Source organism: Aptenodytes patagonicus, chromosome 3, assembly GCF_965638725.1.
Source record: "Aptenodytes patagonicus chromosome 3, bAptPat1.pri.cur, whole genome shotgun sequence".
NCBI lineage: Eukaryota > Metazoa > Chordata > Aves > Sphenisciformes > Spheniscidae > Aptenodytes > Aptenodytes patagonicus.
Window position 1 is genome coordinate 29120471 of NC_134951.1, and position 139373 is coordinate 29259843.

At 38.6% G+C, this 139373-nt stretch overlaps 1 protein-coding gene across 1 annotated transcript; it reads right to left on the reverse strand.

Annotated features, from left to right (window-relative positions):
• Positions 1 to 45580: 45580 nt before the first annotated feature.
• BMP5 (bone morphogenetic protein 5) lies at positions 45581 to 106403 on the reverse strand. The gene is made up of 7 exons (XM_076335443.1): positions 105276 to 106403; positions 81593 to 81785; positions 75632 to 75780; positions 65003 to 65200; positions 50963 to 51039; positions 49033 to 49143; positions 45581 to 45732 (listed from the first exon to the last, which is right to left on the reverse strand). Exons 1-7 carry the CDS (start codon positions 105757 to 105759, stop codon positions 45583 to 45585), a joined length of 1362 nt encoding a protein of 453 aa, XP_076191558.1. The 5' UTR covers positions 105760 to 106403; the 3' UTR covers positions 45581 to 45582.
• Positions 106404 to 139373: the final 32970 nt, after the last annotated feature.

Consider the following 139373-nt stretch of genomic DNA (forward strand, 5'->3'; position numbering starts at 1 on the left):
ATGGTTCCCACATGGAGAAGAAATGCCTCGGACTTTTTTTAGCATTTACTTGGCACTTGGGACCTATTTATTACTTCATATACTTGGATGTAATGGCAGTTAACACAGAGTTATGATGGGGAAGTGATGTAGGATTCTAAAAGATACAAATTGCAGTACATATTAAACACTAATTCGCTGCCAGTCTCAAGTCCTTCAGCTTTTTTAGGACTGCAGGACCCCTTCAGAAGAAGCATGGTGGACATGAGCTATATTAGCTCTTAGTTAAACCCAGTGCTGCAAGCCAGCTCACTGGGGGAATAATATCAGTATGTTCTCTTCTCTCTGCACTTCCCTGATGCTATGGAGAAGATGTGCATAAATAATTGCATTTTTTGCAGAAACCCAAGTGTACAATACCCAGTTTCCATGGTCACCTTACAATTATGTGGTTTACAACATTTGCATTTGTAGCTATATGTTCTCTAAATCCTTATAGTTTTACTGATTACAGTGAAAGTACAGGAAAATATCACAATTAATTACAAGATTCGGTGCATAATTAAGACACCTGAATTTATGTGTCTTACATGCAATTGTCTCCATGTGTGCTAGACACATGAGCTCCAGTGGCAGCCAGTGAAGACTTAGCCAATACAGTCCATGGAGCTGGAAAAGCCATTCCCAGCTCTAGGCACAAAGTGAATTAAATCACTCTCTAGACTGTGCTGATTAGATAACTGCTATCACAGGAGCTTAAACACCCTTATTGGGATTCAGTTGCCTAAGCTTAACATGTCTGCTTACAAAAACCTGGTGCCATTTGAGATGCCATCGTCCCCTGGCTGCCAGTCTAGAGGAGTATAGGTATTCTGCAGGCCCTGTGACATCTGTCAAACCTGCTGCAGATGTCTTGGACACCCCCGAGCACCTCAAATTAAAATGCTGTAAGTGGGAGATTATCTTCAGCTTCATCCCTTTTAAAGTTTTGGATGCTTAATTACAGATTAAAGAGATATTTCTCTCTGAAGGTGTTTCAGAATTTGGAAACCGGGGGCAATTTTTTTCTTTCAAGAAAACCAGAACAACCAAGTACCTTCTGTTTAGCCAATAGTCCAGTGGTAGTGGTCCACACCCTGCCTGAGCAGAGCTGAGCTCTTGTATTTAACTGCAGAACTTCCCTAGCCATCACTATCATTTTTCCAGGGGTAATACCAACCAGCAGGTCATGGAATTACTGACTTTCTTCACCACAGTCACTGACTAGAAAACATTTAATCAGGCAATGAAAAACTTTAATTAACCAGAAGAAACTGGCAGCTCCTATTCCCTAAAACCTCTGAAGTCCGGTAGTTTAGAAACAGTGTTAGATTCAGACCCTTTCAGCCAAAGGATGGAACTGAAACCACATTTCTCATCAGTGCTAGGTGCACTTTATCTTCTGGAAATCAAAATTAAATCTCTTCTCTCTCTAAGCATTAAGACTGAGTCATCTGTGGATATGCTGAGAAATAAAATTTGCCATACGTGAACAACTTTGAAATCATAAGCTTAAATACATAGGAATTTTATATACTGCCGTTAGCTGAGTAAGGAGTCAGAAAATCTGTGCTTTAGAGTTAGGCTTCTAAAGAGGCATTTAGGTATACAAAGTCTGCTTTAATCTCAGTTATCCCAGCTCTTAAGTAACTAATTTGGCAAGGAGGTCGTCTGGTTATAGCAAAATGTTGATTTAAAATATTCAAAGTTTTAAAAATCTTTTAACATCAAGTTAGAACTGAATTATTGCACACATTGTATATAAATCTGCTGTGCTTTAATATTTTATTTTTCTGTCTTGTACCTTAAATCATCATATTGCATGATGAAAAAGATACCTCAAACACAAAAGCAAGTGTATTTTTCAGCAGTCTACTAAAACTTAAAGTAACTATTAGCTTTTGCTTCTAGAACTTAAATAAATGAATGTATCTTTTATCACACCATAACAGGATGCATTTTTATGCCTGCTAAATCAATATTTAATACTGAAGTATAAAACTACAAGGAAATGGCAGTGAGAGCTTGCTGGGATGAAGTCAACTCATCACTGCAAAAATAAATATAGATGCAAATACAAAGGAATCTGGAAAATAACTATGACTATTTTTAGATAATGGCATCCTTGAGTGATGATACAATAACCTTCAAGTTGGAAGCATATAAGAAACTTTCACTGAGTCTTATGTGGCAAGTTTAATCTCAAGAGAGGACAATATATGGAAACATGGATCTGAAATTTTTCTTTTGTCTTTCAATATTACCTACTGGAAAATGTTATAATGATTTCTTTTTCCTTTTGATTCCATTTTTGTTGTCTCTCACTTTAAAATATTTATATAGTTTTTTAGAAAGATGACAGAAATCAGGACTGCGCTGGCAGTCTAATAGTTACATTTGTGTTCATGAATGCATTTATGCTACTGAAGGGATTCTGTGTTCAGACAATACACCTATTTAGTAAATTATTTAAATTTTGCATATTTACACTAGAAACATTCTGTGCTCAAGTCAAGGATACCACTTACAGTCTGAACTGTATTGTACTCAGTGTCAAATGATGAGCATTATCTTTCAGAAAGAGAAAAAAAAAGGTCTGTTAGCGCTCTTAGGCAAGAATGGATTAATTTTTATCTTAATCCGGTTTATAGAAAAGCATTTCCTCCTCTTTGATGTGGTATATGCTAAGTGAAAACATCATGCTCTACCCATCAGAATCATGCAAGTGGTCATTCTTTCTTTTGCATTGATGTTACAAAAGGAGATAGCCTGCGTGGCTGGAAGGTATCCATGATATTAAACAGTTCATGGGGCTGTGAAGTGCTGAGAGCAATCATGCAGAGCAACAGGCCACAGGAATGCAAATCATCCACAAAGCCAAAAGTGGAGCTAGCAGGTGGCCTCTCCTATTCATCTGATGTCAACACACTGTTCAGATCAAGCCCTTTTAACATCTGGGTAGGCCCACTATTGCTTTTAATTAAATATAATACAGCCATTCAATGTTCTCGCATACAAGAAAACCACACAGCAAAAAGCATATCTTCTGCACACTGAGGGTCACTATAGTTATATAAATAAATAGTACCATTTAACTTAGATTGTAAGGTAGTTTAAATTTCATATACTTTCCATATACCGTTCAGTGTTCCACAGTTAGAGACTCTTTGACATTTCAGTGACTGACCATATTTCCATGGAAAATGTTCTTGCTCCTTCAGAGGATTTAGAAGGGAAAAAAAGCCTTATAATTAACTTTTTCTACCTTTGAAACATTTCCACTGTAAAAGGTTTTGAACAGAAACATTTGTTCTCAAAATTAGTTTACAGAGAGAATTTAACTGTGTTAACGTATAAGCCATGGAAACTGTCATAATATCTAATTAAATTATTACTGACGTTCCAATCAGTAGCAAAAAAACATCTGTAACTGTAATTCTACTACAGAGAAAGTATAATTAAATCTATTCAGTAATGGGTAACAAGCTATTGCAAAAGTACACTGCAATGCTTTAGAAAGTTGGAATGCTTCAAATATCTTTTTCAAGTATAATAAACCTTTTTTTTAAGTGGGAACATGAATATATGCATTCTTCTGAAGACACTTTATTAGGATTTAATTTCAATGCATTTATGATTACATTAGTTCTTCTGTTTGAAACAGACTGGAAAAAATAACTGCCATCATTCAGAGCCCAGGACAGAGAAGCACATAAGTGTGTTTTCAGTCTATATGGAGAGCAGACGGTAATGGCATGCTTCATTTTAATTCAGGAGATAAGTAAAATTAAGCACACAATGGAGTGTTTTCTTGAATGGAAACATTTTCCAGAATCGGAGCCAGAAACGTGTGATGATGCTGAAGTGCATTATTGTAAAATATTAGGAAAGTAGATGACTCGGGAGGGAAGTAATGGGATGTGAAGCATTTAAACTAAGGTTGTAAGGTCAACGGCTGGTAATGGACTGAGAGTTTAAATGTAAATGATGGCTGCTTGGTAGCTCTGTGTAAAGAGAGATAGATGTCCAGCCCCTAATGGGTAGGTATGATCATCCCAGAACTCCACCACAGTTGCCTTTTTTTCTTCCTCCAGTCAGAAAAGACTGCATCCGACTGGAATCTCATTCTACGATGCCCTTTCCTGTCCGCACTGAGGTAGGCTGATGCTTGGAAAGCAGCTTTGCCTAAATTTGTCTACACTGTAATTATACACATAACATTGATATTTGCTCTTCTTCCTCTAAAGTTGAAATTATTACTGAAACATGTAAGAGACAACAAAACCAGCAACATGTCAAACTTCCACCTCAGCCACTCCTAAATATAAATGTCAAAGGTTGAATTATAAGCAGTAATGTTTTTCTACTTCCCTGAACATGCCATCCATCCACAAATTCCATTTCATTAATTCAGATGCTCAATATCATATATTACAAATAAACAATGTCTAGTTTTCATTCATTATTCTGATATAAAAACCCATATGTCTACTAACAGTTGTACCATGTACAAGAAAATGGTACCTCAATAGCACTTCCAGAGCGAACGTCAGGTTTCAGCTGCATAACTTCTACTGATTTGCAGGGGGTTATGTGCCTAAAAGCCCTATTAAATGCTTTCAAAATTTATGGCTATGTAACTTTTCCCAGTGTTGAGTTAGTCTAACTGTAGGCAAAAATATGTGGTACAAATATGTGGCAGTCCTCGTGTAGATAAGATGTTTATTGGCCTGCTAGAAGAAAGGAAGTTTAGAGAGTGTTGCTCCTATTGAGGTCATTGGCAAAACTTCCATTGACTCCACTTGCTGCGGAGCCGGGCCTGAGGGGGAAAGAGATTTTCTTTCTCTTTTATGTAAATTCTACCGTGGGTTTGGTTTGGGTTGGGGGTGGTTGCCTGTGTTGAAGAGAGGGGAGGAAGAGAGAAACTGCAGCTTTACTGCTGCCAAGGGTCTTGACATTTCTGAAAAGCTTCAGGACAGGAGGCATCACACTGAGTAGAGACCTGCCTATTCAGCTGATGGCTATTGAAGAAGAAACATATAATAATCATGCAGACTAATCTATTGTGATCACCTGGCAGCTGTTATTAGGCAATAAGAGCCAACAGATTTACAAACTGCAATTAAGAAACAGCTATAAGTGGTTATGCAGACCAGACACCTAGCATTGAAACATTTTGATATTGTGTAAACAGAAAAAGGACACTATACCATTTAACGTTGGTAATTGTATAATATCTCTACAGTTGTCCATGCTGAAAAACATCTGTTTCATATATTAATAAATGTTTCTTTTTGGACATAAGGGAATTTATATATATACTTAATGAGACATCTTATCAGGCAGCTGTCTTTTTAGCATATTTTTTTGTACCTGAATATGCTTTCCATAGTCTACAATCTCTTCGGCAAAGAAGACAGAAACACCATCTGAAGTGATCAAATGGAAATAAGTGTCTCTATAAGTACTGCTTTCCAAAATTTTGAAATCTCAGAAATACAGCAGAAGTTCCAAAAGTTCCAGGTTTATTTTAGTTTTTAAACCAATTTGGCAATTGAAAACCTATTCAGAATTTTTCTGTTATGTCTTGTAATGAGGTGCGGTGTTTTTGAAAATAAATCATTAGAATCTTTTTCATAGACTTTAGGAATTCATTTTAAAACCCAACTAAAATACTTCTCCTACCAATCTACGTCTTAAAAGTCCTACAGTCGTATCAAAATAATTGGTGTTTTGGAAGCCATGTCCTGAGTACAGATATCACACCTCTGCTTTGTAATAAGGTTCAGCTCTTTTCTTGGAAAGATCGGTCTCTCTTAGGTACTTCAATAAAATGTGTAGCATTTCAGACTTATTTTATTGAAGCCTCTACACCTTTCTTTTATTCATTTCATTGTGGAAGTAATTATGTTTTGGAGGTGTTATCTCTGTTAAATACTTCATGACCTATTGTACATCTGTCAAATCTATTTTTGCAAACATGATACTCTTTGGGGGAATTCTGAGGCACTCATACAGATTTCAGCTGGATTAAGTGCTGTAATGAAAATGCTGCCCAAGTGTATTTTATACTACAGTAAGTACTTATTTCAGAATTCAATTATACCTACAGGAATATATTCTGTGTCTGATTATCTGGGAATGCCAAAGATACACAGTGTTTTGGCAGAATGACTTCAACTCTGCTAACTAAGTTAATGCTTTTGAAGAGGAGACTGGGTGAAAATTCTACATACAGTCTGAATTTCCTTCTCTGGTCTACCAAACAATGGCATTTACTTGATGAAAGTGAGAACAAGAAGGCTGCTCTCTTTGCTCCCTCTCGCATGTGCTCTTCTTAGCTTTTCCACTACAGCTACATGATTGGAAATGTAGCTGTTAGACCTTTTTAAATCGCAGCTTAAGAAAAAAAGGAAAAAGAGCATTGTGGTCTGAGCTAGTACTTAGTAAGAGCTAGGTTAAGATCCTCCCACAGTACAAACAAGAAAGAAGAAAAAAAAGAAAGAAATTGTTAGGCAGAAGGATGGGTTGCCTTAATATTTCATTCTGAATAGGTTTTGAGAAATAGCAATCTTAAATTCTTACTCTGTGTTTGATTAACACTAATTAAGAAAAATAAATAACATTTCTGTTTGGATTTCTTGCTATTTACATCATTCACTCCTAAGCAGAATTCATTGATAGTCTCTTCCACTTTTAGTTCTAGCGAGTTCTTTTGATGATGTCTTGATGTACATTCAATAGGTGGTTTCAGTTTTACTGGTTCATTGGGCTACTTGAAGACCTCACATTCAAACACATTCAATTTTACCATCAGTTTGAACTGAAGTTTATTGTTTTGTTTAGATGTTGGTTTTATGAGCCATTTAGGACAGATTCTATTGCTACTTCTCATTTTTATTATATCTAAATATCAAATTATTCTTAAATTATAATTTTGTGAAAGTTTTTATCAAAATATCATTACTTTTAGTGTTAAATATATTGCTGTTGTGCACATAAAGAACATAAAATATACAAAATCATTAGGACTGAGGATATAATTACTGTTAAATATTATTATCATTTTATTTATAATTTTGCACCTTTTACTCCTTTAGTAGCTTTTTTATGCATTACTTACTGGCCCTTCCTTTTGTCTTTATTAAAAGCAAACTAACACATTCCTTTTCCCAAATCTCCTATCTTTCTGACCTCTTGATACAGTGAAACATTTTAAACTTTAAAATGTTTTACAATGTGTTACATGACAGTTCCCACATAGGATTGCCCATGCCTTATCTTAAAAAGAGTTTAGAAAACTCTCTATACTTAGCAGATATCCAAAAAGAACTTACAGACATGCTTAGAAGAACAGATCTCCTGCAGATTCCTTTAGGCTGTGATTTTCAATAACACAGGGCAAGGATTTTAGGAGGACTGTATGTATTTATTAGATCAATGGTGTTAGAAATAACAGATAGGTTTTTAGGAACACAGGACTTGGCTGATCTGAAATGCAGGCAGAAAAATTCAAGCTAAGTGCAGACTGATTATAACTCTTCTGAATTAATTATATTGCTCAGACCATTTGAAAAAAGGAGGATGTCAGCAGCAGGAAAACTGATTAAGTTCTTAGTCCTTAAAGAGCCAAGAGACACATTTTAGGGAAACATGTTCTCCAAAGGATTATAGTTCAGAGGCATATCTAAACCCATTCATTTTTTTTCACATTTTCAGCTCTCATGCTTATACTGGAAACACCAATTTGCAAGGTAATTATCAAAACTAGGATCCCTTGGTTTTAAACATTCTATTCTACATATTACAGTCAACAGCTACTCTCTTAAGATTCCTCCAACACGCCCTTGCCCAAAGCAAGCCAATGGTTATGTCAGGCAGGTAGTTAAAGAAACCTTTCTAATATATTCAGGATACCAAAATATCAGGTATAAGGAAAAAAAATAGTTTGGAAAGCAGTATAGCCATGGCTAAGTGCATGCAGAGATGAGTCGAGCATCCAGCAACTTGCGCAGTTCAAACTCCAGTGTAGCATCATGTGTGCTTAGTGTGAGTGATGTTCTCTTGCTTGGACACATTCTGAGAAGAGCACGTTGATGTGGCTTAACTACACCTGACTTACAGGTGCCAGTGTTAGGAAATGGAATTCATAACACTGAGTCAAGACTCTGCATTCCCTATACAATAAATTGAGAAAGTTAGCCGCCTTAGGAAGGTACGGGTAACATCAGCCTACATGAGTATGAGGGACGCAGCCAAAGGAGAGTGTTCAGACTTCTGACCCTCACACATACTTCACCTGCTCTGTAAGATGGATTCAGATGCTGAAACTACTGTCAGCACCTAAAGCATCACATTGCTCTTTGGACACAAATGGTTGGCCTGTTCTTCAGATAAGGAGTGATGGTAGTACTACCACCATTCACATAGTATTCTGCCACGTAGGGTGTGTGGCCAAGGTCCCACCTTAACCTCAGGTGATTTGAATCCTCGTCTTCTTCCAGAAGATGAAACTATTTATTGACTGTCCTGCTGAAGGTGCACCACTGGGCTGTCAAGAACACAAATTGTGGAACCTAAAGGAGTTCTAGGTCTTATGATAAGGGTAGTGAGACACTGGAACAGGTTGCCCAGAGAAGTTGTGGATGCCCCATCATCGGAAGTGTTTAAGGTCGGGTTGGATGGGGCTTTGAGCAACCTGATCTAGTGAAAGATGTCCCTGCCCATGGCAGGGGGATTGGACTTGATGATCTCTGAAGGTCCCTTCCAACCCAAACCGTTCTGTGATTGTGAGAGTGCTCTGTACATAAGATCAAGAACATGCTTGCATTTTTCCATCTGTATGCTTTACACTAGATAGACGAAATAAAGAACATAATCTTGATTGCAAAGACTGAAACGGATAGTTTATTATTAGATCATGCTGATGGATTTGGCTAGAGAAATATTTCTTAAATTAGTGATCTGATGCTAATTAGTTCTTCCCTGTGACTATGCAGTGAACTTGACAAATATAACCATCATCATTTTTACTTCATGAAAAGCTGTGTTATAACACAGATTACAGGAATCACTGAGTACACTCCAGTTAATTCTATTGACATGACTAAAAACAGAAAATGTGAGATCATGTCAGACAAAGTTCTATTCATTTTCAGATTATTAATACCTTTTGGTTTTTGACTGTCTATGCTAATTCTATGGAGAACAGTTTTGTTTAATTAAAGTTCTGTAAAGATTCAAATAAAAATTAATAACTACATCAATTTGTAATATATTAAGATAAAAAAATCTATAGTGTTCACAAATGAATCTGGCAATAAAGTGTTATCCTTTGACTAAAGAATTCAGTGTTTGGCTTCAAGATCTTCTTAGCACTTGCCTCATCCAGGCTCCTACGAAGTCCTCAAAATATGCAGAATGATATACTGTGTTCTGTTTAATCACTAAGCATGTGAATAGATGCAAGTTTTTTAGATGGAAAAAAGTGCTCTGAACTATATTTTATGGTCTACACTTCCTTACTTATGTCTAAGCAAACACAGACGAGCCCAAGATTATATATTCTTTTAGTGAAAGAGTATTATAATCAAGCTGATATTCTTCTCATTTATATAAGCATGGGGGTTTTTTTCCTGTTTTGGAATCTTCTTAACTAACATAACCCATCTGTGACAGCTGCTGTTGATAAAAGCTCTCTAAAAGCTGCTCTGCTTGAAAACATCATGCGCTGTTTTTTTTTCTTTCACAACACTAAAAATTATTAGAAACAATTGATTGGCTTTTCAGTCTCATATTACTTTGTATTATGTAATTTTCTTCTTGTGTGCAATTGCATGTCTTATAATTATTATTGAAGGAATTCTTAATTTATTGGATTAAAATTCAGGATAGTTACATAAAGAAAACGTCAAATAAAGTAGGAAAATACCAAAGTGATTAGGTTCATTATTCAGGAATGGCAATTCTACAAAGAAGGAAGGATCAAACTGAGGATTTATTTTAGCGGTTGATTGAAAAATAATATTAGGCAAATAATAGAGAACTAATTAAAAAAAAGAATCCAGGTCAAGAAAAGAAAATTTTGTAAAGCAGACACAGTAATAAAAGATTACATACTAGGAAACAGAGAATAATGCACATCGTGATTAAGACTTTTGTAAAAAAAATCTGGTTGTGTTTTATACCAATGCAAACTATATAGTATTTTCTATATTTATGTTTTATAAAATCACGTTTTTAATATAAACACTAACAGGATGGAAATGCCTTTTATTTTGGAATGTCTTAATTTCTGAATATCTGAATATACTATTGGATTACAGTTCTTTTATGTGTGAAGAAGGTCTGGGTTTTTTTCTTTCAAATGAAATAAAAAAAAAACAAAACAGAAAATAAAAGAGAACACAAACCTTATGTAACTGCCTTTTGATCTCCCAGTACACCAGACAACAATTCTTCCACTTCAACAAATGAAGTAACTTGATAACACACTTAGAGTGGTCTTCTTCTTTGTTCATTATCACTAGAAGCAGTAGGTAGGTCACGTTAGTGTTTGCTGATAGCGGCGTGATAGCAGGGAGGAGTGTTAGGTTCTGTCTGGAGAAGACTAGCCTTTGGTAAGTAAGGACTTTTCTGCCTGCTGTGAAGGACCCCTTCTGGTCCTTCTAAGGTGCCTTGGTTTTGGCCCCTTCACCAATCTGGCTGAATATATGGTTACTGAACATCTGAGTTTCACTACAAATACCCTTATTTTTTTCTTCCACACAGTATCTTTGTCCTGGAGGTATTTGTGTACTCCATCTGTCTGCTGTTCTGGTCAGAGAAGTAGCTCTGATTGGACTACTGAACACTGAGACATATCAAAGAAATGGCTACTACACATGTGCAGATCAGGAAGTGTACTAAATTCAGTACATCAGAGAGAGCCAGCTCATTACAGTAATTTCAGTATATCACAAACAAAACCTTTTACATTGGTCGCATGTATGTATTGCACATATTTTGGGACCTAAGGCCAAGTATTATGTAGTATGGATGCAGCCAAGTCACCTGGTCTCAGAGCTAGAGGATGGTCCCTGGCCCTTTTAGATCACTGAAAGGTGGCCACCAGCATAATCTGCAATTACTGGGTGTATCTAGTGAATGCATGATGCCTTGTAAGACATGTCCTAAGGACTTGTAGGGTAGGTGTCAGACACATGAGTTTTGACCGCAATACAGTCTGGAGCCCAGTCAATCAAGAGACACTAGAGAGCAGCCTACAACCAGTTCATGTTCTTTCATGTGGCTGCAGCAACAGCAAACGAAGTTGCCGTACAGGGCAGGTTGCAATTTCTGAGGTGTTGGCTTAAATCTCAGCCAGATTTGGACACATTATCACTGGAAGAGTATTCCCCTAGACTAGCAGCCACCAATATGCCAGCCAAGCTGGCAGTCATCCCTGCTACTGTGAAGGCATGAGTTCTCACCAGAGAACTGAGTTTTTTAATGTGGGAAAAGAAATGTACTGCTTGTAAAGCAATGTATTGGTGTCCTTACCTTTCAGGAAACCACTGAAGGGGCTTGCCTGATAACTTCAAATAAAAAAACATGTGCCCCTTACAATCTTTTGAATCTGAGTTGGGCTATTGACTTGAACCATTTCAGATCAAATAGTTAATTTTTGGCAACTGGAAATAAGATTTCATAGTTGAAAGTGTCAGGCGACTTTAAATAAACAGAGCTGCCAGCCTTGCTTGTAATAAAAAACTGCACATACACATATGCACACACATGCACTTCCTCAAAAACCTCATTTGTGCCCATGTGTCTGCTCCTGGACAGACCCAGCAGAGCTGGCCAGACGCAGACAGGAAGAATAGAGAGTTATGAGAGCAAGCATGAACTCTCTGGAGTCAGCCAGAAAATGAGGCTCCCACCGCTGCAGACGTTGCTTATAGGTCGTGGTCATGCAGCATATGTGAGTGATAAACTAGAGAGCTATGAGTAATTAGAGCAGCTTACAGGTCATACGTATGCAGACGTGACCAAACGGCAACAGCACAGGCTGGACACCAGTTCTGCTGATGACGATACAGCGGGTGGCACCCTTCCTTTCTCATCAGCACTAAATCAGCTCCTCTGTAATATTCCCTGACTGAATGAATAGCTGTCAAACACGAAAAGATCCTCCCTAAGATAAAAGTCAAGAGACACCCAGCCTTTCATTGCACCCCTTGACATCATTCCCATTAGGCTAGCTGCCATAAAGAGTGGATAGAAATGTGGACTGTACTTCTTGGAGGGTGGGTGGCCTATTTAATGCCTACAGTAGTATGTGGTTATTAATGTACCTTCTCAAAACAGGGGAAAATCACAGCTTTACTGCATGTTGAGGGAGCTTAGGGGAGCTCCCATAGACTGACAGCTTCAAGGAATGCTTTATAATAAACACGGGTCCCTAAGAAACAAACCAAATAATAGTATATTATTAAAATTAAAAACACATTATTAAAAGAAGGACTTTATGATAGTGTTTGGACTATTTTTCAGGTTTCTTGGCTGACACTTTACTCCCTGCTGTTCCAGACTTTCCCACAAGCATTGTCACAGCTATATGCTTCAACAGCCCTTCATCTGCTCTTGAGGTTCTTACAACTTTTTTTCCCCAGTAAAAACTGCACGTAGAGCTCTTTACTAGTGCCAGTTTTGTTTTCTTTTAATATAAAAAGTAAGTTAAACTGGGCAAACGTCTTTCTTGAAATGAGGAGTAACAGCAACAAATGCTAACATAGAAAGAGAAAATACCAAAAATATTCTTTTATTTCTATTTTGCAGACATTTTTTTTTGTTCTGGCTTCCACTTGCATTGCTTATTGTGTTTCTCTTTTTACAATGGTGGGCTCACCTTCCTCACCATTCTGGTTTTCAGTACCATCACTGATAGCTAAGTAGTGGAGGTCTACTATGGGAGGAAAAAAAAAAAGAAAAAAAAATGTGGATGATAGTCAGATCCATGGCTCAGAAAAAAATAATTCTCTGCTTTGGGTAGTGGGGAATTAAGGAGTGGATAAGTACTTGTTTGGGCTGTCTGAGGAATGTGTAGGTTCTATATGCTGGAATCAATAATCTATTTACTAGTACTTACATTTTACTAGACCACAGTTGCTCTCCAAACAGTTAAGCAATAAATAGGGTAGAAATATTATTTTAAACTTGTTCTTATAGTTCATAAATAGTACAGGAGTCTGTTCTAGTACTCTGGCGCTTTGGTAAATGGGTAAAAAAGGAAAAGGGTTGTCATGTTATAAATAATAAGGACTGTTGCAATTGGTACTGCATTTTAATATCAGTGGGCAGAGTCGAAAAGAGGTATTTGCACGTATTGTGCCCTAATTATAAAAGAGGATGTCTTTTTTTTTAATTTCGTTCTTTATCTCCTAGGATCATGACACAGTTAACTTTTTGGTCCCTTTGTAAAAGAAACTATAGAGCAGCATTGTCCACTGGTCTCCTGAAACCATTTAAAACAGCAGCAAACTTCTAAACAATGCTTAGGACACTGTTCTCAAAAGGGTAACAGCTGTTGTCAGGTCATATCTTTCCAGAAAAGAATGAAGACATTACATTTGCAGAGATCATGTCCAAACATTAAATTTAACCTTGTATGCCTAAATGTATTAACATTATAATATAATCAAAAGTGCTAGAAGAACATCTTAGCAACAGTTTACAGTAGTAAGAAGGTCTTATTTTCCCCTGAAAAGTTCAGTTTCAGTAACCCTAAAACTATACATAAATTCTACTGAATTTATACAATAGTTTCATTTGGTTTTCTTCAAGCTAAATTTTTCACAAAACTTCTGGTGTGAAGATCCTTCCTCTGCTCTTTTTATCCAGTAGCTCGGGGATTAAAGTACTAATCCAGACAGTAGCTAATTAATTCTCTGGGTTAAAAGATTTTAACCCTTATCTTTAAAGAAGGGCTTGAAAGTTAGAAGGTATTCTGGGAGCAAGTGGGCAAACGCAGCTTCTTCTGTTGAAGCTATGCTATTTTATGTAAACGCATTCCCACTAGATCAGGGACAAAACACAAGCATCTACCAGCTGGGTGAGTAACTTAACTAGACCCAGTATTTATATTACTGAGCATCAGGACCATAAATGGGCCCTGTCCCACGCACTACTGGATCTGGCTCCTTAGCCTCCTGCCTTCCGCAGGCCAGTCCCAAGACCGGTAGTGATACTGTCTTGCAGAACTAGAGCTTATTGGCTTGGGCTTGGTAGCTCATTTTCACTGTGCTCACACCTTATCTTCCAATTTGGAAACCACTGGTCTAAGGTTTAAAGCATTCATCTGGAGGAAGATGACCAAAACTTAAATTTCCCCGATTCAGAGCACATATGGTGAAATATAGGATAGTGTTGGACGGTCAACGCTAGCTTGTTTTGAGGTACGTCTCTCCTGTCACTGATAGGAATACAGGAACATGTTCTTCGCTGCTTATCACTGGAAAGTTTTCCCGTTGATAACTTGTACCTTCCATACTGTGGTTTCAGCCTATTACTTCTTGACTGGTCCTTCACTGACCAAGAAATCAGATCTTTTTCTTCCTCTCTGTTTATTTCAAATCCTCCCACCAGCTACACTTCTTTAAGCCTAACACAATTCATTCATTCTTTCTGGATAAACCGTGCCTTCAAGATCTCAGATTACTCCCTCTGCTGTCCTTTTTTATTTGAACTACATTTTTTCCTGAAGTGTGAGGCCCAAAACTGGGCACAGCAAGGCTTGATCAGAATGGAAGGATTATTTCATGTGCCCTGCAGTCTGTCAATCTCGCGTTAGAAAAGTTCTTTCTTGATACTTCAGAAACTCCTGAAAACTTCTTGCCTTACTGTGAATTGAGTCCAGCTTATAGAGGCCTTAGAGCCTTCTCCCCACTCCTGCCACAGCTCCCTGCAAACCATGAGGGGATTAATGATTAATCGAACCCAGATGCTTTGGCTTTTTCCTACATCTGATAATTCATTCTGTCACAACAACCATGGAATTAAAACAAAATAAAAGAGTCATTAAGAAACCAGGTTATCCTATGGAATGGTCACTAAGAAGTAAGCAGTCCTTAGGTCAGTGACTAACCCAGCCAGCTTTTTAGACTTCCCCCTACCTGAAACACGGCATCAAGTTTCTTTATTAACTCAACATAATGTATCCAGGAAATCATCACCCAAAAATTTAGCGTGTGGGTAGCAGGCTGTACAAATATTGCTTTTTCTATATGACCACAGAACCAGAATATACAATACAATTCTTATTTCCTCTCTCACTAATCGAAGTAACATTAATTATTTATTTCTTAGATATTTTAGGAGTTTAAACAGGAATTCACAAAGACTGGCAGAGAGAATCATCACACTATATTCTACAGGAAAAGGCTGAAAACACTCCAAAAAAGAAGCAAGTAGAGGGCTTAAGTAGGACATCTTTTAAGAAAATATATCCAAACTACCACATTACATCCTAACTATGGGTGCACTGACAGTGGCAAAACAGGGTTATGAAGGGCACCTTAGACTTGCTGTGAACCAAACTCTAGGATTTAAAGCATTTGGAAATGTCTCATTTCCAAAATTTGTCTTTATTTTTCACTTGGTGGGAACAATTAAAGAAAATTCAAGTCAAATTTGCAACTGGTTCTGAATGACCTCAAACTGTATTTTAGAAAAGGATAGGAAGGGGTAAAGATTTTTTTAACTGGAAGAAAAAAAAATCATCCAACTTCAGTAGTTAGACAATGTAAGCAGAGCACACATCTGAGTCTCTATTCAAAGCAAAACACTGGAAAAAAGCCTGTAAATTTATCATGACAGTATAATAAAAATTTAAACAATATAAACCACTTAAAACTACTATAAATAGTAACTTTTACTTCAACTCACATGCAGATGAATTTTTCTTAGCATGGAGGGCAGGAGATTAAAGATGTTCTGCCAAAAAAACAGGATTAAAAGATAGAGTTCAAATGTGTATTTAGGGCTGGGAAAGATGAGGGATGGTAGTGATTATTTTAGAGCTCCACCAAGCACCTTTGTCCAATTAGACAAATGCTTTCTTTTTCAGAACAGCTTTGGAGGAGTCCAGAGCTGCTGGCTGGCCTATGGAGCAGATATAAGTACTGCTGCTGGAGATTGTTAATCTTTGTTGTCTTTAAATTTGGTATTCTGTAGAGTGAGAGACAAATGCTATCACTTATGCCAAAAAGCAGAGTGCAGGTACAAGAGCTGCATAAGCACAAAGTGACTTTGCTTCATAAGAATTTTGAAAATGCGTCCTTTCATTTCACAGTTTTTCCTTCTCTTACCTAGACCCCGAGCTTGAAATTCCTCATTCAGAAAAAAAGTTTAGGTCCTCTCCCTGAGGGGTACATTTCCCTGATTGCCTTAACAATCTCACCCTGGATGTCTATTTTTCTTGCATTTCTTACAACTTTGTACATGAGAGTTTTATTTTGGTTATTCTGCAGGGATCTTCAGAATAATTATTTTAGCAAATACTTTTTATAAAGCTGAGCATCTTCAAATCAAAAAGCTAAAAATTAGAGGGTGTGAGAATACTCCATCTGAAGGTCGCTGCTAACATCAGAAGGTTCTGATAGGAAAGCTTTGAATCATTACTAAGGCTGAAAAACAATGACGATAATAATAATTGGTTAAATTTTCCCTCTCCTTCTTGTCATATGTGAGACAAACTATCAGATTAAAACGTGGGTAGGCCATTCTCTAACTTTCCCATTGGTAGAAGACCGTGGTTATTTGTATATCCAAGAATGCTCAGATGGTTCCAGAGTCTTGTTGCTTTTTTTTTATTACATCAACTTCAAAGTACAAAGCCCACCACAGGGGATGTCTCTTTAGCACTAGAATAATTAACACAATGATAGCTGGACTGCTAGAACAGTTATTATCAACATAATGAGTCAGCCCAGTATTTGCCTTAACAAACAAAAGGGTTGGGTCAATACAAAATGATTAGGTAGGCCCTTTTATTTAACCTCTTTTCACGTAGTTAAATGTTTTAATTAAAAACTTTTCAAATGCAGGAATAAGCTTTAGCTTTAAAAGTTCCAAAACAAAAAGATTTTCCACTTTTGGCTGAAACTATGTTCTGAATTCATTGACATTTGCTAGTTGTTTCAGTGCTCATGAAACTCCTGTTCTGGATGAGTTTGCAATGTCAAAACATTTCACCAGATGTACTTAAACACAGTAATCAAGTCACCACTTTGTCTTCTTGTGATAACCTAAGCAGATCGAGGGGTTTTAGACGTTTTCTCCAGCTCTCAAATCATGTTGCAGCCTCTCCAATTTCTCAATATCCTATGCAAAATGCAAACACCAGAGACGTCTACAATGTCTTTTAGTATCCATCTCATGGATGGATTTGGAATGAAAAAATCAGCTCCCTAGTGTGTCAGGAGAACAGAATAAGAAAAATATTTGAAGAGAAATACACAGGGAGAAAAGATACTGTGATCACAGTGGAACTACTCTTCCTTTTAAGCTGAAGATGAGTATAGGTGGTAGGAAGACTATGGCTATGTCTGTGGACAATGAAGCAGCTTTTCTGTGAACAAGTTCAGAGTGCCTTGCACATCTCATTGGAAGAAGTATGAAGGCTTGTTGAAGTTTAAGCATTTTTGCAGCACTGATTTCAGAAAGGTGGTGCCTCAGTTGCAGAGAGGAGCTGATACTGAGTAAGGAAGAAGCAGTTTCTCCCAGGATCGTGATGGTGCACATCTTGTGTCTCACTGAGGAAGGAAGGGAAAGATACAGAAATGTGAAGCTGCCCATTCTATTTGATCAAGCATATCTACTCCAATCTCTACATCCCTGTGGATTTGATTCAACACAAAGCATGTGCTGCCTTGAGGGCTCAGTGTTCACTCAGTGGGATTACTTAATGGAAATGAAGGAGATGGCCAGGAAATCAGCACAGTCTGAAGCTACTGGCAGAGGAAGGGGGAAGGGTTTAGTCTTCAAGCACACACTCTTTTGACGAGCCTGCCATCAATCCCATCTCCTGTGGCTCCTTCAGAGACCAGCTGTGTCGAAGGCATAAAAGCAAAAGCAGAGTCTACCACAAGAAGCACTCCAGCATTAACGTCTCGACTTCTCTGTCCCTGTAACCCCACTACATTGATCTTGCAGACAAATACCTTCCTCTGCCCTGGCCAGCTCAGTGGCCAAGATCCCCACCACTGTTGTCAACCTTATCTTGGTAATTTTTGTCTTTTTTTTTTTAAATTGTTTTTGACTGGCTTTCCTTATTTCTACACCCCTTTCTTATCTTTTGGAGCATCCTCTTCTGCTACAAATGCCCAGAACACCCCATGAAGTACACTGGAAAAATCAGTCTGCCTGGCATGTTCTGGCAGATGAAAAAAGGCCAGTAGAGAAGAAGAAATACAAATACAAATATAAATACAAATACACGGTTTCTTTAGCTTCATTCTTTCGGAGTCCTATTAGGAATTGCATGTATGTTAAGAGTGGGTCACTTAAATTCTTAGACCATGACCCCACTACTGTGTCAAGTGCCAGTGTCAAAGCCAGTTAAATCACACAAATTCGTGGCACTCTGTTTGCTGCAGTGGACCATCTACATCAGAAATTTGCACTGGAGCACTTCCATTCCAGGAGGGGAAAAACATCTTGGGCAGGACTAGAAGGAGCAACTCAAAGAGCAGTGGCCACTGGAGTGGAAACCTAACCCTGTTAAAGTCCATTAAGCATAGTGGGGCCAGGTTTTCACCCCAGCCTCTTTTTTCCCGCTTAAGTGTCTGATTTGGCAGGGGAAAGGTTCAATTGAAGGCACACAGTTAGGCTATATATACGACAAAGAAGCTGGGAGGGGGAAAAAAAGCAACACAAAGGATTACTTTAAAGTTAGGCCTCAGCTCCTTTGGCTTTACACAATGAAGGAAAGCACATAGGTTTCAGCAGGATAAAAGCAGACTTTATTTTGTAAAGAGATCTCAGGATGAAACAAAGGACTGTAATTGTACCTCCTATCTGCAAATCTGAGGTGGTGAAGGAAAAGAAAGTGGGTGGATGGTTAACAAGAATAGCTTGAAACCACGCTTTGTTAACAGAGTAAAATTAGCTTGCTGAGAACCTTTATTTTCCACATAACTTTTAACAGGAGCATTATTTTACATATCTCTACAGTAAAGAGCCCATTTACAAATTTGCAACAAGTAACCACTGAACTTGAGCTAATTTTTCTCTCTGTTTCATCTGCTTAATTAATGACAATACATTTGAGTTGGGTTGCTAGCACATCTGTAGCTAAAATCCTGTCAGCATTTCCGTTCTGCACACCTAGGGCGCTTTCACACTGGCTTAATTTCACCCTGTGAAATACAGCCGATCAAACCTGGAAAAGGTTTAGAGGTAAAAGTATAGTTTGTTCTTCAAAAATATCATTCATGTAGCTCTGTTTGAAATGCGGGACAAACCAACTAAAATTAAAACAGAGGAGTACTCAATTCACATGTCCTTTTTGTTTGCTCATTTTTGAAAATATGAAAAGCCATGGAAGGGTCAGACCAGAGGTCCATCCAGCTCCATACCTGCCTGCAGCAGGAGTTACAGCAGATGCTTAGGGAAAAGTGATAGCCTTGCCCTCTCCTGCCATACCTCCCAGCTACTGCCATAGGATCGTCCCACACATTCATCATATAAATGAATTCAGATCTGTAATTTGTGCTTTTTTTTTACAGTTACATTTTAGCAGATGTATACCATACTTGGCATCATAAAACCTGCTTCTAAGTACAGTTATATTATTAAGTGTCAGTTCATTCTGCCATTTCTACAAACCATCTGTGGTGGGGCGCGCAGGAACATACTTTTACTCTTGGAACGTTTGTGTTTGCGTGGTGCTTAACATCAAGGAACTGGTGAGGCCTGTCAGTGCTGCCATCCAAAACCAGAACTCACCAGCCCGTTTTAAAAATCTGACAACTCCTCTTTTTCTTTTTTTCTTTTTCTTTTTCTTTTTCTTTTTCTTTTTCTTTTTCTTTTTTCTTTTTCTTTTTCTTTTTCTTTTTATTTTTATTTTTTCTTTTTCTTTTTCTTTTTCTTTTTATTTTTATTTTTATTTTTATTTTTATTTTTTTTATTTTTATTTTCCTTTTCTTTTTCCTTTTCCTTTTTCTTCTTTTCCTTTTCCTTTTCCTTTTCCTTTTCCTTTTCCTTTTCCTTTTTTCTTGTTCTTTTTGTTCTTTTTGTTCTTTTCCTTTTCCTTTTCCTTTTCCTTTTCTTTTTTCTTTTTCTTTTTCTTTTTCTTTTTCTTTTTATTTTTATTTTTATTTTTATTTTTATTTTTATTTTTATTTTTATTTTTTTTATTTTTATTTTCCTTTTCTTTTTCCTTTTCCTTTTTCTTCTTTTCCTTTTCCTTTTCCTTTTCCTTTTCCTTTTTTCTTTTTCTTTTTGTTTTTTTTGTTCTTTTCCTTTTCCTTTTCCTTCTTTTTCTTTTTCTTTTTCTTTTTCTTTTTCTTTTTCTTTTTCTTTTTCTTTTTCTTTTTCTTTTTCTTTTTCTTTTTCTTTTTCTTTTTCTTTTTCTTTTTCTTTTTCTTTTTCTTTTTCTTTTTCTTTTTTTTTCTTTTTCTTTCTCTTTTTCTTTCTCTTTTTCTTTTTCTTTTCCTTTTCTTTTTCCTTTTCCTTTTTCTATTTCTTTTTCTTTTCTAACTTTTTCCACAATCTTGCAAATGCAAGATACAGGCTGTCCCCGTCATTCATTTCAAAACCTGATTGGTTTTTGGCTGGAAGTGCCCTCTACAACTCCACTCTCAAATTCAGAAATAGAGATTTTCCACTCATTTTTTAGGACTTTTCTACCTTGCAGAGTGAATTTCATTATGAGTTATGTCATGGCAGGTGTTCATCTCCCCTCACCTTCTTAATGCAGGAAGCATATGGGGCATTACCCACAATAATAACCCCACTGAATGTCTCTACCAGCAAAGATGACGGGAAAGCCAACTGGCCAGTCTGGAGTTCCCTTTCGTAAGGGAAATTCTGTGGGAGTTATGGGGCTTGTATAATAATAGCCTTATTCTAGAATATTTTCCTATATGAACTTCATGTTCAGGTTATGGTCTTGGGGAAACGGTTTTTAAAGAAAGGAGGTAACGTTTCTGAATAACAACTGAAGAACACGTCGATTCAGGTTTAATTTCAAATTGTCATGTTTTGGGGATTATAGATTCAGACTCCTGATCTTATCAGACTATGTTTTTCACAGGTTTCATTCTTTTATTAAGTGTTTGAGTTCATTCAAATTTATTTAGCAGATCCACCTTTGGAGGAGGAAATCCCAACATTATTAAATTCAAGGACTCAAAGAAAGGAAGGTAGAAAAAATATGTATTACTTGGAAAAATCTGTTGATTAATACTGAAGGGCTCTCTAACCAATTTAAAATTAAGATTAACCTGAATCCATATAATATATGGAAAATCATTCTAAAATTGCAACTTGAGAAACTATATTTTAGTCTTGAAAAGTTTGATTTCTTCTGCTACACCAAAATGAATGTGTATTTGCACTCTGAATTATACATATATTTAACTCTTATCCTCTAAATAAACTCTTTTTAGAGTATTCATTAAGTCTACAGTAATATTTTTTTAACATTATGTACTAGCATTTTTTGCAATACAAGAGTCGCAATATACAAAAAACAATACAGACTAAATCAAATAATCACTTAGCTACAGAATAGATACATTTGAGGACTTTTATAGTGCTTCTTTTATTCTTGGAATATTTTGAAAGGATTTTTTGCACCTAATTTCCCTTTCTGTCTATTTAGCACATCAGTCAGGCTTTCTTTTCTTCTACGGTTTTAGCCAAACTGTGCTGCCCAGTTTAGACTGTGTGGTATCATTTATGATGTGCTCTCAGACTGGGATACAGCAATCAGTCCCCCTGGTAGTGGGAAATACATAATTTCCACCACTTAATGGAAGTGCTGCTCTACAGCAAGTTTCTTGCTGGGCCAGATAATGCCACTACGCTGCACAGCACCAGCTGAAGATTGGCCCAAATGCATAGATTTTGCAATATTTCCATAAACTTTTATGGTAAACCCAGTCTAGCTATTCTGCTACTCTCTTTCTAGCAAAGAAATATTTGCCAAGCAATTACTGAGCTAACATGTGAAAACCAGAATGTGAAAACAACTATTTGTATTCTCTTTTCTCAAGTGAAAGTACGGAAAATAAAGAAGCATAAAGAATAAATTATTAAATTGAAAATAAGTATTTATGTCTACTCAAAAATGATATCTTACAACACAGATGAGGGTGTTACAGTCAGAGACTGGGAGTCGGGGTAAATACACTGCAGCAGGAAAGAAGACCGTACCCTGCTGGTACCACGCTGGTGTGACGGGGAAGGCTGCACCACCGGACAAACCTCTGCAACGGCATTGATGTTACAGCCAATAAACTTGTGGCTTACTTATAAGGCTTACTTATACAAGGCTGCCTAAAAATCTTGCTAGTGCTAGATCCTGTGTTTTCAATTATGTATAAGTTTTCCCCCATTATACGTGCTCAGGTATTGTAAGAAAGATTTAAGTGCTATACTGCAGGAGGGCTGAAAATACTTTTTTTTCTTAAATCTTTGGAAAATTAACTTAAACCTCCGTGACCCAGACTGATCATTTGGAGACAGAATCCTTTAAAATGAGAAATTAATGTGCCTTTGTATATGGGGAGAAAATGAATAAAGTAAAAAAATGAAACAGAGGAACTCTAACTATGCTTCTATATAAGCCACGCTCTGCTCAAGGATGCAGGTAAGCAGGGCTCTGCTCCAGACCAGAGCTTGCTTCTTTTGCCTTTTCCCATTATGAAGAGTTCCCAATGACAAGACTACGAGATCAGGACAGGAGAGGACTCCCAGTGTTATATTTTAGTGTATTGAATAGTTATAGCCACGAAGACTGAATGGTATCTTGAAGCTAAATCTTAACCTTTTTTCAGATTTCAGATTTCACTTCTACTAGTGATTTAACTGTTGCTTCATTGTAATAGTTCAGTAATGCATGTCAAATATCTACAGGCCAGATGCAATAGAAATTTGCTTAACCTACTTTTAACACCAAACAGCTATGGATGCGATAAACTAATAACATTATAAGGAGCAGTAGATTTCAGAAAGCAGCATCAATAGTGCGTTGTGACTATAAGGATTCCTCTTGATAGATTCTGCTTTCACACAGATCAATACTTCTGTATGAATTATTCTCACTGCATTGCATTGTAAATTAAGATATTTTTATCCTTTTGACTTTCCTGGATCTAATTAATGCAGGATGTAAGTTCACCAAATGAATTCCACCATTTCTAACATTCAGTGGTCTTATTCCAGGCATGCAGAACAGACAAAATCAGGATCAAAGGTTCTGTGACAATAAGGAATAAAACACTGATTGTTCACAGAAGCTGGAAGCTAAGATGGTTTGCTAGCTAAACACCATTAAAACTAATGGTAGGACTCAAAAATGGTGGGATATGGACATGACAATACCAACTCACTTTTGATATAAACTGCTGCAGAAGTTTTTGGTAAGGTCCAAAACATACCCCAAATTGTAAGCAGCTGTCAAATTGTCACACTGTCAGTCATCTAACATGGTTGGTCTGATCACTGTTTCTCAATCAATTACAAATACTGGTGAAATAAATACATAGCACGTCGGAAGATTCTCCTGCAAGCCATCTATTAGATTAATAAGCTGGCTTATTTCCTGAAATGTGATGTTTTATGTCTCCTAGCATTCTCATCTGTATATTTAGGCTTTACTAGTCTAATTCTTGAGGGTTAGAAACATACTGGTAGATGTCCAACCTCCCTCAGATCCTGTCTCAATGAGCTCTTGCAGCAATGAGTTCCACCAGCTAACCATGACTGGTATGAAGAAACATTTCCATACATCAGTTTACATCTGCTGCCAGGAAATCACTCTGTTTTTCCTCCTTTCTTTCAGCCAGTTGATCTTTCTACTGAACAAGGTGATCCACCCAAATCTAACAGCTGCGACGTGCTGTGATTCACATGGTGAGGAATGTGGTGTTACATGGAATTTTGTACCGAGGCAGAAGCAGACCCATGGTTTTGGAGGGCTGACCTACAACACACACGGCGGCTTTCTTTGCAGTCAGCTTCTGCAGTAACCTGTAGAACTAGTTTACAGTTTGACAGTGGATGAGTTAAGTGCCACTGAGGTATTTTTTAAGTGCCACGGGTATTTTTGAAGTAATTGTCTGTATTCTTTTGATGAACTTTGCCCGAAGGCTAATGACTGTAAACGTTCCTGCATAATAGGAGTCTTCATTAACAGCTCTTCAGCGATTGTCTTTGCAAAGAAAAAAAATGTATGAGAGCTGCATGGCTTGGAGGAAACACAGGCTTTTTTCTTTTCTCCTTTTCTTTTTTTTGGGGGGTGAACTGAATGTGATGATGCAGTGGCTGCTAAGTTTTTCTGTTTAATAACACTATGGGTTTAATATGCTTTCCCCAGTGACATGAAACAACTGTGTGTCTGTGCCACTAGGAAGTTACTAGGTTTGCAAGAAAAAAACAGGAAAAAAAAGTTTTTCAAAATCTGTTGGATGCTTATATTGCCACTGTCTTTTTTTTTCTTTCTTTTTTTTTTTTTTTAAGTTCAAATTGACCTCTAAGGAGTTTATTCACATTCTACAGATTTGCTGAAAGTTACTGTGAAATCTGGCTTAGTCAGTAGCATGAACCATTTCAGTTGCTTTCCCCAGCTCTAGCCAACTAATGTTATTAGTCTTTATTAAGTGACTAACAATGTTGTGGACTTTTATGAGCTTCTACCACAAGATATATAACATAGGTAAAATCATAGAGAACAGATTCATCCTGGAAAACACGACATACATGGCAAATGTCCATCTTGTACTTAAGAGGTTAACTGTACATACATTTATTCAACATGCTTTTGTATATAAAGTGTCCATTCTGTGATCTTTTGAAAGCTAAAGATTAGATATTTTTTTCCAAAATATCTTTTGAAGGCTTTGTCCTTTTTTCATTATGGGACATTTGAAGGAGAGAAGTATGGAGTTTCTTTTTTTTCCCCCTAGAAATAAATCTCTGTGGAATAGATATTGACACAAAACAATTTTTCTTCAGTTTTATTTAGTGAAAATTTTAAAAATAGTGTTAACTGATTAATAAGTGTAAAATGGAGTAAATACATTAAAAAAACGCATTAGAACATTCTGAAAATGAAAAAAAAAAAAGACATGAAAAAGAGAACAGGAAAGATTTGAGCTTAATTTTAAACTTTCTACACAAAAGTGTTACAGTTACAGGCAATACAAGACATATTAGAGGGTTTTTTTAAATGAATCATTGATAGTTATGTAGACAAACATTTTTCTGTATCTACTAATCAGTGGGAGTACAGATAACCCTTTCCCAATGTTTATTACCTTTATAGTAGTTTTGGCATGGTATCACAACTGCTGTCAGCAAAGCCAGAAAGAACATATAGCTGTTTCTCTCCTAGTGACACTACAGCAGTTACTCCACCTGACATGACCTTGCTTTGCTCGATAGAAACGCTCTCTGCATGCCCACAAACAACTGCTATTGATTTCACCATGCTCCTTTCCTAGCAATTTGACACTAAGGACGGCTGGCACCCAGATCTTTCAGTGTGGAAGCTCTTTATCACCGAGGTAAATAAGGAAGCTACAGTTTCAGTAGCTGAAGCTCCTGGCAGGTCAGCTTTTAATTATCTCAGTCCTGTAATGACTGGTGATCTCGTCACTCTGAGCCTTACTGTACCTGCTGGTCTCTGCTTACTCTACCTGAAAAAGAGCAGTGATGGAGTCTCCTCTTCCAAGCCATACTGCTGCTTGCTTTATATTGTGGACCCATTGGTCCACCCCACCCCACTGGTTTAACTACACAGAAATGTTACATTTATCTACATTCTTGAAAGATGCTAAAATATATGTTATATAAAGGTTTTATATGTTAAACTAAGAGTAACCCATAGGAAGACTTAGTAGCCTGTCTTTTATTGGTTGGAGCTGATTTTTCCTCAATGAATTCAAAATTCATTTGCTATTTTAAGGGAATCCAGTAAGATTTTGTTCTGTGGGAGGGCGGTACAGTAGGGATACAGTGAGGTTTGGCTTGCAGCTGGAATAAGCTGGAGAATTTCTGGGTTTTGGCTGCACTTGCTGTAATAGCAGATTATTCTATGCAGAGAGATTTACTGGGGTCTGCACAAAATTAGAAAACCAAATCTGCTTATGGTGAAAACTTCTCTACCATGTCAAAGCCTGCTTAGGAATTCTCTGTACAATCCACCACTACCTGCTCTCCTCAGACATCTGATGCCTGGATCACAGCAAAGCCATCTGAGAAGAACATATATTTTGATCCCTTGGATGTGCTTTCTTGCACATATGAAAATGGAAACAAAGACAGACAAAGAAGGGAAAAAGTCTAGAACTTAATTCTCTTCATTGTTTCTCGATAGCCTAGCAATGAGTCAAGAAATAAATGCCTGAATTTTAATATACATGGCAAAACGTGTTTCCATGAATATTTGTGAGTGAGTTACAATTATGAAATGGCTTTGCTGCCTCTGCTTTTTTGGCCAAACCTCCTCCAGACAGGCTATTGTTTGTCGTAGGAATCTGCGATGAGCATTTTATGCTTATTCAAAGCTCATTTATTTTGGTTTCACATCATTATAGCTCATTTTAGCTCATGGCATTTTTCCTTATTTAAAACAGTAGAAATCTGAGCAGGATCTGACTTAGTAAAGGGAACTAAGGTCCTATAGATAGTGAAATTCATAGTTTTTGAACAGAAAAGCTTTTATGCACATGTCAATATTATTGAAAAATGTTTCATGTCACAATACTTAGTGCATTAATCTTAGTTAAATCTTGATTTGCTCTAAGGGATCCCAATGTTTTCGTCCACATCATTTCTTCAGCTTTTTTTCTCTTTGCTCACACATTTTTATATTTGTGTTTTATACCGAGTAACTTTTAACAGAGAAAAACTATTTGCATATATAAGACAAATTTAGGAATGAGAAACATGAGAAAGCTATTTCATGGATTTCTGGCCTGGTATCAGGAAACTGTGAAGAAGCAAACATTACATCTCATCTACTGACCATGAGGTCATGGTACACTTAGTTACAAAAAGTCATTTATAAACTACTACCTCTGTGGTTTTGTGGGGGTATTCTTAGTTTGCACCTTGAAAATCATAAACCCAAGGGATTCAATCTTATGGGAAGAAATCTGTGAGTTATGTTAGTCTAGGACTAGATGCTGTTGTTAAAAGCAGGGGTTTCATTATTTAAAAAAAAAAAAAGAAAAAAAAAGCCTAGCTGGGACAGGAGGAACAAGTTATTTGCACTGTAGCAAGAAATCCTCAGATCAAGCAGCCTCTTTTCAAAGTGTGATTGTGGAATGTAACAGCTGCTCAAGATTCTGCTAACTTGTGGGAGATTCATGACCAGTAGATTAATTTGCTTTTCACCAATTATAATTTATCTTACATCAGGACTGTTTACATTTTCTCTGTCATCTACATGCATTAGCACCAGGTTAATGTGCAAACCATGTACTGAATTATGTCCTGTATAAATCTTTCCTGCTAAATACCACAGTCCTTGTCCTTACTTCCTCAGAATAACCTTTGATCTTCACATCAACAACAAAAATAATTACCATCTCTGCCCAACCCAGGACAAGTCATTTCACTCCTAAATAGCTGCACAGCTGGAGACAGATGTGTTCTTCTCCCTGGGTAGACCTTACAGGGTCTTCCACAAGGCTTTATATCATACTTGTCATTCGTTTATCAGTGTCCAAATGTTGTACACTGGAAATGTGTGTAAAACATTCTCAGAATTTCAAACAATAACAAATCAGAATGGGAGAGGGGGGAGAAAAGGCTGCAGGAAAAAATAGAAGTCTCCCAGCTGTGCAAACTTAAGTAGCTGTATTAGCAGAAAATGCACTCCAAAAGTTACATTATTGCCAACTTCAGCAAAAGTTGGTTCAGGGAATGCATTATCAATTTTCAAATCCGGTGCCAGACTAATGAAAAAACATTTAAAATCTTCCTTTAGCATGTACAAAGACATCCAGACTATGGTATTCTATTCAGAAGAATCATGCAATTTTTTTTCAGAAACCTGCTATTTTCTGACTGTGCTGTGGAACACAAAGGACTTCTAATATCTTTGCTTTTTTCAGTTAAAGAAGATGTTTCTGTCAAGCATATGTCTCAGTGTTTGATTCTGATTTTCCTTTAATTTTACCTTCATGTCTCTTTTAAACATTGGGGTTTTTTGTTTCTTAATCATATGAAAGATTGTATCATTTCTGCTACCTTAGAAAAAAGAATATCAAATAAGTAATATGATTAGGGGAAATGATGTATTTAAAATAATTTTTTTTGTGATACAATGAAGAGAAAGAACTTGTAGAACAAAAATAGAAAAGATAAAGAAATATCTTTAACATTAACTTGTGAAATTCAATATCACAGGCTTATCACAATCAATTATATGGCTACTGATAAGAAGTTTATTAGTTAAGATTAATAAACAAAGTTGTATATCCTAGGAGGAATATAAAAACCTTCAAAGCCAATTTAATGAGCCAACTCATATTAAAGAAAATGTTTAAAAACCCTCTGAGATCAAACAGCATATGAATTTGATCCAATATGACGTGTGCAACTCAAAATGAAAAAGGAAGATGATATTAATCAGTCTGAATAATTAATCTTTTAAATATATATATATTTTTTAATTCCAAAATCAGTAGGATTCAATCAGAAAATGTCAATCATCTCTAAATGAGGGAAGAGTTGCCTAATTAGGTTGATTCTTTTTCCTCTCCTTTACAGCTATTTACTTTGTCATCAGTCTTCCCTGGTCTCTGCAGGAAGCATGGACAGTCCTGGGTCATTGCTCCTTTGTTCACCTCCACAACCCTTTTCACCTGACAGTGGCACCTCTCCCAGCCCTCTTCATTTAAAACATCAGAGTGAAATCAAGTGGGAAAACAATCTGGAGGGAAAAAAAATGAAATGGCCTGTTGTCAAATGGCCATGTTCACTTGAGTACTCTTTCTATACTCTGCTATTTGAGAAGTCTGGACAGACCAGCCTTCTTTGGCTGAAACAAAGATCTCATGCTTGCTGAATATGCTCTTTTTCATCCTGGAGGTGGGTCTATCTCCTTCTGTTAGTAGAAACTACATCCATACTAATGAATAAAATGGCCCAGGGCTCACCCTGTGGCTCAAAGGACAAATGGTTTGGGATGGTGCATGTCCATAGAGCTAAGTCCACTCCAGTCCCCCTATGCAATGTGGCCTCACCCATACTGCCTGTTGGGAACAGTGCCCTAGCCCATACCATGCCTGAACTGAGCCTAGATATGAGAGAGTGCTAACCAGCATGAGCCAAAACTATGTCCAGAAAGAATATTAGCAATTATTAACAAGCGGTTTGGAGATAGACAACAGGATGGACACAGAAACAAGAGGAACCCGTGCTCTGTCCTTGTTTAAGTTAGAGTAGACACTGTTAGAGTGACTAAAATTGCCATCCTGCTTCATGAGATATATTTCAAAAGTATAGATGAAGCAAATGGACAAAGTTTTTGTGAGGATTTGCATATCTGTTGTGCATCATCTTACTATTTTTTAGTTATAGACAATTCTCAAGCACTGCAGTCACAAAAAAATTCCTTCAGTCACATGAAAAACACAATTTTAACTGGCAATTGTAGAACAGAACTAAAGCTAACAATGCAAGACAAGGAGAAAAAGCTACTGTACTTTTAAGCTGTTTGCTGAAATACAGTTGTATAAGCAATTCCTTTCTTTTCTGCAGTGAGATCCCCCAAAATAGAGCTGGGTCTGATGAAAATTAGATCAGCTACTATGTGAGAGTCTCACATTACATTCACCAGAGAAATGCAGTAAGCTTTCTTGGTCTACGTCTCTTTAACATGTCCGTGAATGGGAGGCTTCACAGTGACCACAGGGTTCAGAGTCCAGATTACATATCCTGAAGCAACCAGGGAGTATCTCGTTCTGTATAAAACATTTTTAAGCTAATACGGCAAGCAATGATACTTTCAAAAGCTTCTAAAGGCCTTAAAAATGTAAGTCCCCTTTCCAGCCAGGACCCTGGTCTGTATAGGGTACAGTCATCAAAAAGCTGAGCACCACGACCCCAATGGTTTACATATCTCACCATCCCCAAGAGTGCCCAGCAAGAGTGAAGTTGCTGTCTCTGGGATCCAGAAGCAGAATGGAGAACTGACTAAGCTAATGAGCAGATACTGCTAAAGCAGTTTTGGAAGATCTGCCAGAGAAGAAGGCCCCATGTAGCTGGAATTCATGCCATGAATTCCTTTGTGAACTAAAATTGTTGCAGTCGTAGGCACAAAATGTGGTATTGGTGACAAAAGGTAATCATGTCAGCATTCCCTTTTACCTAAAAAGCTGAGTGTTAGAGACCAAGATGTGGTAACTTGGGGTTCAGAGCAGCTTGAGGGGATTACAGCCCACATCTCCCACGTGAGTTCTTCAGCCATTAAGGTAATGACCCTCATAATCATAAGCGTATTTTCTCTCCTACACAAAGATTTAAGTATGCTACTGAAAGAACAATTCTGTCAGACAGTATTAAGACCACTTTTTCCCAAAATATCCTTCAGAACTGAAAGCCACCTTGTAATACCTAGTTAAGACATATATGGCTGAGAATGACAGGTTGTATGCCATGTACCTGAGAAAGCAGAGAGGACGAGGAGGAGTTGCAGGAATAGTCCATGGGTGGAAGATGACAGTGGCTGCCCAGACTCCCATAGGATGATGTAGGTTGGGCTGGATGCTCAGCTAGGTCCCCGGAAGATCTGGCAGTGTCCACTTCAGTTCTTGAGTCATGTGCTACCACAGAGGCAATTCTGGATGTGCAGTAGCTCACATGATATGGTCAGGTGATTTGGCCTCCAAACAGGAGCTGAACTTAAACTGCTCATGAGCAAATAGGGACAGATGAAAAAATAAAAGTGCAAATCTTCCACAGTTTAAATGACTGGAAACTGAACCTTCACAACCACTGGGGTGGAGAAAACATCTTCATTCCTGTGTTTTTCGTGTGGTCTAATCCAGCATGCTCTGATGTTGGGTTTCCACAGCAGTCTGAGCCAGCTGATGGTCCTGTCCACCCTTTCCTCCCACCTTTTCTGCTACACTGACTTGAGCATTTGACCAGCATTGCATTGAGCCCAGTCAGTGTGCTGAGGAAACAACTGCCTTTTTTCACATCCATTTTCTGTTGGATTTGCATGCTGAAATGACTCAGCACAGAGAGGGCCAAACAAACTCTGAAAGGGAGAGGTTGGGACTCTGGCAAAGGGTGGGACCTTGGCACCCAGTCGTTAAGTCAGGTTATGCTTGCACACCAGCCTGTTGAACCAGCCAAGGAAACAGGTAGGGATTGCCTGGGCTTTCCTGTAAGCGTAAGGAGTCTAGCTACTAAGCAAGTGTAGCCACTCCTAGAGCTCTCAAGGGGAGGGATTTAAGCACTTTTAGGGAACTTCACCAGAAGAAATTAAACTTTAGGGAACTTGAGGATTCAATGATACCTAAGGTAACATTTTTCTGAATTTACATTTGGATGAAGATGGTTTTTGTAGTTGTTAAATAGCATTTGGTTTCCTAGATCAATTTGAGATTTCTAACTCCTGGTATCAAAGCTACTTTTGAAAATGTGATGAAAGTCCCTAATTTGCCTAGGTATCTTTGACAATTTTAGCCGTTATATTTCCAAACCACTCAAGGATAATTGTAAATGCTGTAATAACTTCTGTGTTTTACAAGTGACACCTAATGCCAACTGCAGTATAGTACTAAGTACCATATTATGTAGTACTCAACTAGACCTTTCTTGGAAGACTGATTATCATTATGATTGTCACAAGTACTCTGAAAGCAGTCTTTTCTGATAACTATTATTACTATAGTGCTAGAAGAAGTGGCTGAAAAATATGAATCCTTTTTGAATTATATAAATTATAGTGCTTACTTTATTAACTTACTCTCATACAATCTTGTTTCCTGCTTCTTAAGAAAGAAATTATGAAAAACCCAATCTGTAATGTCTTATTCTCCATAAGGCACTTTCATCCAAATCTTGAGTAGATTTCTCTCACTTCTGGAGATCCTCCTTGGGTAAAGGCCCCAAGGAACACCCAGCAAAGCCAGCCGAGTCTGCCATTCTCATACTTTTACCTATTCTTCAGACCTTCATGAAGAAGTTTAAAATGCAAGTACAGCAGTCACAGCACAAATGTGGTAGCCAAAAGGACAATAGAGGATCATATCTTTATGCATTTTCAGGCATTGTAATTTATTATTAATCATATACCCCCTGCAACGGTACAGGCTTGGGGAAGAGTGGCTGGAAAACTGCCCGGCAGAAAAGGACCTTGGGGTGCTGTTTGACAGCTGGCTGAATATGAGCCAGCAGTGTGCCCAGGTGGTCAAGAAGGCCACAAACAAAATCATAGAAATGAAAGACTTTTCAATTGCCAGTACAACCTATGGGACTAAAATCTGGGCTTTTTGCATCTTTCCATTATTTGTCATTGAGATATATGCTGGCTGTTGGATAAATTCCAGATCCAGGTTTCCTTTCTGTGGGCACAGCACTGTGTCATAGTGTGCTGTGACATGGGAAAGCTGCATTTTTCACTGCTGCAGTGTCAAATCTCCAGGTGACATCAGTCAAATATAATAAAGCTGCTCCAAAATGCACCAGCTGCAGATCTAGCCCAAGGACTGAAGCTTTGAGTCTTATGCACGACATCTCAAAGCAAAGTAATATACAGTAGTAACAAAATACAGCCCAAGCACTATTGTTTTCATGCAAAGCCAGTGCTGCCTTTTGACAATGTGAATTGGAACTGATACATGTGGACCAAACACCTGTGCTCAACAATCCCAAAATAAGAGCAAAACTTGTCTGAAGGAAGACAGGGGAGCCCTAAACCATGTGCTACGTGTGCAGTCCTTCAGGGAGAAGTCGTCTTGTACTCCTGAACACACTATGCTTCACATGCTTTCTGGGAGGAGCCACAAATCAGCCAAGAACAGATGGATCATCCAGAGAGACCTGACTTTTTCCGTCTGACTTTTACCTGTCTTCAGGGAATTCAGAAAGCTGAAAGCAAAAGGTAGAGCTTGGGACCATCACATTGCGTTCTGGCCTTTCCAGTGGTATGCTGAGTCCATAAACCAATTCGTTGCACTCAACAGCGCATTGCTTATTTGAAAGAGATTGAATGAAAAAAAGGCTAACATAGTTTTCAAAGGCCAATCTGTAGCCCAACAGGAGACATTTTCTTTATTTATACATGCAAATAAAGCATGAGAACAATAAACATCACATTGAAAGACACACAGATATGCAAATAATGAGAACATATGCTAACAAATAGATATGTAAAACCATTTTGCAACAATAGCATGTGAAGAGGAAAATGAAAGATGGTAGAGCAAATGGTGATTCTGGGAAGGGTAAAATCAGTAAAGGGAGAATGATCATGATTTAGAACTTGTACCAAATCTCATGGCTTAAAGTAAGAGAAATATAGAAATAGGCTTTCATAAATATTCTGTGGTATTTTATAACACACTGATCTAAAAGAACGGATGGTACTGCAGCAAAATGGACATCTGCATTGCCACCCTGTGTATAATAAGAGATGATGTTGCATTTCCCCAATTTCATCCTCTCTTGAACTTTGTACTGCCCAAAACCCACCTGTTTTGCCTTACCTTTTCTCTCTACAAAGCTTAGCTTGAAGAGCAATTTGAAGGAAATGGGAGGTGGATTTGTGGGTCAGGTCATGGAGAACAGTGATTAGAAAAGGTAGAGAGATATTCATATGAAAAGCAGGCAGTCGAACAAGGTTGCCTGCAAGGTTGGCATCTTAACAGCTAGCGTGAGGAGAGGTGTGTGAAGAAACAAGAAGAGACTGGTCAGACAAATAACTGTTCAAACAGGCCTTAGTATGGAAGGTGATGATTTTTGATCACCAGTTCGACAAGAAAATGACCTAATGTGTGCTAGTGCAACAGGCAGAGGTGAAGATTGGAGACCTTGATGGTGGTGGTGGGGTTGCACTTCAAGCGTTTAAATATTGAGGGGATACGCATGATAGAATCCCTAATGTAGATGTATTGAATATACATTACGGTTCACCAGTGTAAACAGGGTTAGAGGCTGGAAAGTTAAGAAGAAAATTATGACAAAAATGTTTCTCGGGGCATCTATGTTCTTCCTTACGGGCTTTTGGTCCCTCAGGATGTTCTGAGTCTACCATTTGTTGTGCAGGAGATGAAACAAATATGTATAGCTAGAAGTCAAAACAAGAACTAAACCCATCTGGGGATATCACCTCACCAGTATTTTAATTGAATGCACAGTCTTCTTGCTCCAAGCTATTTTAAGATAGTTCTCTTTCTCATGACCTTTGAGATGATGCCTATAGTTACATCAACCTTTTTTTTGGTCTGAAAATAAATGGAGGAATGGTAGCAGTGAGTATTCTGATCCAGCAAGTTCACCATGGTTTTGGAGATATGCTTCCAAAGTGAAACATTGTAGATGGCACTGAGTGTGCATAAACCCCAAACCCTTCAGTTTCTAGTGACACTCAATAAATATCCTAACGGAGCTATACAGTAAAGAATATTAGTATAACCACCTGTACTTCTCTCTGGCTTATTCACTCACAGGTCAATGTCATCAGGGAAATAAAGATCAACACAACTGCAACATATACTTAGGCATTTATTTCAGTTCTTTACTGCCCTGCACCTTGCATTAGCATGTACACCTCTGTAAAGAGTTCTGAAATGCAACGAATCATCCCAATAGTTAGAGAAAATTCCTCTCAGTTCCAGTGAGCCATCAGCTCTGCACATTCTGTTTCTCAGGCTTTTTTACAATATGTAGAAATTTCAGAGAACAAGAACATTAGCATTTCAGACTGGAGAAAGTCACTTGAAAGGAATTAATACAAGAAAAAATGGATAGCCTGAGCAAATAACCTCCTTTGCTAATGACTAAAGGAGTTCTTTAGGATGGAACAAGCTATTACCTTGAATTTGAGTGAGCACATTAGAATAAAAATTGGAACAGAATATCCCCATTTTCTAATGAGGAAATATATCAGATGGCATGTATATGCAAATAACATACATGCACTTACATGACCACTGATGTATCCGAATCCCTCATTATTATTAAGGTATTTATCCCCTTGATTCTTCTGTGATATTGATAAATGCTGTAATTGCTGTAATTACTGTATTACAAATGAGAACTGAACAGGGTAAACATATCTTTGAAAATTTTGGCCTATCGCAAAAAGAAGTGTATGGTAGACTAGAATTAGGAAACAAACCAACAACATCTAATGACAAAAATAGCACTGTTTCTGCTCTGCCCAACAGATTTGCATATAAAAATGTCTCACAAAACCTAATTCATTTCACTTGTCCTTTATAAATGCATCACAAATGCACATAGATATGGAATATTTGTTTTCCAAATTTTCATATTGAATCAGTGACAGAAGCAGGGAAACAATCCAGAACTTCTGAGCCCTTCTCTTTCTCTCACACAAATGAAGCACGACTCTGGTTTTCTGCCCTTGAAACTGTACCTTAAGTTTTAATAATTTATGTGAAATGAACTGGATATGTGACTTCAAACATCAATCCACAGCCTTTCCAAAATTAATTGACTAGTTTGATAGTCAGCTGCCAATCACTACTGGTTTTGCTTTACTGTCCAGACAAAGATGGGAAGAAAGGTTCCATCTGTACTAGAACACAGTCAAGAGTTAAAGTAGATATGATATGAAAATTATATAAATGAAGGGACTCCTCTAGGAAAACACCTCCAAACATTTTTATCGATTTGAAGATCTACATCTTTGTGCATGAAAAAGCAAAGGTTAAATAAGGTTAAAACTTTACTAGCTGGACTGTGTTTATACTGTAGTGGGCTCTTGAAAATATCTACCATACAATCTTGACCTTGGAAGAGGTTGAGAAGATGAGTGCTGTCAGTGGCTCTTACTCATACAAAACTGAGCCAGCATCAAAAATGTCAGCAGAACATTTTCTACTTTCATTTAATTCTCTCAGCATTTTCATTGGAAATGTGCACACATTTCAATATCAGGCTGCCAAAGTTAAGGAATTCTCAGCTCCGCACAGATGATTGTACTGCTCAGTATCTAACATGGTTGACCACTTCGCTGTGTCTTTGGAGCAATGCATGAAGCAGGGGAGCAGTCACCTTTTCGCAAAAGTAGGACACTCAGAGATGCAATGAACCAAAGACAAAAATACTCAGAAGTACTCCTGATAGGATGTTAGTCAGAAGATGGTGCTATTATAACAGAACTTCTAAGGCAGCTGGAGCTCTACATGAAACCAAAGCATACAAGACAGGCTCAAGAGAAAGTAAACCCCAAGTGTAAATTGAAAGTTGGTTTCAATGCGAGTTGATGCTCAACATCTCACTGAATACACCTTACAGAAATGTACTCACTGAAAGACCCTTCGATTCTATGCCTTGGCTTGCTTGCACTGCTCACATCAAAGGGGAAATGCACAGAAAAATATACGTTTTAAATAGCCATTCACAAACTTTTGCAAACTCGTTTGGATCTTACCACCTCACTTCAGAGACCCTTGAATGATCAACAACAATTTTATGTATTTCTACACCATATAGTGTCCTTTCATGTCAAGATATAGGTTCCGACTCAATTGCTGCTGGTATGGCAAACAATTGCTCTGCCTCTGGAGCAGGATTAACTCAAGTATCTACATAGAACTGCTGTTCTGTGTCACATAGAAGTAGCCTTAGAAACACTTCCTTTTTCTTTCTAGGGGAAAAAATGGAGGTTGCCCAACTTTTCGTAAACAGAATACTAAATTTTCTGCAATGTAAAAAGATTAAAGTGTGACTGTGAAGGAAAAAAGGCTGATGTTGGTGGGAAAATGAACAAACAAGAATATAATTACCAAAACATCTTCTTGCATGTAAATGAGTGTGGTAATTACCCACATAGCAAATGGGTGATTAGAAATGCATGAAATTAGAGTAGTCCACAGGAAAACTAATTGCAGTAATTGGTATGATGAGTGAGATGGATTCTGCAGGCTTTGGGCAATCATGGAAACTAGATTATAGAGAAAAAGGCAGAACCATTAAGCACAAAACACCACAAATGGGTTTTACTGTCTGACAGAGTTCTCTTCCTTGGTAGAAAAGCCATAGTGCCATTTTTAATACCTAGAATATGAAGAATGTACATTTACATAATAAAAATCCAACTGGGAACAGGTGTCCTCATCAAGATCCACGTATGTTAATGGAAGAGGTTACCATTCCCGGCTGCACTTCAGTACCCTTCTGAAGGACGTTACTGTATTGAGTAAACTTCTAGTGGAGCAATCTGTTTTAAAAAGATGCAAAAATCACATTTGTGAGCTGAAACAGCCTGATTACCCTGACATTGCTTGAACGCTCAAGCAGACCTCTCTCCTGGAAGGCTGATGGGATGTAGTGCTTGGAGTCAGGGCAGTGCCTTGTAACTAATGATTGAAAGGAGAAGGATATAACAGCTGTGTATTACATTTAGTTACCTAATTAAAAAAATGTAAATATATGCATGTCATCTGATTCCTGCCTTGACAATTATTATTCAGCTCATTTCTTACAGCTTTTTCAACAGCAGAGGTCAGTTAAGAGGAAAGATTCAGAGGAGTGAGAGGAAAACATTGTAGGAAGCATTTTGCAATGCTACTTAGTTATTCTAGAGTAAATCTGGAGGAACACTACTGCTTCTACTGCAGTGTGTATTTACATCATGGGAAAAACTAAGAGAATGGTAAAAGACTTAGAGACAGTCAGTGGAAACTGGGTGTAATATGGCTGAAGAGAAGGGTCAAATTCTTTCCTGCCAAAAATGAGCAAACCTCTGTGAAAATGTCAGTGAAGCTTCACTCAGAAATGTCAGGAGAAATTTTAGCCAGTGTGGGAATTTCACAATGAATACTTTCCTGCTGTTGAAATAGAGTCATATCTTTAAGCACTTTTCTGGTTAAATGTAGGCATTTTCAGCGGGCTCTACCATGCAGCGTTCTGCGAGCCACCTCTCCTGTTTGCCTGTCCTGGATACAAAGATGCAGAGCTCCCGGACAGCCCTCATGTCTGGACTGTGTCAGAGAAGGGAACCCTGCAGCTTCCAGGCTCCTTTCCACGAATGCGGGAACTCGCAGTCCCTGGGGCTGCTGGCTCCTCATCAGGGTACGTTGGCACCCCACGGTTGCAGCCCCTGCCAGGCTGACGGGGCTTCTGCAAGGTACAGACACAGCCTGGGCTTCCCTGCCCCGGTGGCCACTTCCACGGCACTGGTTTGGGCTCTGCAGGTCAGCAATGATCTTTTTTAAAACTTTTTGAAAACTGTTTTCATGATCTTTTTTAAAACTTCTAATTCAAGTTTGGGAATTTCTACATTAAGTTCAATTCTGAAGCATGAAATTCTTTCTACAGAATTTTAAGTCATGACCTTCAGCCATTTTTTGTTGTAGATGGGTGAGAGGAAAGAGTAAAAGCATAAGGGTTTGGTTATAAGGAGAAGAAATTTGAGAATTAAGCAGTTAATTGTATTCTGGCATGAATAACGTTCTCATTACCTCACTGTCCAACACGGATAAACAGAAAGAATCAGAAATATGTTTACAAGTATTTCAAGGGCACTGTTAATTTTGATAGATTTTGTATTTACACCAATGTATCTGAGAATAAAAATCTGGTCCCTGGATATATGTCCTGAGGTAAGCAATGTAGGTCCTGCTAATTAGCAACTCTTTAATTTTTACTAAATTAATAGATTTCAAAACATAAAATGTAACCAGGCTCAGTAGTTTGCTAAAAATTGTTTCCTTAATGGGAATCCAAGTTTTTTACTAGCTATATGAGTTCCATTTTTAAAAAGGAAACCAATTATGATGTTTTGTTTCTTGCTAAATGCACAGATGCTTTTCACAGGAAGGTTTCATGGAACTCTATGCACTTACCTACGTATCTTTATCTACAAGAATTCATACCAAGATAGCAAACCAAGAAGAATCCCAAATGTGTGCGAAAAAGAAGAAAAAGTGAGCAAAAAGATTTCTCAAAGATTCACATCCCAATTAAACAAGTAACTGACTTGGCAGGTCTTGTCTTTGTTCCATCCCTGCAGCACAGTCTAGGAAAGAGCATTCCCTGTGGGAGCTGTTAGTCTTGAATAATAAAACAGATAACGTGCAGAGAAGGCTGAAAAGAGCCATTGCAGAGGTTAAGGGAGAAACACTAATTTTGAAAAGGAATCCCAGTGGTAGATGTATAATTGGCCTCAGTAAAAGGGAACACACTTTCTTGTGGCAAGTTAATATGAGACAGCTCAGCAACCAAGAAAATAATCAGGCATGAAAAGCTTTGTTTTCCAATTAGATCAGTTTAGGGAGTTTGATATATGTGCCATGTTTCTCCACCACGTCTTGTCCAATTTTTAGTCTCTGTGCAGTTGAGTAGCTCTGTGTTTGAGCCTGGATTTCCCCTTTATGGAAGGACTTATGAGGGGCAGAGATGCCAGAAAGAGCCCCCTCCAAGTTTTCTCCTCACAATTTAATTAAAGAGCTTTCTCATTTTTACAAATGTTTCTGCTCACAAGTCATTTGGAGACCCAGAAGAGACCAGGACAAGTTATTCAGAGAAGATCCTGCTCCCACATCTCTGCTTCAATATTATTCTCTGAGACAGCTGTTCCCTAGAAAATATGTTGCTCTCATATCTCCAGCCAACATCTGCCCTGAGATCCCCTGCTACACCGATATTGACACAGTGTCAGTCTTAACACATTCCTGAACTTTCCACTGAGCAGGAGGAAAATGTAAGGAAGAAAAGGGAGGGATGCGTCACTGCCTTCAACTCTACTGGTGCAGATTTACGAGGCTGTTGAAAAGGTGCTCCAAGATCTGCTTCAAGCACATCTTGGTCGGTCCCATAGAAGTAGCTTTAAAATATAACCACCCCCACATAGGAAAGGTGTGGTCTGCACCCGGCACATGCCCCAGTTGTATCAGTCACTGCCCAGATTTCCACAAACAGTCATGAAACTAGAAAAGCACTTGGTAAATGCAAAGTATAGGTCCAGGTAACCCCTAAGATTGCCTATCATCCATTAAAATTATGAGCTGCAGGGACAGGAGTGTCAAGTGTATGCATCACTCCACCAAGAGTGTGTGATAGGGGTTAGAGCACTGGGACACTGGAGATCTGTTTGCCTCCCCTGTACTGCCTCTCATCTGCTCTTATCTTAGGGAAGTCTCTCCACCTTTCTGTACCTGTAAAGTAGCAATACTAATAACACTTCTTTTGTAAAGCATTAACATCTGCTAAAGCAATGAAAATATCTTCATTCATATTAATAATAATTGATGGCACCCATCTGGAAGCAAAAAAGTGCAGGAACAGAACAGAAAGTATTTAGCTGGAAATATAGCAGTCAGGAGAAGTGTCTGTGTCATGTGTTGTAAATATGGAAAACAGAATACGAAAGGCCCATTTAATTCACATGAGATTCCGGATCTCTCATGTACCACGTTTGGTGCTGATTTATTTGAATTAAGATGGCAAGAAAACCTCCTCTCGCTGTTTTTTGTTAGATTTTAAGTTTAGTTTTCTTTTGTTTTTAATCAAGCTCTTGCTCAAGCCATGTGAGTAAGAATTCAGTAACACATTGTAAATCACAGTTTGCAAGTTCTGTGGCTGCAGATGAGATAGTAAAAGATAATGCTGTATAATTCGCATGTGGCTTGTTCGTCATTCAGGCACCACATGTCAGATTCTGCCTATGCACAGCTGAATGTGTGAGCAGAAAAGTTGGTAGAGATTGCAAAGAACATAATTTTAAAGTCCTGGTAATTAAAATCCTTTGGTTATTGCTGAAACAATTCAGAATCTTATGAGTACAAGCCTAAACCCTTTTTTTAACCATCTTTGAGTCAAAGTCAATTTACTATGAAACTGTTGCAAAAGAGGAGCTGACAAAAAAAAAAAAAACACAGAACAGAAGAAATATGCAGTCAGCAATACAACCTTTTCCAAGAAAATGGTAGAGAAAATTATATTTCAAAATGGAATTGTCTGACATCCCATCACGATAACAAAAGATTTCTCAAAGCTCCACATCCCAATTAAACATTGCAGTTAAACTTTTTCAACAACGTAATATTATTTTAAAGGTATCGGGGATTGTAATTTGCAACAGTTGCTCAGACAAGGTCTATAGCAGAGCTATTGTCCTAAACCCACTTCATAGTTTTTTGGAGAGAAATAGGTGAATTGCAATCCAAAAGTGCAATTTTTCTATATTGTCCATAAAGAAAGTCTCAGTTCCAGTGTTTACAATATAGATGTAACTCACAGCACTCATGTATATAGCATTTAATAAAATGAGGCCCCAGATTGTCTGGCATTTGACTCCTATCATAATACAAAGACTAAATACTGTTTTATAGTCCTATAGGTGCCAACATGCAAAATAAACAGCTGCGCAGTTCTGTGCAGCTATAAAGAACTGGTTTCTTATTCCTGAAGACACCTGAGCTCCTCATATGGCTCCATTTATATTACCTACCCAATGACTCAACAGAAATGTGTATTACCTAAAAGGCTAAACAGGCCACCACAGAAGGAAGAGTCATGGGGTTGTAAAGGACATGTCAGATGTTCCTTCAGACACCTTTCAGATACCCTTCAGATGGATACACCACAGAACAAGGAATGGTCATCCTTTTTGTTTGAAGACATCCATGCCAATGTTTACCTGAAATATCTCTAGCTGAGTTTTGTACTGATCAGATGTATTGCTATGTTGTCAGCTACCAGCCAGCTTTATATGAATTTAATTTTCAGTTTGATCTCATATCAGAAAAAAGGGCTAATGCAATCTGAACAAGCACGTTTTTGATTATCAGCAAATGTCCCCCACCCCTGCTCCCTAATTAATGAATTTGAAACCTTTAGCGAAAATCAGAAAAACTTGACACTATGTGGAAATGGGCATCCAGATAAAGGGGAGATGCCCATCAGGTGGTCTAACTGAAGGAAGACTGTTATGTGGGTTCACAGCTTAGCGTATCAGAGAACTTAGAAATGCTCCACACTTCAGTCAGTCAGAGCTCACCTTGTCTTGGACATCACAATCACACTCGGAGAACTACACGCTTTTAAAAGGAGATGAAATCACTGCTGCAATACTATTCACCTCTTAACTCTGACTTCCACTGGGTGACCACTCCTAAGCCGTAGAAGTGGTTGCTAGTAACATCCCGTAAACATTTGATTTTGGCCCAGAATGTGTAGCAATGGTGTTAACATTATGAGCAAATTAAAGACTAAGAAGCTCTGACCCATAACGTAACATTAATTCTGTACAGAGCTGCTTCTGTTTTTCTGGGTTTTAGCCCTTTAGACTTTCCAGTTGTTAAGGATGCAGAAAGCTTAAACAATTTTAAAAAGAACAAAGCTCTCATGTCCTAAACAATAATGGAATGGTCTTCATAACTATAGATATAGCTATATATATGGGTATATATTTAACATAATTTAATATAATTATGTGCACATTATATTATATATATTATATGTATGTACATATTACGTATAACTATATATAAAATAACAGGTATTTGATAGGATCTAGCAAAAGAACAAAAAGCCCTGTATTAGGTACTACTGGAGAAGGGCTTACCTGAACAATTTTACATGAAAACACACATATACACGCTTATCCAGGGAATGCAAAGGGTGTGGTACCACTATCCTTCCTTTCAAACAGAGGAATCACCAGTTCGGGTTTTATGAAGATTTTTTAAAACTATTTTTACTTCCTAGTATATTTTGAGGGGAGTATTAACATTTGGAGGTATGATTTGGCGGTATGATTTTTATTAATAGTGTAGATGGTTCACCAGCTGCAACTTAAGAAGTAATAAAATAAAAGTAATTTTACAAAATGTCTGTATTAAAAAATGAACTGCAGCAAAACCTATCCATAACCATTGGTGATCTCTTGCTTTTACCTTTAAAAGAATATATGAAGCCAGCATCATTTTGTCGTGTGTCTCAGAAGCAAAATCACAGCGGAAGAAAATAGTATTACAGGTTTATTATGTCTCAAAATATAGAAATATATTCCAACAGCATATTTTAAAGAATAATATAACAATAATCTTCAGTTTCTTATTCTCAAAATGGTACACCATTATTTAAAAATATATTACTTAATGTACCCAAAATTTAGTTTCCATCAAATTCCATTTAGAATAAATTGAGTTAAAAAAAACATATCCACCTACCCAATTTATACAGAAACCAGTAAATTTTTTGAAGACAACCCAGGAATTTAACTGTTCCAAAATGGTAATTCAGTTGGAGACATTATATTTTGCTATACACCCTTGTGCATGAACTACAACTAAACGTAGATATGTAGGTAATGTCAGTATAAAATAGAGATGGAAGTGTGAAATGGAACTGTTGTATTAATGGGAAAGAGCTCCCAAGACTGAAATCAGAACTGTTAATTTTTTTAAAAAACTGAGTGTGTGCATAAAAAGGATTTATGTATTACTCCAATAGCAAGACAAAATAAATTACTTTCTGCAAAAAGACAGTTGCACATTCACATGCATACACACAGTCACACGCACACATTGATTTTATCAGTCTGTAATAATCTGAATTTTCTGAAATATGCTTTAAATAACCAGGGAAGTCAGAGTTTACATAGACTGTCTAAGGAGAAACTGATATGTCCTATTCATTTTTTAACAACACTCTGAGAACTGTTTAAATGAAGCATTTTTAATCAAGGCAATTCATGATAAAAGCATATATTATAATTAGCCATGTAGTTAAGAGAAAAGAGAGTTTCTATTTCCCATTTCCATAACACTAAAATAAAGGGATGTCCAAAGACATTAAATGTGGTAAATTCAAAATAAACATATGGGTAGTGGTGGTGAGAATGATAATCTGTAATTAGTTGTGCAATTCACAACCACAGGATTTCATTTGAAGCCAAAAATTTAGGGACATTAAAAAATATTTATATGGATTTAAGAATTTTCAAAGATAGTTAATGCTAAAAAAAAGGGAAAGATATCCCATCATACATCTCATGATTTAAACCAATTTCCACCTGACAGAAAATCAGACGGCACAGAAAGTAGGCTGCAAATTACCCACCGGCTCATTATGAAAGGTGTTTTTCATCTTTGCCTGAAAACAGCCACCATCAGGGACAAGAGTTTCGATTAAACAGGTGACAACTGCTGCAACCCCTGTGCCTTCCTTCACACACTCAGAAAACACATCCAAAAGTGGGAGCTAAATAGAGCAAAGCCCTTCCATACCCTGTCTTCTGTGTATTTTGTGTATATAGTAACTTGTGTATATAATGGGAGGGCTTGCGTGGGTTTTTTTGTTTAACTTGTGCTGTTATTATAAAAATATTTGCTGGAGAAGTGTAATAGATAATAGACTGCTGTGATGTGAGGTAAGAATGTTGTAGTCCAACTTTTAGTGTTAATTTGGGAAGTCATAGATAGAGGCGAGAGTCTGTCTCCACAGAATTCCCGAAGCTTTGAGCCTTCTGCAGACTCTGCTGCCCACAAGCCAAGAAGTAACATACTCCTCCAGTTACACTCATCTTGTTAAAGAAAATAGTTATAACAATTATGTGCAATCTTTTCACTTCTATTTTCTATCTACTGTTTATTTACTTAAAAACTGTTCAACATTTCACTTTTTCTAATGGAGCAGAACTTCTAAAAGAAAAAATATGTTTAGCCAAGCAGTTTTGTTTAGTTTTTTTTCTGTGCCTTTTTCTAAATAAATACCCCACCACAGTTTTCATTGGCACAATATGACCAAACGTATTTTAGTTCCTTTAACAATATGAAGCAGTTACAGAAGTTCTGGAGTTTCTAGCTTTAAAAAAATCCATACAAAGGCTTTACTTTAAAATATTGAAATGGAATGAAATAGATTCCAGTATGGTCAACTGAAAAATTAGTTTGTGAAGTTCTACTGCATAATAAGGTGACCCATAAAATAAATGGTTTTGAAATTTTGCTCATACAAAAGAAACTATATACTTTTAAATAAATAAAAGCTACTATATACATTATACTGTACATTTAAATGAGAGATGACATGAAATGGAATAAATTTAGGACTGCCTTTTCATCAGCAGGGATCATATCTTGACTGTATTACAATTCTGAATAAAACCCTCTGCTTTAGATTATTTTTTTTATTCTAGTGGCAGCCACATGAACGCACCACCATATTCCTGTATTTTTTTAAAATAACATTGGAACTGTCATCAAAGTAGAGTACGGAGATTGCATTCAGTTTTGTTGGTGCACAGCATGGCTTTGGTACATGATCAGGGAACATCAAATGAACCTGAAAGACAGATAAATACATAGCTCATATATCAAACAGAGAGGTACAAGGACAATGTCAGTGCAAAACATGTCTTTGCAATTCAGAGACTGCTCATACTGAAACTGTTTTCAGCCTATGAAATGGTAAGATGTGGGTTCTCAGACAGCGTGAGTGCATTTTAAGGTCTTATCTAGGTATCCGTGGATCCAATTCTACTTGCACTGACATCAAAATCAATTCATAAGGTGGGTGCCAGCTGGACAGAAGGTTTAGGGAAAGGGCTGAGGCAGAGAAGGCTTTATGTTCACTAGGCTGAAATATATCAATGAAAGGTTAAAGAGAGGGAAAAAAGTTTTGAACAGCATCCCAGAACGAACAAGATCTAGTGGAAATATCTGAAAATGGGGGAAATACAAGTTCTTTGTACTTGAAAGAAGGTTGGATGTAATATTCTACACATGCTGAAGACTTGGAAACTGGGGAGGCCAGAAAAGAGGGAGTTGTAATAGAGAGGGCAAGAGATTATTAAGGCATGGATAAAGACTTCAGCAGTAATAGGTTTCATTTGTATGTTAAGTCTTTGTAAATCTGTTAGAACCATCTGTCTTGCAGTGATATAAGCCCAGAGCCTTTGCCAGACAACAGAGAACAGTTTATCAGGAAACGATTTTTACATAACTGTTACCATGAGAAGGTCTTTTGAAATGAGCAATAATAAATCCTGAAGTAGCAGTTTAGTAAGGGTTTAGACACACATTTAAAAACAGTTTAACAAATGAATAGCAAAGCACTGGAGAAAAGACTGATTGTGCCTCATCTAGGCAGATGTTTACCCTGCCATAACTCCTGGTCCCACCAGCCCCTACCACCCCAGCTGGGAGCTCCATGGCCCTGCTAGCCCCGCACAACAGTGATGCTCACAGCCTTTTCAAGAGTGAGCCTGGAAGTCAGTGCGAGTCAACCTGCTGATCCACTGACTCACATGACCAGGAGGTCAACACTACTCCAACGCCTGTTCTGAGGGTGGTGGGAAGCGAGACGGTAGAAGAAACCTTATATAATTCATTAAATGCGGTCTGTCTTGTACTTGCATGCGTCTGTATTGTCTGTCTGCCTAAGTTCAGTCTCAGAAAAAGAAGAGAGAGAGAGGTACTGGCCCAGCATTTCTCCTATTCTTGTTACAACAGAAAAAAAAAAAGTCAGTAAAGTTTGGAGGGGTACCAAGGAACAATCACTTCCCAACCCAAAGAGTGGGCTTTTTTTAGAATGGTGTAATCAGTATGGCTGGGAGATGATTACATTTGGATTAGGGTGGGGTGTATGAATAACTGTTTCCCAAGCCATCCCCATGTGCACACCTTGTGTAAATCTGAATTTTGTATAATTTAAACCAGAAAGCATTCAACTACTGTTATCTCATCTAATTTATGTGCAGTTAAAATTTAATTAGCCTCATGATTTTTTGGCTGCACAACTGAATGCATGTACAGTACATGCAGAGGGAGACACACAATTCCAAAAAGGCCAAAAAAGGAGGGAAAATTTAAGTATCCAATTTAAAAAATAGGACAAACTACACAAATTTCTTAACAATGGGAAATTAACTGTTTTTGGAAAGAATAGACACACAAGAGAAAGTAACACTGGGCCACTTCTTATTTAACAGTCCATAATTGTAGGAGGGAACTCTAACCTGGGGATCTCACTGATACTGGCAACTTTTCTGGACAATGTTTGCATAATGCTAAACTATTGCTTTGCTGACCTATTTCATCCCAGCTCAGGACTGCATATATGCTGTTCTTCATCGTCTCCTAGGCACATTGCTATATTCCTTGCCAACTGGCATTTGCTGTTCCCTTTCACCTGAACTCCTTACCACACTTCTATTTATTTCCAGCCTCTGACATTTTCCCTTCTTTTTGTAAATCTTGCTGACTTGAATTCTGGTATAGAGGAATAATGTTGCACTGGTGGCTGGACTTGGAGAAGGTACATAAATGAAAAGCTGAATGGAAAGGAAAAGGTCTCAGCACATGCTGAGGTTTTAAAAATGTCCCTCTCATGTAGAAATACTTGACAATTTTCACAAGCAGAATTTGTTTTCTATCAAAAAGAAATCAAACTTTGTTTGTTTGTTTATTTCTGGGTTTTCTCGGTGTGGGGTTTTGGTTTTGGGTTTGTTTCTTTTTTTCCAGGGTGGTAATAGCTACACTCATTTCTGAAGGGGGAAAGGTTTTTCAGGCACAGATTTTTTATGTCAAAATCAAAGAAAAAAATCATCCATGGACAGACTCATCAGCGTAGTCTGATGGTCAGGATACTTTTCTATCGTCAATTTAAATCAGAGGGAGCCTTAAACCCATGTTTCTCTAATTGCAGTTGAGTGCCTTGACCTTTCCAGAAACTAATTAGGGATGGCAACCCCTTCCTGTTCTGATTTCGCACTCCCACTCCCTCCTCGTGTATTATTGCTCATTCCTCTGCTTCTTAATCATTCTGCTAATACTGATGCTCTTCAGAGCCAGTTCTTTAGCTGGCACAGAAGAAAAATCATGACCAGACATCGGACTCACAGCATTACATTTAAGCATATTCTAAAGGCCTTGATTTCTGTAGCTGCTGTGTTTTCTGAACTGTAGTTGAATGCTGCTGGGGTAGAAGAGGCCTAGCCAGCTGCTTCATCTAAGATCATCTTTTTGGCTGCTCCAGTTGATGCACAGGACTAACATAAGAACTAGCAGAGGCAGAAAGCTGGCTGCAGATCCCCTTTTACAAGTACCAGGCAGAGCAACAGATCCAAACACACTTATTTATAAATTACATTTGTTAGCCAGGCATGAATGAACACAATTTCTTACATGCAAATGCATCTGCTTGCAAAGCTTCACATTAAATTACGGTTTAAGCATCTCTGCCAACAGTTGACAACAGAGGTCCACACACTGGCCACGTGTCAACATTTCTGGAAGGTATAGCATGTAGATGTTAACATAGAGCTTCAATAAGCTGCAAAAAACTCTTGGAAGTGGGACCAGGGGGCCCTTTTGGTTCCTGTCTACACCATTCTTCAGTAACATGACACAGTCTTCTCATGTGTTATTGCATTTGAAATGGAAGGGAAACCTACCACACAGGCCACTCTGGATAGTTCATCCTCTCTCCAGCGTAATCATCAAAGCACGTCTTTGAAATGGGTTAGCATTTACCCAGAAACAATCAAAATCCAATAATAGTAAACAGACAGGAAGAGACAGCCCCTGTGCCAAGACACTTACAACTGCAAAATAGGCAACTACAACATAGGCAGAGGCATACCAGAGTCTGAACAATGGCGTGGTTTGTTGCATTCATGTGGGCATTGAGGGGGAAAGAACACTCTCCGTCGCAGTAAAATGCAGCATAGCCCTCTGGTGCAATAATCCAATCCTAAAACAAGAACAAATAAACACACTCAATTTTTTTTCTCTCACTCAGAAAATTTAAAACTATATCAAACTAACTAAGACTTGTCCAAGGACAAAATGAACTTCAGAATGTGGCATGTTAAATTACTTCTTTTGCCAAAAAAATAAGGGAAGTATTTGCTTTGTTAATGCAAAACTCAGATGAAAAATTAAACTTAGAAATCTGTACTGAATACCAACTAATGAGGCTATAAGGGGAATTAAAGGTCCAAATATGTTTGTCAGAACACTTTTCTTCCCAGACCGAAAATCACAAGCACTTCTTGGTGCAACAGAAGTAATTAAAATGCATCCTCTTTCTCCAGCATACTTAATACCATTAATTATATTATTGCGTGAGACTGAGGATTGCTAGAGATTACTCATTGGAATGTCACTGAATCATGCATTTTGAGTATTTCTAGTAACACAGCATGGGGAAAAGACCACAAGAGGGAAAATATTTTAAAATATTAATGAAAGCTATGTGTTTAGTTTGCTGAACAAAGGTAGTGGAGGTGCTGTGGGAAGGGCGGAGAGGATCAAGTACCTACTTCTTGGGGTTTGTTTCTTTTTATCTCATTTCACCCTGAGTTTCACTGATCAAATATTGTACAGTGTAGCTTTGGCTTTCCAACTGAAACTTCCAATTCCTCAAGTATTTTTTGTGAAAAAAATAGATTTTCTTTTCTCTATGGCCACCTTGAATGGCTGATCTGAGAGCCGTGCACACCTTGGGGCATATCAGAATTTACTGTTTCAAAAAATGAAAAAACTGTTGATACCTGGAAAAATCTGTGATTTACAGAGAGACAACGGCTCACTTGTTCAGTAGCCTGAGTTCAAGTCAATACCACAAGCCTGCTCTGTGGCCATGGACAGGTTGATTATGCTCTGCAGACTTGGGAAAACAGTCTCTGCCTACTTCTTGAGGCTGCTGTGAGGATAAACGTGCTACAAAAAGTCAGGCTGAGTAATGACACCATATGAGAATCTGAGCTAGATATGTAAATGATGAGCTGTCACTAAAGAGATAGCACACTTTTTCTCCTCGTAGACTTGTTCCACTGATAGAGAATTGTTTTAAAATAATTCAGAGAAATGTGAAATGCACAGACAGCCATCTCTGAGTTCTTACCTACATATGCAATATGTCTAGGTTATAGGTTGCTGATGGCCTTCTTGTTCTTTCTTTATAGCGAGCTCCTTGCTTTCTGGAAAAAAACCCTAGATTGATCTCTATTTTATTTTCTCATAATGCCCTGCCTCTGTCTTTACGACCTTTTACCACAAGTACCTTTTTTTCTTGTTACTGTATGGCAGGATGAGTTTTTCCCAGAAATTATATAAACTTAGCTATGGTGTTATAAAGACCACTGAACAGTGATCCAAGCTCTAGTTCCCTAAGGACTCCACCCCAGTGAAATCTCTGTGACCTGCAGTAGACAGCACTGAACCAGGGAGAATTCAAGTGCAAGTTTCAAAAGTTCCGTTGCTCAGTGTAGGGATTTTGGTTTCATTTACTGTAGATATATTCATATCATGAGTAATAGTTCAGATTTATCTTTATGTGAATGAATCCAGATAGTGGAGCCATTAATGTATGCAAAATCTTTGAGAGAACAGCAGCCAAAAAAGGTAAAGCAATAGTGATAGGGATTCATTACAAAACGTTTTTAAAGAATTTGTCTCTCATCAGTGAAATACCGATTACCATGAAGAAAACAGACTGTAAATAATGGGGGACTGTAAAATAGATTGTCCCAATTTGAACTGATAGGAAACAGCATTTATTATCATACCTGCCATCCTAAGTCTCGGAAACTCACGTAAAGTTCATGTTTCTTACATGCTTGCTTTTGCTCACTTGTGTTATAATCTACAGGAAGAAAATAATAATAAATTGTTTAGAAGCATTGCTAGAACCAACAAGATTTAGCTATTTTTATGCTCCTGACCAAACTGTACAAAGGAAAGGAACAAGCATACTGTCATTTATATTCCTAGGGTTGGTCGTAAAGGCAGTGTAAACTTGGAAATGCAGAACCAACAGTGTCAGTCTGATACAACTGGTGTACACAGACAAAGAGATGCAGTCAGCATTAGGGGAAACAGGTTTACAAGATGTCTGTTTGCTGGCTAGCTAGGTAACAACTCTGATAATATGCACACAGGTAATCAAAGGAGGACAAGTGAGAGCCTGATCCAAGATATGGGGAAGCCATCTGCATGTTGGCACAGGTTTAATTACCAGGTAGAGAAAGTAGCCCAATTCAAAAGATAAATTAGCAATGATAAAAATTGTCCTGAAACAACAGAATTTCCAAAGGTCTGTTATTTAAACATTAGCACATTTCATACTCCTTCATTTTTTACCATATTTTCTGGAAATATTCACCACTTGATGATCTTTAGTTGGTAATACTAATGTAAACAAGTAGACTAAGAGATGCTTTTTAAAGGCCTGAATGTTTCTCCACTGTCAGAGATGTCTCAGGATAGAAGGACACAGAGAACCTTCCACACGTGCTTCTCCAGGACAATCTTAATCCTGGAGAAAATATAGTACTTGTTCCTTACTACCCCTGAGTAACAGGAAAGGAAAGGAATAGGGTCATGCCTTCACCACATTAGCACCCCAGAGTTGGTTTATAGTGCTATTCAAGTGATGCCATCAGTGAGGCATGCAATGGAGCAGGGAGGACAGGCTGTCTCCTCTGGTTCCATTTCAAGAATTCTTAAAGTGGCATTTTTGGACCAAAATAACCATTCTGGCAGAAAAAAAATAAAGTTGGCTGAAATTCATAATGAAAAAAACAAACAAACAAACAAACAAAGATGACACTGAAAAAGAAACAAAATCTTCATTTTCAGGAATAGAATTTCTTTCTAGGAACAGTTTTTTAACATTAAAAGACTTGAGGCTGGGATGGGAGACTCAGTTGAAAAATTCCTGGAAAATTAAGAGAGGCGCCTTTTTCACATAAAATTAAAGGAAGGGAGTTCTACAGTCTGTGAGATAACACATTGTAGTGCTTCACTATCCTTGCAGAAAACTCTTCTAAATAGCTGGCCTAAAGGAGCTTTTCTGCAAATTTACCACCTGCTTCTTGTCAGCTGTCCTGATCTGTGCTATCATTGCTTCTCTGGGTTCTCTTCAGTTTCTCTGTGTCTTTATGAAGATGTGATGGCCAAAACTGAACACAGTGCCAAATAAAGTAAAATAATTCTTTCCTACAATTTCAGGATTATTTTTTAGCAGTATATCCCAGAACAGGAGTTTTGCAGCAAAACCACTCTGTCAAATGATCAGCTTCAGATCCTTTTTTATATACTCTTGCCTAGTTGCCTTAGAATTATGTTGTATTTATGCAAATCAATGAATAAAGAACAGGTTGGGGGTGAGGATGTTGATGAGAAATGCAGCATGATAGGGCTGCAGCAACCATGATACGGTGGAGTTAAAAGGTTCTGAGAGAATCATAGAATTGTCTAGGTTGGAAAAGACCTTTAAGATCATCAAGTCCAACTGTTAACCTAACACTGCCAAGTCCACCACTAAACCCTGTCCTTAAGCACCACATCTACATGTCTTTTAAATAACTCCAGGGATGGTGACTTAACCACTTCCCTGGTGTCCTGGTTTCAGCTAGGATAAAGTTAATTTTCTTCCTAGCAGCTGGTATAGTGCTGTGTTTTGGATTTAGCATGAGAATGATGTGATAACACACTGATGTTTTAGTTGTTGCTAAGCAGTGCTTTTACTAAGTCAAGGACTTTTCAACTTCCCACACTCTGCCAGCGAGGAGGTGCACAAGAAGCTGGGAGGGGGCACAGCCAGGACAGTTGACCCAAACTGGCCAAAGGGATATTCCATACCATATGATGTCATGCTCAGTATATAAGCTGGGGGGAGTTGACTGGGTGGCAGTGATTGCTGCTCAGGGACTGACTGGCCATCGGTCAGTGGGTGGTGAGCAGTTGCAGCACTTGGGTTTTTTTTCCCCCTGGGTTTTTTTTCTCTCTCTCTCTTGTTGTTTTGCTTTCCATTACTTATTATTATTATTATTATTATTATTATTATTATTATTATTATTATTATTATTATTATTATTATTATTATTATTATTTCAAGTATTAAACTGTTCTTATCTCAACCCATGAGTTTTCTTACTTTTGCTCTTCTGATTCTCTCCCCCATCCCACTGGGGCAGGGAGGGTGAGCGAGCGGCTGGGTGGTGCTTAGTTGCCGACTGGGGTTAAACCACGACACCTGGGCAGCCTGTTCCAATGCTTGACAACCCTTTTGGTGAAGAAATTTTTCCTAATATCCAACCTAAACCTCCCCTGGTGCAACTTGAGGCCATTTCCTCTCATCCTATCACCTGTTACTTGGGAGAAGAGACCAACACCCACCTCGCTACAACCTCTTTTCAGGTAGTTGTAGAGCGCGATGAGGTCTCCCTGAGCCTCCTTTTCTCCAGGCTAAACAACCCCAGCTCCCTCAGCCGCTCCTCAGAAGACTTATTCTCCAGACCCCTCACCAGCCTTGTTGCCCTTCTCTGGACACGCTCCAGCACCTCAACGTCCTTCTTGTAGTGAGGGGCCCAAAACTGAACACAGTATTTGAGGTGCAGCCTCACCAGTGCCGAGTACAGGGGCACCATCACTTCCCTACTCCTGCTGGCGAAAACTATTTCTGATACAAGCCAGGATGCTATTGGCCTTCTTGGCCACCTGGGCACACTGCTGGCTCATGTTCAGTTGGCTGTCAACCAGCACCCCCAGGTCCTTTTCTGCTGGGCAGCTTTCCAGCCACTCTTCCCCAAGCCTGTAGCGCTGCATGGGGTTGTTGTGGCCGAAGTGCAGGACCCGGCACTTGGCCTTGTGGAACCTCATACAGTTGGCCTCGGCCCATCGATCCAGCCTGTCCAGGTCCCTCTGCAGAGCCTTCCTACCCTCGCGCAGATCAACACTCCCACCCAACTTGGTGTCGTCTGCAAACTTACTGAGGGTGCACTCGATCCCCTCATCCAGATCATTGATAAGGATATTAAACAGAACTGGCCCCAATACTGAGCCCTGGGGAACACCGCTTGTGACCAGCTGCCAACTGGATTTAAGTCCATTCACCACAACTCTCTGGGCCCGGACATCCAGCCAGTTTTTTACCCAGGGAAGGGTATACCTGTCTAAGCCGTGAGCTGCCAGCTTCTCCAGGAGAATGCTGTGGAAAACGGTGTCAAAGACCACACTAAAATCTAGGCAGACAACATTCACAGCCTTTCCCTCATCCACTAGGCAGATCACCTTGTCATAGGAGATCAGGTTAGTCAAGCAGGACCTGCCTTTCATAAATCCATGCTGACTGGGCCTGATCACCTGGTTGTCCGGTACGTGCCGCATGATGGCACTCAAGATGATCTGCTGCATAACCTTCCCCAGCACCGAGGGCAGACTGACAGGCCTGTAGATCCCCGGATCCTCCTTCCAGCCCTTCTTGTAGATGGGCATCACATTTGCTAACCTCCAGCCAACTGGGACCTCCCCAGGTAGCCAGGACTGCTGATAAATGATGGAAAGTGGCTTGGTGAGCACTTCCACCAGCTCCCTTAGTACCCTTGGGTGGATCCCATCCAGCCCCATAGATCTGTGTGGGTCTAAGTGGTGTAGCAGGTCGCTAACCATTTCCCCTTGGATTATTGGGGCTTCATTCTGCTCACCATCCCTGTCTTCCAGCTCAGGGGGCTGGGTACCCGGAGAACAACGGGTCTTACTATTAAAGACTGAGGCAAAAAAGGCATTAAGTACCTCAGCCTTTTCCTCATCCTTTGTCACTATGTTTCCTCCTGCATTCAACAAAGGATGGAGATTCTCCTTAGCCCTCCTTTTGTTGCTAATGTATTTATAGAAACATTTTTATTGTCTTTTATGGCAGTAGCCAGATTAAGTTCTAGCTGGGCTTTGGCCCTTCTAATTTCCTCCCTGCATAACTTCATGATATCCTTGTAGTCCTCCTGAGTTACCTGTCCCTTCTTCCAAAGGTAATGAACTCCCCTTTTTTTCCTGACTTCCAGCCAAAGCTCTCTGTTCAGCCAGGCCAGTCTTCTTCCCCGCCAGCTCATCTTTCGGAACATGGAGATGACCTGCTTCTGTGCCTTTAAGATTCTTTTCTTGAAGAATGTCCAGCCTTCCTGGGCTCCTTTGCCCTTCAGGACTTGCGTCCCAAGGGACTCTGTCAACCAGGCTCCTATACAGGCCAAAGTCTGCCCTCCGGAAGTCCAGGGTGGCAGTTCTGCTGACCCCTGTCCTTACTTCTCCAAGAATCGAAAACTCTATTATTTTGTGATCACTATGCCCAAGACGGCCTCCAACCATCACATAACCCACAAGTCTTTCTCTATTTGCAAACAACAGGTCCAGTGGGGCACCTTCCCTAGTTGGCTCACTCACCAGCTGTGTCAGGAGGTTATCTCCCACACACTCCAGGAACCTCCTAGATTGTTTCCTCTCTGCTGTATTGTATTTCCAGCAGACATCTGGTAAGTTGAAGTCCCCCACGAGAACAAGGGGTAGTGATTGTGAGACTTCTCCCAGCTGCTTATAGGATATTTCATCTGCCTCTTCATCCTGATTGGGTGGTCTGTAACAGATTCCTACCATGATATCTGCCTTGTTGGCCTTCCCCCTGATTCTTACCCATAAACACTCAACCTATCATCACCATCATCAAGCTCTAGACAGTCAAAACACTCCCTAACATACAGGGCTACCCCACCTCCTCTCCTTCCTTGCCTATCCCTTCTGAAGAGTTTACCAAGAGATGACCAAGATCAACAACAACATTGCAACCCTGGACTTCAGGAGAATAGATTTCAACTTGTTCAGAGATCTTCTTCACATGATCTCATGGGAGACTGGCCTGGAGGGCAAAGGAGACCAGGAGAGCTGGCTGATCTCCCAGGACAACCTCTGAGAGAAGCACAAGGCAAGTCCACTCTCATGTGCAGATCAAGCAAGTATGGCACAAAGCCAGTGTGGCTGAATAGGAAACTCTGGACTGAGCTCAAATTCAAACAGGAAGTAAAAGTAATGTGGAATTGGGATGAGCTACACAGAAATAATATAAACACATTGCCTGAGCGTGCAGAGGTGGATGTTAGGAAAAACAACGCTTAGCTGGAGTTGACACTTGTGGGGGATGTGAAGGTCAACAAGAAGGACTTCTATAGGTACATTCATAGCAAAAAGAAAAACTAAGAAAAATACAGAATCATTGTTCAGTAGGGCAGAGGACCTAGTGACAAGGACTCAGAACAGGTTACGGTACTCAATGGCTTCTTTGTCTTGTTTTTTACTGGCAAGATTTACCCTCAGGACTCCCAACTCCCTGAGCCTAGTGACTGAAGCTCTACCCACAGTAAAAGAAATAGAGTTAGGAACCACTTAAGCAAATTGAAGATACACAAGTCCATGTGAGCAGAAGGAATGAATTTGAGGGTGGGGAATGAGCTGACCAACATCATTGCAAAGTCACTCCCTGCCATTTTTGAGTGTTCATAGTGACCGGAGGATATTTCTGATGATTCAAAAATGGAAAATGTCACATCCGTCCTCAAGAAGGGCAATCAGCTTAACTTCAATTTCTGGGAAGTTTGTGGAGCAAATTGTCCTGGAAGCCATGTCCAGCCACATGAAGAACAAGAAAGTGTTTAGGAACAGTCAGCATGAATTTACTAGGCCAAACTGTGCCTAACCAACCTGATTGTTTTCTGTGGTGAGCTGACTAGTTTTGTGGGCTTGTGAAGAGCATGGGGTGTTGTTCACTTTGCTTTTAGGAAGGTTTTTGATACAGTGTCCCATTGTTTTCTTATAGCCAAATTGGTCAGATATGGTTTGGATAGGTAAAGAATAAAATGGGTGGAAACTTGGCTGGGCTGCTGGGCTGAAAGGGTTGTGATCACTGGTACAAAGTCCAGCTGGCAGCTGGTTATAAGGGATGTCCCTAAAGGATCAGTACTGGTGCCAATACTGATTAATGTCTTTGTTAGTAACCTGGACAATAGCACAGAGTGTGCTCTCTGCAAGTTCACAGAGGATACCAGATCTGGGAGGAGTGATCAATCATCCAAATTACCAATAAAATGTTGGACTGAATCAGATCCAGAAGAGACTCAATGAGATGTCCTTCAAAATACCCACCCAAATTTTACTGTTATTGGTAACACACTCTTTGAATATGCTTTTTCTTTTTTTTAACAGGCTATGTACCCATTTTCTGTTGAATATACCTGAGCCCCAATATGTCTCCTGAAACTGTGTCAAAAACTGTGCACAAGTCAAGATATATCCATCTGCAGTACTAAATAATTTGTTCTAGTACCACCAGGGACGTTAAGTTAGGCTTTCTAAGCTATAATACCCCAAATCCTCAGTCCTTTTTAAAGATGAATACTACCTTCTTTCCTATGGTATTTTCCTAGCCCTTCACGGGCTGATTCTCAGTGACACTCATTAAAGGTTCTCCACAGGTAGTTAATTACTTACTGCCATCTCAGATACCCTCAGCTGTGCCAGGGCATGTAGGGTCAAAATATATACCCACATCCTATGGGAGTCCTGTGTCTTTCTGAAGTAGCTGCTGGAAGCAAGGCAGGATACCCTAGGACACCATGAGTTTTCAAAAATCTATATGCCTTTAATATAACCAAGAACCCTTAGTCATCCTTTGTGCTGAGTTGTCTGTAATAATCTAGTATGTTCTACACACACATTAGAAGTAAGGTGAAGGTGGTGGAGAATAAAGGAACTTTAACTTAAAAAAATTTGAACAGTGTTTCACTGATCACTCTACAAGGATCTGTATAATGATTTTGACTAATACCAGTGCTCATAGGAGGTAAATATTGAGCTTTTCTGTTTCAGCTATTAATGGGAATTTAAAATTCAATCATATAGAATGCAAGTCACTTTGCAAAAAATCTGTGACTGAAAAATGTGGGAAAGAAATGCATATGAGAAAATCAGGAAAGTCACAATCTGATTTTACACAGCACCCAAGCAGGCAAACAAATGAAAGCTGAAGATTGTGCTTTTGCCAGTTTTCTCTCAGTCATGACATTTTCATATTTAAGAATATGTACAGAAGTTCTAGCACCAGAATGTAGCAGAAGTCCCTACAGTTAAAGGAGAAAGGCTGAATAATAAATATGTAAGTCATTGCATAGATGTCTTCATTGTCTCAATACTCTGAATTATTTGAATATAGGTTAACCAGGGGTGGATGAGCAGTCACACCAGAACACCTGATATGACGGTCTGTGTTTCATATGCAGACATGTATCTGCAAACTATTTAACCCACACACCTACGAAGAAAGTGAGACTCGGGCAAATCTGTATTCCTTCCTTGAATTCTATCTTTCATATAAGACAAATGTTGTGTGTAATGTAACATTTCATGTAAGTATCAAATGTGACATTTATAATAAGATCTGGTGCCAAGGATCCAATTTCACATACTGTAGCTTCAAGGCCCATATGCTTACTCTGTCAAGAATCAAAACTGTAGGCTATTGTGACTAAGAAAACATTGTTCTTCAGCTATTTAGGGACTGCATTTGGAGTCCAAACCCCTACATAGCAGAAAGAGCTGTGGAAGGAGGGCAAGAAATATATTTATAAGAAATTTAACAAGTTGGGTTTTTTTGGGGTTTTTTTTTGCAAGGGAAATAAAGACATACAGACATGTTTATATATACTAACACAAAGTACTGTGTTCTTAATTAATTAGTGTGACCTCAACCAATAAAATACAGGAAATGCACAGTTAAGTATTGTTTTCTGCTTTTATCTCACTGCATTATGACCAAAAATTATGTAGCTTTGTTTTTGAATTTCCTGGTATAAGTCACTATTCAGTATTTAAATGTGGATATCCTCTAGTGCCCAATTACACTGTAATATTTTTTAGATGATGTTCAAAAGAAAAAAAAATAAAGCCAGCCTTTGTTTTAAGGAAGGGTTATGTGATGTACTTCGGGAACAAGTTGTCTTGTTTTGATTTGTTTTAATTTTGTTTTTAATTTTTAATTTTTCCTTTTATCTACAGTTTGACCAAAATAAAACTGGGTAAATAATACACAGTTAACCCTCTGTGCATGGCAGGCAGGTGCAGTCTGTATGTTAAGTGTAATTCTCTCTGTCTTTGCACTGTATTGAGGTCATCTTCTCTTGAAGTTCTTAGCAACACAGGGATGCTGACTCCAAATCTGTCAACATTTGCCCAGCTGTTATAATAACTGACACATATAGATTTTATTTTCTTCATGTTGTGTTTGTGTATATCTTCATTAATAATTAAAAAAATGTGTTATCCAGTGGAAAGGAAGAACTGAGTTGCCCGGTGGGTCTTTCCTTTTTGATGTGCTGAGAATACAGTAAAGCTAATCACTGAGGTCCAGAAAAGACCTCTTTCTAAAAGAACTTAGAAAAGAAGGAGGCAAAAGGAAGAAGGCAAAAGACAAAAGCCAAGAGGCAAAGGGAAGGAGAAAGGGGGTGGTGGGGGTGGTGGAGAGGAATAAAAGGGGAAAAAAGAAACAGAAAAGGAAGAAGAAAAAAGGAAGGAGAAAAAGAAGGCATGACTGTAGTAAACTTGGGATTGATCTGCAGAGAAAAGTATAACCAAATGTGACATATAAATGACAGCATACCTATCTGGGTCTGGCTACATAACCTCTGGCTACATAGATGAGCATTTTCCACTGTAGATGAGCATTTTTCACTGTCAATGTCTATCTTAGATACTGTAGATAAAAGATTATGGAACAAGCTTAGAAACAAGGACCTACATCACACAACGATGTTTACCCATCACTGTGTCATCTACATCAACAGTGTCTTGCATCAGCGCAGATGAGAACTGAATATGGCCTATTGACAGGCTGCTGTGAGGAAGATGATGGACAGAATTCTTTGGGTTTTTCTTTGGTTTAAATATGAAGAGATGAGTTACACTAATCAGCCTTCTGATTTGTCAACAAGCCTGCAGGGATGCAGCATATCCACTGCATTTGTACAGTTCCCGGGGCTGGTGAATAGGAGGAAAAGAGCATAGCTTTTCCCTGGTAACAGGCTGTCCCCATGCAAGGACTCTGCCTGTATTCTGCGAAGACGTGAGGACCTGGGAATAAGAATGTGTTCTCTCCTTCATGTCTTTTTTGCACACGGGAGCATCTGGATAGAATCTGCACATTGCCTTTGTAGCCATCAGTGTGTTCATCTGCAGATTTTAATGAGCATTGTTGCAATAGTTACTAAATTAAAAAGTGGTTGAATCACTTACTTATAGCATGAAAAGTCCCATCACTGATCATTAATGGCAGCCAAATAAAAGTTAGTTTTGGTGATATGGGGACTGTTGAGGCAAACTGCAAGGAAGCTGATTTGCCATGGTGCAGGAGCTACTCCTCCAAGCAGTTTTGCTGTGGAGGACATTGCTGTGTGAGGCTGTGGTTACTTATCTGCCTTCAGCTTTGCCACCTATTCCAGCCTGCCCATATCTTGCTGCCTCCATCTCCAGTCAAAGGTCGCTGCCCCTGCCTTTGATGCAACTGCACATGCAACTGCTTCTTAACCTAATTTTGTTTTAACAATATGGTTTTCTTGGACTGCAACCTTTTTTGTCAGAGATCTGGCATGGATCAACATATATAGTGATGCACCTCTACGCTTATGCAGACTGGGGGCCTAAAGGGGTTAGGAGAAAATTTGTTTCATAATGCTCATTTCACTAGAGATGTTCTGACTTTTCTTGTTTTACAACAGCTCTGGAGCACAACTGGATACACAGATGAGGCTGACCGGTGTTTTGAGACATACAGACAGTTCTTCCAGAGGTAATTCTCATGCCGATGCAACTTGATGGCATGTGTTGAGTTTTTCCCGGGTTAAACCAGCAGGGAGCTTGTGTTCAGCTTTCCTGCTGTAATTAAGGAAGCTTAACAAATCTGTTCAATTCTCATTTCCTTATGGACTAGAAAGATGGGATTCAATCTGAAAGTATTATATTTAGGCATCTTGTGAGTACCGTGTCCTTCAATGATCTTCCCCTCCCTCAAAATAATGTAATTCTCAAAATTAGTAGACATTTTCCAGGAAATATGAAAAATCTTTTTTTAATATTTTTTGTGCAAAGAGAATATTACTTACCCTTGAGGTAAGAGATTGTATTTTGGAGTTAATGCAGTTGCACAGATCATGTTTGACTGTATTTAAAAACAAACAAGCAAACAAACAAACAAACAAAATATAACCCCCACCCTCACGTTGTGTCATGAAGTCCAAAGCCCTTTTATGAAAATAGGGACATGCATCATAGGATAGCAGTAAAATAGAAGGAACAGTTTCTGCAGAAAAAAATGCAGATTCAGTTCCTCTACTGAAGTGAATGAATTTTGAGTGAGCATCGCTAGCAAGCTTAACTGATGTGCATGCTTAAACCACATCTGAATTGCAAGATGCTCAGTCAACTTTTAACCTGCATTGTTTCAAAAAATCAGAAGAAGTTTAAGCAGTTAATGAAGAGAAAATGTTTAGTCAATATAACTTTACAAATAATGAATAATTTAAAAAATGCCTTTCTGCTATAGAGCCTGTAATTTCTTTTTTTTACCAGTAAAAAGCTAAAATTTTCTAGTTTGGGACTTCTTCCATTATTTATTTATAACTGCTCCCCTGCAATATTGACTAAGAAGGGATTAGAAGTTAATTGTGCAGATGAGCCATTTGGAGTATAGCTACACAGAATATCAGAAAACTTGACAATACTCAAAAAAAACGCAAACAAAAAACAGTAGTAAATGGAGATCACTGGTGCCTTAACAAATGTCGGGGGCTTTTCAAAAGCTAGGGTCCTCAGAGGGAACATGTGCATCTCTCTCAGTCATCTACCTCAGAAATAACTATGCTCCAGGTCCTCAGCAGAAAATAGAGAAATAGTACAGTATTTTTTCTACCTATACATCATATACAAATAAAATTGAGCCCACTACTGAAACAGTAGATTAAAATTTTTTTGTTTCAGTATATGTGTTAATACTAATTTTTAACTTTTAGTGGGATTTTATTCCAGTAGATCACCAGGTAAACTTTAAATAATTTTAGAAAGATAAGTTATTCAAATAATTTCTATGACTTCTTTAGCAACCCAGTAGCAGTTTGTGGTTGTTAAGGCAAAATGCATCCCTGTGCAGAAGATCAGGGAAAGGCTTATGCATTACATTAGAGGGGCCTCTAGTCTGCCACTTTCGAGGTCCTGAGATGGATATAGGTAATGCATAATGCTCATAATGGTTCTCCTCAAATAGATGTGTTCTACTCCAGGGCTGAATTCTTTTACTAAGTACTAATTTGCTTGCTTGTAGACATCCATGGGGCTTAAGAATAGCATCTATATTGAGGTTTTGATATGCTGGTACTAGATCCGTCAGTGAAGGAAGAGTTGGTACGTGAACTATTACAGGAGCTTGATCCCTACAAATCGATGGGCCCTGACGTTATCCACCCAAGGGTGTTAAGAGAGCTGGCTGATGTCATTGCAAGGCCACTCTCCACAATCTTTGGGAAGTCATGGAGATCAGGGGGACATCCCAGAAGACTGGAAGAAGGCTAATGTCACCCCCATCTACAAGAGGGGCTTAAAGGAGGATCGAGGAAATAATAGGCCCATCAGTCTTACTTCAGTCCCTGGGAAAGTTATGGAACGAATCCTCCTGGGGGCTATCACAAGCCAAATGAAGCACATGATTGGGAAAAGCCAGCATGGATTCACCAAGGATAAATCGTGCTTGACAAACCTGATTGCCTTCTACGACAAAGTAACCTGCTTGGTTGATGTGGGGCGAGCAGTGGACATTGTCTACCTGGATTTCTCCAAGGCTTTCGATACCATTGCCCACAGCCTCCTCCTGGAGAAACTGGTGCATTACGGTCTAGACAAGTGGTCCGTGCAGTGGGTGGGGAACTGGCTGACAGGCCACACCCAGAGGGTGGTGGTACATAGCTCCTTTTCAAACTGGCAACCTGTCACAAGTGGGGTCCCCCAGGGATCGATATTGGGCCCAACGCTGTTTAATATCTTCATAAGTGATCTGGATGATGGGATCAAGTGTACCCTGATGAAGTTTGCCGATGATACCAAACTGAGCAGGGAAGCGGACACTTTGGAAGGCAGAGCCACCCTGCAGGAAGACCTGGATAGGCTGGAAGAGTGGGCTAACAAGAACCTTAGGAAGTTCAATAAGGACAAGGGTAAGGTCTTGCCCCTGGGCAAACATAATCCAGGAGTGCAGCACAGGCTGGGATCTACCCGGCTGGGGAGCAGCTCTGTGGAAAGGGACCTGGGGGTCCTGGTGGACAACAAGCTCAATGAGTGAACAGTGTGCTGCTGCGGCAAAGAAAGCCAACAGGATGCTGGGTTGCATCAACAAGGGCGTCACCAGCAGAGATAAAGAAGTCATTATCCTACTCTACTCAGCGCTTGTCAGGCCACACCTGGCATAGTGTGTTCAGTTTTGGTCCCCGCTATACAAAAAAGATGTGCACAGGCTGGAGAGGGTCCAGAGAAGGGCCACAAAGATGATCAAAGGACTGGGAAGCCTGCCATATGAGGAAAGGCTGAGAGAACTGGCTTTGTTCAGCCTTGAGAAAAGAAGGCTTAGGGGAGACCTTACACCATGTTCCAGTATTTAAAGGGTGGCTACAAAGAAGATGGAGTAATGGGTACAAGTTACTCCTGGGGAGATTCCCACTGGACACAAGAGGAAAATTTTTCACAATGAGAACAATCAGCCATTGGAATAATCTCCCCAGGGAAGTGGTGGATTCCCCAACATGGACACTTTTAGGATTCAGCTGGTCAGGGTGCTGGGCCATCTTGTCTAGACTGTGCTTTTGCCAAGAAAGTTTGGATCAGGTGATCCCTGAGGTCCCTTCCAACCTGGTATTCTGTGATTCTATGATTCTATGATTCTATGATCTGCCATGCTTTTAGAAAGATACATTTTCACATCCTGTCCCCAAAAAGTAGAAAAGTTTTTTCAAAAATGAGAATATTTAGAAAGTGACTTTGTGCCTCCAGCTGAAGGAGCGTTTCAGGAAAGAATTGGAGCAAAACTTACTCCAGGCTCTAATGGGACTAACAACATTTTCACGTGCATTATTGTCAGTACCTTTCAGGTAAATAAGGGATTGAATTCACTCCCATTCAGGGATACACCGTGTATTTACATCTGTACATGTCAGCTGGTCTGAACTCATAAACAGTTTACACTTTCACAGATTGGTTAAGCTTCCTCATTTTCAGTATTCAGATTTTTGTGTTACATCTTGGCTTCTTCAGCTGAGAGGCAGTTAAACAAGAGTCCAAACACTGTCTTTTGCTGAGGCTTCTTCAACTGTTGGGGTGCAGTTGGGGTGCAACCCTTCTCTCTATTCTCTCTACCTTTTTGTCGTGTGTAGCAAAGATCTCGTCCAGTTGCCTGCTGCACAGAACTAGTTTCAAGCTCAGGTGCAGCCTTTCCCAAACTCCTTGGGCATTTCACCATCCAGGAGCCCATGAAACATGTAAGTGACCTGTCTCATAGAAGGGAGATCATGCTCAGGGCCAACATAACAAAAGAGGTTTAAGCAAAGCTAGGGGAGCAGGTAGAAATGAAGTGGGAACACAGGTTCTGACAGTTCAGCCAATGAGCAGTATCTTGTTAAGGTGCTGTGACTCCACTGCATTTGAGCAGGTGCCCATAACTCCTCTAAACAGACTAGTAAATCATAGCTTCATCTTACCCCCAACACTTGGCATCCTAGAAGACTCCTGATGACTACTGGATTTGTTGCGGTTCTGATTTTTCCTTTTATTGTTGGCTGCTCGGACAGAACGGAAAAGCACTTCACTTGCCTTGAAGAATGCAACCATGAATGGTTGCTTTGACTGAGGCCCATGTCTTCCAATCAGGCCAGCAGATTTAACACTGATACTTCGACCTATAAAGTAACGGAAATTGTAGGTTAAAAGGTGAATTTCTGCCCGTCCTGAAGCCACAGTGGGAGTTCAACTACTGACTGAAGCATGGCAAGGATTTTGCCCATAATCCTGAATTTACGTGATTAAGAATCCTAACCACATTTTGTTGAACGGAACTTAAAAGACAAAAAATTCAACAATTTACAAAAGTTTCAACAGCTTTACAAGTAGTTTGTCATTGCATTAAATTGCGGTCTCTGTGCGCTATATATCTTATTCATTACTCAGATATTTTAATTCAGTCTCATGTACACATGTATAGAACTGAAAAATAAATGAGCCCCATTAAAGTCTATAGGCTATTGAAAGGATAATGTAATGTGGTCATCTAATTTCTGCATCACTTGAGTGTGAGATGTGGAACCTTATATCCCCAAAGCAAATCGGTAGCAAAGAGAAGTGTAGATAATAAATATACTTCTGCTTTAAAAATAAATATAGTGCAGTGTTACTCAAACTGATGTTCATTCACTAGTAAAGGTAGGAAGGCATTCAGTCCTTCAAGAGAACAGAGTTTGAAATATGTACATTATTGACTCTGGTTCTGTTCCCAGGGGATGTGCATATTTCTTGAAAATATTTGTTCAGTCAGGACTGTGTGGTAACCTCACTATATTATAGGATCTAAACCTCAGTAAAAGAAAAGAAAGCAAAACAAGTCACTGAAACTGCATCAGTGACATTTTAGCAAATAAACCCTTGCTCTTAACAGAATTTATTTTGGCAGCATAAACACTTTTGTGCGTATGTGTATTATGCAGAGCCCTTCAACCGTCAGAAAATGAGACAGTGTCATGTGAAGCTGTGCAGCTGTGCTGGGTGGGGGACACAGAGGTCCTTTAAACGGGAAGGTACGGGCACAGGCACCACGTGCACTGCACGGCATCGAGGCGCCTGGGGATTCTTCTAAAGCAACTGGAAAAGTTTGCTACGTGGGCAAGGAAGGAGCATCTGCCTCACAAACGTATAATGCTGTTAACTCAATCATCCTGAAAAAGAACTTGCAAATAAGCATAGGAGTAAACCTTATAGAAATAAGCATATAGGTTTTCTTTTCAAACACAAACGTACAGTGGCTGTACGCCAGAGTCTATATTTCTTAGAAAAACTCTATCACTGGCGTAAATGAAAGAGGCAGTTTGATTTGTGGTTAAAGTAGTTTCCATTCTACTTCCACTGTAACAAATGTATTAATTCAGCTCAGACTTCCTCCTTCTGGCAGCCCTTTTGCAGTAAAAAGAGAAATTAGAAGTTCCAGCCAAATACCATACCTTGAACTGACCCACTTCAATACATAAACACTTTTACAACATGTTTATTCAGGTGTAGCACTTTAAATTGGTTTAAGATGTTTCCAGTGACAGAGAGCCCAGCAAAGGCAAGAGAAGAACTGAGAAAGTTAGCAGTTATGGAGCAGAGTAATTGGCAACATATTCTGAACAATTTTGATAATTACTTTTTTGACTGCAAGGGAAAAATATATTTGTTGAAGCTTCTGATTTCATTTTAAATGGCTTTTTAGTCTTGTGTTTCTTTAATTCTTCTTTTCATGTGTTTGAGTTACTATTAAATAATTCAGTAACATTAATTTCTATAGGTTCCAATCTTCTGTTGCAAGTCAGATATGAAAAACTGTACAGACTATTCTCTATTCATTGCAACATGGACAAACTAGCCTCTTAAGACAAAGTTCCAAGTTTCCCCTCATTTCTAGAGGGAATATTTTTACTATTTTTCTTTATTTTCTGTTCCAATGACTTTCAGAATTTTAATTTTATCTGTAAAAGATTAATACCTTACTGGTGGACATTTTAAGAATACTATTAGATTTATATACTGAGGGCTGTAAAGATGTGTGGAGGTTTTCTGAATTTAAGTCTAGGTTCTCTGAATTTACAATGGTGGATATTGTGTGCAAAGCAAAATATCCTTCAAACCAATGTGAACTCCCTTTAAAATAACTTTTAATATTATTAAGTTTCCTCTGGGTTTCCTTTAGACTTCAGCAATGAGATGGCTATTAAGATTCCACAAGTTAAGGCTTACTTGGTTATTCAGGGTATAGAGATATACTATAAAAAATTAATCCTGTAACCCACAGCCTTTTTACACACAGAAACAGCTTAGGTGACTTTATTCGTTTATTTGCTTGATCTTCTAAGCAGCCAACCTGAGTTTTTAGGACACATTTGTTCAATTCATGAGTGGTATATGCACCGAATCTGCTTCTAGTGCAGTCAACAGGAAAACTTTTATTGACTTCTGTGGGTTCATCATTAAACTTTTCTCTCTCAGTTTATCATATACCTTAGCTTAACTGAGACTTTCAGAAGACGAAGCAACCAAAATATACACTGCCCTTGAGACGCTATATTTCTTCCGAGGAGGATCTCTGAACTGTTTGGTTTAGAAATTCAAACCACATATGTTGTCTCCATTTTAGGTTGCTTCTGTGCAAAAGAAAGTTTGCATTTACAGAACTTCTATTATCCTTCATTAAAAAAAAAAAAAGTGTGTGTGGGGGAGATGTCCTTCAGTCTAAGACCACAAAGCTTTGCCCCTTCCTGAACAGGAGGTATTTCTAAGTATCCTGCCTCTGAAATTCATCAAGCTTTCTGCCACAACAGTAGCTCCATCTGTGTGCTATGGTCTTGTTAGGTAGTCCTCACTTTTGTCCATAGTGTGGATTTCAGAATACAGTAAGAAAAATCTTATGCTACCCTGAACTGGCCTTTGTAGCAAGAAGCATTCATGGGCTTCATTTTTAGCAAGCAGTTTTAGTCTATCATTTCTTGTAAGCATTTTGAAAACTCTCAGCTTCAATGACAACTGAAAATCCAGGTGTCTCCAGCACGCAGTTGTTCCATATTGTGGTATTAGAGCAATATTTTCTAAAATCAGCTGAATGACTCAGGTTGACCTGCTTAACTACACCTTCCCTCGGAGCTTCACCCACATGAAACTGGTAAAACCAAAACAGCAAGATGTGTCTCTGCTTCTCTTGAGCCTCTCTGGACAAGAATTGAATGTGGTCAAGCATTCTGAAAAATAGATTTGGTTTTATACTTCCATCGTATCTTTAATTCTGATGATTTCAAAGATTTTTCTTCAGACTTTAGAAGAAAAGAAGAAACTGCAAGAAACCAGCAGTCAGCTAGCGCCTGCTCCACTGAACCTAACCACTGCAATTGCCCCTACACCTAGAAAAAACAAATAAGCATAACAGATGGACTTATTCTGTGCGAGGACAGTCCAGAGCCTTTGTATTCCTCACATTCTGGCATGCGCTTCTCAATCCTACTATGATAATTTATTATCTCTTCTCCATATTGACAGGTATATTTGGAGACTAAGACTTATTTAAAGCCTTATGTTCCAAATCTGCTGAACCCCTTAGTCCTTATTCATATGATTTTGAGTCTTTGGCAAGATGTATTTGTTTGACTTGGCACTTAAACTTATTTTTGGCTTTTATTCTATTTGATAGTAAAGTGCCCTTAGCAGTTTGTATAAAAGGTTGTATGGAAGTGCCGGTTTGACTGACTGAACTGAATGAATATTATTTGCCTTTTCACGTTCTCTCCTCTTATAATAAAGGAATCGCTGCTGCAAAAATAACTGTGAAGTTCAGGTTATGAAAAGGTGCTACCTCGACAATCCTATGATTTTGTTCTTTTTTTTTTTTTCTCCCACAGAATAGGAATAGCACTCAGGATCACAACTGTGGAGCTATTTTAATGTCACTATGTCCATTTTTCTGCTGTGACATGCAGTCATATCATACAATTCTTTTCATGAACTGATCAAGTTCCATCTTAAAAGTTCATTTTCCCCCCAGCTGCTCCAAATGGAAATGCATGAGCCCTTCAAGCTTTCAATAACAATCTGTCTCACAGTCCTGACCTGGAAACATCGCCTCGTTTTTCATGACATTCAGAAAGCTGACTTTTTCTGAGATCGCCAGTGTGGATGCCAATGACAGTGGTAAGATTTGTGACTTGGCTGGCTTTCCTCAGGCAGTATATATTTTATGTAAGGCATTGAGCAGACACAAATTTTGCAAGAGCTTTCAGCCATTATGCATCTTGGCCAGATTCACACTGGCAACACAGGACAATGAGTGATTCCAAGATCCATTATTTTGTCCTGAGTCATCGAACTGCAGCAAACCACTCATTTTGTTATGAAAAACAAGCACTTATTTACTTTCAAAAGTGTTCAACAAGCCACAAAACATATTTTACAGATTAACCACTACTGCTAGGTCACAGTAGTTATTTTGGTAATAATTTTATGTATTTGTAGATAGAAATGAAAACTTCAGTGATGCTGAGAATTCACTTCTGGTTTGCTGAAAAAAAAATTTCCAGTGCCACACCTATGGTTTCCTCCTTGGGGGGAGTGATATCTGAAATGAGATTTGGGAAACGCCTTTTGCAGAAAGGCCCTGAGTATACAAGGTCCAATAACATCTAATATTGAGCAAAAACTGTCCTGTCTGAAAGCTTGCAAAGTAGTTTTCAGAATTAGGTAGAAACTTGTGTGGTTTCTCATGCCTGAACAGTGCTCCTGATGGGGCTTTACGGAAACAAAAGAATTGAGGTAGAGTTTGACTACCAAAGCTTAAATGAAGGCTTATTAAAAAAAGAAGAGAAAACCTAACAACACAAATGTGATGGTCCATATATAAGACATCCTCCACACTCCAAAGTATTTTATACTGTCTCTATTGTATCATCTACATAAACTGTTATGCAAACTTTTCCTTTGGTGGACACATTTATCTATATCAACATAAAATATGCTTTTGAAACAAGCCTCATGTGTTTTATTAACTCTTCTGCACCCTGGAGGCTTTAAGGAATTCTGAAAAATGGGTGGTCTTAGATGGTCTGCTCTGCATTTCCTAGGCTTCACAGCTTTAGTCAAAACTAAAGATTCAGCTTTTGTTTTTAAAATCTTATACTTTGTTGTTTTTATTCAGTTCAGTTGAAGGAATTTTGCGTATCTTTTTGTGTTGATTCTAGTATTCTTAAAGCTCCTGAAGAAAGCACTTGGGAACATGTTAGGAACTGTGGTACGCTGTATAATGTGGCAGTACCATGTATGCTTACACAAAAAATCAGATGTAATCATACACAAATACGCTTGCTAAGTATCCTATTTATCCTTTCAATTTAATGTACTTAAACTGTGAATGGTTTGTGGGAGTCCTAGGGCTTTTCTGCACAGTTCCAAATGTGTTCAGGAAGACAATAAAACAAGGAGAGATTAGATTAATCGGTCATGCACCAAAGAATAAAATGGATAAAAGCCTTCTGAATGAAACGAAACACAAATGCCATTATCTCTAAAATACTGGTGCTGAGAAGCAGGTGTATCCTTCATCTGTCTGGGGAGCAGGGTGGAGGGGAATTGCACAGCTGTACAGCCAGGACCAGTACGCACCAGCATGCAGTGGTGGCAGGAGAAGGGGCAGGAGCCCATCTCACCTCCCTGACCCTCCTGCTTAAAGTGTGCCCTTACTAACAAAGGGTGTGTTCACATTGCTTCCTACAAGCAGACACAAGAAAATGCTGACTGTATTTCTGACCCAGCTGGAAACAGGGGTTACACCTATCTGAGTAAATTGAAGAGTGCCCAGGAGCGCTCCCAGGTCCTGGAGCTGGATCATCTGCTCTGCTCAGGGTAGGATGGTGCTCCTGGTGCACTTATGTCCTATGCCAGCTCCACCGCAGAGTGCTCAGCACCCCAAGGCAGTGCTGCAGGGACCTCTTCCAAGGGGGCAGCTGCCATGGGGTCACCCTATTTTGGAGACTGAGAGAGTGATCCCTCTGGCTCGTTTCACACCACAGTATTCCTGAGCATGTTTAATTTACGAGTGTACCTTTGGCCAAAGTCAGCTCTGAACCAGAACTCATGTAGCTGTACTTAGGCGGTGCTTGAGCCCAAGCTAATAAAACCTGCTGAGGGCCAGGATATATTAGCTCGGGTTCAGTGCTGTGCTAACATGGCTATATGGCTTCCAGATGGCTCAGAATTTAGGCAGAGCTATTGCCTGCCAAAGTCCGTATATATATCAATATAAATATATATATCCTAAATTCCCCCACTGTAAGGACACTAATGAAGGGGAACTCACTCCTGATACTTTGCCTTGTATATACCAGATCCACCAAGAGACTTAAATGTAATAACCCAGCAGCATCCTCCAGAGTACCTGATGGCTACCGTGGTCATGTAAGTTGGGTGCCAAGGTTGACTGGCGGCAACCTCGGGATGAGATTGATAACATTTAGTGTTGTAAAGGTGAAGCCAAGCCCAATATATAGTATGCAGCCAACTACCTGAAGAAGCCAGGGTGCTGCCACAGGTTGCTATGGGTTGAAAGCAAGCCAGCCATCCTCTGCGACATAGAGAATGTGGCCGTGCTGCCTCTCTGAAGGCTTCGTAGGAGAAAGGGACCTTGGAAGGCCCAGGCTGAAAGGACGAGAAGCTAAAAAAGAGAGTGTGTGTCTCTTAATGTCTCCCCCATCATTGCTGGAGAAGGACCTTACCAATCCTTCCTGCAGCATGTAGGATTAGGAGCCAAACCCCCTTCCAGGCAACACATGTCAGAGTGTACCCAAATACATGCTGGAGAGAGAATTGGCCTTCCCCAGGCTTCACTTGGATCAAGGAACCTATTTCTTTCAAGTTTCCCTTTGCTCTGAGGAAAAAAAAATACCTGAAGTAAGAGTCAGAGTCGGGGAGCTGAGGATTCCTGCTGCCTGCCCACTTCAAACAGCAAGAAAGCCCAAAGAAACCTTCCATAGGGCTATGTGGCAACAGAAATCACCTTAATCGGCTTGGGCTTTTCAAAGTTACCACCAGTTTCTTCCCCTCTGATGTGCAGGTGGATGGAAAATAACTGAAAGCTGCAGTAATCTAAGAAAAGGCACAGAACTACGTGGCTGTGGGGGCTACCCAGGATGTTGTATTGAGAGCTGTGTGTTCAGAACGTTTTGTTCTGTGGATTATCAATAGTCATCGTTACATGTTATCTCCCTCTCCCATTTTCTGTAGACAATACCAGGTTCTCTTCAGCAATGATATAAGCAGCAAAAGGAATACTTTTGCAGCTATTTATACTCCTCCAGTAAAAGTGATGTTCAAACTGTTGCTAACTTCCAATTATAAAAATGTTAAATGTTAATACAGAGGTGCTGATTCACTGGAGCATGTTTTAAGTCTTAGGAGACATATGGTATACATACAGGAAAAGCATCACATGGAGCTTTTCAAATTGTTTCTGCATCTGCATTGATTTTATGCTGCAATTCATCTAACACCCGTACTTCCATCAGTGTGAAAATGATCACCTCTCATTTTAAACACCATGGAGAGTTTTGGTGTCAAAAGGAGGGAATCAGCCAAAAGGGGATGCTGCAGAATGTTGAGGAGACATTAAAAAAGAGAATCAAAAAAACCTGATCCTTAATTTACCACAGCCTCAGGGAAACAGTGCATTATATGTTGACAGCTTCCATATGTGTCATGCAAACCTTTATTCTTACTGTTCAAAATAAAACGTCCCATTAAGAGAAAAAGTCTACATTTCATGCTAAAATGAGATGTATGATACCAAATACTGTCTTAAAGAAAAAAGGAAACACATTCCAATGTCATGTGGCTTTTTGTACTTTTTCAGGATTTTCAAAGGGGGAAAAATATGAATTACAACAACCAGACATTCTTCCAAAGTTGTTTTTATCACACTGTTATATTAAATAGTTACAAATTTTTTTATTCCTCATGTAGACATTATTATTGTTTATACACCATCTTCAGGGATCACCAAAGAAATATACCTACACAAGTAATTGCATAAAAAGTCACTGAAAGATAACTGTAAGAAAGATTACCGTTAATGGTAATGATAACAATACAGTAGCACCCTGGAGTCTCAGTCTCTCTAATTTTTAAATCTAAAAATTAGTATGTATTTACAGATTTGATTATCCAGGGCCGCAGTGCAGCACCTGAATACCTCAAAGAGGGATCCTGTGACTTAACAGAATCCCATTTAGTTTAATAGTCTGTTGCAATAGAAAGGTTAATGGATCAGGTCTTATCATAAATGTCTCTGCAGCTATGCGGGCAGAACTCCTCTACCTCCCGTAAACTCAATGGACAGCTGGAGGCATGAAGAAATGTGCTTCAGACCTGCACGGCCTAAAGTTCACTTGAGCCAAGGGAAGGTTTTCTGGGTTGATTTGAACCAGTCTCTGAGCTTTCATAGAAAACTGGTTGGAGGGAAGGTGGGTGGGGTTCTCTGCATTACAGACAGAGTCCACTACATACTGAGTCATGTACAAAAATTCATGTTCATTCTGTACACAAACATGTCATTCAACTGCTGGTGTTTCTAATAGCTTCCAGAAGTAACAACAACCCAATAAAAATAATCAAAGCCTTAAGAGCAAAATTGTAAGAGCATGAAAGGATGATTTTCCCTATGCTAAGCTGAAGTGGTATAGCACAGGTCTTCCCTATAGTTTTGAAAACTTTAGTCCCTAGAAGGGCACTCTTCCTGCATGAATAAACTGAAAAGGGAACAGAAGGTGAGTGAAGAGGGGAATTCCCTCCTCATTCAAGCAGCTGTGTTGAGAAATTCAAATAAGTGAGGTGCAGAAGGTAAAGCTGCCAATGGCTTTGGAATTTAAAATAGAAAATTATCTATCACCTTTCTGATCTTGGGAGTAGGACAGGGGAAATATTTACATAAACTGTTCTTTTACAATTTCTTCAGTGTATTAACCTAAAAGTTTGCTTTTACCCATACAAACTATCCTGCTGTTTACTGAATGGATATAATTTTGAGGCTAGAACCAACAAATTGCTGATTCCAGGGTTTCTTAATGAATGTCTTTCATGGATATTTAATTTTCAAGAATTTCTGTATTTGAATCTCCTGGAAAAAAAAGTCAAGGATGGCATTTATTCTGGAGCAGGAAAGCTGGCCAAAAGCCAGTCCACCTAATTTGGATGCCTGACGGAGGTGTCACCTCTCCAGAATTTTAAGGGCTTAAAAATGGCCCCACAAAACCAGGCTGCCTAACAGAGTCACTCCCCGTACAGCCCGGGCTCAGGTGCAGTGCTTTTGAAGGCTGGTTGAACACAGTAGCAACGTGGTCTACTTTGCATTGCTGCCTCCCTTTTCCATTGACTGTACTCCGACCGTATAGGCAATATTAGGTGAAATGATCATCCGCTCTGGTTCAAGCCTGCCAACTCCCTTTTTAAGCACCATGCCTAAAGGAGGACAATTTTTTCATAACTCTCCAGCAGCCGGAGCACTTGCCGAAAAAGTATGAGGCTTTGTTCACAGCCCAGCTGAGCCTGAGGGAGAATTCAGATCAAAAACAATGAGAAAATGTAAGCAGAACAAAGAAAGAAGAAAAAAATATTAATCCTTACACCAGGGTTTCTTCTGCTACTCATTAACATTATGTCAGCTAAGGTTTAGATTAACTGGCATCATAGATCCCTTGACCTCTGACATAAAGAGCTTTTTGACAAGAAAGAGCTAAATCTGAAAGTTTGCTTGTAAAGTAGTATGGATTAAGTGAACCATCACAGAAAAAACAGTATATAAGTCTCTTTTTATTAGTTTCTAAAGAAGTCTAAGTAAAGAACATTTCTTCTAAAAATATTATTTTGCATTGAGAAGTATTTTCACTTTTTAATGAAGAGCATAACTGTGAATAAAGAAGTAGCCTAGTAAATTTGTACTAAAAACCCCACGGCTCTGACTTCAGTTTTGATAGAGTTCTTTCTAATTTTCAGCTAATGAAAATTTTCAAGATTTCAAATTTTTAACCCATTTCAAGATAAAAAAGTTTTGAAGTTATTTTTTTTTTCAAATTATAGAAAACCAATTCCCACATTACCCTATTGTTAATCTTTCTCCATCATCAGTACCAGTGACTATGAGGTCCCTCCTGAAATGTCCCGAGGTTTTTTTATACCTTTCTCCATGCTTCAGCCCAGAAAGATCTTTAGAAACTTTCTAAAACAAAAATTCCACAAATCTGCTTGAGTTACCTGAATGTAATCATCAGTAGAAGAACATTAAAATGGAACTTCATTTTCTATGTAGGAGCTTTTATCCCAAACTTCATTTAATTTAACTTGATTCAGTTAGCTTTATAATTGCCATAGTCTACAGAATTAAGAATAATAGAAAGCTTGCAGGCTATAGTTACAGCAGGATAAGACTCGTGTTCTTTGCTTATAAACTCTCAGTGAATTGTCACCCAGTCAAGTTAAAAAACACACGGCCAGAAAAGATTCCTAGCAAGAGATGACAAGAGCATATATGGAGTTATGATCTACAGTTATGATCTTACCGTCCCCCGTTTCAGCGCAGAGTTGCAAGCCCAGATTGTTCTGTGGATTAATCACCCAGTGATTGCTGGTCACAGTAATGTCAAACACAAACCAGCCCACATCAGAAGCTTGAGCCTTTCTTGTGTCTAACAGGAACAAGTCTGCATCCCTAAGTTAAAGAAAATAGAGAGTTAAGGCCTTCAAATATTTTTTTTTTTTTTTGTCCTTAATTTCCTTGCTGACAATAACTTCCTGGAGTCCAAATGAATAATCCTTTGACATATCCTCATCGCGACACAGTACAGCATGTGCTGTAGCTAACATGTAATTGTTAAGTATAATACAGGTATTTCCCCTGAGAGGCCTTTCTGAAATGAGTTTCAGCATGTGAAAACTACAGCTCTGGAAAATCTGAAAAATCCAGCTTCCTGATATAAATACACAAAATATATAATTGAGGCTGTGTATAAAGGATTCATCTTTCAGCACTAGAATGTCTCAGGAAGATTAACTTTTATAAACCATTCAGTGTAAAAGACAAAAAATGTCAAAATCACGTTCCAATTTCAACTAAAATTCAAAGGCATAGCGTTGCTAAAAAGTCTGTTATTAATAACATATGACAGCTGCTATATCATATGACAAAACATGAATAGATGACAGTTCAGACAGTTTCATATTAGTACAGATGTTTAGAAAATAAGTTTCTATGTCAAAGTAAAATTATATATCTATTCAATAATGTAATTACTACATTTTAACCCTCAGTTCCCTGGTATATTCTCAAATTTGTTCCCATGAAATCTTCCAGTAATTCAGAAGGGGTGCTCAGGGGAGTTAGTATAATCATGTTACTAAATGTTTAGCATGGATCGTTTATTTGTTCTGTTTTCACGTATCTCCTGACACAATTGGTTCCAGAACCACATCTGTATTACAAATAATTTACTACAATGACCACACTAAACCCAAGATATTTAACTCTAATCAGTTTTGGTTTACATGCTTCTACAAAGCAGCATGCATTATTAAAAACTATTTTCACCATTTAGCCTTTTAAACCTAAATCTATAGTTATAGAAACCTGTTTCTTTTCTGCCATAAATAGTAATCAAAACAATAATATACAAGAAAAAAAAAATTATTCTAAATTTTGACTGTCCAACTCAACTAAAGACAGACTTGGCTTACACAGACCTTGGAATCATATTGTTACCTTACCGACAGCATGAATATACATCTAAAGAGGTAAGACAGACAGAAATAATAGGCTTTGTGTATAAAAAGTGGATTTAGAATTACGATGGTCCTGTCACTGTATTCTTATGTTGCTTAATCGTAATGATATTGTAGGAAGTTACTGTCTTATCTAGACTAAACACTGTAAATGCACCTAGAAGGTCTGATACTGAAAAAACCATCTCGTGTAGCTCTTGAAACTATGGTTGTTCGACACGCAGAAAAATAAGACCAAATGAGCTATGACAAGCATATGTTTACTTACATGTGAGAAATATCTGCAGAATCAGGTTAAAGAGCTCAGAAATGATAAAGGAGGGATTTTTTTAAAAAAAAAGAAAATTGAAAGGGCTTTCTTTCAAGTCACCTTTTTTCCTTCTCTTAAAGGATAATCTTTTGCTGGGCTTTTATCATTTCCATTCTAGTAGAACTGTGCTAATGACCACACAAGGAGAAAACATACGTTCTCCCTCTGGAGCTAACATGAAAACAGTCTTACAATTCAAAAGAGCCTGACCTGCTATGCTAGCACTGAACAAATTAACAACGTACCACAAGCTCATAAATAGTACTCTCTGGAGTCTTAAATGCCAACTTTTTTCTCTAATAAGCAGTTTTATCGGAACATTGAAGCTGAAAGGTTTAATTCTAAATGTGACAGTCTTTAAGATGTTTATTTATAAATATTTCTTTTATCATTCAGTAGATTTAATAGAAAACTGTAAAATTGCTTGGAATATAAAATATTACAATATCACAGTGCTATAATTTCACATTTGTCTTGTATCCTCCTAGAATACATAATTGTTTTCCCATATAGATTCTTTCATCTCCAAATTTTGCTGGGACTGATACGAAATGTTCTCAAAAGTCAGGATGCACAATGTCTCATATGCCAAATCAGAATAGGGCACTATTAACGGTATAGTCCAGAAATCCCTATAAAGGACAAATTTCCCCTGTGGATCTCTCCGCAATGTGACTTTATTATTTTGTACTGCAACAGAAACTTACACCAAAGTGTCTTTGGCATTGATATGTCAATCTTCTTGTCTGCCTTCCTACAAGCATAGTGATCTGGCTAAGGTAATAGACTCAAAGAGGCAGATTGTTCTTACCCATTAACTCAGCAAATGAACCAAAAATTAGTCATGGGTACCTAGAGAAAACTAGAACTGATTCTCAAGAACACATAGTAGAATAGAGAAAATGTCTCCGGACCAATGCTAATGATTTAGCACACATAACAGCAATTTACTACAGAAATTCAAAGTATTTGTCAGGAAAAAAAACCAACTTTTTTCACAATTGGTATAAACATAGGGTGAAAACCTGACCCCTGAGAAGGTAATGAGAGCTCTGGGATCAGGATTCCCCCATTAGCTGGTGTCATTCACTCAAACTTCTCATCATATTTCGTGACATTTTTAATTTTAAAATTTTCCTTTATTCTGTGAAAAGAAAAAAACAATCACACTTAAAATGAAAAACAGCTGCAAATTTTGGCTCTAATTTTAAAAAATATTTCTATTTAAAAAAATAGCCCACAACACATAATAAAAAAGTAAGGCATTATGTCGTAAATAGCATGAAATGCAACAGTGAACACATTCAGGCAGAATACAGCTGATTGGCTCTACCTTTATGGAGGCTGTTTAAGTTTAGTGATCTCAGTCTGGTCCCAAACGGCCAGTTGTTTACAGCAGAAATGCTACCACAGTCAAGAATTTCAGCAAAAAGGCTGCGGGCAGAACGTTTAAGAAGCTCCAGATCTCCTGGGTCACTTAAGGAAGTAAAGGTGGAATAAACCATCTATGTGTTCCTTGAAACCCAGCAAAGTTTTTGACCAGATCAAATCACGATTACTATGTAATAGGCCATCCCCATAATGCTGCTTCACCTCTCGCCTCATTCCAGAAAGCTGCTTTAGTATCTTAATGCCACTTGAGGATTCCCTAATGCGGGAAGAATCCTTGGGGTTTAGTTAAATTAGTGGCTAGCTGCCACCAGATCATGAACAAGGATTTGGCCTGTTGGACTACATTACTTTCGTCATGAGAAAAGATCCGGGTAGGAGTACATTGGCAGGGCTGCATAGGAAAGTTTGCCTTGCCATGGGCTGTGCTTTACACGCTTACTTAGAACAAATAGAAAACTTCAGTCCCAAAGACTGTCATTTCAGCAAACCCCGAGCCAATTCAAGACGCACACACTTCAGTGGCCATGCTGCCACAGAGACAGAAAAATGTCCGAGACTACAACATAATCCTTAGTCTGCAACTCAGAAACCCTAAACCCTGACCGCTCCTTGCCTGAAAGCACGTCAGGACTGCTTTTGGGATTGCAGAGCCCTGTCAGACACCCATGTTTCCTGTTCAGAGCAAAGAAGGCTGGAAGAGCAGGGTCGAACCCAGCAGTTTTGCTGTGGTATGGTACAAGTAAGGAGTGTGGGACATTATAGAATCATAGAATCATAGAATGGTTTGGGTTGGAAGGGATCTTAAAGACCATCTAGTCCCAACCCCCTGCCATGGGCAGGGACACCTTCCACTAGACCAGGTTGCTCAAAGCCCCATCCAACCTGGCCTTGAACACTTCCAAGGATGGGGCATCCACAACTTCTCTTGGCACCCTGTTGCAGTGTCTCACCACCCTCACAGTTTTCTCACCCTCACATTCTGCAGTTGTAGCTTCTGAAAATTTTGCACCTAGAATCTCATGTACGTATGTAGGACAAACCTGAGATGACAAAGTCAAGAATAGCACTAATGAAGCCTGGGCCGCAAAGCAAAAGCTGTGGCTTTATTGCAAAAAAAAAAAAAAAAAAAAGATAAAATATTCTTGGGAGCTCTTCTGTCTGGAGGTATCAAGAAGCAGGTGGGAAAAGTTCCTTGTTTCTAATTTGAACAGTGGAGAGCTTGTGGTCTTCTCCTATCCTGTCCCACTGAGGCATTTGCCTCCATATACTCCATATATGAGTAGAGACTGGCAAAATCAACAATAGGAGAGAAACACTTAGTCTACATCTGAAGTTTCTGTAGTTATACTGGTGAAATTAAATGGGTGGTATATCATTGCATGTCCCCCTTTCCAGCATCATGCTTTGATTAGAGGACATGGGGCTTCTATGTTTATAAATGGAAATATAAAATGTTTATAAATTTATGTTTATTTATTGAAAGGAATCAAGAGCATTCTATAATGGCTTCACAGAGACAGTTGTCATTTTAACAGGTCAGATAATATTAAAGTGTGATCTTGCTTCAGAGTAGTAAGCAGTTTTGCTTTCTCTAAAATAGAACAGAAACCACTTACTGGGAAAACATAAAAAAAAACCCAAAACCCAAAAAATAAAACATCAAATGGATTAGAAAAACTAACTTTTTCCATTAGTTCTTTAAAAAAATCTGTTGAGTTTGCAGGTGAAGGGTTTTCATCACCCTAACCTTGACCTGTGTTCTTTAAAAAGATATGTTTTGTTCCTTCCCGTTTCATTCCTTCCTCCAAGAAGTTTTTCAGAACCTACGTCAAAAGAATTTTTGCAAGCTGAAGACAGAGGTAAAAAAAAAATCCCGCACTGTTTTGTTCCTGTCCAAATTTACTAAGAAAGCAGAACGTATTCGGGAAGGATGAGTGTTTTCCTTTCTGTTGGTTCTGCTCCACTGATATAAAATGACTCCCTGTTTATAGCCATAAAAATTTTATAACTTGATGTTCAGAGATCTCACCTGGAAGGTACAAGCTCAAGCTTCTGTGAGCAGAAAAGAGATTTGAACTCTGGCCCAGCGTTTGAGCTAACTGGTGATGGGGCGGTTTTTTCCTCCAGAACATTCTGCAAGTTTGGGCCACCATTTTCTTTGCTTTGGCTAAACATGCCCAGGATAGAAATATTTTATCTGTTCCAAGGTGAGGCAGAGTTTTTGTTTATCTCAAAACAAAACTTTTTTTTCCCCCGCTTTTCTGAGAAAAGACATATACCAATTTGATTTCAAAACCCAAATTTTGGGTGTATGTAACTTTTTTCAGAAGCATCTTGGAATTGCTACTAGCTTTTAATGGGGATTTTCAGGTATTTAGCTACTTTGCCTGGTGAAATCTGGTCATTTACTCAGGTCTTGCAGAGTCTTGGAACTATGTCACACACAGAGCTCTGCAAACTCAGATTCAGAGATTTGCTTATGTGTAACATCATATTTGTTTTAATTTTCAGTTATGGTGAGCTGCATGTGTTAAGTGTGAATATGTCATCTTAAAGTCAGTGCATGACTTTATCTTTTAATTACATTCAGCAAAATATTAAAACACATGCAAAAAACCATGCTCCTTCAAATGTGAATGAAGTTGAACAATCTATCTGCCTTTAAGGAGCTAAATGAATCTCAGCTGGTAGTATATCAGCATCAGCAAATGGTGCATTTCCCAAATCCAGACACTTAGACTGTGCATACGACTCCACCGTTTGCTCACTGAGAACACGAACCCTCACCCCCTCTGTGCATGGAAGATTATTTGGTGAGATTGGACATGTAACTCTCCATAAACCTGGAATAAATTACACTGAAGATAAGTTTTATTCTTGCTCAGTATTTGTTGTCATTGCCTAGGAATTAATACTTCACAAGCCACAGTGATAGCAACGATGCCTTGCCGAGGGTACGCTTATGATCAGCTATTGTCTCCCTACTTAAGATAGAAACATGAGACGTTATTCAACATGTGATACGTTCATGTCAACAGGGTACCTGTTTGGGTACTCCTTGATGATCTGATATATGCTAATCTGAATTGTTTCGTTCTCAAAGCGGCTGTTGCTTCGGTCTTTGTATATCCGGAATTCGGCTGCTGTCACTGCCTCTCCGTGCGGGATTTGAGTAAGGTCAAAGCGAAACTCTTTGTAGTGCCTTCGCTGGTGGGAGAAGTCCTTGTCCCTTTCAACTGTGAGAAAAAGAGTTGAATGTAAATTAAAGAGGTGAAACGAATGCCCATTTCCCATGATTAATGGAGCGTTCCTTGTGCTTGGGAGTAAACAAACAGGACAATACAGAACTGTGCAAATAATAAAACCACAAGCCCAGACATACTTCCAGTTAAAGGAAATTCCACCAGCCCAGTGTCTTCAGTTCAAAAGAAAAAAAAACTCAGTGGCTTTTATACAAATTCCAGAAGCTGGAGTGGAAAGAATATCAAAAAAAGCTGAAAGAGGGCATGTTGTAAAGTAACTAGAAATATGGACAAACTAAAAGCTGCGAAAGGATTTAGGACTTCAGTGTAGTCATAAGCAGAGCAGTAGTAATGTCAGAGCCATAGATGACTTTGGAAAACACTAATTGCCGCTAATAACCGGGCAGATGAGAGGAATGCTGCTCATTTCCACTTAAGGTAATAAATTCTGAAGTGGTACTAAAGTGCACTGTGACAACTATATATTTAAGAAGCGGTTACATCATATAAATTAACACACGTTGTACTCTAATGGCATAAGCGTCATCTTGCCAGTGGGCAAAGAAGGAGCCATGAATCAGGGCTGAGTGGTTCTGGCATCCCAGCGGCAAAGGGAGCACCGCTCCTGGCGTGAGAAGTCCCCTCAAACGTGCTGTAGGTGGGCAGGTGCAGCTCCCGCTGCTTCTGACGCTGCCACAATTTAAAATAAAAAAGTTAACCTCATCATTGCTTAATTCAGGATTACACAGAGTTTTAAGGGGGAGTAAACAGAGGGGTTTAGTTTATTTGAGTTTACAGCTGATTTGGGGCTAATTCCACTGTCTGTGGAACAGTTCTGACCCTGAGTTAGGAGTGACTTTTGCAATGGAATATGTGTTTTGATGTGGCAAGGGAACCTACAGGCCAGAGTACTGGCTGATGACCATCTTATGGGATTAATACTTCAGATTCTACGGATGTGGAAAGGAAAATGATCCATGGCTTCCGCTGCCACAGAGTGCAGTGTATCATTGACCTGTGAAGCAGTTGCGCTCTGTGAGAAGAGAGAACTTCTCACTTCTGGAGAAGTTCCACCTGCCTCGTGAGAGAGGTGCTTTGCTTTACTGATGGTGGGCAAAGCCTAAAACACTCAAGGCTGGGATTCGGTTTGGATAACCAGTTAAACATTTATGACTGCACCCGGCTCCACTAAATGCTCCCCTGCTCTTTTATTGCATTTTAGTATTAACAGTCCTCGGATCTGAGGAAGGAACAATGTCAGTTCTGAAAAAGTGCATATTTAGATTACTAAATGTTACATGTATAAATAATCAAATGTGTATGTTGTTACAATATATATATGTATATTTATATGTTCATGTATAGGTGTACACCCACACAATTTTGTCTACATACACGATGCATATGTGTTTGTATGTGTGTATAAATATATACATATTTGTATATAAACCTGCATATGTGTATTATTATAATGTATATGTGGTCTTACAAAATAGAAATGCACTAAAAGAAAAAAAAATATGTTCTGGGCTTGCCATATAAGGGTACAGTTATGGACATATTAAAGTGAGAGCTATTGAAGGAAAAGCATTTACATTATTTTCAGAGCAGTAGTTACTAGTTAAGTCACCTGTGGCCATGTAGCTACTCCCTTAGAGTACACTTCCCTTTCACCCTTTCAAAAATGTAAACTATCCTTGTTTTCATTAGCTTTTTTTTTTTAAATGTACAAATCTGTGTTGCCTTAAGAACGACCAAAAATAAAATATATAGGCTATAAGAACACTTTATCTTCGGTGAAAATGAACTTTCTCCTGGCTGACAAAAGGAAAATTGTCTGCTAACTGTGAGGTTTCCTTGGCTCAGGTGTGTATTTAGCTTACATGGGTTTGCCATCGTACACTATGTAGAAAAAGTAAAGCAGAAAAGAGGCAGAAGCATGTAAACTGGCTGCTCTGTACCTGAAGATGAATGGGCTGCTACTGAAGAGAAACAGGATACAGGCTATTTAGCAGCTCCACTGCCCGGTTCTAAACTGTGAGATATATACAGAGGTCTGACTTGAGGTTTGGGGTTTGCTTTTTTTTTTTTTTTAATGTCCATGTAAAGCCTTTCATTTTGGAGAGAACTTGGCAGAGATTAGCATATGCAAATGCACTGAACTGGGGAGGATTTTTCTAGTGCAAAAAGTCTGCTGCAAGTTTCTAAGTTTATAACTGAGCATTTCGAAGCTAACGTCAAACAGATGTGTCAATAACCTTTAAATGAAAAATATATTAAAGGCAGACTTAATGTAGCAACCCTTTCTGATATCTCCGGTTAGTATTTATTCAACAAGTATTTACCAGCATGTGTGGGTATCTAAGCACTACTCACTGTGTGTAAGCATTGGAGAATTAGATGCTGAATGAAAGGTTTAAATGTCAGTACTCCTGGCCTCTTTCGTTTTTATTTGGGTTTGAGGTTTCCTTTTGTCTAGTTTCTTACAAGTACCTTCTAATTAGTAACATTAGTTTGGAAACAGCAGTTCTCTCCCTATATGTTTTAGTTTGGACAGAAAACTCTACCATACCCTGCGATAGCATCGGTGGGGTTCTCTCAGGACCACTCACAACTGCTGAAAGAATACTGATAGCCGCTTCCTGACGAGCCCAGAATTAATTATTACAGCTCACACAGATAGTACTTATCTGTGTTTCCATGTATAACCAAGGAAGAGACAGCACTGCCATCTGAAAGGGACACAAGTTCAAAATTTCCTCGGGTCAAGACAGCATTTATAGGCAGGCCAGGACTTGGGAGTGGCAACAGCCTGCAGAAATGAAGGGCTGTAGGAAACAGGCGCTGAACACCATGGAAAACCCTGAGTCCAGGGAGGTCCCACTCTCTGCAATGAAGCCAGAATCTCACACTGCAAATTTCCATCAGCCAATGTACAAAACATAAAAGCATTTTTTACAAATTTAGACAAGTTAAGATCTTGCATTACATAGTAGACTGAAAAAAAGCAGTGGCTGTGATGTTGCAATATTGACTAATGACTAGAACAATAGCCAAGTTATAAAAGCAAAATGTTATTTAATGATATTGAGTATTTTAATACCAAAAATAATACACAAGTCTTGATCCCTTCTGCATCTAACAAATGCCTTGTCAGGGAAGACTGTGAATGCTCAGCAGGGTCTCTCTCAGGTCCTTTATCCTGCTGAAATGGCATGAAGTGCAGGGGGGACACCATGTCTCAAATATTTTTATTTCACATGCAAGAGCTTTTCAACACTGGCAGCCCGAAAAATAGAGGTTAAGATTTTTAAGTGTTCAGTTCTTCCAGAGCGTTCTCATGTCATTCCAGCTCCGCTCAGTTCACCTGCCAAAATGCATCTCTGTGGGACCGATCACAGCATCTAAAAACTGGTTGACCAGAAAATCAGGAAGTCCTTTTTTAACCATTGGAGGAATATCATTTTTCTAAGTAAAAATAACTGGAATATTATGGTCAGTGCTGATTACAACAAAGTTCTTCATTTGCTCTCATTGATCAGGACTCTTAGCATCAACTTTTAAAAATGTTATTTTTATACCACCTGAAACTAATATATTCAGCACTATGGTTACATCAGACAAATCATGGCTCAGGGGAATATCACAAACACCTGTGTGTAAAATGGGAAAGAATGATATTTTCCACCCATGTGGCAAACTGATGAAATATTCATACTGTATTAACACTAAGCCCAACTCTAAGAAGAAGGAAGACAAATTTACACCAAAAAGATATTTTGGAAAAGGGGTCATCTTTTACACCAAGAGAAAATATCACGCACAAATTTTCATTAACAAAAGTATTTGTCTTCTGGAAAAAAAAATACAAAGCACATATATGGATGGACAGTATAATAAGTAATCGGTATTTTACCAATTCAGCTATAAATGTCTGATTAACTTGTGGCTGAGCGTAAAAAATGTAAAAAGTGCTAGCAGTGAGTTTAGGTCATAGTGCATGAGGGACTATTAGATGTGCTCTTTCATTAGTGATTAGCTCCCCACTGACATGTGCTTTGCTTTTCCTGAAGAGGTTGGTATGTGGTGACACGTAGGGAAAGTGAAAGCTTCTTTGGCAAACTGGGGAACAAACCAAAGATATGTTGTCATAAGCTGATTTTACAATGTAAGGTCCCAGGATCCCAACTGGATTCACAAATAGTGAAGCCTCACTAATCAACTTAATGTCACTGTTTAACTACTAAATATACAGGCCAAGGCAAAACGGAGGGTCTTACAGACCCTGTAACTATAAGGGGCCATTTACACTAATCTCACTGATTTTCACTGTTTGACTCTGAATTCTTTGTATAAGCACTAAGTAAACCAGTCAGTTTTAATCACTTCAAGGTGATAAAGGTTACAGTAAGCTGATACACTACAAACGACACTCGTTTACATCTTGAATATAATGAAATGATAGTTTATCTACAGTGAACACTTGTGGTTATCTGACAAAAACAGGTCAAAGGTTCCAGGCGTTTTCTCCTGAAATTACTCAGTGCTGCCTCAAATGACTGATAATTGAAAGCAGAGGCTGGAAATATCAAATGTGGTAGGTGACAGATAAGCAACAGATTAATGCAAGTACTCTGTTACAGGACACTAAAAGGTCAGAGGCCCTAGGAATTAGCTATTGTGCTACTGTGAAAAGACAGACATCAAATAGCTGTTTACTTCATTCTTGCTCTTCTCTCCAACGTTCAAATTCTAGAAACACATTCTCTCTTCCACGATTAGACTATTTATACTGACTCACTTTTTACAAAATAAGGCAACAATTATTTTGTAGGGTGTGTGGATAGGAGAAAGATGTGATCCTAGAGCAGAACGAAAGATTTTAAAAAAAACCACAACTATGCTAGCTGTAAATATTTTAATGAAATGCATCAGAGAGAAGTTAAGAAGCATATTCATCAGAACATCATTCTCAGTTGAGGTGACCAGATAACAGATTTTTAAAAATATATTTTAAAGCTTTGCAACTTTGTTTAGGCTTTTCACTGTGGAAAATTAACATTAACTTTAGAAACTTAGATTAAGCTTTCCTAAACTGATTATTAAAAAAAAATTAGCGGACAATGTAAACATTTATCTAAGCACTACTGCTTTAATATGTTTAATCTGCTTTATAAAATGGTAAGAATCCTGATCCAGACTCAGGAAATCTATTTTGAGTTAGACACTGAAATTGATAAAAATAGTCACCTGTCCTTAAAGGATTGTTTCGGACACCAGAGACGGCTGCCTGATACAGTCAGTCGAGAGACACTTCTGTTTGTTAAGGGTCAGCTGTCTTGCACCATCCAGTCAGAAGAACAGAGGAGTTTATCTACACTTCCCCTTTAGTCATCTGCAGCTCCAGAGAATAGGACTAAGAGATAGCCCTTGCTCAGTCAAAGGACATTTCAATCCCTATCTGCTGCTTTCGGTGACCGTATCCTAACTGCCAGGATGCTGAGTAGCCCGGCAGTGGGACATCCCGGGCCACTGCCCAGAAGAAATGCAGGGGTTGGGGGTCAAAATGAGAATGAAATAAGTTTTTGTTCCCACATCTGATTTTTTTTAATTCATTTGATATTAGGCATTTACTAGATAATCATTCAGCTGAGTGTTTTAACTACAAAGCTTCAGAGTCATATGCCCACTTTCTTGTTCTCCTTTTAGTACCAAGTCTTCTGCATTTCTTTTTACCCATTTTCATCAGCAGAGCGAGGGAGGGCTGGTGCCCCCCTGACTATTCTGTAGCCAGTAGTATGGGAAAGTGGGTGGTTTGGGCTTAATAACCCTTCATTTCCCTCATCTCCCTCCCCAGGCTGAGGTGGGAAAATACACTGCACAGGCTTCAGTCATGTCTGTCCATGTGTCTTGGGGATGTTCAGAATTTACCTTCTGATCTGACATCTTTTGGGAACTCGTCTCTGATCAAAATGGATCAGCTCATACTCAAAGCCCACGAGCAGGCATATAAGGATCCCTTAAGTCAAAAATGTAGGCAGAGGTTGAAAATAGGTGTCCCCAAAAACATTCCACACACATCCTATCTTAAACACAAAACTCATTGGCAGAATCTTAATCCAAATTCTGATCCCCTTCCAACTGAGGCAAAACTATTTCTGTAATCAGTGAGAATTTTGCTTAATTAGGGAGAGTGAGTCTGCAGAAACTTTACTTTTTTTTCACTGCAACAGTTCTGTTTCTTAAGAACTGCTTTATTGCAGTACTGTATATTTGACTTTCTCTGTATTTATTATTATTAGACTGGTTGTATGTAAAGTAATTATAGTTTTACAGATGTGGTTTTGAAAGAATGATGTAAATTGCTTTTACATAAAATATACTTTCTTATTAAAACACAAAGCAGAAAGCTTGAAAGGTCATATTCTGAAGCAAGTTACACTGCTGTAAATTTAGAGTTATTTCACTAAATTCTTTATTTTCAGTCAGTTACTGACATCAGTGAGCACCATTTGGCTATTTTGCTTCACTAAATTAGGGACAGTTTGAAATTGATTAAATACTCTGCAGTTAGTGGCAGTTTCAATAAATGAAAAATCATCTATTGTTTATTGAACCCAGACTTTTAATGGTAGAATATCCCTTCCATAATTGCACAGAATTACTGAACTGTATGAATTGCAAAGTAATTCAAGTCAAGATAAAGTCGATGAGAAAACCTTCAGTGACTGCAACAGAAACTAGAGCAAGAATGAAAAGGAAAACCATAATTAAAAAAAAATAAAAATAATACATTTCCTGGACCTTTTTCAAGCACATATTGGTTTTCTTTCTTTATCCCTCATAGAAGAAATGTATTTCAATATCCCATACTTTATAAAAAAATGTTAGAATATTCATGTATCTTACCCAAGCATTTAGTATTACATCTTTTGAGAATGACCAGGAAAGCACTGTTCTATTATTAAAATTTTAAGTTTTTAATTTTTGTTGCTGTAGTCAATAAGATCTGATAGATTCTTACCAATTAACAAAATACCTATTTGAAAAAGTCAAAATAGTTTGAAACACTAAACTATTATTAAGGTGGAGTTTGAAATTATGTAATTCCTGCTTTCTAATCCCCTCAAAATGTATAAACAATGTATTCAACTTTAGTAAGTGGTAGGCAGAAACTAGGCAAATAACAGAAGTTACAAAAACATGGTAGAATATAAGTGAATATGTAAAAGGATAAATTTCATTTTTTTCATGAATTATTTTAAGAATTAGAGCTCAGTTAATTAAAAGCTTTCAGCATTCACCCTGAGCAGGAAAGAGTTCCCAGGAACCATATAACAGTGCCTGCCAGCAACTTTTATAATCATAGAATCACAGAATCATTAAGGTTGGAAAAGACCTCTAAGATCATTGAGTCCAACCTTCGACCCAATACCACCATGCCCACTAAACCATGTCCCTAAGCGCCTCATCTACACATCTTTTAAATACCTCCAGGGATGGGGACTCCACCACTTCCCTGGGCAGCCTCTTCCAATGTTTAACCACTCTTTCAGTAAAGACATTTTTCCTTACATCCAATCTAAACCTCCCCTGCCGCAACTTGAGGCCATTTCCTCTCGTCCTATCGCTTGTTACTTGGGAGAAGAGACCGACACCCACCTCGCTACAACCTCCTTTCAGGTAGTTGTAGAGAGCGATAAGGTCTCCCCTCAGCCTCCTTTTCTCCAGGCTAAACAACCCCAGTTCCCTCAGCCGCTCCTCGTAAGACTTGTTCTCCAGACCCCTCACCAGCCTTGTTGCCCTTCTCTGGACATGCTCCAGCACCTCAACGTCCTTCTTGTAGCGAGGGGCCCAAAACTGAACACAGTATTCGAGGTGTGGCCTCACCAGGGCCGAGTACAGGGGCACGATCACTTCCCTACTCCTGCTGGCCACACTATTTCTGATAAGCACAAACCTAAAGAAATGCCTCGACCAAAGAGGCATAACTGAGCTCAGCTTTCTCACACGTAATCTCCCAGGTGTTCTGTACACCGTGAGATTACCTATGATGCCTTCTTGTTACTTCAGACTGAAATATGGGATAAAATAGATGTTTTAATGAAATTGCTGGTATTCATTCAATAGCCAACGTTTTGTTGAAAAATTCATCGGTAAACATGTGTTATTCATTTGGTTTACTCTTCTCTGTATCTTCCAAGTCAAATGCACTTGCTCAACAAGTCAAAACAAGTGCTACGCTGCAGCTGCTCCAGTAATAATTAAATGCTGGAAGGCTTTCAGTTGTTGATACAGTACAAGTAGAAAAGCAACACCCTGCTTTTCTTATGCTGGTTTGATCCTGGCCAATGCAATAGCAGGAATAATTAACCAGAATAAAGAGATTGAGTTTTGGAAGTGAACAGAATTATGAGAGTCTAAGTCTGGGTATTATCATGATCATAATATAAAAGATAGTTGACAAAGTGATTCCTCAAAATCTAATTTTTCTTCTGGTTTCAACAGTATAATGCACTGTATCCTTCAACCTCCTGAATGCAAAACTTTCACTCCAGTTGTTCAGCTGTAGCACGAAGCACAACAAAAGGTACACTGCATATATGTGCTTTTTAATTCTACTAACAGTGGTAGAATGAATCTCAGCTGAATCTTCTTCCATAAATTTTAAAGTTGAAAGTCCAGCTAGTCACAGCTTCTAGGATTAACAGTAACAGGTCATATTTGGACCTATTTTGTGCTGTCAGTAGTAATGTGTGCCAAAAGAAAGAAGCATCGCAACCAAGGGTCTGGGAGGAGGCAATGAAGAAAAAATCACGTGCAGTTTGCTATTTTGAATGTAACAAGTATGGACCCTCTGATTTCTTCATTAAGTCACACTGTATTACAAAGGCACTCCAATCACAAATACCTATTTTAAAAATGCATATCCACTAAGTTTTTAGTTGTGTTCATTTTCATCAGTGATAAATAAATCTTTACTTGAAAGAATAGAACAGATCGGAGAAAAGATCACTGTATTATATAGTTCTGAGTTAATACATAGATAAATTAGCTAAACGTTACACCGCCATGCCTGAGGCTGTTAATTTTGTCTGCATTTTCAATGATGTCTATTTTGCCTGGGCTTTGGCAAAGCCAGTAGATTTTGATACCGTCTATCAATAGACTTCCATTTTTTCTCATATTTAATTCTGTTTTTCTCTAATCACAGATTGTCACAAAGAAAACCAACAATTATTCCCAGGTTTCTGACTGTGTGTGAAAGTCAGGATGTCAGATCAACACAACCTCAAGGTTAACAAATGACAGAAAAAAAGATCCCTCTTGGGTTCAGCTGCAACCGAATAGGAACAAAAGTTATACCTCTGGGATCCAATGGTCAGAAAATAGGTGTAAGTTATAACTGTTTTGACACTGTAAAAGTATACAGATGGAACATAACTTCTGAGAAGGGTGAAAGGGCATATATCATCATAGGGCAACTGGCAGGGGAGTAAAAGCTAAACATTAAAGCCCATTCTATCTTCCCACATCTCCTTAGTTCCTGCTCATGTTAACCCTCTGCTCACTTCCACCCAGAGGTGGCAAGTCACTCCACCATTTACCATTCACACAGGTCATCTAATAAACTCCATCCATTCCCCACTGTGGAATTTGTCAGAAAAGCTTCCATGGAAGTTATGTCTGCATGCCAAACTGGATACAACTGGATAGGCACTATTTTCTGCTTACCATGTTCTCACATCTGAGGATTTTAATATTACCCATACCCATTAACACTGACCAAACATTCCATAAAAAACAGTCCAGCTGTAACAATGATGAGGAAGGAAACCCTCAAGAACATCTCATTTAGAGAGTAGAAAAGTGCTTTATTACATATAATAAATTAAAAATTATTTTGATATGCTATATTATAGATAGGATATTAAGTACATTTGCAAAAAAAATAGCTGATCACAGGCCATGTGCTTAGCTAGTATCTCAGCATGGCTCAAATGAATTCAGAGTTCCTCAGGTTCATACTTTGTGTGCAAAAGTGTATACTGGGCTAATTGCTGTACTAACTGAGTCATCACCTTAAAAATTAAAAATGTAAAGAGATTGGAATTTCATCTCATATAAATTGTTAGCCCTCATTTTGGAGGTTTGCCCTGTGCATGTTTGCTATTGACCTACACCAAGGACCCACCTAGGAGAGCCTAAGCAGCGGTGCTGAGAAACAGAGTTATGGGGCCAGAAGCACAGCAGGGATGGGCCCTCCCAGACATTACACCCGGGGTCAAACAGGAGGAAGATGAGGAGGAAGAGCAGCCAGGAGACTGGGCAGTGGTGGTGGTGAGTGGCACTTTCAGACAGCAGGTTTTAACAGCCAGTTTGGGAGCTGGCTGTGATTTTAACAGCTTGTTATGCTGATCCAAACCGCACCCTCTCCTCTGCAGCTCTGGTAGTCTAATCTGATCATGATTTATTCTCGCAAAGAGAGATTATTTCACCCACATATAACCCCGCATATGGAATAAGTCCCCTCAACAAGGAGAAAAAAACACCTGGACTTTTTTTTTCCTGAAAGAAACTTAAATCTTACCAAAGTTAATGAACATTTCAACCCTCTTTCAGGGCAGAAACTCGCTGACTGTTAGTGAATTCAAAGATCTCTGGGGTTGGCCATCCAGCGTTACACCTGCACTGCCAGAGGAAAGGAAAAGCAGTCTTCACAAAAAATATTTGTGCTATGAAAGAGCTCAGATTAGCTCCAGGTAACATGACAATAGGTGGTGATCCCTCACAGTAGGTTACTTTGGACAGACTTGGGGAGAGAGAACAGGAGTCTCAAAATGACATAAAAAGCAAGAAAATAATTTCCAAAGTAGAAGGAAAAAGCATGGCACTTTGAGCACACAGAACTGTTCATCCAACAATTGTCTGAGCAAGATCATCACTCCACTCCGAAAAAAACGTAGGAATGATTGATGTCAATGTATAAGACAAGAGTAAGATCCCCCTTCTCTGTAAGCACTCTATCACAGAGTCACGTAACAGCTGAGGTTGGAAGGGACCTCAGGAGGTCATCTGCTCCACCCCCCTGCTCAGGCACGGCCACCTAGAGCTGGTTGCCCAGGACCGTGGACAAGCTTGTATCATTCCTGCATTTTCACTGTTATTCCACCTGGGACTGTATTTCTCATATTCCTCACCAAGTTACTTACAAACACAATACCCAGGCTGATTGTAGAGGTATCTACAGGTGTAACACATCTCTGGAACAGCAAAGATGATCTCCGGAAGCTCGTATTGTATGTTATAATACTGGCTTCTTTCCACTCCTAATAGTTGAGCTGATGATGTGTCTCAGACAAAATTTGGGTGTCTTTCTGAGCAGAGGGTAAGAATGAGCAGGAAGTGGGAACCTGGCCACTAACATAGTGCTTTTATTTCAAATGCAATCTTTTTGGTAAAATACCATTAAGAATATTTGGCATGCATTTTACAGCATCTGATCAGCCTTTGCCTTTGCAGACGTTTGCGCTAAACCTTTGTTTCTACTAGGGCTAGAAGTGACTACTGCCCTAATCTTTGGTGATAGGCCTGGTTTTCCTTTTCAAGTCATTTAGAACCATCTGTTGCCCATCCCCAAAACTGGAAGCACCACAGTGTCTTCTTTTGGGGGCTTGCTTTCATTCCCATTTTGATGAGAGCACTCTCCCTACCTGTGGACAAGCTGAAGCAGCATGGTTTAATGGAGTCCACAGTAAATCTCATTGACCCAAGGTGATATAACGTTAATAAAAGAAGCTTCACTCCTGTACAGCAGCAGATGGTAACGTAAACACAGGATGAACAGGTCATAACTTGTTCATGGGAGCTGTGCCCATGGAGCCAATATTTAGTTCACACATGTGCCTGTTTCATTGATTCGAGTCCTGTGATGAACCCCTTTTACATTAGGTCTCTCCTGTACACACACACATGCTAGTAAGCACACCCTTTGTATTTTTCCATTTCTAAGGAATACATACAAATATGGAGAAAGCAAAACACAACTGCTGGGAAACCAAAATGGGGCAATATATTGCTAATCTTAATGACATTACTCCCTCCATTCTGACCCAGTGAATTGCAACATGAACTCGATCTACTTGGCACTCACTCCATAGCATAAACTGTATCTGGATTTTCCATTACCATACAAATATATATATAAAATGTACATACATTTTATAAAATATTATTTAAAATATATTTACTTAAATTAAAAAAATTATATATATATAAAAATTCATCTCCTTGTAAACGTGATCTTATTATGATATACAGCCTCAGTAAACTTTATTATTAATTCAATAGTTTAAGAAGTGATTAAAAAAATATTACTTTTTGAAGACCCATAGTCGATAGCTATAAGATGACATTAATAAAGGAGCACACCAAGGAATCAAAGAAAAGAAATAACTTTATTCTGAAATAATAACTAATTTTAAACTACTTTGATTACCAATACTATATTGTGTCACATTACACGTACCTCTCAAAATTCTGAAAAATAAACCAGCCCTCCTTGAAAGTCAACATATTTAATTGTATGATTTCAGGTATACTTACTATTGCTTAACATGAAAGAGGATTTAAACATTATGATCTCTTGAATACTTTACTATGATATTCAGCAAATTTTGTGTTTTATTTTTAATCGTATAAGCTTGTAACTTAAATCAACATGTAAAAAATATTTAACTATATAAATGCAATTTTTTGTAGTTGAACTGGAGGTTTAACCTTTGCTACCTGAAAGACTTAGTACAGACTTTTAGCTTTCACAACAATACTGTTTAGTTCACGGTGATAATCATGGGCAGTACTGTGTCAGCCGAGAGTCTCCCAGCACAGCACTAAGTAACTTGTCTTTTTTTGTCTAGAATATGACTCATACTGGATGATAAACCATTTACAATAATGCCATAATTATGTGTAGTTTACTACTACAGACAATTAATTCTTCATGGCACTTCATTCTCCAATAAGTCTAATTATCAGTGTTATAATAAAATAAAATTGAAGGTGTATTCTTTGCCTTGTGATCCTTAAAGTCTTAGGACTACATTTTCACTTGGTATTAGTCGTTTTATAGCTTCTATTCCTGTTTGTCTTCATTCATTTTAGGACATCAAGTTTACTACAATCTTATAAATCAAGTTTGGGGAAAGTGAGCTATGGAACAACAACAATAGAAGAAGCTTATATATATATATATATCATCTTTAGTGAGAAGAGAAGCAATATGGTCAACCCCATGTGTTTCAAAAGCCATCAGCTATATGAAAAGCATTATAAAATAAGAAGTGTTTGAAGTTGCTTTCTGAGCCTTTAGAATTCCCATTTTCAAGAACTGCATCTGTTTCTGGATGTTGATTTGTTTTCATTTTTGTTTTTCTGCAACTACAGGGGATAATTGCTGCTCTTTAATGAAACCTTAGATGTTCCCATAAATCGTCAATGCGCAGAAAATCTCATAGCAAATATTATACAAGTCTCAAAAAGCTCGTGGGAACTGGCAATTCTAGGGAAGCATAAGGAACTCTGAAGTTTTGGAAAACCACAGAGAGATCACTTGTGGCAACAGAGGCTTGTCTCTTTTGTATCATCATATGTGAACTTCAGCCTTTGCAGTACTGTTAGGCCTCTCGCTCCTTCCTTGATCTCTTTGGAGAAAACTCCAAGCTGAGAATCAGAGAGGAGAAACCCTTCTCAGAACAAAGAAAATTGTGCGATTTTATTCTCAGAAGTACCAAGGATCCTAAATGGAAAAAGAACAGTTTAAGGATTCAATTTTGCAATCAACTGGACAAGGCACAGCTCTTATTGACCTAACTATGAGATTACTCAGCACCTCATACCACTGAATTCTGCTGCTGTTTTAGTCTTCAGCTCTTTGGAGCAGATCCATAAACTCTCCTCCTTATTTCAAAATGTTACAACAGGATGTAATTAAGTACAATTAACAAGGAGGTCAAACGGTCATCTGATAAACACTGGCCCAAACAGAGAGCTTGAAAGGTCAGGGCTGCTAAAGCCACATAGTATTGATGAGAAAGATTATTATGATTTAAGGGGGAAAAAATCCCAATGACTAAAACTGAAGAGATTTACATGCTTTCTATGTTACATACACAAAGCCATGCACACAGACTGATATGCATGCACACATGCCTCAGAGAGGCACAAATCTATATTCTGAGAACAAGAGAGCTAAAGCAGCCACACGTCCTCTCTCCATTGCACCAGATCTCAAATCTCAGTTTTGGTGCTTTAATTCCAGTGTTTCTTTTTCTTTTTCATTATTTTGTAAAACTCTCTGTTTTAAGAACAGTAAATAGACATGTTGTCCTTATAGAAGGGCTTTTTTTAGCCCTTTCTAAAATAACGCTTGAGATCACCATGAGGAAACGCAAGGTGTTGCAAGGCTCTTAGGAGCGAGGTATTTTGCACAGCGAGTGAAAAGGCGCTTCACAAGAAGAAAGCTATTCCAGTACTCTGCAACGTCAAAGAACGAGAGTGCACAGAAGTGAAAATGAACACAGAAGTATTTGCCCATCCTAATTTTATGGATTGGAAAACAGCAGCACACTGCTTTTATTCTCTATTTGAGACTCTTCAGGTTTTTCCTATATAGCTGCTCAGACATTTCACTCTCCGACTTTCAGATTTAGGCTAGGCTGGGGCCAGGACAGACTCCCTGCAAAACATTTGCACACATTTCATGTACAAGGCAGCAAGGTAACCTGGTCAGGAGTAGCAGATTAACCTTCGGGATCACTAGCATGTTATGACTTGTAGTTATTGACAGATACCCCAGCTGAGGTAACCTTGGGAACAACCTTCCCAAAGCTATGTTCCTGCTGGATCTCAGCCATCTCAGCCATAAATCACCACAAAGACTACAGCTGTCATGGGATTGTACGCTGGGCTTGCTCTTGCTCCCATGGCTTTATCATCCACACTACTGTTCGCCCACTCTTTTGATTTCTCAGCTAACGTTTTTGCAAACCATACCACTAGAATCCCACGGCTTCAGGCACCAGGTGCCATCAGATGCCATCTGCCCACTGCTCCAGAATAAGACTCACAAATCATTCAGTGTCCCTGCTCTTTCCTCTTCTGTAGTCTAGGTTTGCCAGGACAGAATTTAACACCTCTATCTCCAAAACTGATGTCATCCATATCGTAAAAGTCCAACACAGTATCTTTTTGAAATTATTTTGCAGTACCTTATAGTTGAATACCCCACCTATATTTCCCCCCCACTTTTAAAAAAGGGATGTTTTAAATGGATATGCCTAGACAAATTGTTATTAATTTATAATAATTACTCTGGATTATGGGTACAGCTTTTCCAGATAATATCAATGTAGCTTCATTAATTTGACTACAGTCAAACACATGAGAATTAGAACAAAAATAATTTCATTTAATAGACACAGTCTACAGAGGGATAGAATCACAAAATCATTGAGGTTGGAAAAGACCCTTAGGTTCTCATGGGGTCTGAATGGGTAATATTGTTAAGTCAGATAAAGATAAACCTAACAGAAATTTCAGCTATTCAAATTCTTACCTCCTCCTGATTCTCCTCCAGAGTTAGGTGGATTTTTGCTTCTGCAAAGCCACTGGTTGTTAGCTATGGATATATATCACGTACCAGCACTAGCTGTCCTGATTAGTTTTCTAGGCTCTGACTCATTAATAATTGTTGTCTTAGATTGCCCTGAATTACAGTGGGGAAAAAAGTAAAGCCACGTTCTGGCAAGGTACCACACATGCTGTTGTGTTGTATAATAGCGGTCGATAAAGCCAAGTTCTTGATCTATTGCACCGGAGCAGTTGCTCAGAAAGAGTTGGGAACTAAACCTTTAGATTCACCTTTTGGAGCATCTCTCAGTAATAGTGGGAAGTTTCTGAGTGGAGAGCTGAGCTGTAAAACCTCTCCTTTTCTACTTGTTTTACAGTCGCTTTTTGTATAGAAACAAATTCATAATTCAGTACAAAACACAAACCAGCTCCTGCTTGGTGTACCCCACCCACAAACTTAAATAATGTAGTTGTCAGGGTTGACAAGTTCTGCCTGCTGTAGCATTTCTGTGTTTTATAGGAAATTTTAACCAGGGGTGTTATTTTAAGAGATGAGCAAATGGGGAAACCCCATGGCCTAGCCAATAAAATATGAACTTTAGGTGCAATGGAGCACTCATAAATATGACTCAGAACAAGGGGATTCATTGTTTCTCCCAACCCCTTTTAGCTGCTCATCTGATCTCAACCTCTCTGTGTGCGTCATGGCAGCCCTCATCCTTTAACCTGCGGTTTTTAAAAGCTAGCTTCTATGTTATTTATGGCTGCAAATGTTAGTAGCCCGTCTGTGTACTCCCTGCACACACATACTGAAGGGTGGGAGGAGCTGCATTTTATTTTGCAAGGACGAAAAGTTTTGCCCGGGGAGCCAAGTGCCTGGGGAAGTTGAGGTAGTTGCTCTGCCACGAGGGATTGAGAAGAAAACTGCTCCTTCCACCTGCAAGGCTTACTAGGAGAAGAAACCCATACCTGGACTCATTTTCTCTTTTATTTGCACATTATCTATCTTTATCATGTTCTTTGCCCTTTCTCTGTCTGCATGCACCTTCTTCTCCCTACCGTGATGAACTGCCCTCCACTTTTGTAACTCTACTGGCATAGGAAATGCTCTCAGTGCTACAACATCATGCTCCATGTGAGGCACAGAGGAGTGGGACTAACTCTCCCAGTAATACCAGTTCCTGCAGAGGCTATTCCTCTGTTGTGAATCTTTCCCATGCCCAGCAGGTCTGTGTCCAGCCCTGCACATTGGCCGTTGCCTACTGAGAAGAAGAGGGCTGTCCTCCCTGTAAAGCTTGGCCTGTGCTTTGCCATTTTTCTCTCATGCCTGCTCTCATTCCCTCCCTCTCCATCTCCCGAGCTGCCGCCTAGTCTCACCACTTCTCGGCCTTTAATCCCTTCTGCAGCCAAATGCCACTGACATAAAATTAAAGTTCAGTGACCCTGCCTAGACGGCGGGGGTTAGAGACAAGGGAAAGGACAAGTAGGAGAGGATGGGGAAAAGTGTGGGAAATAATTATAAAGTCTGGTAGCAGCCAGAGCTCTCCTGAAGCCCTGGGGAGCCTTTCTTTAGCTGGAGGCTGCAATTGGCACTTCATAAACTGTTCATTCTCAGCTATGTGGAAACACCAGACGACACCTAGAATGATCAGACTGTAATCAATCAATTTTCTGCAAAACTCTATTAGTTTGTGGGCCTATGAAAGCAAGCTGAAAGGAACCGCTGTGGCTAAAAAGAGAAGAAAAAGGAACTGCCTGTGTCGTAATTACCTCCATAACTCAGGCAGTAAGTAGGCAGGTAGCCATGGTAAAATTCTTTGCATAATTTAACATTCAGAGAAAATAATAACAGGAGCAATAAGTGTGGGAGATCACGTATGTGCCAAAGTTGTCCTGTTATCTAAGCAAACAACCCGGGGTTTAGGAAGAGAACCAAGAGGTTCTCCATCCACTCCATGGCAGGCGGATTCCTCCCCGAATACCCTCTTCACAGAGGCGTCTCCACAAGCCTCCCTCTTTCTCTTTCATGGCTAGCCAGAGTCACTCCAAGATTGTGTTTTCCTGGGAAAATATGTACTGTACAATACATACAATCCCCACAACCGCACCCAAAGTCTGTGTTTAGTCTGGAAAGGAGCACTTTCTAAAGAAGAAGCGGAACTGTGTCAGCCGTTCTTCCCAATGGGAAAAATATTAATAATAATATATATTTATATACATCCATACATATATATAGCTTTTCACCATGCACGTCTAACCATCTGCTAAATCAGTTTCTCTTCAGTTATCTGCAATTTCTTTCAAATCTGTCGGCAAGGAAAGTCAGACAGTTTTATACCCCAGTTAATGGAGAGCTTGACATTTTTTTGGCTGGGTAGATACAATAATTTACTTGGATTTAAAGTGTTAACTTTGGCAAAAAAATTAATTGACAGTTATAAAAACATTGTTTTGTTAGATGATATTTATGGATCATACACAAACCTATTCTGAGGTAGAGCTATGTAGTTCATAAGGTTCATGTAACATGAGAGATTTCAAAGGAAATATAAAATATTTCAATATAAAACAACAAATGTAGTGTAATTCCAAAAAGGGATATGGAGAATATTGCTTGCTCAAAATCAAAAACAATCCCCAACAACCTGCTCTGTCATCACACAAAAATTGGTTAAAATCTGCCTAATGAATTGTAAGGATTGGGTGAGGATTTTTTGGGAATGTCATCCCATGGGTAAAGTCCTTTTGTTCTAGAAATAAACAAACCTATTTTGCAAAAAGCTGTCTTAATATTTAATTTGATCATAGAACATTATTTCATCATTAATAGTTATTTCTAATGCGTGATTGCGTACCTAGGTCACAACAAATTAGTTCAGCTTACTGATTGGGTGACGAGAATTTTATATAAGGGAAAAAAATCTTAGGATTTCAAGATGCCAAGTGAGGTCTACTTTGAGTGAAGATTAAATGAGACCTGCTTGATCTAATTTGCTTTAAATTTTATGTAAAAGAGTGAAAAATGTCATCTTACTGACTTTGGGTTGCCATTCAAAAAAACTTCACAAATATTTTCTCATTTTTTCTCAGTATTGATCCAATTCCACAACTAAAGACATGGGGTCTATTTGTTATTTAACAAGTTTTATCTCTGTAATAACATCCCTCTGTTGAAGGCAAGATAATAGCACTATTTCCGTCACTTCAGTTAAGGCTGTGTCAATATTTTCATTAGAAGCCTGCATTTTACGGACTAAAACTGTACCACAGCCAAGGAAATTCACGTAAGGTTAAAATTAAGACAGCAACATCTGAAATCCAGTGGAAAAGAAAGAAAGAAAGTGTGCTCATTCCTAAGCTTTGAGGAGAGAAGTTAATGATCCTGAGGCCTTTTTGCATGTATCCTTCAGACCCAGCTCCCCTTCCACAGCTCCTGGCATTTTATAGCTTAGCACTCCATATCCCTCACTGATGATATGTTAGCTGTGAGTGGAAGGCTGTAGAAACTGAATTAGTTTAATTTAAGAAACTAGCTACTATATAAACTCAAGGTCTGATTGCAGTTAGGAATCCTTTCTTTTTCATGTGTAACGAAAATATATTTGTACAGGTATTCGGTGTGGATTGATGTACTGTAGGTTTCTCAAAGTAGTTGTATAAAAGTTGTTCTCTGCCATGTTAGCATTCTCCGATGAACACAATGGGCTGTAAATCTCGTGAATTTATGTATCTGTTTAGTGACCCAGGTTTTAAAGAAGAACATAATCTTCAAGACAGGGGACAAACTTGGGGTAGAGAAGCTGGAGAAATATGAACAGTCCTCTGTGCCTCAAAGAGGAAAAAATTCCTTTGATTTCAGCATCTGATTTAAGAACTGATCTCAGCATGTGTGGTTTGAGGATTATTATAATTAAGATTGCGGAATCACATTGTGAGCGAAGAAGAAAAGTTGTCTTTCTGGGGTGTATCGGTTACTTTAAAAATGTCCATAATATTGTATGCTTCTTTAAATTTGCATGTGTAGGTCAGGGTCACAAATTTGATAGTGATTTTCACATTTGAGGTTTTGAAATTAATTTTATATGCTAAGAAAGAAAACATAACAGAAAACCACAAAAGTTGTATATATTTATCCCCTATCTTATAGAAAGTTCATATCAATTCATAGGAAAATATGGAGAAAGAAAACAGTTACTTAGCAAATGCAGCAACCTGTTTAGAGAAAAATTTACAGGTGTGTTGTAAACAAATGAAAACACAGACCATTTGAATTGCATGAGTAGAACACAAGTACAGTGGATTTAATGATCGCTTTTATGCTAATGGAAAATTCAGTTCTTTAAATGTTTAAATGTAGTTTAGAAAAGTGCTGCTGTTTCTCCAAGCCTCAGTCATGTACATATTTTTTATTCAATCCCCCTCTTTTGGTGAGAGGTGAAGAGTGGGAACACTAACATTTATCTTAACAAAGTCCTTCCCTAACTAAATTTTGAGTGAGCAGAAAAGTGAGTAGGACTACATGAGTATTATTTTTCTGTTCTCTGAGGAACAGGGTATCCTATATATGTCATTTTGGGAGACCAGCCAAAAAGAAGATGCCAGAACTCTAAACAGTCAGGGCTTTGCAACAATATAATAAAATATAACAACAGGATAAAAAAACACCCAGTGAGGAAAACAAAGTCCTGAACTTGCAGGTGATATAATCAGATCTTTGAAAACCCCAGTGTATTTAGTGGAGGATTTATTCTTTGACTGCTGGACCAACCCCAGTTAACTCTTCTGTTACACTCATCAATATTTTATGGAGAGCTGCCAACGCACAGAGTCTTATACAAAATACAGGACAAGACATAGTCTCTGTCTTGTCGTATCTTTCAAGAAAGAAAGAGGTGGAAATTCTAGTATAAATTCCAGTATAAAGAGCAGGTGTTTACAATTTTAACTTCAGGAGAAGTAAATGCAATCTTGCTTTTCTCCCTGGTTGCTTGACAGAATTATAATTGCAGTTCCCTTGATGATTATTTTTCAAATTTGTTTTTGAAAGTGAGGTATTTGCAACTCTGACAGGTTGATTTTTGTCAAAATTAGCATATGTTTCAATTTTTATTCTTTAATATAAAATTATTTGTCCTTGTCTATTTTTTTACTTTACTTTTTAATCTTATTCAGCCTTTTCAATTCCTATCCAACATCTCAGCTACATATTTCTTGTTTTAATATATGTGTCTTAAATTGTTATAACTGGCTACAACTATATACAAAAGTTTCAATTTAAAATATCATGATGATTAATAAAGCTTTATAATTACACCTTATGTAATTAATGGTGTGCAAGTATGAACATGGTAAATACTATTTCCAGAGCAGATTAATTTGATGCAAGTTGACTGAGGCTTCAAATCTAAAACCAGTTGAGTTATGACTGTGCTGCATCAGCATTTATTGATTTTAAGGTACAGTGTTAGCATTCACTTATCACTGCATATTTTTCCCCATTGTACATTAAGGGAGCTTGCCCTCATCTGTCATGATCTTATACTGCATAAATCATATAAAATGGTTACCTGTTTCCATGATTTATTTCATTTTTATGTTAATTATACTGAAACATAGGATTGTTTAATAAAAATGTTGAAGCTAATCTATATTGGTCATCAATATTTCTTACGCATGTTACACGGTGGAATGTGTGATAAACCACAATATCCAACATGTATGGAAGGGCATTTAAAGTGAATTAGGATTTAGACTCACTTAGAGCTGAGACACATTTTAATTTTACAGAGGCCAAACAAAACCTGGTATTTACACAGTATTTTTTTGTAAGTTAATGGTATCTATTAATCATAATCACTAGAAAAATAAAGCATCTCACCCCCAGTTCTCATAGTTTAGAAACGTAAGATATGCTTTAGCATCTCAAAATTACTTTCTTAAGGCAGCACTGGCTTCCCAACAAAATGAGACAAATATTAGAAACTTCTCAGTCAAGGTAAGACACCCAGTGGAAACCTGCGTTCTTCCAGAGAGGACTTTTGTCTGGGGAAGCACAGCAGGATCAGGCTAGGACATATCTGACACTGAGCCTTCAAAGACTTCTACTCATGCACTGCAAGAAATCCTCTTGAAATCAAAGACGTTTCGTGAAATCAAAGGCTAGGTCCCGTGTAAATAGTCCTCAGGGCCATTGATGAAGTGGTCTGCCACATATTTACTGAGGGTATTGCTCAGGACACACGAGGAAAATTTTTTGCAGGATCAGGGCCTTGACTAACGCTTAGGAGATCAGAGCATTTCCTATTTTCCTTTATAACATTGCCATTTTAAATTCAGCTGACTCCAGATACTCTGGGTAAATCGAGGCATACAATGATAACTTAAAAGTAATACACGGATAATATGTAACTCTTTCTTAAGGATAAGGAACACATTTTCAAAAAACAGAGTTTTCATTTTTTTCTAGTCTGTTATTTCAGGAGCAAGAGCAACAAGCAAATGTATTTAGAGTTGTGGACGTATGTTACTCTTAAGGAAAAAGATCTGAGTTGAACACCTCCTGATCTGCCAAATAATTAATGAAAAGTAATTTTATTATTACAACAACTAAACTCTAGGGTGTCATTTTCCTAGAAATTCGAGTTGTTGAAGATTTTAGTGTTTGGAAACATTTTTAATCCTGCAGCAAGGATTAACAACCTGGTAGACATAAAAGGTACAGAATGTGTGTGATAATCTGAAGGTATTTCGGAACATGTGCCGTTGTTTAAAAAGTTTCCACAGAAAGTATTCTGGAAAGCAAGAGTTCATCAGATTTTGTATCAGCTTATTGAGAAACTTCAAGTTTTCAATTAAATCTCTTGCTATTCAGATCAAATAAGAAGGGGGGTTTTTTAGCCAGCTTTATGAATCCTGCAGCATTTATAATACTTATAAAAATAGTAAATACATTTCGTGAATTATTTGCAGCTTTCTTAATGAGATTTAAGTTGCCTTCTATTAAAGAAATCTGTAACTGCTTTTTCAACCACAACATAACTGGTAAGCATGTTTATTATACTCAGAAGCCAATATAATTCAGTTTTATCAGTTTTTGTGTCTGAATTGATATAATTTTCAAAAGCATTCTTTGCTTGCATGTTTCTGGTGTTTAATACTCTACTTGTTATTTAATTTATTTATGACACAGAAAATAAGAACCATTGCAGACACTGAGCACCATGGCAGTATAATAAAACACAGTCTGTGGTTATTAAATAGAAATAACAAAGAAACAGCAACAGATTATTTAAAATCCAGCCATCCAGCTGAAAAGATAATAAAACTCTGACTCTTACCAACAGGAAAAAAAAAAACTAAACAACCTAAGAAATCTTTTTTTTTTTTCTTTTTTTCGGAAATGGCTTAACTTTTCCCTTTTCATAACATTCTAGGCTTTAAAATATTAACAACTGATGTTTGTTCATGTCCGAGCTTTAAGCAAAACAGTGAGGGAAATAACCGAGCAATAGGCATAAGTGTTTGATTTTTTGAGATTTAAAAAAAAAAAAAATGAGTTAGTTGGCCTAAGGCTAGAATTTTCATTACATCAATGAAAGAAAGAAAACAGAAGCCAGCAGAGGGAAGTTATAGAAACTGACTTTATATAAACACTGAGAAAAATCTTTTTCCATGGCCACCTACAACGTAGCTACTTTACCATCAGTACGACTTTTCTTTTACCAGTGGCACAGCAGCCTGGGCCCAATCCTGCCGTTTTAGAGCAGGTTACGGTCCGGCCGAGAGGTTTGCCCCTTGCAAGATAAGGCTAACAATTTGTCAAAGAGAGCAGAAACAAAAAAATTTTCCACGTACCTAAATTGACAAAGCTCATGACCATGTCAGCATCATTCAGAAAGTTGGTGTCGTGCAGGCTGGCTAAGGGAGGATTCTGTGTGGTCAGGGGGGTCATGCGAGATAATTGTATTCTCCGCGAATATCCATTTGGAGAGGCAGGGTATCCTTTCCGTATCCCTCTGCTCTCCCCTGCCACTGATCCCTTTAGTGAATACTCCAGCTCCTCAGTATCCTCTTCATTTGTCATGGCATTATACAGGTCCAGCATGAAGAGGGGTGCAGAAGAAGCCTGCTTTCCTGGTGAAAATGGTCTGGGTCTGTGAGGTAAACCCAGGATAGAGAGAATCTCTCTCTGAATCTCCCTTCTCTCATGGTTCCGCAGCCTCCTGTAAATAAAACTCGAATGGACATGATTGTCTCCTAAACCTCCCTGTGCGTGACCCACCAGAACCCAGCAATTCCAGAGCAAGCCCACGAAAGCTTTGAACGGAGTTAGGTTCATCTTTGAAAAGAAAAAGAACAAGGAAAAAAAAATTAAAAAAATCTTTTCTCCTACTTGTTCTGAGTTCCTATGAGGTCTGCTTTCCCAGTGGCTGAAAAACAAAATTTACCTATTCTTCATGTCAATGTCATCTCTAAACGTAACATCTTTGGTGCTTTCTCTCCCCCCACCCTGTTTAAATATTATGGAATGTGTCAGGTTGCAGTTATTTCTAAGAAAGCTGAAATTCAGACTTCCAATTTTCCACTGTTGTTATCGTTTTTTCTGCATTTATGGAGCAGAAGACCAGTATTTTGTCAGCTGACCTAGGCATTCCTATATAAACCTTAGATAACCAGGTCTTTGGTGGGGAGCTGTATTAGCAAGAGCTGTTCTTCTGACACATTGTAGTTCCCAGAGTTATCTTCCCTCGTTATTCTGAGTTCTTCGTACACCTTGCGCTCTTCCCAAGATAAAATCCTGAGTCACAGATTTGTCTTGATCTGTACCTTGGTGGTGTAACACATATTTGTCCAGCAGCCTGGTGATAACTTTAACATCTTTTGAATCGCTTGAGTGTAAAGTTATTCTAAAGCATGTACTAATCAAATTAATGTGTTGCCATGAATTTACTTGCAAAAAAAACCTTCTGTAAATCCATTCAACCCTTTTCAGCTTCTGAACTGTTATTTCCAACTCTAGCAGGCACAAATATAACAGCTCTCTTCAAGAGAGATCTAAAGACTAATGTAAGCACAACCCTGCTGGGAAAGAAGAGGCTTCTCATTGTAATTTGAAACGGGTATAGCAAAAAAGTCCTTAACCCTTCTCTTGCCAGACAGAGCTTTAAACCTCTTCCCCCCCAATTTACAGTAATATACCTAATTTTGGTTATCGGCTGTTTTTTTCCTAACAGCTTGCAGAATCAATTTTAACTTTAACAATTTTAGGATATATAGATCACTAAAGGTATGGCGTAAAGTGGAAGCTCTTGTGAATCTCCTTATGAGTCTCTAGTTTAGCAAACTTGAATAGGAAACTCTCATAACAGACTAAAATAGCATCTCATTAATTCAAGAAATGTTTATATTTTAGGTAAGTTTAGCAAACAAAAGTGACCTTTTTAATAAACTCTGTAGGAAATTTTGTCAGTGAGGCTTGATTCACTCTTTTCTAAAAATGTCGGGAATGCAATCTGAATGAAAACAAATTTATTCAGCAAGTGAGATTTCAAGTTGTGCGTAGCCAATGGTGTAATTATAGTTATAGTCACAACTTTCATAAACTGTAATTTACAATGATAATTTATTCAAAGTACATTTTGACTCATAAATAGTTATACTACATTTCCCAGTAAATATCAAAAGCTAAGATTTAATCCCACAACCTACTATTAACTGGAGAAAGAAACAGTTTAACTGAAGAAATAAGAAATATGAAGTAGATTTTAAAGCTGCTGCCCATGAAGTTAAAGTTCAGCTTAGAATTTTATGACAGCCAGCAACTGGTGTTTTCTTCTCACTAAAACAAACTCGCAGTGTTAAATTTCATATTGCTCAGATTATTGGTGGTCATTTTCCCCACTCCTATAATTTGCCTTTGGTCTTGAGGAGACTTTCCTTTGATGAAGGGGAGAAAAGGAGGACAAAAAAAGGTTAATACATGACGTTGAGGAAAAAAACAGGTATATAAAATGCATCCCGTCGGGTTTTCCCTTACATGACTAGCACCTACTCAGCAAATCACACAGTTCTTGAGTAAACTTGGGAGTGTGACAGCAAGTATAGTCACACCCTAAGAAGCCAGGAACAATTTATCTAGTATATTAAGCACAAATGAGCTTTTCTCATATATTGTGAGTCCTAGTCTATATTTACAGTCTAGTCCAGCTATCATTAAAATATAGCTGATTCTCGCTCATAAATCAGCACACGTAATAGACAACGCTTCTACCAAGGAAGGATTTATCTCATACTAGACCTGCTGAATTAACACTAAAATTAATTATGAAGCTATTTAGCAAAAGTCCTGTTCCCAGCAGAAGAGCAGTCAAAATCAGAATATGCTTTCTTTCCTCATTGAGGTTTTCCATCAAAATCCATTTGTTATAAGAAATGTATTATTTCCTGTTGTTGTTTGGCTTTCACTTGTGCCTCGCAGACAGTTGTAATGATACATGAGACTTTACCATACATATGTCTTCTTTGAATTTGGCCATCGCATATCCTGCAACAAGGTTTATTTCTCTTTTCCAGCAATATATTTCCTTTTTTTCCCCTAAGTATTCATAAAAGCCAGTGGATTGATTGCTCAGAGGATTTAAGTCCTCAGCCTATCAGTACGTCCAGCAACAGAAACTTCCTATATTATCCCACTAGAGTGTCTGGAGTCTTTTCCCACTTAAAAAGCCAAAAATGCCCTTGAGTTTGAGGATGCTTTTGTGTTGTAAACATTTTTTCCAGACAGAAACTGAGCAAGAAAACATATAAACTAGTAGTCATATGTTTGATGAAAACAGCTCCTGTTATTTTCAGACAGAGCCACAACCAAACATGTAACCTAAATACAAAGGATTTATTTCACATTAAGCTACCCTACACTGAGACACCAAATGTCCTTGACTAGAACATGAAAATAAAAATTAAAATTGGTTTTATTAATATAAACACAATGTCCTTTTGTAATAAACCTTTGTCCCATAATCAATCGTTGTTAACATGGATACCTCATACATGGGAGATATAGCCCACTCTAAAAATGAAAACCTTTGCTAAAGAAATGAAAGGTATCTGTAATAGCTGATAGGTCCCATTTCATATTTCCAATATGAATCAATTTACTTCTAAAGAAAAAATACCACATACAATTTCAGCATGTCAAGATATTTTATTTGATAATATATAAAAATGGATTGGCACAGATATCTGGATGTACTTTAGGTTAGGGTTCAGTTTCAAAGTCACCTTTGATCTAGGTTTCAAGTTTTACAACAAAAAATTATTCCGAGCTGTTTGCATAATATTGAAACTTAAAAGAAAAGCTATGTTCACGCCATTTTTAGATGCACTCAAATATAAATAACAGTTGAGGCCAGTGTAAAGTATTGACCCAAAATCAAAACCAGGGATTTGAACGCGATGTCCCAGAGATTCCAGTTTTACCCCGCATCTAAAACTGAAATTTTGAAATATAAAACCTACACACAGATAGACCTTCTTTCTTCCCCAGATGCTCAACCTGGAAGCAACATAAGAAATCTCCTGACCAGCCCTTATCCTGTCCTTTAAAACAAAAAGGAAAACTAAAGTGACTCCAAAAGTGAGGTCCCATTAGGGATAGATATCTGATAGAGGAGGAGGTAACCAGCGGAGCACCTGGACAGCAGGGTCTCAGAGGCAGGAGAGCAGCAGAGCACTGTGCAGGCACCCCTGGCAGCACAAGATCGGAAGCAGCTGCATGAATTTCTTAAACAATGTGGCATATATGTACAAGATGAGTGAATTCAGAGCTCATTACATTTGTACTAACCTAAACAATGTTAAAGCAAATATCATAAGGGAAGTAATGAAACCCGGCAATCCAGCTCTCACCAGTCTCGGATTCCAATGGATCATAACACTGCAACAGTGAAAAAATTTATAACTACCCAGCAGGTCACTGCAATCATTGAGGGTGTAATTGTTTTTATGGGCAATGACCACTACTCAAAAATATATATGATTTTATATATTTTTGAGTAGTGGTCATTGCCCATAAAAATGGATGGCTACTGAATTCAGAATCCCTCTGGGTTCTCAATATCACATAAAGTGAGAGTCATTTCCCACAGCAATGGTTCTCTGTAACTGTCTGACAAAATACACTAAAATGTAGACCCTCTCCAAGATGTTTGCAGTCTAAATCTGAAACCTACGCATACACGCTGAATGATTCTGCTGGCTCTTTCCCTCTTAATGACCAGCTAAATTTGGCATTCAGATCAATATTATGCATAAACAGATGATCCAGCATTAAAAATGTGTAAGTCTGTCCTTGTTATCTCTCTGCAAGGCTATTGCTGCAAAAGGTACATGGAGAAAGACTTTTGTGAAAAGGTTTCATGGAAGCAAGAAAATCATTAGAGGTTAAAACTACAGATTCCCCAGCAAAAAGAAAGCAAGTCGTCTGGATTCTTCCCGGGACAGAAACGTTACGCAGACACCATAGTCAGGCATACCTGTTACACTACCTGTACCCGAGTCAGGTTTACAATGGTACGGACTGCATGAGGTGTACATATGAGCCTTTGGACATAAGTATGCATATGTTCATATGTTCCAGATGTCCAATCAACAAAACATGTATGATATCTTTCACTCAGGGTTTTTTTTTTTAATTTATTTTATTGAGTTTGATGTTGTATGACAGTTGCATTCTTATCCTGCAAATATAAGAAAGAAACACAAACGTACTTTTCTGTATCAATGAAAGAAATGTCTCCTAATGCAAAGGGAATTCCATTTGTAATGGACACAGTGTGAAAATTGGTAGAATTAGCTGCAGAAATTGGCAGTTGAGACATAAATTGAGTATGATATTTGTAAATGTTGCATACCAGTATAAACCCCTTTTATTCCAAATAATCTCACAGTGTTTGCTAATTGATAGCAGGAATCATTTCAGATGCAGAAACACTACCATTTTTGGAACAGAAAAATTGTTCAATGTTATTACTTTATTTAACTTTGTACCAGGACAGAGAGATAGTTGTCCTGAACCACAAAGATAGCTGTGCTCCTCAACCATGGGGGAATTTTAGGATAACCACTGGGGTTTTACCCGACATCTATATGCTTTACATGTATTCCTGGGGATCGTTAAGCATTATAGAGAGAGAGAACTTCCATTCTATGCAGCAGGCAGAGGAATGCATTGCAAAATAGTACTTGCTATGTGGAAGTGTTCAATACTTAGATTATAGTGCTATTTATTCAGTTACCAACCAGTTTCCTGTAGCAAAGGAGTTTTTCATCGAGGATATCAAAAGCTCAGGCAAAATCACAAATCAGCCTAGGAGGTAAGTCATCAAGCATTTTATAGATGGCATTTAATAGAACACTTTGTTTAAAATTTACAGAAAGACCTCCAGCTTTAAGTATAATCATCTGTGAAGTTTGTTCTATTCATAGTACACGCACAATGTTGTAAAGCTATCAGCACAGAATAGTCTGTAGCATTACAAATATATTCTTCTTTAACATTAAGAAAATGGAGAAAAATCATTTTGTAATCTGCCTGAAGTCTTTTTTTAAAACTTATTGTGTTCAAGGACTGGGAAAAAAGAGAAAAACTTGTTTCGCACATACTCTTCAGAATATGTGAACTGCAAAATATAGAATTAATAATATGATCCAACATCAGAGTGCTGTCATTTGCGTAATTTACAAACCCAAAGAGCTCCCAGAAATCCCCTTTGGTTTACAATAAGCCTCTAATTAGTTTGGGTTTTTTTTAAAAAAAGGAAAAAAAAAAAAAGGAACTGCAGTGAGGCAAATACAAAACACTTGGGCAAGACCAACATTCATAAGTAGCAAAGCATAGCACTTTTTAAGAAGATTATTCTTGGCTCAGCTTGTGGAAGGGTTTTAATTGTGCCCCAGCTGCAGACTGGTACCTGCTGGTCTTATCGTTCTCTGGCTGCAGCACGGCCGTAAGCGTTTTGTGGTGCTCCCAGGCTGGCCCCAGCGCTTTTTCAGGAACCTCTTCTGTCTCTTGCTGGCTGTCTTTCTGTTTTCAGCTACAGATACGTATAGAAATTCATTCCTAAATGGATGCCTTCTAGGTAGCTGCATTGCACTATTGTTCATGTCATAAAATACTCTACCTATCTAAATATAGGATTTATGTCTTCCCTTGAGCATTTTGCTACTAAGCTCTATAGCCGTGGCTTTAGCACCTCTACTGGCAATTGGATGATGCAGCACTCTTTCAATCTCTGTAAATTAGTTTGGGGGGTTTTATACCTTTTCCCTGTGCTTTGTTTTATACGCACTCTCCCTCTCTTTCCTATACTTCCTCCTATTACGTCTCTCTATGTTTGTTCTATCATTTGGATGTGCTGTCTCTGATCCCACATGGCCTTTATTTTTCAGCTTTTTAAAATTTAAGCCTTTTCCCCCCCACCATCTCCATTTTCATATTTCTTCTTTCCCTTCCCTCCCCACATATCTGTAGACAGATGTTATTGTCTTCTTCTAAAATGACTTCCTTTGTTTAGCAATGTTTCCCCTTTTGTAAGAGATCAGCTGGCCTCTCAGGCAGTAAAAGAGGAGCTGCTGCTCCAGTACTTTCCATTAAGTGAGCACTACCATGAATCAGGCAGTCCTTGAGAGACCAGTCATCTCTTGCTGTTGGAGGAGGATTGCGAAAGAAAAAGATGTGCTTGGGACCATTACTAAACTATGTGGACCCTAAAATCTTTGGTGTGTGCTGACTGATCTTTCTACATGGACTTTTTCAGGCATGGTGATCCATCAGGGAGGCAGCCCAGAGCCAGCTGAGGAACTGGCAGCCACCCAGCTACAAAATGCTGTAGGATCTTCACCACAACAGCCTTTTTCAGGAAAATAGACAATGTCAGAGTCAGCTAAGAAGCAGCGGTACCACACCAGGGATTTTGTGCCAGTGTTCTGCTGGCACTGTTGCCATACTAGCTCAGTCAGAAAGGACATTATTTGTATCCTGTGTGTTCGTACTAAATTGTCATCATAAGAACCGAAACAAGGTAGGAACCAAGCTGCACTGGGACAGGCAAGTGTGTGAACACATCACGGAAACTATTTAAACTCTCCAGGGTTGGGTCTATTCGATTAGCCAACATGCAGTAGCAGTGTGGTGGCAATGGCCATAACACAAGTCAAGAAAAGACTTCAAAATAAAATATTGGTTTCCTGAATTTCTCTCATTAGACCATACTACCTTCTAGCATGTAATGCCTTTATCTTGCAAAATGGTTAAAATTGGCCACAGCTGATGAAATTTATTTAATCAACAATGGGTAATTGTTGCCAAAATTTACTACAACAGACTATTCAAGCCAGAATTTGTTAAGCTGGCAGAGCAAAGGAATACAGCAAAAAGCCAGTTTATGCTGCTGGCCTAGAAAACCCTTTTGTTTCCCTCAGAGCTTTGTTACAGCGGTTGAGAAAAACTGAAATACTGGAGAAGGTATATACCTACTTTGCACTAAAATCTGTACATTGAAATTGAAAGATCACTTTAGCTACTAAACTTTCCTTTATGTAGCCAGAGGTCTGAAAACAGGATCTGCATGATGTTAAATAGAGTAATCCATGTCCCTTGTGAACCAGGCTTAGGCAAGAGGAGCATGATTTACATCACAACCTTTGCATCTGAAACTGCTGTAATCTAAACATGGTAGAGATACATGAGCAGTCCTTCATTTCTGCTTCTTTAGCTTTACTACCTTCAGTGCTCCTTCCTTAGCATTCAAACCTTTAATTTGGAACAAATGGTATTTCCTGGAGGAATTCTAGTTAAGCCATTAAATTATAAGACAATTACAGATGCAGACTGGGACTGCAGAGCAGTCTTTTCCTTCAGGAAGTGGATTCACAGTGATATTTTCATAGGTTTTACTATTTGTTGTTCAGTGCTACTCATCAAAAAATGTATCTGCCTCTCTAGAAGCTTAGCATCAGACCATAAAAATAAACTGGATTTTGTTCATTCATAGCTTCGATTAGGATGATACATGGGGAACTTCTTTAGTTTACTCAGATGTTATATCAACAGTGCTCAACAGGTATAGCTTACTTCCGCATAGCCCAAGCACACAGGTGTACCTTCTCATGGCAATTTCTCAGAGCAGATGCCCAATATTTTCTGTGCTCATTTTCTCCTCTTTATCACCCTTTGGTGATAAAATGTGCACCAGGACAAAATAATGAGAATTTTCTGTGACTTTCGGACAGATATTTTCCTTATCCTCCTGTGAGCATCGCTAGAAGCAGCAGACACAATGGGCTGCCGGGAAAGCTTCGGCCTCAGCCTTGTTGTCCACCCGAGACCTCTGAGAGCATCTCAGAGGTTGCCTCCGGCTCCAGCCACATCTTCCTCTGGCGTGAGGAGGGGGGTGGAAAGCTGAGGTCAGTCTCACAGTGGAAACATTTTGCAATTATTTATTCTGAAGCCCAAAGTTAATTAATTTCTATTTGTTCTCATTTCTTCATTGTAATTCAAGGTTAATCAGTCTTCACTATTTCTGTAAAGAATTGTGAAGTTTGTTTTCCTGTATTCATGGACCTTCAAAGAACTATAATCCTCTGCTTCCAAGCAATTGAAGATCCTCTTGATGCAGATGAAAAAAGAAAATATGTTTATACTACAGGATGGCCAGAAAGCTTCAAAACCGTAAAACTTCTGGCTTGTTTAGTGCTCTCCTAAAAAACATAAAGATGACCAAACAGATTATTTGTATTAAAAAAAAAAAAAAAAAGAAACAAAACTTTTTGGTCTAAGAATTTCTTTGCCAAGTTTCAATCTAAAATTATTTTTTATGGCTACGTTATAAATTGCTTAAAAATGGGATTTATAATGGAAATGGTGACAGACTTAACTATGGCGGCACCAGCAGGCGCCAGCATAATTACAGTCTTCTCAAGACATAACTTATTACAGGCTACGCAGCAGAGCCAGTATTTTGTATTTTAATTAAGAAACCTGGATTTTGTTTGTAATAATTGACTGTTATGCTGCCCCTCTTGCCAGGACACCCTTGTAAAAGAGACTCTTGCCTCTAGTAGTCTTTCTTGGTTAAATATTTTAAATAAATTTTATATTGTTGACTGGAAGATTGCATGGATTTTATAGGTCATTATTAACTGTCTTTCGGTGACTTCAGTTGTTCTATATTTTTTAATGGAGATTTTGTTCCTCTCGTCTGTGACCAGGAAGGTTTACAGTTTAGGTCTTTGGGAAGTATAATACTACAGTATCTGCGTCATCTGCCTTAATCTGTACCACGCAGGCCTTCCATGAGAAAGGATGTTCTTTGGCTACGCTCTCCTAATGCCCTAGGCAGGCACTACAGACTCTGTCACCCGGTGACACCGAAACACTTTGACCTTCCCTGCGCTGCCCTGACAAGAGCATCACTGCAGCTCCCGCCGCGTGCGCCTCTGCTGAGACGCTAGAGAGAATTTCGGTTCCTGCACACCGAGCGGTATTTACTACTTGCATACAAGCTCCTTTTGTTATATGTCGCTGGATTAAAGAACACAGCAGGCCGGTAGCCCGAGAAACATCAGCTGTTTGCCGGCGGGGGGGGTGGGTGAGGGCCGGCGGGGCGGCGGGGCGATGCCGCATGGGATGCTGCCACCTCCCGGCACCGCCGGCCCTCGGCGGCGGCTGCGGCCCGCGCCCCCCTCGCCCGCCTCGCCCTCGCCCTTTCCCTCGGCAGCAGCTGCTGTTACAAACACCCTCCGTCAGTTTTCGGGCTTTGCTTTTGTTTCTTGATTTCTTTTCAGCTGTTTTTCCTGTTGCTGGGGCGTGTGTCCTCCCATAGCCGACGGTGACAGACGGCATCAGCTCTTTACGCGTGCGGTCCACAGGCTTTGGGCATCTAATTTTGACAGGAAAACTGTAGTGGTTATCAGGTATTCAGAGAAGGACCTTGATATGCACAAAACTCAGTAGGTCACACCAGCACCTGTGCAATTTAACGTGCTGTAACAGTAGTACCACGCACGCACATACACAAACGGAGATCGATAGAAGCGTTTAACATTTTTAACCGGAAAAAAACAAAATATGAATTGAAGCAGTCCAGCACTAAAAGAATATGTTTCTCAAATTACTATTTCTTTTTTCCCTATGCCTGACTGGCACTGGGTACAGCAAAGACACCGTCTGAAAGCATTGCTCACAGCCCCTTTCTTTCTCTCTGCTTGGCCTCGGAGCGATGCTGTTCTAACAAACACTATTCAGTCATTTTCCCCCAGGAGTATCTATACCAACCGGAGAGATTATCACAGTTAATTATGTCACTTCCTTTCTTTTCTCTAACACACTCCCAGGCTAAGAAAAGAGATAAAGGAGTCAGCCTTACCAGCAGACCTCTCCCTGCTTCCTCCTACGGAAGTTTGCCTCCTGCCAAGGGGACCTTCAACAAGTCTTTGCTGCCTTTGGAACTTCCAAGTGGAGCACAGGGAAAAGAGCATAGGAGATCATCTGCCACTACATGGTTTGGGGGAAAAAGAAAAAGAGCAAGAAAATAATGGCATTGTCTTGTGATTTTCTTTTCGGTCCTGAAACAGCTATCGGTATTACACTACCAAAGCGTTATAACTATGGCCAAACAGCTGAATGAAAATGGAAATACAGTATTTGTTTTTATTTTGTGTCCTTGGAGAACAAATGCAAACTGAAGAGAAATTTAAGGGAGAAATATGCAGCAAGAAAATTGATAAAAAATACACAGAAATTATATCACAGGCCTTTCTCAAATATCTATATTTGAGGTTTCAAATATCTCAGATATCACTCTTCACCAGCTATTTATTAGGTGGCAGTGATTTCAACTGTGTGAGGAAAAAAGGCCGAAAAATATGCTTCACTGATAGTGCTCAGGCAGAAAAACTGGTAAACAAGCAATAATCTACGGGATGACTGGAAAGGCTGGAGTCTGAGCCTAGGATGCCCACATCTAGCCAAGGTCCAGTGAGGAACAGCAAAATCCAATTGATGCGGTGGTGGATCATTTTCTGGATGCTGACTTGCGCTCTGCTTTTAATCATGAGAAAGAGGGAAGCTTTTAAGGTGAGATTTCAAGCAAGTTCCAATCAGCTGGTGCTATGTGAGAGAAGGAGCACCCTTGGTCGGGTTGTCAAGGGGGAGAGGCAGCCAGCGCCGTCTGAGCAGGGTGGGGTGCGACCGTGGGGATTTAGAAAAGCCAGTAGATTTGAGGACTGATAATGAAGAATTATTGCGGTTAAGTGCTACTGTACACTCAGTTCCATGATTTTTTCTCTGCTTGGCTATATGCTAAAACACCTCTTTATCTGATCCTCCAAATACGGCTCAAGCAATATTTCATCACGCAGGAAATGAGAGGGACCAACAAACAGACTGTGTGTGACAATGAAAAAGAAAGAAAACACCAGCCCCATCATCTGACTCCTTTATCCAAACTGACTAGACTGATTGCCTTGACATCATGTTTATCAATTCCACATGTTTTGGGGGGTTTGGGGCCTTTTTCTAATTCCCAGAAAAGGATGCCTACAAAGGTGAAAGTAGAGTCCATCTCCTAGGAGTATGTATTTGACTGCAGCACTTTGTTATTTTATGCTATAGAAGGGAAGTTAAGAAGGCCTTATAAAAACAGCAAAAAATGTGAAAAGGAAGCTGTAGTTCAGAAATAAAATTTACAAAAAAGGTGTGGCAGAAAAAGCAAATAAAAGAGGATAATTCTGTCTTCTATGGTCAAGAGGAAGACAGCTACAGACACAGAAGTCCTTGAAAACCTAGAGCTTTTCCTCTTGAAGTGTCTGGTAATGTGAACTTGAGTTATTGTCAAGATTTAGGCTATTCAAGAGGAAAAGAGATAACCAAAAATACTATGGGGAGTGACTGCTAGAAACCAGAATTAGGTATCTGTCTCACAATAATGATAGGCAAATGGGAAACTAATGAAACTAAATCTCTGCCACCAGACATCAGTGACAGAAAAAATATAAGTAGACTAAAAGATTAAGGAAATTGGAAATAAAATAGTATTTTTATAGGATTTGTCAAAACAGAACTTCCTATACAAAATGCACAAGAGCTAAGAGCAAAAGTTTCATTTTGTTTACCTGACGGGAAACCTTTTCTGTCTCATGTCATTGTGTAAACAGAAGGGTCATTAAGTCTGAGAGCTGAACAGGAGCTGAACAACAGGATTATGTGGTATCATTAGCTATTGTCAATCCGTGTGCAGGTTCTGCAGTCATCCTCCGTTTGTTCTCCGAATGAAGTGTGGAGCATGACTACTTCTCAGCTGGAATTGTTCTGGTGACTTCTGTCATAACACTGGAATGATAGGAAACGTTGGCCAAATCATGCAGGCTTTAGTCAGGCAGTGCACCTAATTAAGTCAGTGGGAGATTTTCCCTTCATGCGAACTGTGGAAATTGGCCTGGTTTCTTTATTCACTCGCAGATCATGATTCCTATCTCTCTTTTTGGGCGGCACTGGAGGATGGTTTGAACTCTGTCTGGCTGTTTAATGTGATAACAATCCAGTCCACGATGTATCAACTCCGTCCTGCGTAGGGGTGGAGTCAGATTTAAAGGTGTGTGTTACAGCGTGCGAGCAAACTCATTCTAGCTAGCAGTAAAATGTACTCTGGCCCCATTCCAGCAAAGCACTTAATCACATGCTTATCAGTTAAAAGGATGACTCAAACACTTCAAATTATGAACACGCTTTTATGCCTTGTTGCATCACACCTAGAATGTTTGCACCATTAGCCCAGATTAATATTAACCAGAGACTGAAAAAGATGAAATGGGAGAGAGAGGTTTAGAGTGAACTGAAATTCCAAACACTGCAACACACAACTGTGATATTTTGATCCTGCTAATACTTTTCAAATTGTACAACCACCTGCTTAACAGATGAGATCTCTGATTAGAAACTTAAGTCTCTGATCTTCAAGAGTATTAATTTTTTAAAAAATAACCTTGTTTTTAAGTCATCCCAAACCATCCCACTTGCATTTAAATTGCTGTCATCAGTATTTCAGCTTCCTGAGCTGCATAACGAGAATGTCCTAAGGTCTTTCCTTTTTCTAAAACTATTTCTCTTACTTGCTGTGGATGACACAGTATCCAAAAAATCAGAAACGCTTGCAGTTGCATAACGCAGTCCCAGCTGCGTGTGGGTGATGGCCGAGTGAGGTTACCAACAGCACTACTGGTCAGACTCCAGTCTGGCACAGCTTCTTTTTCACAGCCGCACGCACCTTTTGCCTTCCGAACCACAGGCATGCCCTGCTTTTACACGTTGACCTGCTTCTAATGAAATAATATAAGAAGCCCGAGAAAGATTTGTACGATAAAGTAGCAAAGAAATGAGTGCTTTGTATGGATGATATAAAATGACTTTTAGTTACTGCATTGTTTGATAAAAGGTAATAAAAGGAATGTATCAATCCAGATAACTTCAGGCATTAATACTGAAAAGAGAGTGGCTACAGACAGTTCCAGCTGCACAGATGCATACACAAACAAGAAATAATGATAAATACTTGGAAAATTACTTTAAATGGGAGAGAATCAGAAGTCTGATAAAAGCAAAAGTAGGAGAGCAAAAAAGAGGAGAGACTCCAAGGACACCTAAATGAGAAGATGATATTGTATAGGAAGTTTTTCATTGTAACTCAAGAACATACAGGGAAAGTCTGACTGTGTAAATAATTGTTCAGTGTAAGTTTCCCAGGAAAAAAAAAATCACAGTTGATATTTTGGCCCAAAGCTTTGTGGTTACTATCACTCTGTAAATACGTCATCTTTAGGTTACAAACCGATATTTTTTGTACACCCTTGAAAAAAAAAATTAACAATAACCTGTAACAGCAAGTCCCCACCACCACTTTTAATAGTAGTATGAGGCAGATATACTAATGAGAGTGCATTCGCTCCCATGCTCAGTATTTATCAAAAGAACCAAAAATAAAAGCAAAGACATCCACACACAATCTTAATTAACCCAATAAATGAGAAGTGCAAAAATAGCAGTTGGTTTTTACATGACGTATACTTGTGAATGAAGCTTGCACAGACACCATTATTTACGTTTTTTATTTCACCTCCCATTTACAGCAATGTGAAATACCTGCCGTTTTATTTAGGTTATTACTAGCTAAATAAAACAATCTACAAACATTGCCCATGACTTACATCTCCTCTTATTTCCCATGGAGGTGGCTTAAACAACAGGAAACTGATCTCTGTTATTTTTCGTCTTAACTTCACCATTGCAGTGGCCGATTTGGTTTGACAGAAACAACCCAGTTCCCCGTTGGTGACTATTAGGGAACTTTGTAGGACAGACAGCAATGCCCACTGCCCGATCACCTGGGGGAAACGTGATTTCTGTCATTGGACCACAATCTGTTTGGAGGTGGCCTGGGGTCATATCCATCCCGCCTGACGGCAAGCACCGCATGAGGCTCCAAATTACGAGCGTTGAAAGGCTAGGCTCTACACAGTCAAAAGAGAGAAACGGGTCTAGCCAGGATACATTTCATGCCTCAGGCATCCTCACCTTTCTCAAGGAGTTACAAGCCACTAGAATCCTGTGCTCTGCAATTCTCTGAAAAGGACAGCACTGCTCCCCAAACACTCTTCAGCTTTTCTGTTTAACAGGAGGTAGGTGTGTGAATGACTACGTAAAAACAGTTGCGCATGGATTTCTATCATGTGATTCTTCCATAAATACGGAGAAAAGGGAACTAATGAAATATACCATGTCAACGGTCTGCAGTAGCAGAAAGTATCCATCTATCTGACTTTATCCAATACATCTAGAGGTCATTTTCAACACACGTGTGCCATTTATTGCTCACAGTACAAGTATCTATGTATACGCAATGTATCACTCAGTTAAAATAACTGTGGTACACTTACAAATGGATATGTCTAGAAGACAGGATAATACTGAAAATTAACCATCTCTCATAAAAGTCACTGGCATTTTGATGAAATTCACTGAAGAAACTATTTACTAAATATCTCAGTGAATTATTAAATCAAATACATCAAAGACCTAAAATCTATAAATAATGAATTTTACATCTGTCAGAGTATGGGTTAAATATATTATATGATAAATACTATTCAGCCCCACTAATAAATTTTCTTAAACAGTCTAATCCTGCTTGCTGGTTTACGCTAGAATAATATATGGCAAGCACTGGGGTTTCCCTTAGAGCTTGGTTTTGTATAACAACAGAACTCACCTCTTTGGAGAAACACAGATTTACTATCAAGGAGACAGCTATATGACAATCTTGATAGAGAAGCTGGTCATACTGTGGGCAAATTTAATAAAGAAATAAATCAAACAAAATAATTCTCTGAGGAAACTTACTTCATTTGAGGGGAGAAATAAAGGTTCACCAGTAACCATAGTGAGTTCATATTATTGCCATTGTTTTTATAAGTTGTTGCCATGACTTTTTTGACTTTTGGGCTAGATTGGACTTAAAACACAACAGATGGCTACAATTATGTGTCTGTAACTTTTTTTTTAGAATAACTAAACAGAGCACAATAAAATAAACAGGCTTATATTCCAAAGAGACTCTCACAGTTTAAGAGAGCTATACATGGTTATTAAAAAAAAAAAAACACAACAAAAAAAGAACCAACTCTCTAGACTCTCTATACAATAAGAATAAAGCATAAATGAGAAATTAGTTTCACAAATGTGCTGTACTCAGTAAGCACATGATTCATTCCTATAATCTAATTTCTTCGATTAGCAATTTCAGGAGCACCGAATAAAATGAAATCATATTATAATTTTGTGATTACTGGGGGTTCAAGTGTGCATTCCTTTCAGTGGCACAGCTTCCACTGGATTTTGTCTCAAAAATAATTGCTAGCTTGGGCTCTTTACAGGGGAGTTGTTGAACAAGTACAGCTTAGTTGTAATATTTATTATCTAGAATGAGTGTTGAAGAAGACTGCATCAACTCCTTTTTAGAAAAATAAATTTATTTAATTACCTTATGGTACTTCAATCTGTGTATCAGTGGACTTTGTAAAGGACAAAAAGAAAGTTTAATGAGGAGAAGGAAAAAGGCATGGAAAGGAAGAGAGTACTGGCTAAACAACACCCCCCTAAATCAACAAATCAGCATGAGGTGAGCATCCTTATGTCTTTAAGGCTGTGTTATGTAACATAGATTACTTTAACACAAGGTACTTTGAAGAACGTAAATGGCCTCAGCTATTGCACAAAAGAGGGTATATCTGACATGGAATATCAGCTTAACCTTTGAACTTTCTAGCATTGTTTTTTGCTATTTTATTTTTAAATAAGGCTGTTTATTTAATTTATTTTTTTTCTCTACAACTTTTAAGCTATTAAGGCATTTATAATAATATATTTTAGACACATGTGTAGGTTACTCAAGACTTTGGGTATTGTTGGCAATGTCTCCGTCATGCTCTGCCTGGGTAGGTCAGCAAGGAAACATCCACGGCATGGGAATGAGCCTTTCTGCTCCTGTCACACCCCAGGGTGCTAAGTCCAACCCGTACAGCACAATCCCACAGTTCAGTTGCCCATTTATGACCGAGGCAGAAACTGTTTTTTCAGAAATCACTGTAATGCATTCAGTGACTACCTGGCCATACCTGCAAGATTGACATGTCTAGCTGAAGTTTTGCAACCTAAAGTCAACAGCTTTTCCCTCATTAAAAACATAGTCCAGCTAAACTTGACAGCCTGTGGATCCGGTGGACACATGCGGAGTAGCAGAAAGCTGGACAGGTCAGTTTGAAGTACCTATGCTATGTGCATGTAATCTTCTATCCCTCCTATGGAAAGCAGACATAACTTGCCCAAGAATAGTCCTGTGGGGGTCTGGATCCCTAATGGTGCAATGTCTTCATTTCTGCACGTTTGTGGAACTCTGTCCTCATCCCTGCGCACATTTAGCACATTTCCTAATAAGCTTCGAATGGACCACCCTGGAGGTTCTTCGACATGGTGGTGGCAGCACACTGAAGGAACGAGCCAGTTTATAGTAAAATGCCTCCTTGCGTCAGAAGAGAAGAAAGCAGTTTCTTGAGTTTGGTCCTGTTGACTCAACAGTTCTGATTGGTCTTCTCATCCTTTGTTTCTCATCCCTGCTGTACACAGCTTCCATGGGACACTTCTTGCTTTGAAAAGTGAAATTTTACACTACTTACCAAGAGCAAGGAGAATTCTTAAAGTAAGAAATTATCTAAGCTGTGAAAGCAAAGGTGACAGGCATGAGAAACTTAGAAAGCATAATAAAAGCATGATAAATCACAAGACACAAGCAAGATGTCCAGTTCAGACAAGCTCTCCAGCATATGCTAACCTTTAAATACATGCTGAAATTCACTGAGGGCAATTCCTCTTAAGTATTTTACTGGATCCAGGATAAGTTGCAGAATACAGTAAGTAACAAAAAATCGTATTTTTCAAGATTTATTTCCATGCATTTACTAAAACTCTGTATACAAAACAAGGTAATTTTGCCTTCATGGTGTCCACGACTTTCAATTTATTATGTTATCAAGCTCACATTTGCTGTAGCACTCTAATTTTAATTACAGTAAAAATCTTGGTAAATCTAAACATAGACAGTTTGTTCAGTCTGGCTATATATATATTCAGAAATGCCAGGGAAAATTTGCTGTACCACTGACACTTGTTTCAGAAACATTGTGGAAAACTACAAAGGGTGAGAGGAAATAGTACTATTTAAGGCCTGCTAGACCAAGACTGAGATGGACACTGATTAAGTATAATCACCAATAAACACTGGAATTTATAATTTGACTGACATGTTGTGAGCATGGTTCATAGAAAATGCTTTGCTGAAGGGTATTCACATACACTGTACAGAGTCATTTTCTGTATTCGGTATTCCTTGAATTATGAAGAAGTACAGCTTTTGCTCAGTTTGGTTCATTTTTAGTTTAATACTGATTTCTAATGTATGGAACATGTTTTGTTTCTTACTTCAATAGTTCCTTTAAAGTCATCTCTTCGTTTTAACTCTAGCTAGTTAAATGTTTCCTAAGAATCTTTATAAGCGGTTGAGGACTACATGTAAAAACACCAAGGACGCCACATGAAAAGGAAAACTCTACTCCAGTTCCTTCAAACTAAATTCCATCAGCTTCTGTTGAAACCATGAATTCACCACTTTCTTTACGAGAGTAAAGCTGACACTCGTGAACCCAAACACTCTCCAGAAGTTTGATTTTATAAGATCTGATGAAGGATGAAACAGTGAGGTCTTAGATTTGTTTAATAGGTGAAGAGATATGACCACACCAAAGTGTAAATGGGAATTGCCAGGCTGGTGTGAAGAGTTTGAGTTCAGTCTTGCAGTGCCATTTATGTGAGACTTCTCTCTCCTGCAAGAAAACTGATGGGGGAGTTTTCTACAACTTGCTCAAACACTTCATGGAAAGGAGATTAGTTTGGCTTTAATTTAACCAACTAAATTGAGTGTTATTACTGGAAACAGCTCTAAGCTTTTCAATTCCCCTAATGAGGTCCAAACTTCTATGGATGCTATCACCTGAGACTACTGTAATATTTTATTTGGATTTAAATCTTTAACTTGGCAGCACTGCTGTGTCTCCGTGGACACCTCTCATTTTAGTTTTATATTCTCCCAGGTGGTTGATTACTTATCCCCGTAACAGGATTCCTTTTCATATCGAGGAAGCTCTGACCTCCATTCCAGCACCGTACTGAAATTTTAGCAGACATGGGATGTTGTTTTTGTTTGTTTTGTTTTGCTATCAAGACCAAACAATCCATTATATTGGATTTATTTGACAGATTTTTCAAGGCAACTTAATTTGCTGAGCTTCTTTGATTCTTAATGTCATTTGGAACTAATCTCTTCTGCTAACATGAAAGCAAAATAAGAGCCAAAATTTTTATGGGAGACAGGAAACGTATATTTAAAGGAGTGCTGTGTTATCTTTTACAGCAACAACAAAGGGAATATAGACCCAAATATACCCCCAAATGACATAGTTGATTTTTTAACTGGTTTCAAGTGTAAGTCTTCTTGGAATATTTATATGGTATCAGTGAGAGCATTAAAACCTGCTTAGAACCACAACCACAAAACAGCATTACCAGCTACCCTAACCTGCCCAGAACTCTAGCAGGTCTCAGATCAGTTGGAAACATCAGAAGAAGAAGAAGCTATTTTGTAGAAGGAACTATTAACACCTCCCTTTGTTTAACACTTTCCTTCTGGTTTATGTTTAGAAGTAGAAAAATAGAAAAAAATAAACTGGGCAATAATTTCAACTAAATTATTTTTTTATATATGTTAAAACAACTTTCCATACACAAGAAAGGATATTTCTAGACCATGATACCATTCTGTGTGACAGACCCCACTGGAACAGGTCCCTAAAGCAGTGTAGAGAGAAGAAGCATTATACTGTCCAGAGAATCTTCTTCCAATTTTGGAATAAAGTATGTTTATTTAGCCTAATTGGTCTCTATGAACTGTTGAGGACAAGTTGATTTCTACTGTGCTATTAAGAAATTGATATAGTAATTATTTCTTGAGGTATATGATTTGTGAAGTAGTAGATCTGAAAATGCTAGCTGAGAAGGCAAGGTTGAGCTTACTTAAGAAATATATTTAACACATAGCATATTGCTTCTACAAAAGAGAAGAACATCAGTTAAAACAAGGGAAACAAGTACGGCAATGTTTCTATTGTCTGCTTAATAAAAGGATGAAGAAAGGAGGGTTTAAAAAAAATATCCAAAATAAAGGGAGACCTTTAATAAGTTTAAAAAAAGTTTGCTTGTGTGAGCACATGACTTCGGTAGTTTAAAGTAATACAATGGACTTCCTCATAGAAAATGTCTCAGTTAAATTCCAGCAGTGTATCGCTATCCTGTCTTTTGCTAACTGCTTCCTTTCACCTAAATGAATCTTTAACCCTTTATCTTAACAGAATGAGAGAGACTTCTTCCATTCTTAAACATCTGTGGTAGTTCAGGATTTCTTAAGGAACAGTGAATTCTAATGCAAACTGCTTTTTTCAGGAACTGGGGGACAGGATTGTCGCTAAGCCGCAGGAGCTACCCTGGGGACAGTGCCTGATACCAAAAGTACAGAGGTGCCTTTGGGTACTGTTAGGAAGTCTCCTTTGTCAAGAAAAAAAAGGTACCCGAAACCAATTTACTCTGAGAATATGTACCCTCGTTATGCTCAGCCAGCCCCAGTTTCCTTCTCCAGAACTGCATATCCTATCCTCTCACTGGAGTCGTCAGATCAGATTCATCCCGATTAGAAATACATACATCTGAGCTAGGTTACTCCACCCACTGGCAGCAGCTCATCTTAAGAGTTTGAAAGAGATGATAAGTATTGTGCCTAAGAAAGCCTATACAGGGAGCAGCACACAGTGGCTGACATAGAGGCAGACATCTGAGATGGGGAGTGATGAATTCAGCCTGCTCCTTTCCTTGCCTCTGGCCGCAGTCCCGTGGACTGGCGTACGCTCAGTCGCCTGTGAAACGTTACACGGACCAACCTGACACACGCGGGAGCGGTGGCGGAGGGCAGTGTTCTCATTCATGCTGCGGGGATGCTGCGGGCCCTCTCTGGCAGACCTGCGATGTGTAAGTATGCTCTCTGGAGACATTCACCATGAAAACCAAGGGAGATTATACTGCCTATGTGCAAGGAGCGATTTTGCAGAGGCCTCTAACAGATTTTCCCATGAGTAGCAAAGGTCATATTCTGACTCTAAATCGCCTTTTCTTACCCATTCCTCCTCAGTGTAATTTCAAATCCTAACTTCAGAGCACCAGACAGCAAGAGTCATTCAAAGAAAAGATCCCAGATTTTTTTTATTTAAACATGGAATAAATAACTCATTTTCCCTAGGCTTTCTTGGAAATGGCTGAACCTTTTCAGCCAAAAATTTCCAAAAAGTTCAGCCTGAGGCACAGCCAGGATATAAAATACTACCCTGAAGAAGTGTCACAGTGCAGAAAATCATAAGGGGCTGAAAAATGGGGGGTTAGAACTGGCAATATTAAAAGTATGGGTCTCAATAATATACAATTTACATAAGGAAACATTCTAAGTCACAAGGACAAGTTAACTAAGCATCAGCTAATTAACGCAAACTAACTGAGGTCCAAGTGTTTTTCTATTTGGAAACTTTCTACTGATACTCAGCAGTTCATCTGTTTACGCGAATATAAAATAATAGGGTAAGTTTTGCTGGTGTTAAGGTCTTTGACACCCTTTGGCTTTCCACTGAATGTTTCAGAATATATTCTATCAATCACTCTCAACCTGAGAGGTAGCTGGGGTTTTCAGTGTTTCCAGCCTGCAGATGTTATTGAAGCCAAACTTGTATGGAAAACATTCACAGTAAACAATGGCATTAGCAACTGTAGAGTTTGCCTGATGGTCAGAGAAGCACTTCGGGAAAAATAAGTCAAAGCAGAGATACATATTTACATACATGCATGTATGCTAGAGAGAGGGGGATTTGCATGTATATGTGCAGTGCATACTTGCTGCATTATTCAGTGAAGATTCCAGCTGCTGGAACTGCAAATGCTCTAGGAAGAGCTGGCAAAAGAAGGATTGCTGCTTTGTCACAGTGTTGTACCAAAACCACATTAAATTGAACATCCATGAAAATGTTAGTGAAAACTATTGCTGGGTAAAAAGCTTGCCATACAGCAACTCAATATGCTACCTAATATAAAGTACTTAAAATACCTATAGTATATTACATATACAGTCTCAAAACACGATACACATTATAATGGAAATTTTATAATGAAAGTATTTGCATCAGTTTCATTGCACCTTTGCAGCTTCTTTTGGATAAGTAGATTTTCCTATGTATTTATGTCATATAGAAATTTCTATAACCCATGTATGATTTCAATGTCGTACAAGGGAATTTTGTAATCAAACCTTTGTGATTTAATTTTAACATTTATTGGCAGAGAGAGTGGGCCTATATATTCAAAGGAATCTGGATAATGTATGACCAGATATACTTTTAATAAATAAAATCTCCGCAGTTGTGGGCAAACCCCAGTATTTAAAGCCACTAATTTTAACTTTTGTATAAATTGCTGAATATTCTGGTCCAAAGTATCTTCTGCCATCTAGTGGGCAAAATGTCTCATAGGCGGTCTTCAGGCAAGGTTCTTCCATGCTGTTCTGAGAAGCAGAAGATAAAAAATACTTGCACTGATTGGAAAGGCAATTATAATTGTTATGCAATTAGCAACAAAACAGGTTCACTTCTTAAATCTTCTTTAACATAAGTATTTCTCCAGAAAATTTTTCATTAATGTTGGATTTTAGCAGGGCCTGTTGCAACAGGACAAAGCGGAATGGCTTTGAACTAAAGGGGGGTAGATTTAGACTAGATATGAGGAAGAAATTTTTTACGCTGAGGGTGGTGAAGCACTGGCACAGGTTGCCCAGAGAGGTGGTGGATGCCCCATCCCTGGCAACATTCCAGGTCAGGTTGGACAGGGCTCTGAGCAACCTGATTTAGTTGAAGATGTCCCTGCCCACAGCAGGGGGATTGGACTAGATGACCTTTAGAGGTCCCTTCCTACCCAAACTATTCTATGATTCTATGAATGAAGCCTTTAAACATGGGATGTGTTTAATACCATAAATTTATCTCTTGAAGTATTTCAGGGTATACTTAAAGTTAAGCATACCAGGTACATACCAAAGACCAAAGTGCCGTAATATCAGGCAAGCTGAAGGAGGAATCCAAAGTAACAGTTTCAGTTTCAAGGAAAAGCCTGAGATGGTTTGCTGTCAAAGTGCAAGGGACTAAAAGACAGTGTATCTATATACTGGTTAAAACCTCTTCCAAATAATGGTACAATGCTTTCAAAAATCCTCCCAGTTACTCATAGATTATTACATTCAGGATGCCCAACTTTAAAAATATTTACTCCAGTATATAATGAGATGAGAATCTTACAACTTTTAGTCCAAATAAAACCAGAAGACATCATAAAAGTACCATAGCTGTCATTGGTTTTTCTCTTAGCTGGGCTTCAAAGGAATATAATACCTCACATAAACAAATCAGAACTGTCAGTCCTAAGATGCAATATATTATTTTATTTACAGACACAGTCACAATCATGACCTTGAAGTATACCTTGGAAAGCTGTGCTGGGCACTTTTGTTGGAGGAAAGTGACAGGAATCCAAGAGAGCTCCTGCAACGTTCCTCCATGTTCCCACAGTCAAGCAATAAAGGCAATTACAGCTTAAATCCACAAAGACTGTGCACAGAGAAGGACGAACGCTAGATTCAGGAGCCCTGAATTCAGCAGAGAAGAGGTCATTCTGATCCACATCCAAATACGAAAAATCACAGTTCAGGCCTATCCAAATTGGACATTTTATCCTCATTATGCCACTGACTAGGTAGGCATTATTCCTCTGAAGTCCCTCACTGACCTCAGAACAGGGCCACAAGGACTCACCTTCAGGATCAAGGTGTAAGAGACCCTGGTGTCACAGTAACGGCCATTAGGAAAGGGTTTGTGTGGTGGGTTGGCCCCGGCTGTCAGCTAAGCTCTCACACAGCCGCTCATTCATTCCCCTCCCACCGGTGGGACCAGGGAGAAAATACGGCAAACAGGAGTGAGAAAGCTCATGGGTTGAGATGAAGACAGGGAGATCAATTACCAAGCACTGTCATGGGCAAAACAGACTCAACCTGGGGAACTTAAATTAATTTATTGTCAATTAAAATAAACATTTAATTACTGATCCAGGTATTGGGAAACAAAAAAGACAAATATCCAAGCACTTAGGGAAAAAACACCCCTCCTCCTTTCCCAGGTTCAGCTGCACTTCAGGCACCTCTCCTCGCCCACATCTGGTCTCCACTTCACTCCTTCCCTCCAGTCACTTCTCCTCCCTCCTTGTTCTTGCCTCAGGTCACACTCAGTCCCTTTGGTGAGGTGACGAGTGGCACAGGGGGTAGGGGTCAGTTCTTAGTGGTTCCTCTCTGTCGCTCCTTCCTTCTCTCACTTTTCCTGTGTTCCAGCACGTGTCCCCCATGGGCTGCAGTCCCCCTGGGGGCGTGACTGCTCTGCGATGGAGCACCTCCCACTCCTCTGACCTTGCTGTTCCCTCTGTTGTTCCTTCCTCAGTTCCCTCCTCCTCTCTCCCCCTCTCTCTCTTCCCCTGTGTGTCCCCCAGTGTTTTTGCCCTTTCTTAAATACGTTTCCCTGAGGCGCCACCGCCTTGGCTGCTGGGCTCAGCCGTGCCCTGCGGTGGGTCGGTTGGAGCCGGCTGGAACCGGCTGTGTCCGGCACGGAGCAGCCCCGGCCTCTCCTCACAGAGGCCGCCCCTGCAGCCCTCCACTAACAAAACCTGAGCACCTGCACCCAATATAGCTTGGGGTCTAGAGGAGCTGATTAATATTAATCTAGGTTTTAATTAGTTATTTTTTATAATATTAAAAGCAGTAAAGGAAATTATACATCCTACATTGGAAGATTATTTATTACAGTAAAAATAAAATTAATACTAGAGTAAGGTTAACCATGCATGTGTTTGTCCCATTATTTGTTTTCCCTCCATGGAGTCCCTAGTAACTAAAAGCATCAGGGAAATATTTATTTACTGTTCCTGTCTGGCTCAAACCCACCTTTTTTCAAGTGACACAATGGCCTAAGCATTTACACTAAATCTAGCAAACAAATGTAAAAACAACAACAAAATCAAATACTCTCAGTGAACTAATTTCTACTGGGTGATAAAATGTCTCTGTCTTGGGTATGAAAGCAGTATCCAGCCCTCTCCTCTGTGGCCATCTTGTGAACTCTCTCTAATCCTGAAACAGAGACAAGAAAAGCACCCGAAACTCTCGTTTCTGAGCTTTTGTCTTTACATCCCTGTATATGCCACAGCTGTTCCTTCTAGGAGCAATCCTGTTTCAGGTGGCCAGGTAGGGCTGGGGGGCAAGGGGATTCACCAGAGGCACACCAGAAGATGGCTTTGGTTAGCAGCGACAGCTAGCAGTTAACATTCAGATGAGGATTAGCCAACTGCCTTGCATGCCAAATGGAAAGAAGAGATTAAACAAACTGTTCTATATTCACATCTGAACTTCACATCATATATTTCTCCTAACAGAAAATGAGCAGGAGAGAAAGGAAGGGACAGCCAAAGTTGCATTAGCTTAGGTCTCAAAGCTGCCGTCCTCTCGAGTCACACAGGAAGGTACGCTTTCCACTAAGGAGCTTCTCAAGCAATTTATAGTTACTGTCATTTACAGAGGTAACATTATAGAAAACACCCAATTTGTTAGTGGAGCTCAAACCTACAGGCTTGTTCAGAGCATACTTACAGCCAAAGGTCAGCACAGAAATATTTGGGAGATTCATCTGGCGTGTGAATACCTGCTACAGCTGGTACAGCTCATGCTTGATTTAGAGCAGAGACTCAACTTCCACATCCACAGCGAGTGTTTACTACTATTTGCTATTTTTCACTGGCTGAAAAAAACTAGACATTAGCTACCTAAGCAGCTGGCCTGAATTAGGATTTTAACTCCAGAAGAAGAAATATAGATGAGGAGAGATTTAGATCTGGCACAAGCACAGCAGATTAGGAACAGCACTGCAATATTAAAGTTCTTTAAAAATATAGACCAAGATGAATTTACAGCTAACTCTACTAGCGAAACACAAAAGGGAATACAAGTTTAGCATTAAGCCTGCAGAAAAAACAGTATTCTTTTATTTTTAAGATTATCAGACTCATGAAGAGTTTTATTTGGTTGAAAATCCAAACAAATGAACTGAACTACCTTGCCATTCAAGGCTGATTGATTACAAATCTTCGACAGAGAAGCACTAATAGCCACTATTAACAGATAACATAATGAAGCATTCAGAATAAAAACATTTTCCCCCTGAAAACTATGTAGGAAGAAAATAATAATAACACACAAAAAAAGGCTGAAAAGAATAAAAACAACTGGTTTATTCCAAGTTCTGGAAGTTTTTTCAATTTACGCAACAAGATTCTGGATGGACATGTCATTTCAACTTTCTATGCCTCCGAGACCATTGTTGAATGTAGGTGTTGCAACCATGTCTGATATGTTGCAAAGCTTCATAAGATAAGACTTTTAAAATGTATTAAAATTGACCAACAAGAAAAGGGTGGAAACAGAAATCAAGACGTCATGGCTTCCAGCCTTAGCCTCTGTCCCAGACGAAAAGGCAGTCCAGTGAGAAAACAAAATGCATCAGTTTATCCCTTGATTAACTTGCTATGATTGTGTGGGTATATTGGAAAAACACAGATTACCGTCTTATTTAAAAATTATAATGTGATCATAAAATTAGACACAATGTTGCAAATCATCCTGATGAGGAAGCAGAAATAAAGGTCTATACTTTATCTTAAAACTGACATTTTTGTCTTGATTCTTTTGCCTAATCAGACAGCTTTAGCTTTTTCTTATTTACACTTATAATTAAACAACTCTAATTTGTAGCATGTTTTTTTCCTTATGTTCCTGACTCACCAGCAATCAGGTGCAAAGCACAGTTTAACAGGGATAAGATGAAGCTGTCATAGTGAAGTGGCGATCTAGGGAGTCTTCCTTCTTTCATTAGGAGGTGCAAACGTTCACTGTCTTCCCACACTTGTGCAACCATATCTTTATATACTCATACCCAGCAGGGACTAGCTTCCCTTGAAGTATTAATTATCCCAAAACAGAATGTAGAAAAATCAAAGCAACTCTAGCTTTCTGCAGCATGTCCCAAAACATTCCTCTGTGTTGAAAATTACTGTCTTTTTAAGGGTCAGCTTTCTACCGCGAGTTTCAACCTGACTGCAGCGAACAACTTAAGGATGAAAAATGGGAAGAGTTTTAAAATTTAATTCACTAGAAGTTTACTTTAGACAATAATTTTTTGTAAAGGGACTGCAAGAACTATTTTGTTTTTTTTCATTTGTGCAGTGCTTACTCTAGCATACGTGTAATAAACAGTAATAACCACTCTAAGCAATAGCATAGACTGACCTTTAAGCTCCACAAGAGTCATATTGAACAAGAGCTGGTCATAACTGTATTTTTAATTACATTCTCTTTTTAATTACCATTTAATCAAACAAATGTCTTTTATAATACTGCCCACATCCTCTTAAGCAATCAGTCTATTTTTTTTATATACAACCTTACCAAAAAGGTCACAACAAAAGTAAGCCATTAAGTTATCACAGATAAGCCTGGAAGTAATTATGTAAAGCCAAACAAATCTTGACAGAGGAATTAAACAAATCAAAGTTCATTGTTAGAAGGACTAGAGTCTGACCCAGTAACCTCGTGTGTTTGTTCCTCAGATTCCATGAGCGGAGAAAGAGGTCCTCAGAAACCCAAGATAAGAAAGATTACTATTAAACATGTTTATTAGCATGGCAGTCCTTCATGACCAAGGAGAGTTGGACCCCATTGTACTAGACACTGTAGAGGCACGGAGCAGCAAGTATACAGCCATTGCCAGAAAGTCACTCTATTAGTTTACCTAAAATTTACCCAAACTAGAAATTATTTCTTAAGAAAAGGCAACTTTTTAAAACTTCATTAGAATAATTTAAAAAATTATTTACACGGAAATTCAGAACCAATCCCAAAATTAAGTTTGAAACAGGGACTGTTCCATTTCTTATCAGACTGGAGGTAATTGGGGATGGGGTGTGGACTGGGTTGCAGGGGGTGGTGTGAGGTTTTTTTGTTTTTAAGACACTTCCGATTTTTATTTACACTTCAGAAAAATGTATGCATTTAAGCAAACAATTTTTTTTTTCCCAGATTGCCTGTATTTTTAGCAGGAAAATCATTGTATGATGCCTACCATGTGATAAATGTAATATTTGAGGAGCCAGTTTTACTAGCTTTCATAATACCATGATCACCCTTGATCAACCCTCACAGAAGAGCCGAAGACATATTCTAAAGAGCTAATACAAACTCAGAGTTACTTATTATAAGACCAAATGAAAGTAACTATTCAAAATCTGCTGTTAACCACACTTTTTTTGGACATGGATGCAATTTAATCAAGCTAGACATTAGGAATCAAACCTTTACTTAATTTAAACCAGTGAAACTTCCCCTAAAATCTATAAAATCTGGGATGAAGATCTGCCTCTCCATTTTTAAACTTCCCTTTGCACACGGTACAACCAGTAAAGATACCTCACCTCAGTGCAGTGCCTGTCTTATTAATATAAGCACAATTTATTTTTGTAGGATTATGTTCAATTTCCTCCCTTAGCTTAGAGATGAAACAGGAGAGCAATTTCAGTCACACAGGGAACCAATAGCCTCTAAATGTAACTAGTCTCTGTAACAATTTAAATGCATTATTTCCATTGCATGAACTCACAAAGGTTCAGAAAACCTTTACAACACATTTGCATTGAAAGGTACAACAGGTTTTAGTTCATTGCGGTCAATAGGTTGATTCCAGGAAGTCAGTTTCAAATGATGGAAGATTTTCTGCTCAAGGACATGAGATTTTAAATAGTAAAGACAAAGAAATTCAAAATTTTGTACACCAGATGGCAATGTATTCTTAAAAATGGCTGAATGAACTGTTTCATGGAGATCATTAGAACATTGCTGCTTATTTCCGCATAGTTTATCTATAGGACTGTACTGATTAACCTGTCACTGGAAATGACACCAACCCAGAAGACATTGACCCAATTGCTCTGATGAGCAGATCTGACTCTCTACCTGAAACACTCAGCAAAGACCTTCTTTTCAACAGGGTAGAATTTCAACTTCCTTTTTTAAAGGGCAATTTTTAGTATTATATACTCCAATTGCTTAAGTTGAAAAGTCAGATTTATATGAGCAGTTGTATTGTAGGCACTTTTTAAATTGAGAATTTCTAAAGCAGTCTAATGAAAAAGGATGCTCAAAACAAAAAGGTGTAGTAAAACATCATTAGTGTTCAGCTGCAAGTCAGCAAGTCTACAGGGGTTCATCTGACAACATTAAACCTTGTACTAAACCTTGTCATCCCTAAAATGTTGTCAAAGAAAGGTGCCCAGCAACGTTCAACAGAAGAAGAGGTCAAGGCATATGTGAAACACTAAAAATCTCCTTCTATGTAAAAAAAAGAAAATATCTTGAATGTATTTCTTAGATTTTTCTTCTCAGCAGTAACATAGCTAACAGCTAGACCACACTGGCACAAGCTTTGCATGATGATTGTGTGTTTTACAATTTTAGAAATAGAGGTTTAAGCCTAAAAATCATGTAAGTATTTAGCACACCACTATAATAATTAAAACTGTTTCCCACAGAAATTCCTTTCTTCATCTCCATGCAGTGAATTGTTTTTAGCCTTGTTCTTCCAGTGGGGAAGAAAACTGAAATGAGTCTTCAAACACAGTAATGATAACTACACCATTCCCCATGGAGAGAAATCTAAACAAATATTTGTTCCAGCAACTGAAGTTTCACCATCTCCAGACACAAACATTCCTTTACAGTTCACGTGATCTTTGTCTCCCAGCAGCAGGGACTTACGTGTCATCAGATATTCAGTGTGGATCCAAGCTCTCTTCTAGGGTCTTGGTCAGATCTCAGCTTTCTACAGTGATGGCTGGGAAACTTCCTGATCGTCTCTTCCAAAGGCCCCATCTTAGTCACCCAGCTGGAAGCCAGTATTAATCCTGCTTATCACAACAGCTCTGTTTGAGTGCAATTGCAGGTTCCTGTCTTTTACCACCTTTCATCAGCTGCACCCAGCTAGACCACAGCCCTGCTCGCCACAGATTTGCGGCTTGTTCTTATATCCAAGAGTATATACTTACCTCTTTTCCAAACCCCCTGAGAAATATGTATAACCCAAAAGTAGACAGTCATGGCTATAGGGGTGGGTGGTGGGGGAAATTTTACGTAGTTAAATCCACTGCAGAGAACTGTGAAACTTTCACGCACTTGGAAGATCATACAATGAAAAACCCCCCAAAACAAGTTCAGAAAATTAAAATCTCACCAGCAACTGAAGTGCTCGGCTATTAGCACTTAGTTTGAAAATGTCTAAATATATAAAAGACAAGCTATATGAGTAACTGATGTTTTTGATTCAGTGGCTGACCTCCTCCCCACAGCTGTACATAGAGAGATGTGTACACCGCCTGTTTCGGGTCGCTCCCCATTTTGTTGCAGGGTTTTGTTCTCCAGGTTGCCCACGCTGTTTACAAGCTGTGGTGCTCCTGACGTGACTTTATGTGCTGATAGAGTACCAGTCAGCCTAGGGATGCTGCAACAGAATGCATGGTTGGGACCTCAGCAGTTCTTTCTAGCTCTGCGTGAAATAGTTCTAGGTCATGTGAAACTACCCTTCAACAAATAAAATAATAGTCAAAAAATCTGCTAAGAATGACAAGGTACCTTTCAAAATATATCAGGTACCCTTCAAATGTAATAATTTTGAGACTAGTCTAAGTCAGGATTGATTATGTCTTTGAACTCATCTTCCTTTCAGAAGTAGTCCATTCCAGGAGTAAGATACCAGGAACTATTGTTAAGGTCACGATGTACCTCTCTCTAGTCATGACACATTTGTAGGAGCAACAGGTTACAAAAAAACCCCACATGCCTTTAAAATGAAAAGCTATGCACAAAGATATCCACTATTTAAAAACAAAACAAAAAAAACCCCAAACCCCTAAGCAAAACCTTATATTTTCAAAAGCATGTTCATTTTCCTCCATTTTTAGCATATATTAACAAACATTATATTTTTTTCTTACTGTTTCTCCCTCATAAAATCACTCTCAATTATTAAAAAATTTGGCTCAGGAAGTGAGTCGTATGGGATGCCATCTCAGTTTTGCTAATGCATGTGCTGATTCTTCCTGCTTACTTCGGTCAATAAACAAATAACTTTGAGTTTCATTGATATGAGGAATTATGTCCTAAAAGTATTGGCCTAAAAATGCATTTACGAAATAAATTCTATGTGCCTGAACAGTGGATACTACATATTGTTTTCGGCTAATATATACATATGTTGTCCATATGGCTAGAACTTTTAAGCCTGTCCTGAACACTTACAAATATTTTCCAATAAATCCTCTGTGTTATTCACCCTCCCTACTCTTCCTAATACAGGGATTTCTTGATTTTTATTTAAAAGTTAAATATTTTTAAAGTGTCAGTTATACATACCATTCCCTCTATGTTGCAGGGATACATTTTTGTCTTTAGATGTGCAATCGGAACTCTACCAAGCCTCAAGGGGAGTCCAGCTTCTGTTTTCACAGAATAACAAGTTCAATTGTTCATAGATTTGATTTTAATGGAACAATATGCATTGTAATATTTATTTATCATCTAGGTTATTTTCCAAACAGGGAAATAAACATCTATAAAGCAAAACTGAAAAAATAAGATACATGCAGTGAGCATTGTGTAAAAATTCAATGCAATTCCACTGATTGTGAAAGACATACCAAGAGTCTAGGTCAAAGAAATAAAAGCTGTGACTATTTTTAACCCAGCTCCAACCCCTTTGTCCTTACATACTTGTTGCCGTCCAAAATAAAATTTGACCACTTACATAAAAGAGCCAGAGTCCAAACAACGGTATTTTCCTCCCATTTTGCAACATTTCTGACCTGATAACTTTTTTCATCTAGCCCTAACAAGCATAGCCAACGCTACAGGTATATTGAGATGAAAAAATTGTATAACACGTAGTATATTTTGATTATGCCTACCTTTGCAGCTATAGGTGGGACATTCCTGAGCCTTAACCTAATCCACTCAGGTACTCATTACAGTCCAACCATAAAGACAGGGAGCTTACCTTAGACAGCAAAACCTGGCTGGGAACCTGCTTAAAAATGTTGGCAGCTGATTCATACTGCCATCCATCGCTGCTGTGGCTAAGGCTGTTACCGGTGCCCAAGCCAATTAGTCTAAGCAAACTCGGCTGTGCCTGTACAGATAGGGTCACATTTGAATTGCATGAGGATTTTTTAATAGTTTGACCATCTATTTTGAAAATACTGGGGAATAACTGAAGAAATTGCTGAATGAAATTCAGAAAGCTAAGGTTGACAGGTTTATACTTGCTGTAATGTTTCTCCTTTTTGAATTTCACTCTTTATTTTCAGGCCTCCTCCATCTAGCTCTTCTCAGTGAGTAGGCTTTGCCAAAAATAGCAAAATACTCTGGCAGATAAACTTGTGGGCTGCCATTATTAAAGTGGGTCATGGCTCAGGTAACCTCCATTTGTAAATAACCAATGCAGAGTATCATAAAGTAACCTGATTTTCAGAAATTTTTTGCAGTTACCCACTCCTCCCACTGCAAGTCAATCTTTTTAAGGATCTGAAATTGGTTATGAAAAGTTATTAGTCACTCTTGAGAATATGGGCCTTTTGTACCAGGTCCTCCTAAATGGAGACTCTGCAGAAGTTAGAACCTGCCCCTTCAGAACGTGCCCATATCTTCATTTTATAGTAGATGGTAATTAATTTGTACCAAAGAAATTACCATCATCTGCAATTTACCTCAGCTTATGGTGATCAGATAAAGTCTGCAAAAAGAGAAAACATTGTATTATTAAAATACATTATTTTAATACTAGAGTGAAATTGTTCACCATGAGGTAAATGAATAGACCTTTGTGTGCAGTGCCAAGTCTGGAAAATGGCACTCAGCAATTTCTATTTAGATCAAACAGTGTAACATTTGCTAAGTAACAAGGTTTTATTTATTTCAGAAATCAGTTATTCAAGAAAGACGATGTGATATGTTTAACACTAAAAAAGCCTGTTACTTTCCCAGTAAATTTTAGGAAATTATTTGAGAAGTATATTGTACCACACTGTGAGTTGTAGTTCACCTATCCTGCTTCCCCTGACCACTGTGTTTTAAAGGAGAAAATCTGCAAGCACAGTTCCAGAGCCCCTAGTGCAAGCCAGGCTGTAAACAACTGACTTTATTGCTGAATGTTTTACCAACAAGAAAATTGCTAGTCTCCTTTGAAGCAAAAGAAAACATTTCACTGGAAATGATTTTGCATGTGAAATTTAAGTTAAATGGTACTGACTGAAGTTATTGCACTCTGACCTCCTAAGTTTGCATAAATCATGGCAGTAGGTTCAAGTGCTTGAAAAACATCTAGAATGAAGTAAAATCCCTCATTAACTGAATTCCACAGTCCATATGAATGCTGTATTCCCCTCCCTTTCATTTCTACACTATTCTGAATTCCCTTAGCACCTGCAAAAGAGTTCACAACGCTTCCCTGAAGTGAGACCTGCAGGGAGGAAACTCGTATCACCAAACTTCAAGCAAATAGCTTTGTTTTGCTAACATCTGTATACAGCTAATAAAGAGAAACAGGCCCCTCCACAGGGTAATTCTGAATAGGAGCAATGGATTACCTCCTATGGTAGTGTCTCTCTTCGGCATGGGAGTCGAATTTAATTTAAGCTTCTCTTTGAATACCTTCCTTTCTCTTTTGGTTTCCTATACACGGGAAGACAGAGAGACTGTCCTCTAACTTAGGTATTTGAGTTAGGCACCTACAATTTGACAACATGGAATGAGCCATATGTCTCTCCCCAAAAGATATTCTAGTAATAGGGACTATCTATCTGTTGCATTTTCATGGCTTCAGCTCACGACACTTTCACTGGTTAGCAATATTATGACATTCTTTGTCACCATCATGTAAAGCAATATCTCATTTTCCTTTACAAGTAAAATAAGGCATTCCTTTGGTCACCTTTTGTCTTTATTAATTGTTAAATAAATG

What these genes read in the sequence shown, in the direction of transcription:
- BMP5 (XM_076335443.1), bottom strand. Translation starts at nt 105,759, where the DNA reads ATGAACCTAACTCCGTTCAAAGCTTTCGTGGGCTTGCTCTGGAATTGC. An exon ending in ATCAAGGAGTACCCAAACAG is followed by an intron (nt 75,781 to 81,592) that starts GTACCCTGTTGA and finishes TCTTTAACTTAG; the next exon opens with GGATGCAGACTTGTTCCTGT. An exon ending in TAGGATGCCAAGTGTTGGGG is followed by an intron (nt 51,040 to 65,002) that starts GTAAGATGAAGC and finishes TTCTTCCTGTAG; the next exon opens with ATTATAACACAAGTGAGCAA.